The following is a 121,303-nucleotide window of genomic DNA, read 5'->3' as shown; positions in this document are numbered from 1 at the left end:
TGACACGTCGTACCACCGGAAACAATTTACAAAACACTGCCGACAGTTATGCGTATGAAAAACACAACTCGTGTCACATCAGGGCACAGTGTCGGGTTGAATGGACATCATGACCCAAGGATCATCTTTGAGGTTTTTTCATTATTTATGTCGTTCCCAAAACCTTTTGGCTTTCTACGGTATGGTTCATGCACTGAAAAAAAATCTGTTGGAAATACATGATTTGTATTTTTCAACCTTTAAATGACGTACAATACATCGGTTGCAAATGTTAACTTGGCATCCTTTTATTATGTTTATTTATGTTGCCAATTTTGTGTTTGTTAAACAAAACTGAAAAATACAACAAACTCTTCTAAATCTCATAGATAAATGAACATTAAAAAGCAAGAGTTTCTCTTTACTGAAAAACACATAAAACAACACTTAATTAAGACAACAGCTCTCAAAATGCAGTCTTACGCAAAGCATGCTGGGAAATATAAATCATCTGCCTAGTTGTAACAATTATATGTAAACACAACACAAATCATTCATGCAGTGCTAACATGAATGGATTGTTACATAACTGAACATGAAGAAATCATGTTGTGACTTAATTTAACAAACATTGTGTTGATTTTACAAGCAGCAAAAATCCTTTTCTTTCAGTGTGAAAAATCTACAGTTTTTCCGCGATCAAAACTAGAGTTTCGGAATACAACATTTCTAGGCTATTTCTGTGCTATTTTCTACGATCTAAAAACCTTGAAAAAATTATATTTTATTAAGTAAGTTTTAATACATCAAGGATTCCAAAGTATTTTCATTATTATTGTTGTTTTTGTTATGTTAAAGCTGTATTGGGCAAATTTGAATTATGCATTTTTTATTACTATTAGCATTTCCTTTAACTGAGGTCGTAGTGTGGCGTATTGATCTTCAATTGGTCACCCTCACACGTCGTCACATGGTTTGAAATCGCAGGTCCAATCACACTTTGGAAGACAGCGAAATGCAGATTGTTTTTGTAGGAGCTTGCGTTTTCCGGTCCACCGCATTCGCATGCAAGAAAGTCAATGGAATGAAAAGTGTAGTTTGACCGCAGCACTACTCTTTGGGTTGTTTATGTGACAACAATGTACTAAAAGATTTAAGTGTTTTTTTGCGTACAAACAACAATGTTGTAAAAAAATGTTGCCTTGAAAAATGACAAAAGAAACCACCATGAAAGTAGTTTATAAAAGTTGCGCGCTATATTCAAAATTTTCTGAAGCCATATGAAGATGCTTTTGTGAGGAACAAAGTGTGGCGTAAACAATTAATCGTATGTGATTTCAGCTTCATTGACATGAAAGCTTGCAAAGCTCCAGCAGAGGGAAAGATTTTTGATAAAATACGTTTGCTTTTTATCACACTAAGGTAATGTGCGGCCTCAGTATTGAAGAATCGTAAATAAGTGACATTGACTATTAAGCATTTCTTAAGTGGGTTTTTAGACATTCACAGCCCCCATATCAATACATTTTTACTGTATGACAAAGAAAAGCATTTGGCGTGAAACTTTGTCAATAAAGAAACTCAGGAATGACATGAGGGTGTGTATAAATGAGGGCAGAATTTGTACATTTTGCGGGGGAACTCCGTTTCCTTATCTCTTCCTGAATTACCAGTATTACACGCAGAAGTATACGCAATGGAACACTCGGCCATGCCTAGATTACTGAGCCTATTAGGAACAAGGAACGTTGCTTATGGAAAATGTTCTTTCTTCACCGGACTTGTACCTCATAGCGGCGTCATTTCAGCAAAAAGTGCAAGCCTGGGCTTGCTTTCTCAGCACTTAACCAAACCCATTCCTTTCCTCATCTCTCCAACCGCTAACGTTAATCTCTGCCCTCCAGCGAATCCACCTTCACAATGACTTACAGAATAAGGATGCTCTCTCTCTCCCTTACTGCCTTTTAAATTCACATCAGACGCCCTGCCAGAACTTGTCTTTTCCCCTTATTTTAACCGCGTGTCCCATTTTACTGGAAACCGTAAACGATTCCAGCAAAAGGAAGATTGGATGTGTGTGTATATGTGTGTGCACCGTGCACATGCTGATGAGTAAGACATGGGAGTGTTTATTACCTGTAGGGAGGAAATGACTCATGACTTTATATGGCTAACATACCAAGATAAACACCGGCGCTAACAGGTCATCAGCATGCACGAGTGCCGCTGCTGAGATCACAAATACGTAGCTCTTGATTGGGCGGACAGGTCTCGGATCGGTTCAGAATAATGATCAATTTCCACGTAGAGTTACCCAACTGAGCAGTCATCATAAACATACACAGATTACAGTGTACATTACAGTTCACAGTGTGGACAGCATCTGATAACAGTGGACTTGAAGTTGGCCAAGACTGGATTTTTGTTGGTTTGAACAAATAAACCATAAATAGTCCAAGAGTAGTATAATGTGTAAATCAATGTTTAGAATGATGATTTTGCAACGGTGTCCATACATTTCATATGAGTCTGAACCTTATGCTGTTAAACATTATCAGTCAGATACATTTATGACATCTCACTAATTCAATAAAAGAGTAGTGATTTTACCAGTCACTAGACAGGTTGAGTGGATACTTTCCTTACATATGGTGCACTACTTTTTAAAGGATGAGAAGCTCATTCCATTTTTACACATTTTTCAATTTTACATATTTCTAAGGCTAAACCTATAGGCTTGTTTCCCCATTGTTACATAAATTGCCTGTGGTATTCCTGTGGCGCTGCCGCAGTACAACAACAATAATCTGAATTACCACAGTACTTTCTGTTGTATACAGTACACGTGTAGTAACACGTGTAGGAATATTGTATTCTGTATGACACATTAATGTGGCAAGGTATTCAATTGGTCCAAAAAACGCACAAATGTAACACAACTTTTGATTTATTTTTTGGAACAGCACATGACATTTTGAAATAGCCCTATTATACAATATATGTATTATTATGTATATTAATAATTTGGATAGCCAAAGTCAAAGTAAACATATGTGAAGTATTTTCACATTAATTTACACATAACATTTAATGGCTGTATTGATTTAGACACCAAATCATGCTTTGGGTCCACTAGACCCACATGCAATGTCTGAGTAACAAACAAATAACCATTATAATTGAATAAAACAGTTCAATGATTAATATAATAAAATAATAAAATTAAGGTTCATCTGAGGTTTATTTACTTTTTAACGGATCATGCCCTGTTTTGTACCCTATTCAGGAAACCAGTTTGTCCTCAGACACATAATGAAGGCTTTCCTTGGTGCACCCTTGTTAGTATTCACAATCTGCATCATCAATCAGACTCAGACAATGAAACTCAGTTGCGCGGATTAACAAGCTCAACTTGGCAACATGAAAGGTACCAAAATAGCAGCGAAAGAATATGAAGAGTTCTGCACAGCAGGTTGCAGTGTAATGGCCTTTTGGCAGATCATCAATCCATTTCACTGACACCAAATAAAAGAAGGACTCGAAAAGTAAAGTAATTCATTTAAAGTAATAGCTATGAGATTTGACTGGGACGTACACGTGGTGTTCAGTTAGAGGCTGGTCATCTATATGGAATGCTGATCCCTAATCGTAAATCTGTAAACTTACATTCTTTATACTGTGAGCATGTTTTATAGTTATTCTATCTGTCCTAGTGTTTATGGTCTCATAGGGAGGGGAACAGATTAAGTGGACACACCTGAATTATGCATTCCCTGAAAGCTACCAAAAATTACACAAAAACTTGTTTTTAATTGTTGGACAGTTTATTTATTAAATATATTTTTTAATTTGATAATGGTTTCAGCATACCAGAAATCAGTGCAGAGACACAACGGGGCGTCAGGACAATGTTAGCCACGACTCCGCCATGTTAACGGCACGTGTGCTTCCACGGCAACAGCTCAGATGTACGTTTGCTTTGAATCATCCACCGGTTCCGTTTGTCCTCTGCATGGTTGTGAAGAGCTGGAGCCAAAAATGTATTTTTATTGAATCATCTGAAAATCGGAATAACAATATACTGTGCTGCTGAGGATAGAAATATCGATCACAATCGTCGAATCCAAGACGTATGAAAATGGCCAGCGTGACGGAGAAACCCTCAAGTGCAAGTGTCTTTGTGCATATGTGTGCGTAAAGCGTACGTATATAAATACGTGTCAGATATGTCTAATGTTGGCCAAATAAACACCTCTCGTTTGGCCATTTCCATGCTGGCTGGAGCCAGAGGAAGCCTTACACAATGGAAGCCTGTGCATGGGAGCGCATGCAAAAAGGTTTTCCCACACACACACATACGTAAAATAATGTTGACACTTTGACTTCATGCTTTGTACACAACGAGTCACAAACATACACATCCAAACCATTATGGTGCTCAAACTCCTGTTATACACTCGCCGCAGCGTGTTTCAGTGGTGTGGTGTGATAACAGTAAGCACTGAGGATACAGAACAGTCTTGGGCTCCAGCGAAGTAAGATTCATCATATATGTGTGTACATTTCAGGAATAAAGGCTTGCATGAGAATTGATGGAAACGCACGCTGTGACAGGAGTTCTCGCACCGGGACCAGCGGCTTCTTTGTATCAGAAATATCATAGATTATTGTGGGTGTGACCGCACGTGTTTGTTGTTAAAAGTCGTGTAGTCATAACCAGCAACTATTTGATTCAACTGTTTGCGGACAATGTGGGTGAAAGGTTGTGTATACATTATTCACTAATAGTGTGTTAGCGCTGGCATGCTCTAGTAAGTTTGTGTATGCGTGTTATTTTTTCCAACTCCTGATAATGATACCGTGAGTAACTCATCCTCGAGTTGTTCCAAACCTGTATCAATTTCGTTCTTCTGTTGAACACAAACAAAGATATTGGGATGAATGTTAGCAACTGAGATTTCTACATAACATGAATAGCATTCTTCTATATCTTTCTTTGTGTTCAATTTATAAAGTTTTGAAATTACTTGAGGGTGTGTAACTCATGACAGAATTTTCATTTTCGGGTGAACTATCCCTTTAAGGAACGTACAATATTTACTATTTAAACAAAAGAAAAGTGAATGGAAAGTCCTTAAAACAGTTAGGACTACCCGCGTATGTGTGTGTGTGTGTGTGTGTGTGTAAATGCGCGCGAGGGTCAACCGAATGGATTTAAGATGCACCAATCACATTAAAATCTCAATCTTAACCATGCCTGACCCTAAAGGACATTCTGACTCTGAAATCATGCCATCCACAGCAGAAATGGGAAAATGAGAGGGTGTTCATTCGCTTTACCTTATTTAACCTCTCCAGGAGAGTGAACAATGAATTTTCCAAATAAAACAGATGGAGTTGCGGTTTATTAAGAATATGAAACTGCGTTTCATAACCAGTACTTACATTATCTTTATTTTGTCTTTTTATTGCCATACACAATGCAACACATACTGCAATTTAAGCAATTACAATAAATGTTGAATGAAAGGTCAGGTGAGATCTCAAGTTGCATCTTAATATCAAGCTAAAAGCTTTAAAGTTTTTCTTATGCAAAGATACTGTAATTCTTGACATTTAATGAGAATTCTAGTATATTTATGTTCATGGTCCTCACTGTGGTTTTGTATATTGCTATATATTGCTAAATAGAGATTTACATTCCATTATTTTTATTTATTCTGTTAGTCTCAGTAATGTTGATGTGAAAGTTCTCTTTTTGTTTTTTTACAGGTCTGCCCCTAAATGACACTGTTTTGATGCTTGTTATTTATTTTTGGTCTCTTTGTTGTCTTAATTGACTGAACTCTCACAACAACCTTCCCAGACTCCAGAGACAAGAGGGCTAAAATTCTCCACTTAACGAGAGATTTACCTTGTTAAGCTTGGAAAAGATTGTAAGAAAGCTATTTCCAGGATATTCGGATATGTTAGCGGTAGGCACAAACACTCCCACAAGGATACTTTCTGAAAAACAAGGTCATTTGGGTTAAACAGGCGCAGTCCATGTCGATGGTTATTTGAGGACATCGGTATGATTGCATTTACTTGAATGAAAACTCTATGTTTTATGAAGCTAAATATTTGACCAGTTTCACTCCATTTATACATTGCAGATGAATGTCCTATTTGACAAATAAAAGCACAGACACAGAAGATGTAAATGGCTTTTGGTGCACAAGGAAGCACTATAATACCACATGTCGTACTATTGAGCAGACACATATATTGGTCATGCACTGATGCATTTTTACTGTATATAAGCAAACATATAAACTTAATACATTCATATTTTATTAATTGTATAGTTTGTGCACTAATTTTTAGTTTGTGTGTAAAGAACGGACAACAAATAATCAACATTTTTATAAATATTTGACCCGATTATCTGTTAGAGGCGTTAAGAAAAAGAAAAAATGGTACATTTTTGCTTTTCTTGGAAATACACCCGCGTAGGCTACTGAGAAATGTGTATAGTTTCAAGGATTGTGGATTAGGAGTATGAAAACACTGGCAGCTATTGTAAAATGAAACAGACCTCTAGCAATCTTTACAAAACGTCCATTCAAAATAAACGTTCACTTTCACAATGTCTTAAATGTTGCAACATATTCAATCAAAGAAAAAATACGACAACAATAGTTTTTTGCCAAAACTGTTAAATTAATGTTGAATTGTTTATTTTCAATATTGATTCAACACTTTTAAAAATGAAGGTGCTTCAGAATGCCACAGAAGAACCATTTTGGTTCCGTAAGGAACCATCAACATTCAAACTCTTTCCGTTTCACAAAAGGTTCAATTTGACAAAAACGGTCCTTAAATTATAAAAAGACAAGAAAGATGTGGCTCTTTAAAGAACCCTTGAATGGTTTCCTGTGTTTTAAGCACGTATTTTAATAGAGAACATCCTTTTTACTATAGTCACGTGTTTTTCTAAACACACAATTGAGCATCATTCAGAATAAAAGAAGGAAGAATACCAAAACGCTTTTCACACTGCTCGAAGGAAATGTGATATATTTATAATGGTTAACGAAACATTATATTTATGTTACTGTCAAATTCTCCTTTCTAGTTTTGCAATATTTATCATTTCAAACGATTCACATTCTGCCAGTCTAGCTTTGGCACATATGTTGGGGATTCCTGTGACCGAGTGGATTGGGCCGAATTGCCCGGCTTTATCATCGTCAACAGACACGCGCGCGTGAACAGACAACTCCATCACGTGACGCGCAGTGGAACCCTCCACGCGCAAACGAAAAAAAAACTGATGCAACACAGTAAGACAATTGCGTCGAGCATGTGAGCTCAAAAAAGCTCCCCTCGGAGTCATTTAAGTGCCCGGCGGTTGACACGTTATTAAAGCGCCCTTCCCCGGCCGAGTGTCACATCCTGTACCCCATTCATAAACTCCACGTCGAAACCACGACAAAAGGCCTGACTGCGCGCGTCGGCCGAGGAGAGGGGGAGACGTGTAGGTAAGCACGTGCGTTTCTCCCGCTCGGTCACAGAGCGCGGCTATTATTACCCGATGGGCAATGACAATAGCAGCGCTCTCGATGCCAAACGGGCTTCTGCCCTGACCGGCGTGAGGTCACGCACCACAGGTCGAGGGCGCCCGAATAAAAGTATCAAATGAACGCCAGACAAAAGCGCCAGGGCGAGATCGTCCGGCGTTATAAATCGGTCACTGATGGTGGTATAATAAGGATAACTTTATGATTTAGGGGCCTCCTCAATAGTCTTACATTGGATCATAAATTGCCCCATTTTACTGTTTACTTTAGCTTAAACGCACAAAATGAACGTAAATGGGATGTTCTTCGATATATGAAATCGTGCATGAAAACGAGCAGAGATCTATAAATAGATTGACTTTCTATTGTATTTTCTCGGTGACACTCGGGCACTGTCCAGTGAATGAAGCTGATGGGTTGCATATTCATTCAAATGTGGCAAAATCATCACTATTATGCACATCATGTTCCAAAACAAATATTGACGCACTTTACGCGCCTCATTCAAGGAAAACACTTCGGACTACATCTACATCAGCCAATCACAGCGTCAGGGGGTCATTTAAGAAATCATTGATATTGCCAATGCGTCAAACATGACCGTGTCGGGGGGATCCAGTGCGCGTATAAATACCGCGAGGCGAGCCAAAGCGAGGTAGTCGAGAGAGAGAGAGAGAGAGAGAGAGAGCGCGCTAAGAGAAAGGTTTAACCCAAAGGAACACTTAGATTCACTTCGATCGATATTTATTTATTTATCTATTTATTCTGACCTTTGGGATGAGCGTACCGCTTCTGAAGTTTGTATGGGTGGCAGCATTCAGCGCACTCCTTTCTGCGTCGGGACTCCGGGCTTCTCCAGTGGTGGGGCAGGAACCCATCCGCTGCGCCCCGTGCTCCCCGGAGCGGCTGACGGAGTGTCCCGCGGTGGATGCGGGCTGCGATGAGGTTCTTAAAGAGCCGGGCTGCGGTTGCTGCTTCGCCTGCGCTTTGAAGAAAGGTGACTCGTGCGGCATCTACACTGCACCTTGCGGCTCTGGGCTGCGCTGTCTGCCGAAACCTGGAGAGCTCCGACCCCTACACGCGCTCACCCGCGGACAGGCGGTGTGCACGGAGACCCCCGAGCCCGATCAGAATCAAAGCGAACAAGCCCAAGGTACCGTTGTCCTCCAGTAACAAGATCATACTTTACCTGACCATCTATAGCTACAGCTGCAGGTGTTGAGCAGATCGTTTCATTGCGCTGATTCAATCTATGATGAGATTTTATCATTAACATAACTGCTGGATTATTGAATTGTTTTAAGATGCGCGTTAAATATGATTTCTACGACTACACAGATCTCCGGATAAACAGTGCTTAATGTATTTCTTTCTTTTTTAGACCATCCCGAGTCTCATAATGGGGCACCGGCCACAAATGAAGGCAGCTCTGCGTTCTTTGTGCCGGGACATGGCAAGCCCTTCGACCCGCGGGTCATCACTGCTAAAGAGAGAATGAAAGCCAAAGTCAACGCCATACGAAAGAAACTCGTCGAGCAGGTGAGACGTAGCGCTAGAATGATCTTAAAACATAATCGGAAAGATATGCGCAAAAGTTTATTTAGATAGACATACAATTGCACTGCAGTGCCACGTGTGATCAAAAGGGGGCAGCAGAAGGTTTCCCAAGAGTGGTTTTACATCGGCAAAGTTGCATTTCAAAATTTCTGACCTGGTCATTTATTGTCCAAACTAAATATAGCTATGTTATTATGCAATGATTAAAAGCTAGAATCATAAATACATTTCTGAGCAAAATCTAAATGACCACATTTTATAATTCCAGGGTCCTTGTCATATTGAACTACAAACAGCTCTTGAGAAGATTACTAAATCGCACCAGAAACTGGGAGACAAAATGACCAGATTCTACCTTCCAAATTGCGACAAACATGGTCTATACAAAGCCAAACAGGTAAGAACAGCACCTTTTTCTACCCAAGTATGCGTGACAGAAACCAGCTAAATAGATATGTCCACATATAGAGTATTTTACCAGATTATTTGTGTTGATACACACAGCTTAATGTGTGATATCTATCAACATGATGATACATGTGTGTTGCTTGAGTGTCAGAACCACACTCACCCGAGAACTTTGTATACAGAGAACTAAGATGTGTATGCTTGTATGTGTTTCCGAAGAATGAACTAACCCTCCCTCTCTCTCTCTCTCTCTCTCTCTCTGTCTGTCTGTCTGTCTGTCTGTCTGTGCTCTGTCTTGTTCACCCTGCAGTGTGAATCGTCTCTGGATGGTCAGAGGGGGAAATGTTGGTGCGTGTCATCCTGGAATGGGAAGAAGATTCCCGGATCGAGTGACCTGCCAGCAGATGCAGAGTGTCCCGAGGAACTCAACCACTGATCACTGAGGCACACAGACTGGGGGATCTAAAGAACTAAACCACTGATCCTCTCTCTCTCTTTCCCTGTCACACACTCACTCTATTATGCCACTGAATTTTTGTCGTTATATATTTTACAAATATCCTAGTATTTATTTATTGTTTGTGGTGTTATTTAATTCAGGTACACTGTTTCAGAATTGGTAAACTCCCTGAACTGTCAAAAAAAATCTATTTTTCTGTAAAAAAAAGAATATGTATTTTACATGAAGTACCCATACTTATTTATTTAACTGAATGTATTCATTTCAATTTCTGGATAAGAATATTTATTCTTTATGCCTTATACATATTTTTGTATGGTGGAAATGTGTGTATATTTACTGTATATATATGACTGTGTTTTAAAATGTGTAGGAAGGGAATGAAATACAGAAAGCACTGCATGACCAAACCTTTTGTCACTGTCCATACATTGCCATATTTTTATACTGTATATGTTTATATTTTAGTGTACTCATTTTGTTACTAGTTGTTTGTTCTTATGATTAAGAGTAGATATGCGCGGAATGGGGAGTGCTACTTATTTTTGACATGCAAAGTATTGTTCTTCAGCTTTGAAACGGGTCATTTCCTACCTCGACCTTTTACGTTGGTTATGTGTTATCTCAGACTTCTTTTCAAATAAAATGGGTTTTTTGTGTTTGTAAATTACTTTTTGTCTTAATTCCGTTTTGTACGGTCTACACATTGTGGTCCATTTGTTATTTTTTAGCAATGCAATGTCTAAATCAATTGCTTTACTCCAAAGCAATTGCTCATGTGTATATTTGTAATTGCAATTCATTGTGGGTAAAAAATAAGTATTTAATAAATCTTTACCAGCAAAACAGTGTCAGTGATCGAATCTCACATAAGGTGTTGTGGTAACTATAAAGTGAGACCGAATCACTCAGTCTGTGAAATGAGTAATGTCAGAACAAATCAAAACACCCATACATAATGTAAACGCTGTTAAAACAAACCACAAACACCAAAATGATCTTTTCTCTCTCCCTCATCTCTCTCTCTTTCTCTTCCAACACCTTGCCAAAGCTTGATTATGTTCTGTCTTGTCTATATTTAAAACTGCCTACAGGCAGAACTGTGTGTGTGTGCACACAGGTGTCCTTATCGTGGTAATCGCAAATGGGCAGACTAACTTTAGCTAGGTATTTTGGGGAGCCGGGCTCCACTCTCCTCAGTGCCTTTGACCTATGCTCTGTTTGTGCTGGGTGGGCGGTGGTATGCCCTCCCCTTTCCCCTGAATGACCAGCCTCCGTGGCACCACCTTTTACACCTTTATCCTATTTTTCACATTTAAAACCTCAAAATGTTTCATTTTATGTGCTTCATTGGGAATTTACCAGATGTTTTTGAGATCAACATGACCTGATTGCCATTCTCACACGTTGCAAGTAATGCTGCATTACACCTTCCTTCATAAGTGACTTTTAAAACACTCGAATAAATGACATCATTCGCAGTTTCTAGGTCAGCTGTATTTAATGTCACTTTAATGTCACTCAAAACGAAGTCCTATTGACTAATCCACGTGAAAGGCTTCGTGTCATGAATTGCGGCATCGCAGCTTCTTTTTTGAGAATTGGCTATGTTAACATGGCTCGGACAAGTGAATAACTATGCTAATGTGAATGGGGTCTCTGTGTGTGTAGATTTGAGGAGTAATGACCTGTGTGGGGCTCGAGGTAGAGTGTGAAATGAAGCGCTTCAAAGATGTTGACCCTGTAAAACAGATGAGATTCTAAATCTCCAATGCCCCTGGTTTTCTGTAACACTAATGGTAAAATTGCTTTAGCTAACGTATAAGCTTTCTCTGAAAGGACCATTGTTTTGAAGAGAAGAAACCAGCTTAGGGTTTAGAATGATCTAAATTAATAAATAAGCTTCCTAATACAAATAAAATACAAATCTGAACCGAATCTTATATCTCTTGTAAGACATACAGTATGCACACTTTATATACAGTATACTGTACTGTAGGTTAAATTCCCCCACATACTGTATTCAAATACTGAACCTGTATCCTTAATTTGCATTAGAACATCCAATACTTGTTTAAGGTCCATTAAAGAATTGTTATATGTTGTATAGATAATTTGATTCGTTTCATAGTTCGGACCACTTCATGTTCTATGTATTTGGGAGACTCTTTTACCCAAAGGTGCATCTATGTGTGTGTGTTCTTTGGGAATGAAATACCATACTCATGAAGGGAAGACAGAATTTTCAACTGTTGCTCCAGCTCTAACAACATCTGTAACCAGATACAATATCATCCCCCAGTTTGAAGAAACACGTTGACTGATATTCACTGACAATGTAAGTCTATGGGACAATATTATTGCTATTTTGGGGATTTCACCTGTATGTGTGTCAAATTATATATTTTCTGTGATTATCAACCACACGCTGTTGGATCTGAATTTGTATTAACTTTATAAATTTGCCTTGTCTTAGTTTAATCAGAATATTACAGCATTCCCAAGTCCATGCATTATAGACCCCTTTGCTGTTAGTTAACATTGTGACACGTTTTTGTGGGCGGAGCTTGGCCAGAAAGATCCAGCATGTTTTGTGCACGAACTGACAGGATTACATCCAGTTAAGTGGCCTGAGTGACATCTACACCTAGCAGACAGAGAAACATACACATGTATAGATGCCTGCGTGTACTAAGAAAATAAACACAAACTTGATACATAACATGAGCCTTCTCCCTGTTCCCTCTCCCTTTATACTAATGCAGTTGTGACAACTAAAGAAGAGATGACAGACAGTTTCCTTTATGTTTAGTTTCTGGCCAAGAGTTAACTGCTAGTTGTAAATTAGCTAGCATAGCCCATATACCCAAATCATAATCCATACCAACAAAAGTAGCTTTTAATTTTAAGTGTCGCAACGTTAAAGTGTTTTGAAGTGAAATGCAAGCATTTTTGATGATTGTTTCTGTTCAGTCCGCTCGTTTTGTTGGGTTTAACAACAGCTGTTGTCTACTGTCGATTGTGGCACTACACAACACAACAAGATGATATTTTTAACTCAATATGTAGCCGAATCTGTGCTGGTTTGTATTGGCCGTCTCCAGTTTTCCCTTTGTTTTGCCTCCAGCTAATACCATGACGTCGGCACAAAAGGGGTCTATAAGAATTTTTTTCCCCAATTGTAACTCTTTATAAACATGGCAGAGTGATTTGTACATCCGCACAGCAGAAGCTTTCACTTGCCTTCTTATACGGAAGAAGCTTTGAAATGACAGTCTGTCGTTGTGTAAATAAAAATAGTGTTTACATATTTTTTATTTAAAAAAAGGCATAAATACAAATTATATTTGAACAAAAAACATATCCTTTCTTGAAGAAAGTCATAGCTGTATAACGTCTAGTTTAGTAACATAAGCTTTTTAAAGAATCAAAATTATTTCAGAAGAAATAAAAACGAACAAACAAAAAAGCAATTACCCGTGAACGGAGGGATCTTAACAAGTGACTTGCGAGCAAGAAGTGACCCTTACATTGCACAGAATGCGGGAGGCAAGCTTTTCGCATTGATCTTGCTGTTCTTTTCAACATAAGCTTGGCCTCAGATTTATTCAATCTTTGCGTTCACTTGACTTTAGCTTTGCTTAGTTCAGAGTTAGCTAAAGTTAAGCTTAGATTTAGCTTAATTCATACCATAAAAATGTCTACAAAACCTGAAGATTTCAACTAGAGAGTTTACACAAAACGATTCGTATGTGGATAGCATCTTTGCTAAACTAACAAACTCCACACTGTAGATAAACTACAAATCTAAAACAAAAATGACTTTAGTGATTATATTCCCAAAAATATGATGAGTTTCATGTATTCACTACTGTGCAATCAACGGGTCACTGAAATGTTCTCAATGACATAAACATAGTTTGGATCAGCTTATATTTCTTTCTTGGATAAATAACCTCTTTTTAGCATAAAGTTCACATGTCTCTTTAGACATCAAGCTGGCCTGAAACAAAGTATTTTTCATATAAAAAAATTCAAGACACAATTACAAGTTATGGAAGGGGCAAATAGCTAAGCACACTTCCCCAGAATCAAGTCAGATAACGTTTAGCACCAAACCACTTTTGTTTAGTCTCTTTGTCTGTTTTGTTTAGTTGTTTAGGAAGGGAATCGTAGGGCTTAGCTTTTAGCACATGCTATGCTAGTACGCTAATGTTTAAGCTACTTATCTGGCAGCTTTCAGCTTTCAAGTCTTTTCTCAGGAGGTCCGATTTATAACCCAAGCCTTGTATTTGAAATGGGTTGTCTGTGAGAGCGGCCATCTTGAATTATATTAGCTTGTAGCTTCCGGGTGAAATATTAAACAATATGCAAGTAGACCGAGGCTGCAACAACCCGCATCATTACACAACACATTTCTGCGTGGGTTACGTTAAGGCTTTCAAAAACTGCTTGGAAATGGTTATTTCTATCTTAGGACTACACTCGTAATACGGGGCCTTGTAGCATTACGGTTACATTCAAACCCATAACCAAGACAGAGATGCATGCTTTGAGCCTGGAGCATCAATCTTGTATTCAAAGTGCTTCACGGTGTTTCCTAAATCTGGTTAATGCCCATGTGATACATTTAAGGGGCAGTATCGAGGCTGTCCTATGCCCAGCCCAATGGCGTAAGATAATAAAACTGAACGAGCTTTTAGCATTGACCAAAATTCATATTTCATTCATATTTTAAATATGTCCTGGTATAGAATCGTTTACACATTCAGTTCTCAATAAGGTTGAATTTCTCTATAGATTTGACTGAGATTGAGGTTTTGTCCTATTCGTTTAATTGAAGAGCTGGATGTTTGGTTGTGTGGCGAGGCCCTAATAACAGGCTGGAGTTTGTATTCGACGAGGGGCCAAAGTGCATGAAGTGCTTGTGCTTAAGATGGAGCCGTTGGCAAGTGCCACTGAGCATGCCCAGTTTAAACGACCCTACACCAGGAGGACAGAAACAGGAAGTGGCAGGAAGAGAGAGATCTGCTGATAGTTATGGCAGAAACGCAGAGATAAATACACGCTGTGGCAGAAGAGAGAGAGAGAGAGACGACTAGCTCAAATACACACAGCAGTACACAAACGTCTCTCACACTCATGCTGTTATAAGTTACAATTTGCTTGTAAGTCCAATGTTCGTGGGTTAACACAAAATCGCTCTCTCTTCCTTCTCGACTCTTTTTGCATCACTCCCCCTGAAGTGTAAGTGATTGATGTTCACGTGCCTCAGCATACAAGTGGACTATCAGCTTTGGGACTTCTTGAAAAATCTCCCTCCCAACAAATTACGTTGTTTTCATGTAGTTCTTTTTTGGGAGGTATCCCTCTTTCTCTCCCTGTACCACCATGTTGTCTATCGCTCATTTCTTTTCCAGGTTATTGCAGTGGACTTGGCCTTTCTCTTTTCGGTCGAAGCCGGGTAAAGGCTGTCCGTACTTGTCGACGCACCAGCAGTAACCTCTTCTGCGGCCTTTGGATGGTTGACACTGTGAGACGAGAAGAGAAATGCATAACCATATGATATTTGAAACACATATATGCAAAACAGAAACATCCTGTAAATGGAAGAGACGGTGGCATAAAAACACATTTCTCATTGCATCACACTTAGGTGAGAGAGAGTAGCAGCAATACTAGAGCGAGAGAGAGAGAGACAGAGAGAGAGAGAGAGAGAGAGAGGTTGGGGTTAAGAATGTCAGAAGGGATTCAAGCAAAAACATTTTCCCAATCTGTGTTTTAATCTGGTTTTGCAATGTCTAAATAAGATCAAGATCTAAACAAGATCAATTTACTTAATGGGCAAATTTGAGGAGGATTTTATGGCCTGTTTTCAATGAATAAATCTTGAATTAGGCTTATTTTTCTTACTTCATTAGTTGTTTCTTTATGCTTAAAGCACTTAATTTAAACAAGATAGAAAAATATGCCAATGAAAACAACTCAATCTTGTCTACGTACGTTTAGACAACATATAAATACAGATTAACGGGATAAAAGAAAACAATTTTGTATCGAACCTCGAGATTTCATTTCAATTTTAGATTAGATGGTCAAGTGGGTTGTTGCAGTTTGCACTTGTATTGATGAAGTCACATTTTGCATAAACAGAACAAAGATTTAGTTGAATCATTTTAAAATCATTGTTGTATTTATTCATATTCCGACCAGCACTGAATTTAACCCTTCATATATCAAGGTTTATCAGACGTTAAAACGTATTCTATTTCTTCCTTCCCGTCTCTCTCTTTTGGCACTGAGCTGTAGACATGTGCAAGTCAAACATCGCATCTAAGTTGGAAGAATGTGCGACGGCCATTCACGGCGAGTGTGTGTTTATGTGTGTGTATGCATAAAACAAATGTCTTCTGTGGTTAGGAGAACTTTAACATGCACAAACAAACACACCATACTGTTTGCAGTTCCATCCATTGTTTACATTTGGGGATTATTTACATGCACGTTTTGACAACTTGTGAATATCGCTGCCTACTGAAATAAACACACATGCACGCACACAAATACTCAGTTTTGCATTTACGAGAGGCTTAAATGTAGATGTTCGACCAATTGACCGGCCGGCCGATTAATCGGGCAGATTGTTTGGATTTTTTAAATGAATTGGCATTGACCGATTGTGCTGCAAATCAGGCCGATTAACAAGCAGATGCATCTGTGAGCAGCGAAGCGTTGTTGTGGAACACCCAACGCTTCTTCTTGCGGCATAATGGTGGATTCACACTGTGTCTGTCCAGTTCATTTTTAAAGGGAAACATGTGGTAAGCGGCAAAACGCGGGCCGCAGAAGCAGTGCTCGTGCATCCAAAATCCTGCAACTTCTACAGGCATGGCTCTTTGCAGCAGGCGCAGATGATGATAGTTTATTACAAATTTTTGTGAACGGCAGTGGCAGCAACATCGGCTTAAAGGCAGCAGCAGCACGGCAATTCCACCGCTCATGTGAATCCAGCATAACACTGTGATGTCCCCCTCTACCTGATAACTTAACAAGAAAACGGTAAATCTTAAATTAGTTTTATCCTTTGTTCTTAATCTTTTATCCTTGATAAATATGATGCTACTTTAGATTGTGAGTTACTTTTTGGAACTCTATTGTTAGCGAATAGCGAGCCTTGAACCACTCGTTGTTTCCTCTCGTTTACGCATTATGTCCGTAGGTGGTCTTTTGTGGCCGTTTAAACGCATTTGACCACAAGAGAATCTACTTTCTTGTCAGGCTTTCTACTGTCCTATAAAACATGTCTTCAATAAATGTTTAATTGAAGCAATATTCTGTATCACTTCTTATTACTTCATTCGATTTTATGAGATGAAGGTGAAAAAAGAAAATCGGCCAAACACATTGGCCTCATATTTAAAAAATATCGGCATCGACCAGAGAAAAACCCATATCGGTCGACTTAAATGTCTCAGTCCGGCTGTTGCTGATGGAATTGGGATTTTGGGTTCATAAAAACAGTTGAAGGTAAATTTGGCCAAACTAAAATATTTGCCATGGACAGTTAAAGAGCTGCTAGACCTATTTTAGGAAACTGGCATCCACTTAAAGTCATCTGGAGCTTATTATACTACACAGGCAAAACAAACACACACATGCACAAACAAACACACACACACACACACACACACACACTTATACTGTATCCTCAGGTGCTACATTCAGGAAAGAATAAAGAAAGATAAACTGAATTTGTAAGAGGTTGAAGTGGATGAGTCAGGGAGACAGAGAGAGCGAGTGGAAGACAGATCAAAAGCAGTTTATTGAAAGAGTACCAAATTAAAATAGCTCAAGCAGAACAAGAGCAGTCTGGAAATGAAACCTGGCCTCTACCGGGGCTGCTACACATGTTACACTCATCCATTCACTTTAGTTGTCGTCTTCTCTGAAATAAGTAACACATCTCTTCAAAAGACCTTTTAATTGTTTTTGTCTGTCTGCGAGAAGTATTGAGGGCACAGGAAACCAGAGCGTCATTTATAAATGATCCGAACAAGGACTAGGGGTCAGGTGATGGATGCAGCGGCTCCGCATTCATGAAATAAGACGAACTTCAATGAGTCAATGTGTCATAATAATAGCACATGTGAATTTCTTTCAGAAAAATAAGTGCTGCATCCATTTAAGAGAAGCTGTATCCGGATTCAGTTTGTTCCGGCACAAATTAAGCCCTCCAGGTATCTACGAGGTGCCGAGCTGCTTTGCATTATGGGAATGTTCCATTCAGCCTGTACAGGCACACAGGATGCATTCTTTATGGTGCAAGTGTTTATGATCAAAGCCATGGATTTCACTGAAATATTGTCTCTCTACTAAACTGTAAGCTTTTTTTTTTCATTTAAAGATCATTTCGGAGAAGCTAGCAGAGCAAGAGCATGCTAGCTTTAAGCGTAAGATCCGGCTCTCCCTTCAGAGCGCCATCAAACCCATACCTCCTCCAAAACATGCATTTGGTCTGAAAGCAATGATTGGACGTACATTCTGTAAACTTCAAAATTGAACCCTGGCCAAAACATAATTATTAAATCTATTACATTTTTATTGTAAGTCAATTGTATGGATTTTAAGGGAAACTATAAAGTTGTCAACTGGTAACGTATGTGATGAATTCTACCGGTTGGGGTGTTATCTGGAAAATCTTCTTGGAATAATGCCCAAAACACACTGTAAACAGGAATTTTGTATTTAATGGACCAAGCTAATGGTTCATAGCACCATTTTAATAGAAACCATTAGAATTTCAGTGTTGTTTTTCTTAAGCGGGGAAATCAGAGACGGCAATATAGAGGCAAAAGTTAGTTACGACTCTATGGTCTAATAACCAGTGTCCCATATGACCCGATAATCAATTATGTTACACATTATATTATATGCCCTCACAACACACAGTGACTTTATTGATGATTGATCCCTGTGTGTGTGTTTGTATCAGCGAGAGACAGAGAGGTATATTTAGGGCGTGGGGCACACCCCTGTCAGCGTGGCGGCTTCTGGAGGCACACAGCAGACCTGTGTATGTGTATGTGGGAGAAAGAGAGCATGTGTGTGTGCTTGTGCGACCGTGTCTGTGTATATGTGTGTGTGCGTGTCACAAAGCGAGCCTCAGTCAGCGCTGGCCCATAATGATGCCCTCATGGGCAGCAGGAAGGCGGAAGGGCATTAAAAGCAGCCACAGGGTAAACACAGACTCATAAAAAACACACACACACACACACAATATGTGAATGCAACGACTGCATGTGAATAAGACTCTTTGCCAGACTGTGAACAGTGTGTGCATGTTTGTTTGTGTCTGTTGGGGCGCATGTAGATGTGTGCAGATTTCGATGTACATGATCATTTTGTACATTTTGTACAGTCATTTTGTTACGTGTGAAACTAGAAATGCAACATGCAAAGAATGCGTCTGAATCCGTGCAGTTTACTGTCTCCTTTCAAAAAGACTGGATATTGGAACTGATGTGCGCATTTGCACGTAAGCTTATGTATCGAGTTGTCAATCAAATTAAATTAAGGAAATATAAGAATATTAACGAAAGAGAACAAAATAAATATTAAAATAGAATTACTATGTTGGGTCAATCTTGTGGATTTGAGTCAATACGTAAATGTGACTCTGGACCACAAAACCAGTCATAGGTAGCACAGGTTTTAAATTTGCAGCAATAGCCAAAAATCATTGCATGGGGCAAAATGCCCAAAATCATTGGGATATAAAGTAAAGATGATGTTCCAGAAAGACTGTCTACTGTAAATATATCAAAACATTATTTTTGTGAATGGATGCAGCAAAGATCGCAACACTACAGGCCGAAAACAAGCCTACAAACTTCACATGCTGCTGCCCGCTCTTTGGGAATTACCCACTAAAATGTTGTATCTATGTAAAGCTTAGTATTTCAGCTTTCCGGTTCATCTACTCTACACAACAATGTCATTCCAAATCCGAATTTAGAAAAATTGACCCTTATGACTGGTTTGTGGTAACCTGGGTGAGAGATGCGTCTGCCCTGAGTAACCAGGGGGGTGGAGGGATGAGGGAATGGCGGCTCTGGGGCCGGCATGCCTGGCCTCCACCAACACACTGATCCAATTCATATAATCAAGGCTAAAATTAGCAAGGATTGGACTCTGCTCTCCACGGGAATGGCCTTCATACACACACTCCCCCATATACATACACAAACGCTCCCATTACAGATCTTATTCCGGGGAGCGTAGGGACCCCCAGGCACCCAGGACATCTACAGTTCACTTGTGTGAGCATGTGTGCATAAGGTTTGTGCATGTTTGTTTGTGATGCTGAAATAAATACGAATGATTGCAATCTCAGGGTCGGCTCGGGCTCCGGTTCAAACCACCACGATGGAAGCGCACCGATTTCAGTTGGAACGAAGAGGAGCGGAATCCAATTGGCCTGATCTTCATTAGAGACAGTCTCATGTGTGGATCCTAAATGTCTCACAGATGTTTCTTTATTACAAGCAGAGATCCAAGCAAAGTGGTTTGATCTTACAAAACAAACAAGGCTTTATTTGTGCCAGCCTGACACGGGAGAGGATGTAGCTGTTTTTTGTGTGCCAATGGAATGGTGTGAGGGTAAAAATGTCCTATTGGGCAATTCATCTGTGCTGAAATAGTGGGTTTATAACACCTAGTCCTATTAAACGAATCTACATTATAATATAACATTTAATTATAGAAAGATCCTCTGTGACGCATGTGCCAATTTAAATCACATGAAAATATGAATAGCAAAATCATACCATCCCACATCGGATGCAACCAGTGATACAATTTCCTGTCCTGAAAAAAACCCTATTAGCAAATAAATATGAATGCCATCTAAATCATGCAATACTGATACAAAATACAGGCCAGCAAAATGTTTGACAAAATAAGTGTCTGAAGTGCCCCAATTCCCCTGGGACTCCATGGATCTTAAGATGACCAGATGATAGTTAATCACATACAGAAGAGTATGCCGAGGACAGGAAATGATGGAGGGGTCATGGAAAAAGGATCGAGGAATGTCACAAGCCGGATTTACACACCCGTCAAACCTCCGGACCTCAAAGTGTCAAAGCACGTGCGCTGAGCGCCAGTCCATGTTCTTCAACGCTTCTTTATTTGTTACAGGTGCCACTAAAAAGCTTGTGCGTTCCTTTTTATGTAAACCATCTGCAGGACTTTAATCTCTCACCTTGAGGGTTTGCTTAAAGTGCTTCTTCAGATATCCAACCTTAACCTATCATCACTCTCTTTCCAAGCAGAGAGCCCTTGAGCACAGCCTGTCTCCCACCCCAAACACCCCCGGTGTCTCCAATGGACCCACATGTTCAGCACAACCACATGCTATTGAAATGTGTGCGGGTATATGTATCAGTCCACTCGTGCACAGGCAAGAGCAGATAGGTTGATCCGCTAAACCCTGCAGCTTAAGCATGTGTTTTACATCAACTCTAAATCTCTTTCTCGCCCTAACTTTCTTCCAAAACATCCTCTTAGTCTCTCCCTTCCAAAGTGGCCTCAGTCTTGTCCAGTATCCAGAATCAGAATGGTTTGCTATTGTATAAACCAGCAAAAAATCTGTCCACCTCAGTTTCACCGAAACTCATTAGGGCCATTGATGTGGGTCCTTTGACTCATGCTTTAAATAGACAGTGACTCACAAATTTCCAAGAATTCTTTTTGCCAGCTTCTCTTGTTCAGATTCACTAATGCTCAATTGTTCATTGAGGAAACCGCACATATTTTCGTGTACCAGCATGTACATACAAATAGGCCCCCACCCAGATATCCCCACCACACACACGCTTTTCCAATACTGTTGTCACGGTTGCCATGGCAACTACTATCATCTTGTAACAGGGTGGTGATATGGTTTAAAGATATGGCCTGATAATATACAGCTTGTGTGTTTTGTCTCAGGTAAGGACGGCCTAAAAATAGAACTCATGATTTCCCCTTCGGCTAAACACTTAGTCTTATGGGGGCTAAGCCTTGTAATTGGTTTAATGTATGGTACTTGAAATAAAAAGCATGTGCAGAAGAAAAGACGAGTATTCCGGGGAAAAGCGAATTACCTGTTTTTTCTTGTAGAATCCCTTTTGGTCACAGTTTGGAATGCGGAAGCCTCTTGGGTTCAGCTCATTTGAGATCTTAAAACTCTTCAGAACGCCCTCCATCTCCCGACGACACGGGCCCTGAGCAAATGCATCCGACAAACGCAGAATTACAGAAAATATTCGACATTGACAATTACGAGAGACAGGCAGTGATAACTTACATATTCCGTTTCTCTCTTTGACTCCAGGCTGAAGTTGTGAATATCTGTATGCACCCCGATGGAAACCGGTTCCACTTTATAGCTCTGGGTTTTCTTGCTTTGATCTTTTTGGATGATCCCCATTTTACTGGTGTGCAACGGAGAACTTTTGGGTTCCAGAATGGTTCTTAGGCCTCCGTGCGCGTCTCCGGCGGTGTGCTGGACAGCCTCGGTCGCCTTGGTTCCGTTAGAGATATGTTCCTCTCCTTCCTCATCAGTGTTATCTGAATGATACAAGAGGATGTGATACACGTGTTAGAGCTTTTGACATGCGAAACTAGAGATTTTTCAGAATCTGACCGAAGGAAGATGTGTATGAGTCAGCTGGTTTCAGGACCCCATGTATAACCGTGACTATTTTATAAAGCGCATCATGTTGTCAGAAAGACAAAATGAAGATAAACTAGTTAACTTATCTTATTGATGAATAAATTATTGGTTTATCGTGACCAATGTTCAATCAATATCAATATTATGGGATATGACAAGAAATGTATCAAAAATGACATCTGTACAAATGCATTTTGGAAAGTACTGCAGTTCGGAAAATGCATTGCATGAACCTAAAAATCCCTTGGCAAATTCTGCAGCACTCAGAATAGCTCTTTTCAACTCGAAGTGCTGCTAGAAATCTGTTTTGAAAGCAAACTGACATTTGATGAATGCACATCAACTACAAGTGTAAAAGCGCATTTGAAGAAGCCAGCAGGGGAGAAAGAGATATGGGGAGGGGGAGTGAAAGAGTGTTGAGAGTATTTATAGTGACTAAGTTAGAATCATTACAGTCGAAGGCCAGACCACCTGACCTAAAACCCAGAAACCAAATACGGCTACAGGACGAAGCGTTTGCCTGCCTTCACAAACATGGTCCGGTAGGATGGTCTGACCAAAAACATCACATGCTTTTCTCTCCATGCCTGGTTAAGACTTTGCTGTGGGTGCTCATAAAATCTATTCAACGCAAATGCAGTTTTCTATTTCTTCTCATCCCACACCAATTCAAAATGAACCGTTTCTTTTTGATTCTGCTAAATAACGCTGCTGTGTTCCTACTGCGTTGCGTGTGCAATCGGTGAATGTAACATGACTTTCCTTATTGCTGTACAACGTTTATGTTTATTGGAAATAGACTGGTGCAGGGTTTGGTTTTAATGCTTTGTATATAGTACATTGTAGGCAAGACATGATTTGTAGATGATTTAGATAATGAAGGAATTTTCCTTCATACGTATCTACATTATTCAATGTAGATACGTATCAAAACATCTAGATACCCAGTATTGCATTGCATGCAAAAATCTCACTTGACTATTACGATCAATGTCTGGAAATCTACTGTATGTTGATAAACATTTTATTGCACTTACAACTTTTTTGTAATGCTTGAGACATGATGTCACAATTGCACTCTAATCTCTGTTGTATTAACCGCATTGTATGTTTTTTTTAAATCCAAGCAAAGGTTAGCAAACAGCAAAGAGTCCAACGCGAAGAGCACGTGTCAGCTTCAAGAAGTGCCCTGAGAGAGGGCCGGGAGAAGATGAATTATGGCATTGTTTAAACATGCTGTCCTTTTGGGGTTTTACAGCCCTTGTCTGTTGAATAAATATTCGCTCTCCTGCAGTACAAAACAAAGCAGAGCTCTCGCAGGAATGAGAGACTAATAAACAGCTGGAGCAGAAGAGAAGATATTTAGAGAGAAACAGAAACAAAACAGGCCATTAAAGATGGAAAGCGAGTGACAAAAATGGGAAGACAATAGGTACGTGTAAAACAACATAGGGAGTTGGGTTGGCTAAACGAGTAGTCAGCTTATTGGCGTTTCATGTCTTTGCCGCTATTGAAACCAAACAGAAATGCAAAATATTTGTTAAAGCCTGACTGGGATGGACATAATGTGTGGGGCAGAATGATTTTGTTTCTTCAACCGATGGCAGATCAAGAGAAAGTGTGAAACTTATTTGGGGTTAATTTGATACGCTATTCTCAGGGTACGGTGAAAATGGGATGCATTCTTGGATACAAAAACAACCGAAAATCTACTGTATGACTGTTTATGAAGTGATGCTCTAAAGGATTTGTTTTAAGATGCAACCGTTTATACAAAAACAAAACTATCCAAGGGACTAAGAAGTGGGACAGGGCTAAAATCATCCAGCATAACAAAGAACCAGAGACAAAGTCAAACACGGGTAGATGTCACATAGAAAGCCTTTAATGTGAAGATTTGTGTCGACAGAATGTAGCAGAGAGGAAAAGTTAAGCAAAAACAGATTTTCTGTGTGTGCGTGCTGGCTTGCGGTACACCAAACACTCTTCTGTAACCATGGCAGCTGCACTCCAAACCAGAATGAAACCATGCCTTCGTTGGCGATGACATAACAACATCAACAACAACATCAACAATGACAGGGACTTCGGCAACATAACAACTCAAACGAGGTAAGTAATTGCAACGACGGCACACGATGACCCACTGCACGTGGAATATGAAGATTCCTGCTTTGACCCCCGATCCTGCTCACATAAACAAATCCAAGACAGAGGAGCGGAATCGAGGACCATGTAAATCAGGAACTTGGAAAACATCAATATATAACCCCAATGTAAACTTTTAGAACTTTTAATGGCTTTTCCCAGCAACTAGTGGCCTGTTTTTAAATCACTCAACCTCACGTATTTGTTCAATCCCAAATGAGCAAACAATTTAAGGTTCTGGCCGACCGTGAATGAGAGGTTGAAAACTTGCAGAGAGCAAGATGTGTGGGTTTTTTCTTCTTTGACTGCGTACCATTCTCAAGCCGACATCGCAATTCTGCGTTTCCACCAATAGGGGCACGCAGCAGGTGAATCTCCTCAGAGGAACGGATCGGCCTCATTCCGAGAAATCCGCACAATTAAGTGTATAACAGCACACGCACAAACAACGTCATAACTCATAACCTCATAATCTTTCATGTTCGTTTCTGTCCGCCACTGTTCCCACCCAGAACCACGCTGGGCCACACTGCTACCAGACCAATCAAACCCTGCAAAAATATCATAATTCATGTGTGACAGAGCCATGGGGTGGAGCCACGCACACTATGGCAATGAAGCCCTGCTCTCTGGTTGGCCGGAGTGTGTAATTACCATAAAGTGTGGTATGATGGGAAAGCAGCATTGAACAGCAGCATGGGCTCAAATGAAAGGGCAGCGGAGAGGGAAACATGAGGTAAAGCAGCACTGTAAAACAGTTGGCGCCCCAAACTGCTTTTTAAAAGTGACTCTGGCTCCTAACAATAGCCTTTGTGTGTGTGACAATGTCATGGTAGATAGCTTCAACTCACCACTGCGGCTCTTTCAAATAACAAGTGAGGGTAAAAACAAATTTACTTGGGCAGCCTTGACGTCAGTTACGACTGAGTGAGAATGCCACTTATTGTGGATCGGTGTGTATGCACATGTGTGTGTGTCCACAGTCTTCCCTCTCTTAACACATTCACTTGGATGATGACATTGGCCTATAGGTGCAAGCTTCTGTACATCTATGATCTATTTCATTGGCTTGGGAAATGGCTATACTATAAATGCTCAAATCCCACAGGAATGATTTCTTCCGCCAATCGTTCTCCAGTTGTGTTTTGACACTCTCAATGGAGCCCTCTGGGTTAGGAAGCAGCGCAGCATCATTCTGAAAACAGTGATCTCCGCTTCTCTGGATGAACTAAATATAAACGAATGTGGCATTCTTAACGATTGGGTTGGTGAGGCCACATTTTATTGCGAGCGCGCGCACACACACAGAGATACACAGAGCCGTTTCTCTCCATATCTGGCTCTCTTTTTCTCTCTCTCTCTCACACCACACACATAAAACGACATAGAGAGGCCGCTGTAGCGCTGAACCTCGAGTGGGAGAGAACAACGGTGGTAGTGTGGGGCTGTCTCACGGTGGCTGGACTCCATGACGACTGCCTGTTACCAGAGGTCGCTGTGTCATGCCGGTAAACCAGTGATCACTGAATGGAAATGTTACACTTACGCGCACCACGCTATGTCCTGCATGCATTATAAATGCAGCATATAGTGCGCACTATGAAGCTGTGAGTATATGCAGCATCTCTGTTAAACAGACGGTCAGTGAATAAACCTCCCCGCCCCCCTAAAGAGCCGGGGATGAGCGCGCACCGCGCAGCATTCTCAACGTGCGAACGTATTAACGGGGTTATGCCAGAGTAAGCCCGCACCGATACGCGCAACTGCGCGCAGTGCCAATATGCCCAAGAGCGCGAAAATCGTGCTGGCAAGATTTTAAAGACAACGCACATTCACACGGGGAATGTGCATGGTCAAATTGTGAAGCAGGGTAAAAATGCGTTCACTTACCGTGTCCCTGGGGTGTCCCTTTGTCCGGTGCTTTCGCGCACACGCCCCGTCCCTCCAGCAGAGCCTGCAGCGGTTTGCTTTCCCCCGGTCGCTGTTGACAGCTCAACCCCGTTCCGCAGCGCCCCGTGTACACTCCGCACGCCTGGCCCTCGCTAAGCGCGCACGTCATGCAGCATCCGCAACCCGGCTCCCGTACGCTCTCGGCGCAGTCCCGGGGCAGAGGTTTACACAGCACCAGCGCTCCGTCGTCGCACGGCTCGCATCGGACCACGGGGCTGACGCTTTCAGCCAGCCGGGCGAATGCTGCGAGCAGGGCGGTCAGGCAGAGCGCACACAGTCCCGTCATGGAGCCGAAGGGCTGAACGCACACACGCACGAGGGGGAAGACGCTGGAAAACGGCGCACGGCGTCAAATCACCTCAACTGGATGTATGTTTACACGTCTGAAGACTGAGCTCTTTACCATATGCCTTCGACTTTTGAGTGTGGAGACTGAGTTGTGCTGTCACGTCGGTTTGACTAGACCGTAAACCGAGCGGTTGGGTCTCTCCATCTGTAAGTGAGTTTAAAGGGAACTTCAGGTTTTATACAGGCAGGAAAAGCACGGACGGTAGGTCACTCCCCCCGGTATGAATTATGTAGTCACCGGTCTTCGGTCTTAAGGGACAAAGCACAGCTCTAATGAAATGTCTGACAACACAATCTTACCCAAAGAGTTTGTGGGTCATTACGAGCACTTGGAAAGCTCGGGTGTCACGGTTTGAAGGGGAATGGTATAATGTCAGTCATGCTGCAAGCGTGGCGTGGTTAGCAGCACCTGTTGACGCTGCACAGGTAGGCCTGATGGAAGTTAAAGTTATTATGGTCTAAACATATGGACAATGAATGCTGCTTATCGATAGGATGAAAAGGACGACCGAGCGGTTTTACGCGCGACAGTTTTTGTTATTGAACTTTTAACTTTTTTAACTTTGGGGACGCACACCAACCCATTTTGAAGGATTGTCTATCAAAACAACACACAGTATGACTACACAAATTGCTATTGTATAATAATAAACAAATAAGTGGACTAAGCATTTATGGAATGTCTGTGATTGGCTTTGTCTTGGGAGAAAAATACCCTATTTGTTTATGTTTTTTGCCTTTTTAGAAATACAGAACGCTGATGGCTGATCATAGTGTGCTGAACGGTAAGTGTCAAATTGAATTATTATACATTGATTCTTTAAAACGGAAGTGTCAATTCCAAATGTAAACCTTACCATTAAAGGTGTTTGTCAATATTTAGTGTTTTTAAAATAACCACGTGATGTCTCTCTTTAATGTATTTAAAGCGTATTTTTCCAAACAGTTCCACTTTTAGAATTGTCACATTTAGAAAGGTTCATATTTCTTAAAATGGGCACATGAAAATTAAATATATAATAACTTTGTTCTATAAAGACCCATCCTTTCTCAATTTGGGTTGGGTAGGCCTATACTATGACTTCTGGTCTCACATTAAAATTCACAGAAATTGTATAAACGTGTGTGATCTCTGAAAAATATGTGTCCTTCTTGTCACACGCTAATGCATGTTTATTTCCCTAATCTTGAATGGAAAAGGTGTACAGACCTTTCTGATGTCTGGACTCTATCAAAAGGGGTTTATGAAAATATAAACAGATGGTTCATTATATTGGTTATAAATACATTTTCCATATTTCCAGTTTTTACTGGAAATGTTACATCCACAGCTCTGGAATGCAGCGTAAGGCATCTTTCTGTAGAAAATATACCTCATGTCTTTATCTCTATATGTCTGTACAACAAGTTCTAATGTCTAAAGTACGGAAATGGTCTAAAAATGGTCTAAACCACCTTCCAACACTGAATATTAGAGGTAATCTCTCTGAACACTGCAGAATAATGTGGAAAATGCTCTATGGGTGGTCAGGCTTTCACAGTCTCATGACACCTGCAGTACCAAGATAAACCCATTCATCCATACAGAATCTTCATCATTTATTCCCAACCGTTCATATATCCATCCTCCGCTCGGTCAGTTCATCTTGTCATCTATCCTTTCCTCCATCCATCCCTCTGTCTTTTTCTTTCTGTCTATCTCTTCTTCTCTCTGGGTGGTAAGAGATCATTAGAGTGTGGGTTGGATGTTGGATTGTGCTGCTTCAGCGCAGAACACCCCTCCTGCCCCTGCTCTGTAATAACACAAAATCTGTACAGGCTGTACAGCTCAGTGGCTCCTGCGTTGGGAAAATAAAGGCCCGCAGGCCTGCCTGCAGACCCCAGTGTTGAGACTGGCCCACTGAAAACAAGCAGAGGGGGTAAGGAAATACCCCCAGCACTCCCCCACTAACAGCCACCTCTGCTACTAAGATTAGTTTTCCTATGACTCTGCATATTTTTGCTTCAGTCTCCTGCTCGCGTTCGTATTGTCCGTCTCTGTCTGTTTCTTTCTTTTTTTAGACTAGGAGAATTCCTCGCATTTAGCCGTTCTGCACGTGAGCGCTCAGCCCTGGTCTCCAGGAGCATTCTGGGAATGGAATGCACGCGCAGTGCCGAGTTTGTCTGCGCGGAGAGACAGAGAGTTCTCGCTCAGCACGTGGGACATAGAGACCTGAACGAAAATCAAACTGCACCCTGATTGTAAAATCGGATAAGATACCGATAGCGTTCTGGCTCCACCTATGACAACAATCACAGGGATCAGTTATTCCCATAGATTTTATGATGTTATCAGCAGTTCCTCAAAAATGCAGGTCATATCCAATAAAATCTTTAAAAGACAGCGTTTTCTGGTCTATTCGGTTGTGCGGGGGTTTTGTGCAAGTGTTTATTTGTGTGAATATTTATGCAGCTGCCTAAAAGTTTATTGAAAATGCTGCGCTCCAAAGGGGAAGAGCCAAACTGCAGGCCTACATTTCTAAGGGTTCTTTTACTCCTTATTTCAGCTACAATCGATCTGAATATCCCCCTCAACACATCCCCAACGTCTCTCATTTTAATTCTTCTCTCTGTTTTCTCTTGCTGTTCTCTGAGTTGGATGTTAAATCATTAATTGTTCTTCCTGTTCTGCTTTGTGTCAGATATGAGGGCACTCGCTGTGACACACGTTTGTTATGGAGTTTCATAAGCGGTTTTTGGAGAGGGGTTGAGGAGAGGTGGAGGATTTGATTTATTTAGGAGTAGAAAACAGCACATTCCTGATGGCAATGCCATTCCACATTTATGCATTAATACACTAAACATACACACACTGTATGATTTATGACATGGAGTCTTTCCGTCTCATTAATGGAAAAAATTCACCCAAAGTGGAAAACTCTGTCATCATTTATTCACCTTTGTGTCATTTCATAGCAACATTTCATCCTCTGTGGAACACAGGGAAGAATGCTAACACTGCTCTTTTCCATATAATGAAAGTGGATGGGGACTAGAGGCTATTCCGAAAAGGTTTTTATAAGTATGAGTCGACTCGCACACTATAGTCCCACTTGTCTTAAAGGGATAGTTCACCCAAAAATGAAAATTCTGTCATCATTTACATACTCTCAGGTTGTTCCAAACCTGTATAAATGTTGTTGTTCTGCTGAACACAAAGGAAGATATTTGGAAGAATGTCTGTAACCAAAAAGTTCTCATCCCCCATTGACTCCCGTAATATTTATTTTCCCCTCTATGGCAGTAAATGTGGAATGAGATCTGCTTAGTTACTAACATTCTTCTAAATATGTTCATGCGTGTTCAGCAGAACAAAGACATTTTTACAGGTTCGGAATAATCTGAGGGATCAATGACAGAATTTTCGTTTTTTGGGCGAACTATCCCTTTAAGCCCTATGATAGTATTGTGTGAAGAATTAAAATACATTTTTCACTTGCAAGGTTTTATTGACAATCCGTAGTCACCATTCAGATTCACTGTACAGTTGGACATTAAAGGGATCGTTCTCCCCGATATGAAACGTCTTTCATTCTTTACTCACACTCACACCATTGTGTGTGTTGGTTACCAAACACCATTGACCCCCGTTGACATCCATTGTGCAGACACAAAATCACTGAGCGATTTCTCAAAATATCTTATTTTGTGTTCCTCATCTTTGAATGACATGAAAGTGAACTTTTGGTGAACTATACCTTTAACACGTGTCTGTGTCTCAGGCTGTGTGTTCTAAACACATATGCACACCTCTCGCGCACTTAGCAAGTAACCATTCAATGTGAGGCCTCTGTGCTCACTTGCAGGCAAAAATGTAAACAACATTATCAGATGTATGGCCTCATTGAATCTAAACCCCCGAAGGTGTACATTTCGTATCAAACTTAAACAAAGCAATTGCCTGTGAAGACAACATCATCTTTTCATGGCAAATTTCCCAAGCTCGCTCCAGATTGCGATAGCAACTGTAGCTCAACCAGGAAGGAAACCACATGCGCCAAGCACTCGCAACCCGGAGCTGAATACGTCCCAAATGTTTCTGTGCTCTGTTCTTCTGTTGTGTGGGACTCTCTCTCTCCTCAGGGGTGAATAATTACAGTCACAGCATGTGACTTAACAGCACAGAGATCAAATTCCACTGTGTTATAATCACTTGCTGTTCGGCTATTACAGCAGCAAAAAGAGAGAGAATCTAATGGGGGTGATGTGCTAACAGAAAAAATTTGTCTTTGCTAGGTTACGGAGCGAGATCCTAATGGGATTCAAGGGAGCTCAGGTCGATTTAGAGAAAGCAGGCGTGACAAACAGGTGGTTTGTCACTGTGAGAAATATCCGAAGCGGACTGAACCTAATAATTTTGTGTTTTCGCGATAAGCTCTCTGAGCCCCGCTCTATTTTTGGAAAAGCTTTTCCGTGAGAGCAATTCTGAAGATGGAAATAGTGAGCGCACGGTTGAGCGTATAAAGCTGAAGGAATGTGTGAGATCCAAGCATGACTTCGCACTGCATTGTTTGAGCGTGAGCCAAAACAGATGGAACAGACCCAATGAAGGTTTAGCTCAACACTGTCCCCGTTCACCACATGCACACACACACCTTCACAAGTGAAATTCATTATGTGTCACTTCTCACCTCTTGTGGTTTCCCCCGCTGAGGTGTCCATAGTGGTGGATACAGTGTTTGGAAATGTGTGTTTCTGTGTAAGGTGTGTAATTGGTTAATTGATTTATCATTGACATAACAGCGAATACATCAGCCACTACACTCTGAAAATACATCTTAAAATGAGTTGTTTCAACCCATGGTTGGGTAAAATGTGGGCAAATTCAACCGTTGGCTTACTAACCTAGAAAAGTTTGATGCAACAGTGGATTACACAGAATAGGTTAAAGGAGCAATGTGGAGATTTTAGCGGCAACTATAGCAGCGAGATATAGCGAGCCCAGCTGGTTTTGTGTCAATAGAATGGAAGTCAATGGAGGTTAATGTTGTTCAATTACCAATGTTCTTCAAAACATCTTCTTTTGTGCTCTGCAGAGGAAAAAAAGTCATAACTTTTTAGTTTTTTGGGTGAACTTTAAATTGATAGAAAATCATGAAGCATGTATGAGACCAATTCACATGTAAACTGTTGAACATTAAAGGGACGGTTCACCCAAAAATTAAAATTCTGTCATCAAACAGTTCTTGGCCACAATTGACTACCATACTAGGAAAATAAACAGTGATAGTCAAAAGGGCCCCAGAACTGTTTGCTTTCCCACATTCTTCAAAATATCTTATTTTGTAGTCAACATAACAAGGAAATTTATAAAGCAATTTTTCCTACTGTAGTAGTCAATGGTGTGCAAGAACTGTTTGGTCACATGCATTCTTCCAAATATCTTTCACTGTGCTCATCAGAACAAAGACATTTATACAGATTTTGAACAACTTGTGTGAGTAAATGAAGACAGAATTAGATTTTTTTGGTGAACCGTTCCATCAAGTTCGCAAATGTCATTGGGTTCACATGTTTGGCTTAAGGCTTTTCAGTTAACAGTCAATAACTGAATTATGATCTACAATCGATCAAATTTGCACCGTTAGTTTAAGTATTGTTTGGCACTGTTGTTTTGCTAGAACTGTTTAAAGAACTCTCCAGCCTCAGCCACTTTTATTCCCCGCCAAGATCGTTTGGAGGAAGCGAAGCCTTGAGCTCCCCAACTCACTCTTCTCATGACAGAACCGACAGACTCTATCACTTACGGGCTGACAGCCAGCCAATCGCGTCAGGAATGTGAAAAGAGAAGGGGAAAGGGACGGGTTTGGGGTCGTAGATTAGCCAGCGGAGTCTGCAAATGAACTTCGGGATAAGGACATCGTTCTTCAACGTGTTCTTGAGTTCAAGCTGAGCTGACAAGTAAAAACGCCAGCTCAGCAAATCTATGAAATGCGCAAGAGGAATTATGTACAGTACATCTATGCAGCGGTAATGTCCATGAGTCATTTGGTGTACCAGGATCCTAGGGGGTGAGATTAGTTTGTGAGCCTTTTGCAGATCTATTAGGTAAAGAATTCAAGTTCAACAACCTAGTTCGTATGACGGTGTGCCACGGGTTGCTTGGTATTAAAGGAATTACTTTAAGTGTTATTGATGTCATAAATACTGTACTCATGAATACTTTTGATTTATTAATGATTATTAAGGTACATTTAAAAATTAAGGACCTCACCGGTATATTTGTTTTTTATGTGCTATAAAATACAATATTTAAAAAATCATTAAATAAAATTAAAATAATGCAAAAATAAAAATGCTGTCATCCTTTACTCAACCTTTTGTCATATTGAACCTTTGTGGCTTTCTTTATTCTGCAAAACACATCAGAAGATCATTTTAAAAATGTTGACGAAAGAAAACCGAAGAAAGACTGTTCTGCAAAGGAAAGAAATCCTCGTCTTTCCTTCGGCTTTATAAATGAGAACCGGTCGTTCTGTTCTTAACGCTCCGACTTCTGTTTGCTTTTATTTTATATTTTTTCTCCTTATCACTTCATAAAACATATTTTTCCAAGTCACAATTGGCTCCTGGTATTTTAGTTGCTGTTTTCTTGGATGCAGAATGATTGTGTTTGACTTAGATTAGTTTTTAGCCCTTACCAGGTTTTCCAATGTATCACACTGTGTGTGTGTGTGTGTGTGTGTGTGTGTGTGTGTGTGTGTGTGTGTGTGTGTGTGTGTGTTTGTATAACCTCTCGATACTATAAGACCAAAGATCTGAGTTTACACTATGTGAATTTGGTCATTTGTGTGCTAGTATTATTATTTGTTCAAAGGTCCAGTGTATGAAATTTAGCGCCATCTAGTGGTGAGGCAATAAACGGCCCACTTCCACTACTGTGGCTGATACAATTCTAAGATGTCGTCAGGTTTTCGCTTCTTTGCCAAAAGAGAATAACGTATTTACGAAACACGCTCTGAGCAGTTTGTCTGTTTAGGGTTTCTAGAAACAACATGGCGAATTCCATGCATGGTGGGCAATTATATTGCATTTATGTCAATAGACCTTCCACACCGACCTTTAAAACTTTGCAATGTTGCTATGCATTGTTTGTACTGAAATGCATTGCAATGTATGCTGCTTGCAAGAAAGTGTGATGTTACCTTTAAATGGGATTGTTTTATTCTCAGCCAGGCGAAAATCAGCCCAGACCTACATTAAAGGCCAGAGCTAAACTTTTTACTTTGTAAACATTCAACATCTTGAATGAGGATAATAATATGATTTTATAACATCTGTTTGAAAGTTTGAAGTATTTGTGTATAACGTTTCTACACCAGCTGTATTGTATTGACTGTGTTGTATTGTATTCTTAGAAAGCAGCTGCTTTTTAGGAACGAACTGGAACAATGCATGTCAATAAATCTATGGCATGAGTTGATCCATGAAAGATGTTGGGTTAGTGTGTGAGAGGGTTTCTCAAGGAAACATCTGGAACGAAATTCCACGAACTGCTCAAATGAGGTTTCGGCCATTTCAGAATCAGCAGGAGGCACATCTTCACAACCTTTTATCTTAGAAGGCAAAATAGAGGAAAGGAGATGGGGGGGGGGTAGAAAGATACAGATGGGATAAAAAGAAAGAATGTTTAATGGAACAAATGAGGGAAACAGGAAGGAGGATACGATGTGGGAGTTACACACTGTAGCCAACTGTATACTGGCACTAGAGAGCACTGAAAGCGAGCATGCAAGTATGTGAATGCAAGCGATTTCTGTGAAATTTCGAGACGCAATGAAACGTGTCAGAATGCACTTCATAATGCAATGATAGTATGCATTCTCACATATTTGCCAAATTCCATTGCCACACGTGGTGTTATAATGTAGGTTTGCGTAAGTTGTCTTTTATGTTATGGTTTTTTATTTAGGTCATGGCAGTGCAACCATTTAAAGAGAATTTTGAAGGTGATTCAAGTTAAACAGTCAACGTGTTTAAACTAGCTACCAAAATAGCACAGACATATAATAGCACAGACAGAAAAATATCACTGCTTAGCACTAAGGTTTGTTACAGGTACAGCCAAAGTACTGCAGGAAGGCATGTCCAAGAATCTGAAACTGGGATTATCTGAATCTGGGATTCTGATAAGCCTGAAAATACGATTGTATTTGTGTGAACGAAAGTGATTTATTTAGTAGACATGACGTAGTTCTTATAAAGAAAACACATTTAGTATTCTTTACTATTTTCTTGCTTTCATTGGTACACACGACGTGTTTTGATGCCAGTTCAAACGTATGTAGATGGGAGGCAAACTGACTTGTACTGCTACTTGTAACTCATTATTACATGAGAATGTACTTTGTAGGCCTATTCAGTTTGAAGAATGAACCCCACTGTATACTTAGTGCACACACTTATACATACAGTGCACGTGAACACGGTGTACTTGCATATGAATCACGATATGCTTTGTGACTGCAGACCAGCTGTGTTATGATTGGCCTCTGTTGACCATCACCTATTGGGATGTTTAGCCTGTGCCTGTGCCCGACTAAGAGAGTGTGGTCAGAGCTTTCATCTAACATAACCTGAGCGTGCAAAAAGTCAGACAGAACGAATTGCACACAAATTTGTGCATGCCAACATAGCATAACAAGTGTCGACTGCTCTACATTCACATTTGGTTAACAGCAAATGCCTTTAACGTCAGCAGTTTTAGTGGAGGTTGGATGGCTAAATATAAGAACATAATGTATGTACGCATACAGTACGTTTTAATACGTTGCTAATACCATCTGCATTAAGTCGAATATTGTTTTAATATATTTGTTCAATTTCGAATAAAATAAATTGTGACCCCGTCTGTGAAATTTGATTTCAGTCAATAATGGGACTTAAGTGTTCTGGGGCACAATTGACTACCATAGTAGTTTTCCTTCCTACTATTGTCATCAATAGTGCCCCAGAACTGTTCAGTTCAAAACATTTGTCCTTCATTTTATGCAGAACTAAGGTTTTAAACAGATCTGGATCAATTTGGTAAATAATGCAAGAATTTTCATTTTAAGGGAACGATCCCTTCAATCTACCTACAATTTTAATCATGGTCTTACCCAGTTAATATATCAGGTAAAGATATCAAGTTTCTTTTGCACGGATTGCTCTTTTTATTAACAACAATCATTTTATGTAAAAAGCACTTTAGCTGGGTTTTCACAGACTGGGTCACGGGTATTATTAAATTCACTTGAACCGTACCTACTTAAAAAGAAGACGTGTTATGAAGTTTAACATGATTTGTGTTACAGAATGTTGTGTACCAAAAATGTGTCTTTAACTAGACACAGAGATTTGTTCAGTTTTTTGGACAGTAGCTTTACGTTTAAAATAAACAAATAAAGAAAGAAAATATTAAAAAAGCTACAGTAATACAGATTACATGACTACAAATACAGAAATGTTACCAACTCATCTGTATTTCTTTGTTTCACACACGTACACATCCTTACACATCCATGCCAAAGAACTCCCAGCTAATGAAAAATACCATCTCAAACTCCAATACAATGCATCAATGTAAACACTTATGGGAAATATTAGACATGGTCCCATTCCAAATAAATAAATAAAATCAAAAATCCAATAACTGCATCTTTATTTGGTCTAAAGCAACACTTTAAAATTAGAAATGGGGGCTTTAAGTAAACATTCAAACTTGCAAATGCAGCTTGGTCCATTCAACAAGATAAATCGTTGATGTAAGAAAGTCAATCTAAACACAAGAGCTGAGTTTGTGCCGTGGTTTCATTACCACCTCTTGGTGTGCATTAATTTTCAATAGATCGACGGGCTGTTGTCACTTTTTCCTCACACATATCCGACACAATGAAAAAAACGTAATGGCTAATTGCCTATAAAGTATTGCATAGCATAACTCATGGAAGCATACATATATACCCGCTGTCAGAATACGTTAATAATAACTGCATTTATTCTAAAACACGTCTTAAGAGCAAGATACACACTCAGCAAGACATACAACAGGTGCCCAGCCGAGGAGATAAGAGAACAACTTGTCCCCACGATGACATCCTATCATGTAAACCCCATATACATGCTCACCACCTCCATGTAACCGATGTTTAAACAAAGGAGTTTTAAAGCAGACTATTGAACAAACTTACGTCTGGTTTATATGAAAGTGTGTATATCGGTGTAAGTGTGTGTCCACACCTGTATCAGAGTGCCATATGGATTATGTATGTGACAGATTGTACAGGATAGTTCAAATACACCTTGTTCAATCAAATCTACTTCACTTTACGCCATACAGTATATCTATAGTATGAATATGTTGAAAGGGCTGTTTTCCTAAAAGTCCTAGTGGTGGGGAGACAATGGGGGTGATTGGGGGGCCGGTTCTTGGAAAAGGGGATCCAAATCTCATTGCACCAAGTATCCAGGATTTACTGTTCTCATTCAAAAAGATTTGAAAGCTCTTTGTTTTCTCGGCTGTTAAGCAAACCATATCATGTTTAAATCCATTCTTAAGAATCCTAAAGGCTTTCACCAAAATAAAGACCAATACATGGAGAAGTGAAAGATCCAAACATTCAAATGCTATAAAAAGATCTTTAAATTCTTAAACATTGTACATCCTACAAGACAATCAATCATATGGAAGATTTCCTTATTGGAGTTCAACAGAACTACTTGTTTATTAGCAAATCCCAGCGATCTCCAAATCTTGGCACTTGTTTTAGGTTTAGTTTGCACATAAATCGTAAACAATAAATGCATGTGGTACCGACATCTTTATTTTATCAGTGTGGGATCGGCATCTGCAGAATTCTTCATAATTATGTCTTACCGTCAAGTTCTATTTCTGAAATCATAACAATTTGGCTGTATTTTGATAGAATGCAAACACAGGAATAAATCGCTCTCGGTTCAACCACAAGCTGTATCTGATGGAACAGAACAGGACTCTCATCTGGGGACAATAAAAACTTGATTGCTTTTCATTAGATGTTGTTTTATATTCAAAAGCATTGCACAAGGAAAACATTTTCGCTGTGATTTATTATCGTAGACTTTTCAACGAAGGAATTAAGGGCAGAGGATGAGCCATCATGAAACAAAGCCAAATTGGTCAACATTCTTTGCACAAACCCAATTGTTATAAGCATCCAAGCCATTGTCAGAGTATTTTGCTTTAATAAATGATGTGAGGAAGATTAAGACTGATCAATGCACAGGTGTGAGGGGATGCAGTCGCTTGCAGCAGATGGTCAGGGTTCACAGTTTTAAAGTCTGCATCATGTAACTTCAATGGCCTAGCAGCATGTAGATGTATCACACAACTGTTCAAACCATACACTAAACTTACAGCTAAAGATGCTCTTTCTCAATTACACAAACATAAACGCATATACATTTGCAGATGTACATACTGTGTGCGACTTCAAATTTAGCAAGGCATTGAAAGGAATAACAACATGTTTTACCAACATTTAAAGCAAGAGAGAAGCAAGAATGGAGTCTAAAGGAGCAGTTTAGGGGCCGCAACCTCTTACATTCTGCGTCTAAAACCTGTGTGCTCTCCTGGCAATTGCCGCTGATAAGCAACCATGGGCCACACCTGCCGTGAAGACGAGAAGCTATAAACAAAGGATATATGGATTATATGCACTGAAAATCTCTTGCTACTAGATTTTATAATGCTGTGATCATCTGTGTCTTCGCTGAGCTTTTTTAGTTGTTCTATAATTTGAAGGTGATTGGTTGGTTCTTGTCACATGTCCTGCGGTGGCGGTGTGCCTGCGGCACTCTAAAAAGCTGAAATATATCTCAATGCGGTGCCGGCCCGGTACGCGCCTAGAAAAAGGAGCGGGCCGCACCGTTTTTTTTGCCAGGAAATGATCCATCAATGTCATAAAAACAATTAAATAAAAGTGGAACATTCTAAATACAGGTCAAACAAAAAACAATGCTGGAATATGTCCTTTATAATAATATAGTGCATTTTGCCCTTATTTGTACCGATTCTTTGGAGTGTGATTATTTCTCAGTCTCTTAAAAAGGTAAAGTTGTTTCACAATGCCATAGAAGAGCTATGTTAGGCTGAATGGTTCAATAAAGAACCATTATTCTTAACAAAAGGTTCTTTGTTATAGAAAAAGGTTTTTTAGACTGTTAAAAGAAAGAAAGAGCTCTTATAAATAAACCCTTGAGTGAATGGGTCTTAGAGGAACCAAAATGTCTTTTTTTCTATGGCATTGCTTTGAAGACCTGTTTATAGCAACTTTTTAAGAGTGTACAACCAGAAAATTCAGGAATGTGTCTAAAAAAACGACAACAGCTTCTTTAGGGTAAAGTGGACAGTATTTAGACCTCCTCTTGAGCAATAACAGGAATCTTGCTCTCTTAAACCTAAATGGAATTAAACCATCAATTGTGATTCTAATCTTATGTCTTCAGGACAGTCTCCCCAAAAGAGTTCAAGATGTGCTCAGTACCAAGGGAGGTCAAACTAAATACCTACTTTTGCCTAAAGACGCCATTTTGTTTGTTATTTGATATTGCACACATTTCCTGTGTTTTCTGTTTGTGTGAAGAAAATATATATATGAATGGTCAGTACTGCACCGTACTGTACTTTTATCAAATTGGAACCAATATGCACCTTTGGGGTGAATAATCACTGAATTGACCAAAGATATACAACGTTTTGTCTGAGGCAATTAGCAGTAAGTCTATACTTTATGGGCAAACACTCCCATCACAGTCTATACACATTTTCTCATTCCATTTTTTCATTCCTTATTTCAATATTCGTTTTTCTGTGTTGCGTTGCATCGTGGTATTATCTGTTTTTGGCAAACCCCGCTTCAAATGAAGAAGAAATTAGTTAGAGTTGGTCGCTTCCCATATCAATCACATATAGCTTCCTCTGTAACTCGGTCGGATCGTGACCTGTATAATGAACACTGTGGACCGGACCTTATGATGCTTGGTTTGGCTGGTGAGACTCAACAATATGGGCTTAAAATGCCTGGTTCATAAACTTTCTTACATTTGGCCACATGCGATCTTCAGCAGTCGGTTGCGACCTTGCAAAAGGCCAATACTTAAAAAGTGCATATGAAAGCTATTGAGGTAATAGCACGTATGTACGTTTGCGCGTCTATTAAAAATGGTAGGGTGTGTATCTGAGGGCGAAGTATCTGCGTATGAGCGGTAGAGAGTCTGTGGTGTGTGTAGAGTTAAGCAAGCGTGGGTGTGCACGTCTGGGTCTGGTTTGGGCTTTTCTGAAGTGATTTGTAATGATATGCTGCTCTGTCTGTACAACGTGTATTTGTGCCCCAGTGAGACATACAGAACATACTCTCATTAAGTTAAAAGGACGGCGTCCAACCACAACGGCAAACACACACAAATGCCCGTGCACTGGCCGGCATTTAGACACACATGCTTAAATGGGATTGCCTGAGCAGACACACATTGGCCAGTGCCATAAAAAGCAGCGATTTTGGACAAATAACATTTCCACCACCATATTAAGGTTGCTTGAAAGAAGCTGCATTAAATTCTGTTACCAAAAGAAAATAAAAAATATAGTGGATTTCAAAAGGCATTTTCTGCTTTTTGGGATTCAGATCAACCGTTTCAGATTCTAGTTCACATTTTCCACACAATTCAGAAAACATTTCTAAAAATATAAACAAATGATATATGGACAGATTAACAACACTTGTTTTAATTATTGATATATATTCAGTGTTCTGCATGCGATGTTAAGGTGTCGCTGCATTTTCCTTCTATTCATACGAATAAAGATTATATTGACATTAATGTGCTTGTATGTGGGTGTGATTTTCACACACGTCACATGGTGTGACATACGTTCTGCAGCGCACGGGTATCAGCAGAACAGACCGACCAATCAGAGGGACTGAATGAAATCGATGCAACCTGTCAATCAGGCCACTGTGACGAAAGCAACGGCGAGGCTCTTCCCCCGTAGCTGTGATTTTAATGGGGTTAAATAATCATGCACCCTTACACACGCATGCACACAAATGCCACCTTTCCTGCATGTACCAAAATGTCATATAATATAACACTGACATTTGTTGGAATGATAAATCCATTGTTATCTGCATAATTTTTGATAAAACCTTATTGTCACAGCTGACCTGGAGGTGTCATAGCCTCTATTAAAATAAAGTTATGTAATGTTTAAATACCAGGGCATTGTGTCACGCAAATAAAGGGTAACTTTTCACTTTTCAGATGTTTCGGTCCGAAATAAAAACAAACAAAATGTCAAACTACAGTTCACATATTGTATAGTTTAGTTTTATACCATGGTCTGTTTGAATACATGATTCTGATTGACCGGGAGGTGTACATTAAATAAGGGAAAATCCATAGCTAGTCGTGCATTAAAGAATGTTAATAAATGAATAAATGTCACGATCAGCTGCTACGTCATTTTTATCAGCAAGGAATATATTTGTGTTTTTTAGCCATTCACTCTGATAAGCAATTTATATGAGTGCTGTCCGTCTTTTCTGTGTAAAACAGAATAAAAAATAAAATGTTTTAAATCAAAAGTAAAATAGCATCAGGATCGTAATCTAAAGTCAATCATCAGCTCACTGGCTTCCGGTAGACGGAGTTTCACCTCACTGCAGCGGAATCGGTTTGTTGTATCCCTGCACTTGTACTTTCTTTCATATTAGTGTATTTTATTCATAGCATACATTGTTACTTATCACTGTTGTTGCTAAACTTATCCTGATATCTCAATAACCATCTCCTGGTTATTTACTTGAAGATCTTAAAGCAAAACACTCAGCGCCGTTAGCATAGCACAAGCGTGCTAGCGGGGTTTCTGTTTACACTGCTAAATATCATCTCGCCTTCTAGTTTTCTTGTGTGCTAACGGTTTCTCTCTTAAGCGTATATACTAATCTTGTCCCCCAAGATTATTATTATAAACAAGAGCCTCGACTAAAAGGCAGAGGGGGAGGTGTTGCTGCACTTTACCGTAACTCTTTTAGCATTTCTCAGAAGTCTAATCCTAAATACAATTCTTTTGAAGTCATGGTACTTGATGCATCAATACCTAATACTAAGGACAAAACATCTTTAAAATTTATTCTGGCTATTGTATATAGGCCTCCAGGGCACCACACAGATTTTATTAACGAATTTGGTGGGTTCTTATCAAAACTAGTACTGGCTGCAGACAGAGTCCTTGTTGTTGGTGACTTTAACATTCATGTAGATAATGATACAGATGCTTTGGGAATGGCTTTTAAAGACACTCTTAACTCCATGGGCGTTATTCAACATGTGTCAGGACCTACTCACCTTCGTAATCATACTTTAGATTTAATATTGTTTTACGGTATAAACGTGGGCGACGTAAAAATCCTTCAGCAGAGCGAAGACATTTCGGATCATTATATGGTATCATGCTTGCTTCACTACCCAATGGTGGCAAATCAAACTCCAAGTTACAAATATTGTAGAACAATAACTTCGACTACAAAAGGTGCGTTTCTTGATAATTTGCATGAATTGTCTCAAATCTCTAGCATGAGTAATAACGTTGAAGATCTTGACTTTACCATTGAAAATATTAATGCCACCTTCTCGGAAACACTAGACATAGTTGCTCCTCTGCGCTTAAAAAAGATTAAAAATGACAGACCGACACCGTGGAATAATGAACACACTCAGGCTCTAAAGAAAGCGGCACGAAAAATGGAGCGCAACTTTAAGAAAACTAAATTAGAGGTATTTCGTACTGCCTGGAAGGATAGTATTAAAAAATACAGGAAAGCCCTAAAAACGTCTAGATCTGCCTACCTTTCATCACTAATAGAAGAAAACCAGCATAATCCTAGGTTTTTATTTGATACAGTGGCTAAATTAACCAAAAATAAATCGTCAGCGACTTCTGATTCTGTATACCATGTTAGACCCTATAACTACAAATCTACTGAAAGAGATGCTCCCAGAAATTATTAGGACATGTGCCTAAAGCATACAAGGTGGCTGTTATAAGGCCCCTTGTCAAAAAAACCCATCTAGACCCTGGAGAACTAGTTAACTACAGACCTATTTCGAATCTACCTTTCTTATCTAAAGTTCTGGAAAAAGTAGTCTCAACTCAAATATGCTCCTTCCTCCAAAGGAATGAGATTAATGAAGATTTCCAGTCTGGATTTAGAGCACATCACAGTACAGAGACTGCTCTGATCAGAGTTACAAATGATCTGCTTATTGCGTCCGACCGAGGTTGACCGAGATCTGGTGCTGCTAGATCTTAGTGCTGCATTCGACACCATTGACCACAGCATGCTCCTACATAGACTCAAAAATGATGTCGGTATTAAGGAAATAGCTTTGAAATAGCTTAGATCTTATTTATGCGACCGTTTTCAATATGTAGCAATAAACAATGAGGTATCTCGCAAATCGCAAGTCCAGTACGGTGTACCACAGGGCTCAGTCTTAGGGCCTAAGCTCTTCGCATTATACATGCTACCTCTAGGAGATATAATAAAGCGACACAGAGTTAGCTATCAATGTTATGCTTATGATACGCAACTTTATATTTCCTCGAAGCCTCATGAAACACAGCAATTCCATTGAATAGTGGAATGCATAGTCGATATTAAAATGTGGATGAGTAGCAATCTTTTATTACTGAACACGGACAAAACTGAAGTGTTACTTATCGGACCGAAAACCGCCCTACATAACAACCAAGAATACTGCTTAACTATTGATGGATCTTCCATAAACCCTCATCTTCAGCTAAGAATATTGGCTTTATATCTGATAGTACTCTGTCATTTGAGAACCAGGTCGCCAACACCTGTAAAATTGCGTTTTTCCATCATAAAAATATATCTAAACTACGTCATATGCCGTCACCATCAGATGCAGAGAAGCTCATACATGCCTTTATGACATCAAGACTAGATTACTGTAAAATTAGGTGGTTGCCCTGCAGGCCTATTACAAAAACTCCAACTGGTCCAAAATGCGGCAGTTCGAGTTCTTACGCGTACAAAAAAGTATGAGCATATTAACCCGGTTCTGTCAACCTTGCACTGGTTACCTATAAAGCATCGCATAAACTTTAAAATCTTGCTTATTACCTATAAAGCCTTGCATGGTTTAGCTCCTCACTACTTGAGAGAACTTCTAACGTATTATAGTCCATCACGTGCACTACGCTCTCAGGTGTCAGGTCAGTTGGTAATACCTAGAATTTCAAAATCAAGTGCAGGCGGCAGATCATTTTCCTATCTAGTGCCTAAACTTTGGAACAGTCTTCCCTGCACTGTCCGGGAGGCAGACACACTCTGTCAGTTTAAATCTAGACTAAAGACGCATCTTTTTAATCTTGCATACACTACACTATCATAATATATATATTTCAAAGATCTAGGCTGCACTAGTTAGATCAACCGGAACCAGGGACACTTCCAATAACAACTGATGCATTTGTTGCATCAAAGAGTGCAGAACAGTACTCTACTCTCAGCCAGTCTTGTCTCATTGTTCCAAGGTTACTAGAGCGGGCAGGATGCAGTCCAAGGTTACCAGAGCGGGCAGGGCGCAATCCATTCCCAGACCTGACAAATGCTGGACGAAGGACGTGGCGACTCTACAAAACTTCAGTCGTTATTAGATTATTAATGATAATTTTAAATCTAACTTTTTTTATTTTGCTTTGTTGTGCAAGCACTGTCGAGCTTGTGCAGAGGCAGCAGTTTTTGCCAGAGGGGAACTGGAATCCCCTGGTTAGGCCTGGTTTCCCTCTGAGGTTTTGGGTTCCTTCGCCACCGTTTGCATACTGTTTTGTACTGTTTGCCTGGCCGGGGGGGCTGCTAGAATTTGATAGTCTTATTTAATTAACACTGCATATAGGAATGTATTGTGTGTCTGATATTTGACCTGTGTTTTGACTTCCATAACCTTTTATGTTTTACTTATAGTCAATGTTCTCTTGTACAGCTGCTTTGTAACAATGAAAATTGTAAAAAGTGCTATATAAATAAAGCTGACTTGACTAGACAATGTGGAGGCCAAGAACCACCCGACGCAAAGCAAAGGGTAGTTGCCTCTGCAAAGTGCATTACAATCCTTTAATGTAGGCTAGCTGTGAATTATACTGCTTATAACATGATCATTTGCAAAGTTAAAGCTGTTTTTTTTTAGGTCCGACAGATCAAAATGACTGGAACTCTCCGTGCATTTAACAGTTTTAATGCACACCTGTCAATCCACACTTGTTCCAGTCAGTTTGATCAACATTTGTAAACTGATTATAACAGTCGTCATTTTCACCTGTCTGATGAAAAATTACACTGCAAACATCAATAACAGTTTGAACTTGGCAAATGATCACGGTATAAGAAGGATAAACCACGGCTAGCCGTGCATTAAAGGATTTTCTTGCGTGACATGGAGACAAGAACCCCCAGATGCAAAGCGCCTAAACTTGGATTATCGCTTACTTTTATACAGCCATTTCGTCACCTTATACGTTTCTATCTACATTCTGGGCAAATTTGAGATTGAAAGGTTTTGCATTCCATTTTACATTGTAGATAAAACGTTTTCGTTTTCGAAAAAAAACTTGTTTTAATGTATTATAACTGTTTTTACGATTATTTATGGGAAGGCAACATAAGAATGCCCTTATAATGCAAATGTAGGAACAGTTGTGTAATAAAGCCATTATGACAATGTGTACTACACTACAATAGTGGTCAAATGGTGTCACAAGGAAAGTGTGTCGGGCTATTTTTGAACGTGTCATGCCTCTCATGACTGAGTTTCCCTCCACTGGCTGCATGTCATACCATCAAGACAAAAACGTCAATACAATGTAAATATAGAGTAGACAAAAAGCATGCTCGATACAATTCACCGGCCATTTGTGGAAGGCATTCGTTCCTTGTACACCATTTGAAGCTAGCGTTTTATAATGAATCGCACAGACGTCAAACCAGAGATTAAACGCTCAAATGAGTTTTTCCACCAACTGCTTTACAGGAGGATTTGCATACGTACAAACACAAGTCTATATAACCGGAGGAATAATGAAATGTGAGAGGCCTCTCACTACCTCAATCTGTGTATGGGAGGTCATGAAAATGTGTGTTTTCGCACTCCCTCCATCATTTCCCAGAATTGGTGATGAAAGGTTTACAACTCACCCTTGACCTTTGCACTCTGGACACATTCTAACCTCTCTCACACACAGACAGACACTAACCTTGACTTTTGCAATTGCTGACACCAATATACATCAGATATCTAGCTACCAGACAGTAGAGCCGCCACATACTGCAGAGGGCTGTTTAAAACAGCAAAATGTCACACAGAGCAACCGTGTCATGGGACAAACCTTTATAGCATCTCACATTACTGTCGCCGTTTCCAAAACCTTGTCAAGGTGATTTATGATAGCAGGGCTCCTTGATACACCACGATGATGCGATGATAATGATCAGCATTAGGTCCCCGAGAGGAATCTTCCATTTGCTAATTCGATTTTTTGATGGGTGGCGCGCTGCACGGAAATGGTGGGGTGGGCGTTTATCTGGAGAATGTATAATAATGGAGTAAAGACGACGAGAAGAGATTCAGGAAGCAGAAGCCCACACTGATGGTAAGATGAGACCCGTGAGCAGAGATATTCTGCCGTGCTGATGTGTGGAAGTCTTCTGACACTCTTTTAGGGAGCAATGTCATTATAAGCAGGGTTCCTAAGCAATAAGTACACACTGGGCAGGGAACCCAGAAAGTCAGGATTTCAGTTGGAATGTCCAGCATGACATTGAAGTTAAGACATTTTTTACAAAACATACAAAACGTATACTGGACGTGTGACCAAGTGAACATCTATGAAGATGTATTTCTACATACGTATATATTTAATCGGTGTATTGATGTAAATCATGCTGTGGGTCAATAAACATTCGCTGATCAACACAAACATGATCACCATAAACCATCATTTATACTGGAAACAAATTTAGTGGATAAATAATGACGTTCCGGTGGGTAACATGAAAAAAATTGTTTATGGTGTTTTTGTTATATCACCCATGGTTACCGGATAAATACTCGTGCACGGTTAAATAGTATAAAGAGCGCAAAACCACACCCTAACACTAACCCTAAAGCTGGAAACAAGTCAATTAAGCTGGAAACAAGAACTAGACGAAGAACATGCACACATTTTTTACATCATGTTTTTATCGAATCTTAAATGGCCAGTTCACCCATTTTTGTAAATTCAGACATCATTTACTCACCCTCTTGTCATGGCAAACCTGTATGACTTTCTTTCTTCTGCACAACACAGAATAAGATATTTTGAAGAATGTAGATAACCGAATCGAGTCGATACCCAATGACTTGCATTGGTTTTGGGGGATTTTGTCTGTACAAGAAGTGAATGGGTGCCGTTGTTGGATTGCCAGCGTTCAAGCGTAAGCCATTTGAACATCACCTCAATACTACATTAAATGCCTAGTTCACCCAAAAAAGAAAAATCTGTCATGATTTACTCACCTGAATGTTTTTGTTTTCTTTTATAGAACATAAAAGGCAATATTTTAAAGTACGCTGGTAACCGAACAATGGCGATACCCATTGACTTGCATTGCTTTGTGTCAAAAATGGTCTTTTGTGTTCTACAAAAGAAAAAAAATCAAACGGGTCATGACAGAATTGTCATTTTTGGGGGAACTATGCCTTTTATGTAGTATTGAGGTGATGTGCAATGGCTTATGGTTTTATTTCCTTCCTGTGAAGTGAAATATCAGTGTTCCCTGTGTTATTTGCATCTCCTTACTAATAAGACATCCGAATAGGATGAGGCAATTGAAACATACTCATTTGTTGTTGTGTGCCGAGACACACGCACAGATATCAGAATCGGTCATGACGAAGTGAGGCAATGAGCATTTGGAGCATTTCAGGAATCTAAACGCTGTGCCAGTTATACATACACACAGAGGAACACTAGGACATCCCCCCACCCTCTCCACCCACACATGCACAGATTTGAGTTAGGGGTTCTGAGAAATGTAGCTTTAGATGCGAAGGCCTGCTTCCCTCATAACCAAAATCAATTCTGAGAAACGGTACGACCCAAAGCAGATCAGTGTTTATGCCGTCTGCAAGGGATCTGTTGTGTTTTTGTTGTCAGAAAGTTTATTTCTTAATCTTTCTAGAGATTTTATACAATTTATGTTACTTAAACAACAGTTTTTATTATTACACTCTAAACAATGCTGGGTTTTTTCAACCCATTGTTGGGTCAAGTTTAAAGAATGTTCTGGGTTAATTTACTGTTAAAAAGTAGTGTTACTCTTCTATTACACATTCTTAAAAATGCTGGGTTATTTTCAACCCAATGCTGAGTCAAAAAGGACAAACCCAACCGTTACCCAGCGTTTTTTTTTCAGTCGGTTTAACTGTAGGCTGACTGAATGAGTTTTTCAACTTAATGTATTAAAGTATGAGGTCACATTTACAAATGTCTTTGATTTTATAAATTGAAAAATACTAATAATTTATTTCTTAAAATATATATTTTTTTATTATGAATGTAATGTAGCAAGGAATTAAAAATTTAAAATGTAATAAAAAAGATCACTTATAAATAATATATAATGTATATTATAATGTAAATATATGTTAAATAATGTAAACATTTGTGAAGCATGTCACCTGTCTATAAGATAGATATGATGTACATCCTTTGGCATTTCTTCTCTAACTGAAGCCCACTTATCTCTTTTCTTCTCTCTCATTCTCTCATTCTCTCTCTCTCTCTCTCTCTCTCTCTCTCTCTCTCTCTCTCTCTCTCTCTCTCTCTCTCTCTTTCTCTCTCTCTCTCTCTCTCTCTCTCTCTCTCTCTCTCTCTCTCTCTCTCTCTCTCTCTCTCTCTCTCTCTCTCTCTCTCTCTCTCTCTGGCAATTGATGGGGCATCTGCTGATTAGTGCAGTGGAAGGATTTGTTGTTCCATGAAGTCTATTTAAAAGTGCCAATGCATTGCTCTCTCTCTCTCCCTCCCCCTCTCTTTCTCTATGTGTATCTGCCTGTTTTTTACTTTCTGCTCTATCATCTCCTCGTTTTAGTTATATTTATGATATTTATATTGACTTACAGCTTTCACTTGCTCCTTTAATCTGTATTCATATCTCTGAGTTGCTACACATGAGAAAAATATTTCACACTCACATGCTATTTAAGTCATAATTTGAGCTATTAACAGTCAGACAAGTAACAACCCTGCTGTGTATATATAGAGCGGTTCCCCATTTAGCAGATTTGGGACACCCACCCCTTGTCCTATGCACATATTTATTTACATGTCTAAATGCACACATGCATACAAGCAAACCATACAGACCATACATTCCTCTGAATATTTGCTATATACACACTACACAAAAACGAAATAAACGCCTATTGAGATCCTAGCAAGACATACATCAGTGACAGAAATGTAACAAATGATTGTTCCAAGTTTATTTTTAAACAATGTGTGTGAAAAGTTACATAAAAAATGTCTTAATGTCGCGCAGCATGCACTCAAGCTGGCACGAAGTCCCAGCGTGATTTGAGAATGTTCCAATAGAACATCTTGTGCAGCACATCTTTTTTTACAAAAAAGGTTAACATGGTAACACATGCTTCCATCTAATTACAATGGGACTTTTTGTTTAGGGGTCACACTTGACTCCTTCGTGGTCAAAAGTGACCGAAGCCTTGCAAATGTAACTTATTTTTTCTTTAGGAAAATTAATATATATTGGTCACACTTTATTTTAAGGTCCAATTCTCGCTATTAACAAACCATAAACTACAACGTTTGCCTCATTTAACTACAGTTAGTAAGGTAGTGGTATTGGGTAGGATTAGGGGTGCAGAATATGGTCATGCAGAATATGTGCTTTATAAGTACTAATAAACAGCCAATATGTCAATAATATGCATGCTAATGAACAACTAGTTAATAGTGAGAATTGGTCCACATTCTGAAGAGTTACCTAAATATATCTTAGCACACAGGTCACTAGAAACATGATGTTGTCCATGTCATGACTTCTTGTTGCCCAGGAGAAGAAATATTAGTAACACAAAGCCCAAACCCCCTTAATCATTTATAACATTGGATAAAACCAAAGAATATAGTTCTGATGTGCAATACAGTTTTTTTTGAGCTACACAAAATACAAAATGGCCTTAAGGAATAAGTTAAAACAATAAAAAATCAAATTTTCCAACATCAGGGCAATGATCAAGAAGTGTTCATGGACTGGAGATGTTGAAAATCTGCTTGCAGGATGTGTGTCCATATTGTCTCACACATGTGTGTCTATGTTGTCTCAATGAACAGCGAGGAGAAGAATTCAAAGAAACTCGCTTCAAAGAAAGTCAGAAAGCATTTAATAAAAATAAAGAAAATATGCACATCCATCACAATAAGTTGTTTGGGACACTGTTCAAGTATGAAATCGTCTGCTCTCATGCAAAAATAACCTCCACCATATTTATCTGCCATACTGGAACTTCAACCAGGACTGGGTTCTATGGCCATATGAAATGAAAACGAGTTTTTTGACAGCAATAACACAAGAAATGTTTGGTGCACACCAGGATGAAAAATGCCCCATGCGTGTGTCTACAGTTAAATATACCGCCGGATCTGTATTGTTGTGAACCTACTTTTATACCAGAGGTCCTGGACATCTAGTTCAGATACATGTCATCATGTTTTATCATCAGGTGCCAATAATAGTGGAGGGCACTGTATACGAATCATGTCCATAATTTAATCTTATTACGATGAAGCTATGATTTTTACCATTTCAAGATGTGTAATTTTTCTGTCAAAAATGACCGAAGAGTCCCAAAGGGCTAAGTGACTTGGAAATAGCGTCATTTGATCTCACAGCTTGTATTTTTTAAATCGTTTTAGGGACTTGAAACAATTTGTCTGTTTAGAGATTTAAAGGAAAATATACCAATAAATATTCCGCAATGTGGACCTAGACCTTTGGATCCCACATACCAGCCATATGAATGTCATACAACTTTGAAAACACTGATACATTAAGCAAGACTAATAACCTGTGGTGTAATGCCTTAAATGCAAACTGTACATTTGATATTGCTTCTTTGCCGTTTTCCTGGTGTGTTTTGGAATGTGCTTCTGGGTTCCAAAACATTAGGAAGCATAGTTTCACACAGCGGTTCAGTTTGGCTTTTATTTTGCCAAACATTGTGTGACTGATGATTACAAACAGTCCAAACGCTACAGTGTACTTTTCCTCTCCTCATTCCTGTAGCCCTGATGTTAAAAAGAAAGTATGTGTATTTTGAAATATGTTAAGCTTTGACACATTCTTCTGCAGGGCATCTCGCTGTTAGCAAGCTTTTTATTAAACTATAAAATGAAGGGATTGGATGCCAACTGCTTTTCCTTTTCATACAAGCCCCATGGAGTCTAGGTCACTTTTTGGTTGTTTCTTCATTCAGGGGCTCCATTTGAAAACTGCTCAACATGAGACTTAAAAGACTAAAAGTAGAGAATACATGTATCTGGCAGAGATGAAAAGTGGGAGATATCTTAATCCGTGTGACGTAATAAATAATGTTTCCGGGTCCAAGCCTGCACTTGTTTCAATCATGGTTTTTCAATTGTTAAATTATTAATTATTTTTTGTATGTTTTGTACTGTTTATTTATTTAGTTTTTGTCTTTGGCATGTGATGAAGCATTCGGACCCTGAAGCTGTGGTTAGACTTAACAAACGATGATGAAAAATATTATTTAGTAAAAATACATATATTATATAATACATTAATAAATATATATTAAGTAGTGCATGTAATCATGTTAGTATAAAATAAAAATTATATCAAAAAATGCTAAAAATATTGACAATTCTGTTCTTAATTCTCTTTCATTTAATGAATGCAGATTGAATTCATAAAATTATCTGGGGTGGAAAATGTGTGATTTTGTATCGAAATCTTCAATCATTTGACTTTGGATTGCTGACATCAGGTGAGTTTGTGACTTTGTTAAGATATTTTCTGAAACATTTGTAAGATTTCCGGGTCTATTTGAAATACCATATTATTGACATTTAATAAACAGTTCGGTCTCTATTTAATCTGATTTATGACTAGGAAAAATAATCGAGATAGCAAAGAGATATCGTGTGTCATCTCATATCATCTTCAGAAGACTGCAACATTTGTATGTACCACTTTTATGATGTGACCACTTTTTCTGTAGTCCAGGTAGATCATGTTTCCTGATACCATGCACACACAGAAAAAAACGGTTACTTTCAAATGCGTAAATGTAAATTAAAGCTCAAGTCCATATTCACTTTAATTGCATAAAATTGATTTAATTATACACGCATTAAACACACTTTTACCCCAGGCCACGGTAACCTTGTGTTAAAACAAGATCACACAGCTTGTACTAAACCACAGATAATAACCACATTTAATGTCAAACCTGTCTGCACAAATGCTGTTCGTGATGAGGTAATGGTGACTGAGAGCTCTTATCAGCTGGAGAGTGAGGACCAGGTGCATTTCCTGTTGGGCCCTGAGCCCTGGCGATACAAAAGCTTCTTTGTCCGCCCCGTTCCCTGACTCTGCACTAAAGTGGTGATTCAGCCCGGGTCCTTCCCCTCTCCAACCTGGCCCTTCTCTTTCTCTCTTCCTGCTCCGGAGAGACCAATTAGAGACAATGCAAGTAGGTTAGACTGCCCATTAACTGAGGACATTGTTGAGCACAATGCCTAAAGGATTGTACTTAAACAATAAAACCCGTAAGCCGGTACTAGAGTGTCGCTGACATTGTTTGGCTAAACCAAGACAGCCATTTTGCTCGTGTCTGTTGGTGAGAGACAGCGAATGCTGGGTCACACAGACAAGATTCTTGTCACTTAAACAGAATCTCTGTGTTCTACTTTTTTATCAGGTCTCTTTATTCGTTTCGGTTCTTGGACATCTCCATGTCCCACCCGTTGACCTCGTCGCACACAATCCCATAGAGTCTGTCTCTCTACACTCAGGATAATCATGGGAAAAGGATGAGATAATGCCCCCGGCTGAGGGGTTTCGAGTGAGATGAGCTCGCTTTTAAAAAGTGAACTCCCGTGGGCCTGTCTGGGGGCCCTGACCTCTGACCCGGGGGTCGTGGGTTCACCCACGATTGAGGGAAATCCATTTTGATGACAACTTGCCTGCGCATTTACACCGACATTCAAGCATAATGTTATTTTGCTTGATGACATTGCCAAAAATGGGGATGGGATAAAAAACGAAATATAGTATTAACTTGTGCATTAGAACATTATATGACAACGTAAACTTAAATTTCTATGTTTTTTGTGCAAAACAAGCATTTATATATATTCCTAGGCTGTCAATCTCCAAAAAAGATCTGTAAAAGTATTAAAGCAGTCCATTTGAGTTGCACTATACTCTAAATCATATGAAGACGTTTATGCTCAGAAAAGCGTATCTTAATGTTGTTCCAAGTCATTTTTCACTCATATCCTCCTCCCACACATCTTTCATCTTAAGGATGAAATACACTACAAATCTTTTGCTCAGATTTTGCCCAGATTTTCAGTCTGGACTACAAGTCTGTGCGAGTCTGCAGATTTTAGCAGTTAGTGTGTTTCTATCTGAAACTTTCAAAAAGTCTGCAAGTGTATGATGTCTAGTTGAAAAAGTCTGTTCAGATTTTAAAAGTCTTTTAGTGTATTCCAGCCAACCTGTTATCATATGGCTTCAAAACAACTGACATAAAGTCATTCTCCATGGAATCCTGTTATAGTCGTATTAGGGTGTTTTTCCTTTTTCACTATTACGATTATAAAGGAATGGCTAAAGGTGCATAATGCTTCTCAGAAATGATGAGTTTGCTTTTGAGTTACACCAAAAATGACAGCATCGTTTGAAACGTTATGAGGGTAAAAAAAGACAGAATTCTACCTAAAACGCACAGTGTGAAGGCCGTCCCACATAGGCTACAAAATATTGCTTCTTTCGAGGATGCAGTTTGTTTTGATAAATGTTTTACCCTTCAGTGATGAGCGAATTCCAGAGCTCAGTAAAGCATATTTTCTGAGATAAAGCACAAGTCATACTGATTGTAATGCAGGTAAATAGTCTTATATTCAACTGAATACTGTAAATGCTGAAAAACACTTCAATGAATGTACTGCGTTACCCATTGGGCGTTAAAGTCACTGTGAAATATCTCATTTTGGAATATTGTAGTGTTTTTATAAATGAATTATCTGAATTACCAGTGCCCTCTTCATCTTCCCCCTTCATCCGTTCGTGAACAGGGCACTTTGGGCATCAAAAAGGGCACTTTGGGTAAAGATGCAGCGGCTCAAGCACACTTTGCCCCTCCTGCACGTGCCTGGTTTAAATGATCTGTTAGTTATTTGTGATAAAAGTGTTTGCAACTGCATGCACATGAAAATTGTTTTAATATTGTTAGCTTATTTAATTAAGTAATGCCAATTTAATAGCTTATTTGGGGTGAAATAAGAGTCAAATCACAGATTTATTTTCTGCAAATCCTGCAAAATGTAAACATTTTGATATCCTTTGCATTGACTGGTATTCCATTTTTTTGTGCAAAACATGGTATCAATGAATGAGTATAACAAATCATTTGCAGCAAAAAATACTGTACACAGTACCCATTTTCATCATTTTTTATGGCTGAGAATATGACTACTTTGATGCTTTTAATTCCATAAAAAGATAAAATGACTTTAACCTGGATTTCACAGATGAGGCCACATTTGTTTCCAATGTGAATTTTTCAAATCAACAACTTTTTTATTATTATATTTATACGTTTTATATGCTAAACCAGAGTAAAGCTAAGGGTCTCAGCAAGTCTTGAGAAAAACACTAGATTTTCTTACACAACTCAAGCCACATAGACCTGACACTTTTTGTCAGAATTTCTCCTTACTGGCCTGAAAACACTCTACCAGAAAAGACCTCAGGAGAAACCTTAGCGAGTCCAAATTTCAATCAAAGAAGGAAACGAATAAAAGGCAAAAAAGATCCTAATAATGTGGCCTGTTCTCCAAATAGACACACCGACTCCCTCATTAAGTTTGTTGTAGAAACGCTGATGTAATGTAAGTGAATCTGCTGTTACTTTTTTCTTGGCTAAGATGTGAGTGTTATTCCCCTGCCCACCCCCACATACAGGTTCATTAACTCCCAGTGTGAGTGGATTCAATACACAGACAATACACAAAGGGGACAGATCACCAAGTGCTTTACCGCACGTAGGCATCGGTGGAACGCAAACGTGAGAATGAACGAAAGAGTGCAACAGTCTTGTTTTGGAGTGAGGAGGAGTTCATTGTCACGAAAGAGACAGGGTGTCACAAAGGGAACGTTCTGAAAATCAGGCTTGTGTGGACTGTTCTTGTCAAAGCTGTGATCTCGAGGGTTTCTTGGCACCCATTGACCCGGTCAACATGAGGTTCAGAATCCTTTAGACTCAATAACACCGAGGAGCAGCGGTTTGTGTGACTCATAAATATTAATTTTACCTCCTCTAAAGTGCATTTTTAGTTAATAGTCCATAAGAAAACATATGCAATGTGACCTGAAGTGGCTCCAGAATTTTATGTGGCTTTAATGAACATGTGTTTTTCTTACATTCGCGTGATCAGATGTCCACATCTGCTTCGTTTCTGCTTCCAACTAACAAGTGTCAGGGTGCTCCAACTTCGAGCTGTATCACCTGTTATTGACAGGTTGAAGGTACACGACAGCTGCCACTAGGGGGCAAACTGATGTCCAGAGGTCGTGGACGGTGAAAAGGTGGCATAATTATTGCATCTGGGGCTTACAGATGGCTCACAATCACACCATCTCTAGATTTGGATGGTTACCAGCAAATGCTGTGTTTTGGAGGGATGCTTGAAGGGATAATTCACTTTCATCATTTACTCACCCTTATGTCATTCCAAACCTGTATGAGGTTTTCTTCTTCTGCGGAACACAAAACTGAGGCATTTCTCAAAATATCTGCTACTGTTTTCTGCAGAAGAGAGAAACTCATTCAGGTTGGGTGAATAAACAATGAACTGTGTTGGTTGACCAGCACTATAAATATAGAAAATATAAAATAGCAAATCTAGATAGCCCTGTCAGCTTGTGGAGTAAATCACAGACAATTTCTCTCTCCACCATAACAAAAAAAGCAGTCAATAGGAAACTTTTACCTGTGTGACTGTATTTAGACAGTGTATGAATTCTTTGTCCAAATAGACTTAACATCTTTACATTGCATATGGTAACACTCACAGAGTTAAATGTTGTTTCTGCAATCTGCGATGTGGAATGTGGGTCTGTCATATAGCATGACACAGTCGTGTGGTACAAAAGCATAGAACACGATTTCCGGGAAAGACGATTCATTTAGAAACCGCTGCGATCTGCAAGTTTGAGGTACACACTCAACACTGGTCCACAGTTCCAGTTGTCTCACCTCTGCACGTCTGATATCGCACGCCTAACCTAATGAGCTAATCTGCAGCATCACTATTTATCAATACAGTTGAAATCCTCTGTTCCAGGGTGGAATAAAACTCGCCAGGACTGTTTAAGTATGACATGTGTCATGTATTATAAGTTGACAGCTGTTATGATAATATTTATCAACTCAGCATCTTTCCAAGAATGTATCTTTGATGCAACATTTTCAATGCGAGCGAGAGACACTGTTTATTCGCTGCTAAATATTTGGGCTGAGATGGCTTGTTCAGAGAGGTTGTATATTGAGATTAGGCCTTTTTTATCCAGTGTGTTAAATTTCTTCCTTAGTTCACCTTTTGACAGCGGGCTTTGTGTACAGACTGTGGGAAAGTTTCCTTTCCTGATGAGGTCATCCCTTTATACCCCCCAACGCGCACCACCACCAGCGGCACTACCAGATCTGTTTCAATCACACACACAAAGGAAGGAGAAATACAACAACGTCTTGTCTATCTGTTTGTATGTACTGTGATGTAACTGTGGTGCACTGTCTTCTTGGCTTTCTTGGCAACATCCATAAAACATTTTACTAACGTCAATGCAACCTCAGTATGAGATCTCTATTATTGCGCACAGGATAAAAAGCTCAAGAGATTTCATCAGGTTTTCAGTTGTGTTTCATTTAAAGCAACACTGTAGCACGTTTGCTCACTGTGTCCCCATGTGGCTGATAAGCGCAATTGTCTTTTACCAGTGTTGTAAATAATGTCGCTGTGTAAACACTTCCTCGTGGGCAGCGCAATACATGTGCTGGTGGAACCAGCGAATGCAGAAATGTTGTTTGGAAATCACGTCGCACTCTTTCGCAGGCAGGGGATGGATGGCTGTCTGTACCTCACAAATGATCCAGACTGCAGCTGCAAGTCTATTTTTCCAACAGCCTAAAAGAACACATGTAACACAACTCCGCATAAAGTGTAAATCACTGGCACTGGCCTTCAGAACGATAACTTAGAATTTGCCCCTTTGCCTTGATACACTGTTTCAGGTCTACATGCCCTCCTGTCATCTTCGGTCTGAAAATGAGCGACGCCTGGTTGTTCTTTCACAGCAAGGCACCAAACCGCTTGCAAAAACCTTCACTCATTCGGTTCCCCATTTATTTGACTAACCCATAACTGGCTTGCGTCTAAAAAAACTGGTTGTTCATTCTCTGCCTCGCTTACGCCAGCTTTAATCCTCCTAGTAGCATGGCCTTGATAAACTAACGGTACTGTTTGAGTGTTGACAAAATGTTTGTGTTCTCTTACTTGTAAGTCGCTTTGGATAAAAGCGTCTCACATATGAATCAATGTAAATGTACCGAAATGTCCTGTAAATGAACAGAACTTACAGAGTGTGGTTGTAGCCTCTATGAGGCTGCTCAGGTAGCAGCGGCAGCAGAATTCGTCCGGTTAAGAGTTGTTCTACCACTGAAATCATTTGAGAGACATTATTTTAGGCTCGAAAAAACTACAAAGTGTTGCTTTAAGGATCAACTTAGATGTTTCTCCTAAAGTTGTTGAGGTGAAATGAGACGATTGTTAAAATACACTATTAAAACGAATAGATAATGTTAAAAATGACAGGGATAGTGCACCCAAAAATTCTGTCATGAATTACTCACCCTCTAGTTGTTCCAAACCTACTGTCTTCGTTCGGTTCGACATGAAGAAGAATGTAAGCAACCGACAGCCACTTCAGCACCATTGACTACCACGGAGGAAAAAACGATTCTGTCATTTTGTTTTGTTCTGTTGTACCCTTAAACATATATATTTGAATTAAAGCAATTTTTTATGGAGTACCATTGACTACGATTTAAATTTGTTCTATGGTTGGCTTATTCAATGGTGCCTCAGAACTGTCAATTGCTAACATTCTTCCAAATGCGTTTCTTTGCGTTCAACCAAACAAAGAAATGTAAACCGATTTGAAACCACTTCAAGCGCGAGTTTTCATTTTTACAGAGAACTATCCCTTTAAGATGAATTGATAATCGATTATTAAAATTTCAATTGATCTAGCAATTTGGAACTATGAAAATGTCTAAAATCTATATCGATGAATTAACCTAAACACCAATGGGTTCAGCAATCCTGCAAGCAGACATCAGGAAAACATGTACTGTTGCTGAGATTTGTATTGTGAAGATTCGTGCTCTTAAAGATGTTTGTAACTATTTTACGAGGTGGCTCTTTCGTATTAATTTGTTCAAAATTCACAATATTAGGAAAAAGAAACGTTTTAAACAAATAAGTCACCAAAATAGTGACAAATTGCCATTTGTTATTTGGAGGTCTCTATATGTACTTTGGCCATATTATGAATTAATTGAGAATTCGAACAAGAATTGATCCATTTCTATTGAAATCTAACATAATATTTACCTTGATTGCAGTTCAGTTTTTGACATTATTGAGATCTGAAAGGAATTCGAAAAGACTCTAAAGCAAAAGTGTATTAACACTCTGTTTAATCCCATTGATGCCTATGAAAACTGATCTTTTTTCTTTTGAGATCTGAAGTCCTTGAAATGAAATCTCAGCATTTTTAACATAATTTCCTGCATTTAAGGCAAAGCTTATTACCACTGTCAGTTAAGCCACCGGCACAGCTTAGCCCACAACAACTGTTAGTAAAATCTTTAGCATATAAAAGCTTATCTCTCTATATACGCAACTCTCCATCACATGCAGCAGTGTGTAACCCTTACTTAATATAAGGTCATGTGACATTTTGTTAGAGAAAGAGTACTCCGTATTCCACGAACCACACGTACACCATAACTCCCTGTCCATCACTTTTCATTCAAATACAAATTTTCGGTGACCCATCCCTCCCACATCCCACAAATAATTAAAGTCAAGGTCAAAGTCTTTATTACATACAGAAGTTGTCCCCCAGGGCCACACTTATGACACAACCACACCTCACAATATCCTTATGACAGACGCTTATGCTGTCAGAGTGATGCTGAAAGTGAACGGCAAGCGAAAACATGCTAAACTAAATGGACATAAAACACAGATATTCGTCTAAAGAAGAACGCCTGAGCCACGGTTCTCCAGACACACACACACACGGCTCTTTGTTTTAGAAGAAATATGTGTTATACGCTCTTAATCTTGCCCGACTATGAGTCTTTTCCAATGTGTGTTTAACCAAACACGTGCAGACCTGCAGGGTGTTTAGATGAAGTGTGTGGATTTAAATGGCCGGCATTCCTCTCAATCAGACTGAAGCCTAAAGTGAGAAAGTTAAAGAAACAAAAGAGTGAGAAAACACACACATACATGAATTATTCGTCTTTGCCAAAGGGTTTGTTTGAAAGAGTTTGCCAGAGGAGGGCGCTCCACTGGAGGAATACCGGGGATGCTTGTGATATCTAGAGAAAGCTACCCATAGACTGGCGCAGGGATGACATTTTTTTGTAGGCCAAATTAAAAAAAAAAGTTAACACCGCACTCGTTCCGTCGAACAAAATCCTTTGGATTTATAGAAGATTGCAATAAATAAGCTTTGTGAACACTACACTGCGGTCGCTCGATATCGACGTCTCCACCACCAATCCTCCTACAACTTTTTCAAACTTTATAAAAAATGTGTATACTATATGTAAGCAGTTTCTCAGGGAATTAATCTCCACTCACAGCTAGAGATTTGTGTCCATGTTGCATTATTTGTGAGATTTATATGCAAGACGGCATCTAATGTACGTCCTCACCCAAAGAAGCAGTCGCTTTAAGCAGCTTGGTAGCAACCACCATTTTTAAGACATGAATTGGGGTGACGGAATTGGAAGTGCAAAAATGCTAACTCGCTTTCGACTGCACGTGGATCCGCTCCTTGTTTTCCCTCTGCTCATCCTGGCAGTTACCATTGTAATCCTCTAAAAAAACAGATGGTGTATGGTTAGTTATGACATTTATCAACAGGGGCTAACCGGCCAAACCTTGACCCCTTGAGGAATCCAGCCTGGAGCTGACTCAGAAACTTTGCATTCTTTCTTTTTGATTCCTCCACCCAGTCTGTTTCCCTCCCAACCTTGAAATAAACAAACCATTTTTCTCTCCTGCTTTCTATCCCAAGAACATGATGAACACATGCCACCAGCAGTCACCACATGATGTTGTATGAACGTCTTGAGATGAAAACCTAAATAAAATTCACTACGAAAACACAGCCTCCGCTTGGTACCATACTGTATCTTCATTTTTATTCTGTGCGAGTTCTTTGCAGTCAATGAAAAATCACTTCCAAATATAGAAATATATTTAGGCAGTTCAAAAAAAGTGTCTGCGAAACAGCTTTAACAGTTGAAATAATGAAAAGCAAATATAAATATAGGCGTATATTGTGCCTGTCTGCTTCAGATGATTCCCATGTAAAACTCAGAACCCATATCTGTCATCATACGAAACACATGTATACATTTAGCATTTATAGGCTTTTATTATGTATAATTATGAATTTATGTCATATTGTACACAAGATTTTATAGAGTGTTTTTAGAGTCAACTCATGAGCAATATACACATGAGTGAAAGTTGAGCATACACAGAGTAGAGTTTTATGATAAATATTACAGAATATATAGACATGGTCAATATGGATTATAAGGCATCCACTGCTGGAACAGACAAATACACAGATAAACAAGACTGTTCTGAATATTTTGAGCTATAAAAGATATCTGATAATGTACACGTACGTATATTTAAACAAAACGCGAGAAATTAAAGTTAATTGATATGAAAATGAGCTCTTTGGTCAAACCTACTTTATGTATGTGCCCAGAGAAATTCATCTACGGTTATATCTCCATCATTTATAGAATACTTAGATCAGCCTGTTCATATTAAAACATACAAATGACCACAGACCTCTCAAATACTACAAACGAAACCGCTGAAATAAAATAACTGTTTGACATTTTCACTGGTTCAGTTTATGGTCGCGGAAGGGAAAAAGTGAAACAAAGAAATCTGTCTCCCCCTACTGGATTGTCTGTGGGGTGCAACAGTGCAGCACGGTTTTCAAACACTCCTTTTAGGAATGTACTTTCCAGGGCAGGGGTACAAACAAGAATGTTTATTTGAGTCTGTGATAAATAGAGTCTACTTAGGTCCACTAAGGTGTAGGCTACACATTAGCCCTCGGAGCTGTGGGTCCTACACCCAAAGAAATGGGTGACCTGGGCCCCGCAAAATTTCGTAACGCCTCGTAAAGCATAGACCAAAAACGATTTTAATTTTTAATTTTTTTGATCTGTGTTGCTGTCCGGGAGGAATCTCAGCGGACCTTTTCTTCTATTTGGTCTTCTGAGATCCTATCATCACCTTGGAGACAAAGTTGACGATGGCGCTGGCGGGCTGCTCAGGGTCGTGTTCGGCAAACAGGTGACAGACGTTCTCTGTGCTGCTTCCACTTTTCCTTGCGATGAAGCCAAAGATCCTGTTAAACACAAACAAACAGCCGCAATAATGAATAAACGAGTATACATTATGCCAAATGCATAAGCTGGCACATAAAAGTGAGATAACAGATTGGAAGTACATGATGGAGGAACACTCACTTTGCAGATGTGCACCCATCTCGTGTCCACCTGTCAACAGAGCAGTGGAGAAGTGTCAGAGCATGGCCTGAACATACATTTGTATATTGTCAAAGTTGCATTTACATAAGTGTCGTCTAAAGGGTGTCTTTTATTTTACACCTATGTATACTGCATTACTTGTGTACTTCCTCTTATGTTATGTCATAGTTTTGAAAAGCTTACTACTCATATTGTATTATTACTAATTACTGTTTTATATAAGAACCTATGTTTCCAAATATGTGACCGTTACTGTACATAATGTGTGTGTGCGTTACATACTTCCTGTCCTTGGGATCGAGAGCGCAGAATATCACTGTGTTGACGGCATAGTGTCTCCTAAAGAACAGTCTGTACATACACAGTAATGCAAATAAATTTGAATGTACACAAAAATCTTCATGTATATACATATTTATAAAGTTTTAGATAGATGTCATAAAAGCAAAACAACCGCTGAAGTGTGTATGTAGATTCTTTATTTAGCTTTCTACTTGTATTAAAGAATGTGATATGTGTTGGTGACAAGAGCACTAGGATTAGCTGAGCGCATGTGTCAACATGACTAGTGAAACATGTCATCACCTTAACAGTATACAGTACTGTATATACACATGTGTGTGTTCTATGTTTTCAATGAGGCAATATGCTATCCCATAATGCAAATGAACCAGTATTTTATAAAGCTAGTTACATATAATCATTGATACTACATCTATTGCAAAATATTCAAATGATTACAAATTTGAGAAGTGCGAGTGCACAACATTCACAATGTTTCATGGAGTTGGACACTTCTGATTTGTAAAACACTCTTCTATTCGCCAACTAAACATTACAATTAAAATCACTAAAATGTAGTAAAATTTATAAAAACACTACAGTGTTTAAGTAAAATATTCATATAGTTAAATACTAGGGGTATAGTAGTTAATTCATAAGGATACTTTTAATACATTTTCTTATAGAAGTTTTTAACATTTGACACTGTCACGGTCACCCACCGGAGGGGCTGTGGCCCACGGTTTGGTAAGCACTGGTTTAAAATCTACTCCTTTGACTGTTGTGCTCTCTGCTGAACTTCACCTTACATTGTTGCCTGTGACCAATCTCTAAACGTCTGTATGTGTGTGTCTGAGAGACTCACTTCCTCTGGTTGTCTGTGAGTGTTATTCCCTGTGCGGACACTTTAAAGTGAACAACGGTGGACGTGGAGGGAGGCTCCATGCTGAATACTGCAGTGGTGGCTTTCTGCACACCCTGAACCCCCGTCAAAGACTCCAGATCCACACTGCCCAGGAACCACACGTTACACGCTGGACGGCACAAAGGCGTCAACACACAGATTAGTTTCAATGCAATTTTCACATAAAGGTAATACTACTGCACTTACAAACAAGTGCACATTCACACATAAGCACAATCATTGAACACTAGACAGGGTTTATTTGTTTACCTGCTCCCTGTTTTAGTAGCTCTGCTGCAGAGTTTGTTGATGTTTGTGTTTGGGATTCATTTAGTTCTTCAAGTGGATCTAGAAAAAAAGGATTTAATCAGGAGAAAACACAGGAGAAAAGAATTGTAAAACAAATACACCCAGATATGAGTAAGTACCTCTGCTGGGGATGATGAGTCTGCAAGGTAATGCCAGGGGTGTGATGGAGTGTTGACACACCAATGCCGTGAGACTCCCTGTAAACACATATTGTTTTTTGAATCGTGTAATTGTTGTTTTTAATCTTTAAAAAAAATATTTTAGTAAATAATATCTAAAAAATGCTTTCATCATTTCTTGAAAAAACTGTATTACTAGGTTAACAAATTTAACATGTATAGGCCCGGTTTCATAGACAAGACTATGCCTTAGTTTATTTAGGCTATTGAAGTCGCTTCTTTTTAAATGCCATAGAAACAACAAACAATGCAACTGACATATTTTAAGAGATGTCAGTGCAGGTTATTTTCAGCTAAAACAGCTTAAAATAGATTTTAGTCTGGGACTATTCTTAAGCCTTGTCTGTGAAACCGGGGCATAGAGTCTTGCCTAGAGTACACAGGTAGGTGTGTAAGGGCCGCTTTTAAATAATAGCCTCAAGAGGGCGACCAAATCCGGGAAACTATCATCTAAATTGTGAGGCTCTGCCTAACACATGAAGTTCCAAAATGACATAACTCGTAATAAAATCATGTTTTTTATTATGTTATCATGTTTTTATTGTATCAGCCGCATTTGTTTATTTATTATGGCTTAAATCAAAACAAACCAATGGCAGTTTGATTGATATTAATGAGAATGCACAATCAAAAAGGGAGTTATCTCATTCTTATTAACATCCATGAAAACACGAATACATATTTACCAAAGTAGGGTTCATTGGGGCAGCCTTTTAACCGTACGCCTTTCTGTGTGCATTCAATCAGGAAGTGCCGGACGAGCTCATTGGACAAATCCCCCACTGTTTGTACAGAGACAGGAATCATGACTGCAACAAGAACACAATGTGGAAGCAAATTTTTTACTCCAAAACAACAACTAAATTACTGAGGAAGATGGACTACCAGCAGAAAAAATTAAGATTTCATTCAAAGAGAGCATTTTATCTTATTAAAAATGTTTTGTAATAAATGATCTCAACCTTTTTGACTCCGAGGCCCCCCACTGTATTCAAAGGGTCCCATCCCCTTACAAAAACTCAAAATGTCTACCCCATAAAATATTAAAGAGCTTGACATTAATGGGGAAAGTGTTTATTCAATATACAAATGGACAAATATTAAATTATATCTTGGTTGTAGTTGTTTTAAAATGTATTTTAATGCTCATTTTAAATGATTAGTCATCCTGATGCCCCCTGTTGAGAACCACGGATCTGAGCTATATCCACGTTGATCTTCTACCCCATACTGTACGCCAACAAATATCTGTTTATGTTCCATTTTTCTAACTTCTAAGGAATGTTGGAGAAGCACGAGACAATAAAGTCCCTTAAATAAAACACAACTGAGAATTGAGTTGTTCATTTTTGTTCATACTTTTTTTGAGATCCACTTTCCAAGGTTTTATGCTTATTTTCTATCTTCTCTCTGCCCCGAATACAAGACATTTACACTCTCTTTGCATGTGAAATGAGACTCTTGCACTGTAGTCCTATATAGTTTTAACTGTTGCATCATTCAATGACAGCTTCTCAGCAAAGCTTGCTTTACGCTGTGGCAGGCTCGCAAAACAATCTGGCTAGAAATGTGCAACACAAACTGTGACAACAACTGTCAAACTGAAACTGATAAGGGACCTTGTTAAAAATATCCATCAGCCGTTCCTTTTCGCTGCTGGTATTCTTCAAGACAATATATGCGTGTGCTACACACACCCAGAAATAACTCAATATTATATAGATCTTCAGTTTTATATGTTACGTTCAGACGGGATATTAGTGGATCTATAGAATTTGCATCATCTCTGTGCATCAAATTTGAAATGCCTTCTTACTGAGACCTCTAGACCTGTGAATCAAAGTGAGATGTCCTGTGTGTGTGTGTGTGTGCCACCCTTCCTTCCTCTATTTGCGAGACACTGTTTACAGAGAGGCTCTGGATATGAACGCTCCAGCTGTGTTCACACTCATTCAGCTGTTCCTCACACAATAGTGTTGGTAAGTCCGGCTCTCCTGGGTCTTAAACTTCACCAAACATCGACCGCAATTCATTCAAGCACTTTTCCTGTGCAGTCATATTCAGTGCCAGGATGCTAAACAGAGACATAGAGATGCTACAGCAATAAGTCATCGTAAGGGTTCTCTTACTTTTTCTGTTTTGCTGCAGAACAGAAGGTGGGGGCGTGGCCACCTTCATGGCCAATCCGTATGCTCCTCTGAAGGAGTGACTGTCTCTGATGATGAAGAAGCCCGGCTCTTTATCTTTGAGAATGGCAATAGCTAAAGAAAACCAGCGAGAAAAGTAGATTTCTTTATTGCTTATTCGAAGAATCAGTAAAAAGAAAAAAAAGAAGCATAAATGCTTCCTTATATACTTTAGTCAGAGTAGACAACATGATTTAGTTTGGATAGAAGTACAGTCCTATGTGTCAGTCAGTTGTGCGCTTGTCAATTGTTCAGCCAAGGAAACGTTAAAATGATCTTTTGTCTTTTCACACATTTCAGCAGCACAAAAAAACGTGGTTGTAAACATAGTAAAACAGTGAAGACACTGAAGTAATCTATGAGTGAACCAATGAAATCAATGAAATCCAATGAAATCCAAACTGAGTTTTAGTGCACGTGTAATGCGTGTGGTGATGTACATGCTAATGTACTCCAAAATGTTAACAAAATATACTTTAGATATTAAAAACGCATTCAAAGAGTTTTTGCCTCCTGGGAAAATGGAGCAAAACTATGGATGAATCATCTTGCACTGAAATTCAGCCATTCTTTCTCTATACCACTTGAAGGGTTGCAGATGTCAAAGCCCATCCCAGAATATCTCAGGGCCAAAGGCAGAGTTAAGTGACCATTCCTTCACACGTATGGGTGATTTTAAGTCTCTGATTCAATCTGATCTACACGATTCTGATCTGAGGTATTACAAGGAGTACCTGGAGGAAACCCACAGCAACATGAGGAGAACACGCAAACTCCGCAGAGACAGTCGGAATACAACCAGGGCTCTAACATTCATCCTGTGCGACAACAGTGCTGTACACTGAGCTGCCCTGTCTTACACTCATATGTGTGTACAATAAAATGTGCTGTAGGACCAAAATATCCCTGCCACTAAAACCATCTACTGTACTCCTGACAGGCAACAGTAAGCAGCATATCATGATTCATGGCCATGACATACCGTGAACGAAAGGCCAGTGGCTATTTTAAGCTTTAAGTTAGTCAGCTAACACCAGCTGAGCTAATCGATGTCAAATAATAGTGATACAACACATGCTAACTGTTGCTTTTCTTAGCTCTTTATCAGCTCTTCAATCATACCACGTTCAAAAAGCACCTCCATCCCCAACTCCACCTCATCTGACTTCATCTTTCGGGTCATTACTTATTTATTTTCTCTTCTCCACAGCTATTGATCCTCCTTTAGGTGATAGTTAAATATATTTTGTATATCACAAATGGGCGCTTTTTAAAACGAAAGCAATAATCTTATAAAAAGAAAAATGTTGGTTTGGTTTATTTAAAGACGTTTTAGCAGCAAACAGTGGCGGCCAAAAGCGATGTCCAACTTGTGAAAATGTATGTCTTTGCACTTAATATCATATTATTAAAGATGTACTAAAACATGTGTATGTTTGTTGTGTAGCCGGGTTTGGAATATAAACTTGGAGTGTAAATTTCGAGAAGTGTAATGTTCTTGAGTCAGGAGGAGGATCGACTGACAGAAGAATGACTGCTTTAGTCAAGAACACGACGGAATCATGTTGTTTTCGTACTGCAAGCTTTTGCATTTTCTATGCATTTCTATATACAGTATATTCTGTTATGCTGTAGTTAAACTTTTATCAAATATTTCTTTCAAACAAACACCTACAATAAACACATTGTAGTTTTCTTCCTTTTGTGACACTTTCTTCATATTTTGAAGCTCTCCTCAATCACGAGATATTGTTTAAAGCACATATTGTGCAAATAGGTCATCTGTACATCAACTACTGTATATAAAGAACTGTACTTCTATTTACAAGACTTCTTGTTTCAAATGAAATATGATGTCTACTCTGACAATATTCTCTTAATGATCACGTATCCTTACCTTGCTCTCGAGAAATGTCTGGCTTGTACCAGAACTTTGACGTGTCCTGAACAAACTTAACGTTTTCAGGTTTACTGGTCAGGAAATCTGAAAAATGTAACATTACACGTAAGGTTGTGGGTGTTAATAGAGATCGCGTACACACATACAGAGACAGTTCAAACCTGGACTCGGTGTGGATCTTGTAGGTGATGTATTGTGACTGGCGTAGGATGGGCTGATTCCACTTCTGTTGAGCGGGAAACTAAACATGGTTTCTGAGCCCTCTGTGCCTCTTCTCTTCATGGGAAGAAGTGGAGGCTGAGACACATCTAAACCCAGGGCCTCCAAACCCTCTATTGTCTCCAGCAGGCTGTTCTCCAGTCCCCCAACGTCCAGAGAGGAGGACAGGTTGCGGGGTGCTCCCCGGGGGGAACTGTGGGAGTTGGGCGCGGACAGGGTGAGTGGTGGGGAGGGCTGGGGGGTGTAGTGGCTCAGAGAGGTACTGGAGCCGCCCTCTAACCAAGAATGAGCTGCAGTGGGGCTGTACGGAGGAAACGGCGTAAGGTTATCTTACATATCCTGTGCATACACAAACACACCCCACGGTGTGTTTATACACTGATAAATATAGCCTGCATTGACACAATAGACCACACATGTAGCTTATTGTTACTGAAACACCGGCATTATCATTCTAGAGCAAAGAAAAAACACAATTGCAGACTTTTAAGTATCTTGGTTGAGATGAAGATGAAAAAGCAAATAGAGACATTTGCTTATGTGTACTGCCCAGTGAACTTCTTCTTAAACGGTCCTTCCTTTAACTTCATGTGATGCGCATTAAGCATAAATGCAATTTTCCTCATGAGAAGGAATTGAGAGGTCTTTTTGATTTAGATACCTGTCCGTATTGACCAATGGGCTCGGTGTGGAGATAGAGTGCATGGATCCAAACATCCTCTGACAGGAGGCAGGACTTCCTGTGACATCCGAGTGAAAGAGCTCTCCGTCCGACGACACGGATGCGTGCGTCATGCTGTCCACATAACCTCGAGACTCTGCGAGGAGACAAATAACAGGAGCTTTATAACACACACCTTTAAGCAATAGCTTTTTTTCCAGTGAGATTCCATTCTGTATGAGCAATTTATTATAGCACGCCTGTTTGAAAACTTGCTACTAGTTGCCAAATGTAGGTCATAAATCAAACAGTATTAGCGACTAGACCACTGTAGGGGAGATGTGGCTGTGGGTTTGGCAGAAGCCCGTACACATTCTTTAGATTGTGCACATAACAAATCCACAGGGGAGGGACCCACAAGGAATTTTACTCTGTTTGTCTCATGCTCCCTCTCTCTCTCTCTTAGAAGCTAGAGAGCTAAACTAATTCATTTTGGTGTTTTTAAAGTAGATTCTGACTTACTGTATTCAAAGTTTATTTTAACCTTTTAAAACTAAACCCGTAATGCAATTTAAAACAAACGAAATAATATATAGATGCAAGCAGCCATTAAAAGGGTACTATGCCAAAATATAACAATTCTGTCATTATTTACTCACCCTCATGTCATTCCAAATCCGAATGACTCTCTTTCCTTTACAGAACACAAAAGAAGATACTTTCAAGAACTTTGGTAACCAAACAACACTGGTGCCCATTGACTTCCATTGTACGGACACAAAAACACTGAGACATTTCTCAAAATATCTTCTTTCATGCTCCACAGAATGAAACAGTCACTCAACAGTTTAAAATGACCAGAGGAGGAATAAATGATGACCCCTAAAGACTTGCATTTAAATACACTTTGAAACAATGGAAATCTGCAATTGGCTTATACTGGTTTTAGACTGGTTTTATGTCGGTCTTCCAATCTGACCTGTCTCAATCTCAAAACCAGCTGATCCCAGTAGTATCTAGGTTGATAAACCAGGTAAGCAAAGCAATCTTAAGTTAGGTTAAGCGGTTTTTATCACCCCATAAGTGAAGAATTGAACTCTGACAGGACTTGAGTATTTAGAGTGGTTTGTCTATAATATTGGTCTTCTGATATCTGTTGCTTCATATTCCTTTCCCATTGCTCCCAGAGAAACTACTATATTTAGCATGTATGTGTACAAGGCATGACTAAAAAATACCACAACAATTTTATCATGGCTAAGACTCAAAGCTCTAAAATTGCAGACGTGTAACCTTATTTCGAAAAAAGGACCCTGATTGGACAATGCAATCATTATGCTTTGCAAACTAACTTTGAAGCTAGCTTTTAAGCATCAGCTGTTTGTACAAGGATAGCTTACACGTAACATTAAAGTCTATAGAACAGCACTGACAATCTTTCGTATTCAAACTGATAAAAGCTGCAAAAATTTTATGTAGAAAATCTCACATCCAAAAAACATTTTTTGTTATTTTAACAGGATAGGAGGGCTTATATTTAGAATGTTGCTTATGTAATAGCTATAGTTACTAAGCTTTCATGTACTGCAGTATTATTGAAGATGCTTCTTCAGCCAAGACCGCATCCCTAACCCTAACCACCTCATAAGATAGGTTGTCAAGGCGACGCTGTCTTTGAAAACATTATCCAGAATTCATGTAAACAAAAACAAATCCACAAACAACATCTGGAGGCTCAGACTGAACTCTCCGATTATAAATGTTACTAAAAAAGATTTTTACTTGATCCACCCAGAAAACCCTGAAGCTCATTCCCAAGGCACAGGAATCCCAAATGATTCTTCCCAGAGATTCATCTGGTTTTTCTTTTAAAATTCCATCACATACACCAATGAACGTTGTTGCTTTGATGTTCAAGAAGAAACGGATCAGAATGGACCAAAAAAATAGTCTATCCACTCCAACATGACCCACCTAAAGCCGACAGGATCAACAGATGTTAGTGTCACATGAGGACTGGACCATCCAGTCCTAAAGGTCAATGATCTGTTGGAGAAAAGCGGCCCTTCAAAGAAAAGGGAAGAACTGGATGACCCCTGGAGAAGACATGTTCTCCAGGCAGAAGAGAAAGGTCAGAGGGACTACCCTAATGAAAAAAAACACCAAAGACCAGCCAACCACCTCATGCTGGTTTAGACAGTCTCCCTGTCTGGTCCATCCAGGAATAATCTGGTCTAGCTAGTGTACCAGCCTTTCCAAGCTTGTTGAGCCATTTCTTACCAGGAAAAACAGCCACAATCTCCCTAAAACCAGTTAAAGAGTTTTGGTAAACAAAAACGTTGGTCCCCCTTGCATTGGCTTTGTGTCCATACAATTGAAGACAATGGAGACGAACAGTTTTTGGTTACCAACATTTTTCTTTTTCGTTTCGCTGAAGAAATACAGTCACATAAGTTTGAAATGACAAGAGAGTGAGTAAGGTAAACAGCATTTTTATTTTTGGGTGAACTAGTTCACGTTTCCTCTCTGTCTCAAAATGAGAGGGAACAAAGCTTCCTAAGTGAAGAAGTGTTACTTCACATTCCTCTTTTTCAAAGAAAGGAAAGAAACGAGCTATGCGCCTTGCTAATATTGGCTTGCCATTTCAATACCTCACACAGTTGAGATAGCAAATTAATATGCATGATGATTAAAGGGTGTAAGTGCGTTTGTGCGTGAGCCTCTGTTCAAACCGTGGCTTTCAGAAACAAATCTCTTGCATGCCACAGACACAAAGGACGACTTCAGTTTCACAGACTTAACAAACTCTCCATTCAGAGGGAGAATACACACACACACACACACACACACACACACACAAACACACACATATGCAGTGAGCCAAGTTGAAAAATGTCCAGCTGTTGTGATCAAAGTCCTTAAGCTTATCTGAAAAGAGAATGTGAGCAGGGAGGGAAAAATATAGTGAATTTAACACAAGAGGATTGAATCCTTTCCAGCCGAAAGCACTACGCCAATGATATACTGTAAGACAATGTCATAAATATTCCTGCAATAGCTCAAAACATTAGTTGTAGTTCCACGATCTTGGGCTTTCTCTCAGACATCAAATGCTATTGTGATCAAGGTATTTATTGACCAAGTGTAAATCTGTCTCCTTGAAGTTATGTACAACTGTTTATCAACCAAACACAATTTATAATTTCATAAGCATTAAGCAAACCCATAAAATAGAAAAATCCCAACTGATATCTCTTTAATATCTCAAATTATATCTCCTATTAATTCGATTTAGCGGAGTGTACATGAAAACTTATATTTATCCTCAGAATAAGACCCAGAAATGTTGCAAATGTGTTCATTAGAGTTCATCTAAAGCTGAATACATTTCTTTGCTACGTTGAAGGCAAAGAAAGATATTTGGAAGAATGTTAGAAAATGACTTTCATAGTGGAAGAAAATATTGTATTATTTTTTGTTTTTTTGAAGAATGTAGGAAAGCAAACAGTTATGGGGCACCTTTATCTACCATTTGAATGGTCCTACAATGGTATTCAATGATGTGCCAGAAATGTCAGCTGCTTTCGTATTAATAACCCAATAGGAACTTCAACAGTACATGGTTTAAATTGAATTATGATATTTGTGATAATAATACTAGTTCTGAACATATGGTAGCATTTTGCTAAAGAAAACATCTGTCATGACTCAAGCTTCTTCTAACAACATTTACCTCAGTGGAAAATCTTCCATCAGAAGTTTATGAAGGATGCCAGAACTTTTAATGGAATATGTCTCACAATAAAAGATCTTCTACCGTGATGTTGTACATACTGTAACTGTCGAACACAAAACAAAAGGAATCTCAGTTCAAACTGACCTGAGATCTGCACAACCATTACATAATAAATTCCTTCCCTCCCCACATTCATATGTACAAAGAGTCACACAAAACTATCCCTTGTCTGGAAAAAGAGAGGAGAATGTCACCACTGTCTGTTGGAATCGACCATCATCTCCAACTCCAACACACATCCATCAAAGACCTCACTACTACACGCATAAAAATCCAAGTCACATTAATAAGCATCTATCCACAACAAGAGTGTCACGTCCACTCCGTTTGCTTTATGACCCACTGTGGCCGGATGATAAATCTACCGGGCCAGATGGAAAAGTGCCAACGCTTGTCGCCCTAAATCGCAGATGTGTGGTGATTCATGAGACAAGTCAAGTGTAAAACCAGACAAAAGAATGAAATAAAAAGAAAGAATGTTTTTTTTCCACAGAATATCCATTTGGTGAAGTAGTGGTGTGTTGAGTTTGTTTGTGTGTTCGTGAGGAATGTCAAACCTTCAGAAACACTGACTGAACCAACAAGAGCGTATAGGTTTGGTGAATTGTTGACATTTAATAAGATCTTTAAAAAGTGATAGCATACCCAAAATAAAAGTTTTATCATCATTTACTCACCCTTTTGTCATATCAAACCTGTGCGACTTTCCTTCTTCCGCAGAACACAAAAGACGATATTTTGAAAAATTTTGTTTGCTGGACCCCATTCACTTGCATTGGTTTTGTGTCCATACAATCGAAGTGAATGGGGTCTAGTCCTGTTCGGTTACCAGCTTTCTTCAAAATACCTTCTTTTGTGCTCTGCGGAAGAGAGAAGGTCATAAAGGTTTGAAATAACAAAGTAAATGTTTGGGTGAACTTTTCCTGTAAGTAATTGAAAATGCAACAATACCATTTAGTCAAGTAGAGTCAAGTCAGCTTTATTTATATAGCGCTTTTTACAATTTTCATTGTTACAAAGCAGCTGTACAAGAAAACATTGACTAGAAGCAAAACATATAAGGTTATGCAAGTCAAAACACAGGTCAAATATCCAAAAAACTATAAATTCCTATATGCAGTATTAATTAAATAAAACTATAAAAAACTAGGAGCCTCCCTGGCCAGGTAAACCAGTATGCAAACCGTGGCGAGGAACCCAAATATCCATTGGAGGAGAAAAGAAACCTTAGAGGGAAACCAGGCCTAACCAGGGGATTCCAGTTCCCCTCTGGCAAAAGCTGCAGCCTCTGTACAAGCTCGACAGTGCTTGCACAACAAGGCAAAATAATAAAAAAATTTGATTTAAGTCTATTATATACAGTATACTTCAGATGTTCGCACACAGTCTAAGGGCCAGTGAAACAGGAAGCAATCCCATAAAAAACAAACCATAAGAGATCTTAAATGAAAGTTGAACCACGTACCCAAATGTCCATAACATTATAGAGAACTTGACTACAGTTTTGAATTGTGTTGTTTGGTTTACAATGGGCAAACATTTCTAATAGTTTCCAGTGAAGTTTAAAAAGGACATCCCTGAAACAGGATAAATTTGTACCCAAAAAGAAAATAACAAAAATGTTTGTTTCCATACGTTGTAACTTGAATATATTCCGAATACTATCCGACTTAAATCAGCAGATATCTTCTCTGAAAACAGTATCTCACAAAAAATGTCAGATCAAAACCAATAAAGTGAACAAGAATGAGAATGTTTCCAGCATTCTAAAAATGCAGATACCCACACAAAAACATTAGAAACAAGATTATTCGTAGTGTGGGGGTGATCACATAGACTTCATGCTGACAAGAAGACAATTCAAGTCTGTCTGAGATGGCTTCAGCAAATGGCTGATGTATTAGCATACAAACGCGCCAACAAATGCTCACACACACCGAAACACAAGAAGAACTCAATCAAAAGTTGGCTTAAAATGATCAAATACTTTCACTCATACCTAGAGAAGCAGTCATGTTGAAGAAATTCCTCATACAAAACTCATCCAGAGACATAAGTTGAAACTCCAGCACACTGGTGTGTCCAAACGCTCCTGCACAATAACTTTCTGACGTTTCTCAAGTGAATGTAAATTGAATAGAAATGCGTATAAAACTACTCCTGCTTCAGCGCTCTTTCTCTACCTCACTCCCCTACAGCAATGTTGTCTCTCGCTCCATCTCACATTCTCTCTCCCGACACAAACACCGACCTCGGGCAGCACGTCGCACAGTCGCACTTCTGTCCAGCTTTCCCCCTTCCCCTCTTCAGTGTCTCTCTCACTCTCTCTACTAATTTATGCCCGGTCTGAATGAAGTCATTGAGTTTTTAGAATTCTTTTAAACCCCAGATGGAAAACTACTTCACTCCATTCTTCCGGCAGCAGGACTGTGTGCCACTGACTGACTTCAGCTTTGAGGAAGGCAGTGGGGGTAGGGGCCGTGGGGGCGGGAGGTGCTAAAGAAAAGGACAGGAAAAGTTTGGACAACTGCCCCCAACTGGCATGAACCAGAAAGACGGTGAAAGACCCCCACGGCTAATTAACATACGAGTTCATGAGCGCTCTCTTGTCTTTGATAAACTATTCAAGCATTGTTCTCGGCAGACTCGCACGCAGTCTGGTTCACCTAGGCTAACTGCAGCGGCAGGGGTCAGAGGTGAGGATTTCCTTTTATGGGCGTACTGCTCTCTGAATGATTTGGCTCGCAACATCTGCTCCATACTTGAAAAATATGTTGCTGTTGTTTCAAGTAAATCAATGTTCATAAATTAACAGAAAATGTATACAATTTGGCAAAAAGCAAGTATGAGACCGCATTGGAAATATGTGATTTGAAATCGAATTTAAATTGAAAATACATTTTAAATTTGGGTCTTTTTACAGTAATAGATAAAGTCAATAAATAAAAAATGTGTGACATTGTACTTCAAAATTACAATGTTATGGCATTAAAAAGTAATCTTATCTTTGGAAAAGTGCTATTGACCTTCATCTTTGTCTTAATGACGGACAGATTTTAGAATTATCCATCAATGTTTTAAAAATTCTGTGAATGCCAGACATTGTTCCCTTTACAAATGTTGACTGATGGTCAAACTGTCACAGCTGAATTTAACTTGATTTAATCCCCATTTAAGTATTTATATGTAGAAAATGTATCTTCCTTACAATCAGATCAAGATGTCCCTAATGTGACCCCTGACACTGTAGCACATAAATACGCTTTGGGCTTTCTCTTCCTCCCCTTACAAACTTCTGTGTAAATATTTGCCTCTGTCTGAGAGCAAGAGTTTAAATCTGGAAGCTTATAATTATATTTTCTCTTGTTTTTTTTTAAAATAAGACATAAATGAAGTTATGTAACCCACGGATCTTCCCATACCAGGAAATAAAAATAAACAACACATCCTCTGAACACATCTTCAGTAATCTAGAAGGCCATGCTGGAGGGAAAATGCCTGAAACTGTATATAAAACAAGTGTATTTCTTGAACACAATGTTTATTTACTTGTTTTGACTAATTTGACCTGAAAAAGTGTGAAACAAAATTGAACATATGCTTACAGTAAAAGGAAGATAGACTTTTGATTTGCCTTTTATTGTTTCCCAAATAGTTTCTTTTAAAAATTTCATTTAAATATCATCAAAAAGAGGCAAATGGGCTTATTTGTTTTGATTTCACTCTTTATGGATTTGAAAAATCCTTTTTCACTAATCCAGTCCATCTTTCCTCTGTCTTCCTGTGTTTTCACATGAGATGTTATCAGAAGATTGTATTTGCCTCATTACAAATCACATAACTGACGTATTGAGATTTAAATAACCGTGTGAAAACAACGCTATCACATTTGTGAGGGATTGAACTATGCAATAATTATGCGAACATGCGCAAAAATGTTTGCATGCTGCAATAGGCCCTTTTCACAATGACGTCATTCAGCTTCCGCCTCTCGCAAAGCAGTGTATCATAACTTCCGTTTCGCAACAAACAAGAAGAAGAATTCTAAACTTTTTAATATTAGTTCAGTACATCAATGTCTTCATCTTTATTTGTGTTAAATAAAACAAACACAGTACCACGGTTGCTTTACGACTACATTACTTAAAACGTCTTTCCTTTAAAATGTCAGTGCAAATGCTGCTCTCTGAAGGCGGAAGGTGCACGCATCCCATCACAGGGAGGCAAACATATCTTGCCAGCTTGCTCATACACATAGGCAAGGCAAGGTATTGGTACAGTTGAGATGTGAACTCCGCTATTCTCTTTCATTTAGATTATTATTTAAAGTTAAAACTTGGTCATCATCTATCTTTCTAGTGTGAACATTCATTAAAGCTGAATATGTATCATTCTGTTTACTATTCCAATAATTAAAAATCTATTTTTTCATATTAATCACCAAAGCTCTACTATGCCAGCTTGTGATGACCGGTTTGTTTGCCAGACAAAATGGTGGTCAGTCAGGGGGCACATAATATCGGCGTTATGATTGGTCAGATCACCTGTCAATCAAACTGCTTGCGAAGGGTCCATTCCTCGTCTTAAACCCGGTTCTGAGTGCTGTTAGATTACAGAAATCTGTCTGATTTTACTTGAGCTCTATCTCTGTTTGAAACAGAAAACCTAATGTATCTTTATGTGGGTTTAACTCAAATGACGTCACATTTTTGCTTCTTTGCAGGAAGAGATAATGTATTAACGAAACGTGCTCTGTGGAGCAGTTTGTCCGTTTTGGAATACTATAGAAACAACATGGCAGATTCCATGAGAGGGGACACGTGGTGTATAGGTAATAAAAACATATTGCTACATTACATTATGTAAGGTCTTCATACACATGTCTTAAGACATAGTTATGCATATAATATTGCATTTCTTTCAAAAGTTCTTCCGAAAAAGACAGCATTTGCAACGCAGGTTCGCTTTAACAATTATTTAGCATGTAATATACAGTGATGCTTTCCTTGCCTGGATCAAACAAAGACAATCCATCTACAGGCAAAAAGCGATTTTAGTACAATTCCCTAAGTAGGCCATTTTGATGATGTAGACATAATATTGATACAGCAGATATAATACAAGGATGTAGTGATTAGAAAAAAAGGCATTGATTACCTTGCCACATTGGATAGCCCATGTAGTGCCTGCTGGTTTGTGAAGCAGGTCTAGAAGGAAACTCGTGTGTATTTTTCACTGTAAGATAAGAGAACAAATGAATTATTAATAAGAACAACAACCACAAAATGTTTGTGATGGCTCCATCGCCCACCGTGATGACCATAACCAGGTGAATGTATTCTGAGCAGGGGGTGTTGTGATTTTGTTTTGCCAGGGCAGAAGTTATGACTGTGCCATGGGCGAGCTGCTTAAGTTTAATCTTAATAAATAAAGCAAGCAAAATGTGTTTTGCGCCATTTGGACTAGATCGCTCGTGACACTTGACCTTCACTAACGCCGTGGCGTCATGAGACACTTGTGTTGTCATTGTAACAGTAACGTTATTAAAACAGTGTTTTCACTGGGTATTAGTGAATAGACACAATAATAAAATATTTTACATTTATTTTCCCATAAACATTTTCATTTACACGGAGTACAAATAACCCGCCCAAGGCAGCAATACTTTTTACATTAACTGAAAATAGCTGCAAATCTGCATCTCCAATAAATTGGTCAGCAGCAGGAAGCATGACGTGCTCTAAAACTTCCTGGAATACGGCTACGTTGACTTTGGACCTCAGAAAACACAGTGGACCAACACCAGCAGATTACATGGCACCCCAAACCATCACTGACTGTGGAAACTTTACACTGGACCTCAAGCAACGTGGATTGTGGGCCTCTCCTCTCTTCCTCCAGACTCTGGGACCCTGACTTCCAAAGGAAATGCAAAATGCACTTTCATCAGAGAACAGCAGTCCTTCTTTTTGTCTTCAGCCCAGGCGAGACGCTTCTGACGCTGTCTGTTGTTCAAGAGTGGCTTGACACAAGAAATGCGTCAGCAGACACCTCTGTATTGCATACGTCTGTGCGTAGTGGTTCTTGAAGCACTGACTCCAGCTGCAGTCCACTCTTTGTGAATCTCCCCCACATTTTTGAATGGGTTTTGTTTCACAATCCTCTCCAGGGTGCGGTTATCCCTATTGCTTGTACACTTTTTTCTACCACATCTTTTCCTTCCCTTCGTGGAAGGGAGGTCGTCTTTTGTCATTGGTCGTCTTTTGGACAACTGTCAAGTCAGCAGTCTTCCCCATGATTGTTTCGCCTACAGAACTAGACTGAGAGACCATTTAAAGGCCTTTGCAGATGTTTTGAGTTCATTAGACGATCAGAGTTTGGCACCATGTGTCTTCAATATTTAACCTTTTCACAATATTCTTATTTTCTGAGATACTGAATTTGGGATTTTCCTTAGTTGTCAGTTATAATCATTTAAATTAAAAGAAATAAACATTTGAAATATATCAGTCTGTGATGAATATAATATACAAGTTTGACTTTTTTGAATGGAATTAAAGAAATAAATCAACTTTTTTATGATATTCTAATTATATGACCAGCACCTTACATAGAAATGCCATATCATGGTACTTCTTAGAATACTTTTGCACCATAACAGTGTCCATAAAACAAATCTTAACATTGACATAAAAGTATGAATTATATATAATTTTATGCATAAAAATGGTAATACCACTGTACTTTTTAGGCTTTTTGTACAGTAAGTGACCACATCAGGGCGCTATAATGTAAGCAGAGTGTAAGAAGACTCGCATAACAAAAACTCAAACACAGTGTCACTCTTACCATATGGAGTGGGGGGTGAAACAGGAAACGCTGGTGTGGGCGGTACTTGGTTATGCCCCACCCACATTGGGCTGCCACCATCTGGAGTGAGGTCACCAAAGTCATGGTCAAAGTGATGTCCGTGACTGTCGGTGTGATATGGACTTTGCTAAAAGACACAGTAAAGCAAATGTGAGGTTTGGCTGTAAGAACGTTCCTGGTTCAATAGGAGATCAAGTTTAGCTCGGAGGGTTAATGTTGGATATAAATTTGATAAGACAAGGTTGATAAGCAGACAACAACACAGATCTTTAGACTTGTATTTTAAAGATTCATTTATTTTTACTAGACACTGTGTCTTAAAGGCACAACACAAATGGTAAGTGATGTGATAGCGTCCAAAGACACCGGTCTGTATGTGTTCTTAGACCATTTAAATAATAAAATGTACCCTGTGTAAAAGTGTAATTTGTTGTGGGTTGTAAACCCGCAAAATGATTATGTATAATAAAATAATAAATCAAATATTGTTTTATAACGTATATAAAAAAACACTCTTGTTTAAGTGCAATGCCCTCCTCTACGCCCTTTTTATTATGTGAATCCCTTTCACCAAGGATATTGACAGAATATTCCTTTCATAAAATAACTGTGAAGTCGTCTTCGCAACACAAACATCACAGTGTGGGTGTCTATACCTTAGATTGAGTGCCGATGGCAAAGCTCTGAACATTCTGCGACAGATCACCACCTGCATATAGTACAGAGTATTCAGAGACATCACTGAGCTGTTTATGCTTCCAGCCTGACAGAGGGAGAGAGAGAGAGAGAGAGAGAGAGAGAGAGAAAGAGAGAGAGAGTTATTTCATAATCATTCACAGCGAATTACTGACACTGACTCACATTCCACTGACATAACAGTCATTCAGAAAATCAGTTCGGCAAGTGATACTGTTAATGCGGACTTACATTACAAACACATAACAGATGCAGTAAAGGCATCTTAAAAATGAAGATCTGGCTCGTGTTCATGATTTTGTCTGTTTAAAACAACATCGAGCAAGGTGAACCGCAGTTACAAACAGAGAACAAAAATAACATGTTCTCAAACAAAGCTTGTTTGGATTAGACCTCTGAAGAGAAGTTTGTATCCGTACATAAACAAGAGCCATTCACACCAGGGATTTTGTGAAACATCCTACAAAATATTACTTACTTAAATAATAGCAAGACATTGTTGATATTAAACACAAATGTATAGTTTTGTATCGTTAGTGTTATGTATTCAAATGTTTTTATTATTTATGTTATTTATCATTGTTTGTTTTAATCAGTACTTCAACAAATTCTTACTATAAGTATATTCTAAGACAAAATAATAACAGAATTTGGGTATTATCACAAAATAATGGTTTCATGATGTCAACTTCCCCTTGATTGATTGATATCAAAACAAGATATGACATGTTTAAAAGCATTCACTTAAAAACTTTTATTTAAAAGTTTGACGTAATAAGAAATTTTTCATTTTACATAAAAGGCCTAAAATTCTCATTACGTTAAACATTTAAAAAAGCAAAGCAATAACGTATAAGCAAGTATTTATTTTAATATTTTTTGAATAGACTTTTTTGTCATTCAAGAACATCTAGAAGAACATCCAATTGTTTTAACTACAAGTTTAAACTACAACATACAATGCACTCAAACAAAAGTTAAAATGATGCTTTGTGCAAGGTACAAAACCCAATTATGTCATTCTGATCATTTTTTTGTGTTACCGAGTTATACATTTTAGAATTCAAATCTTTACTGCCATGATGTTTTAGTGCTTTTGTGAGAATGACTCAACTGATCATGTCTACACATTCATGGGCTGTCTCCTCAAGCATTGATGAATTCTTGCATATTTTTATAGTGTATGAGTATATATAGCTTGTGTATGATAATCTAAACTGAGAGGAAAAGCTGAACTACATTGAGAACTGTAGCGTACAGAGCATGAGAACTTAAAGTACAGTATTACACTGTGTAAGATGTCAGTCATGTTCAGTTTCAGTTTCATATGAAATGCTAAAAAAAGGCTGTTGATGCTATGAAAATCTGGGCAATGCCAAACACAAACAATGTATCATTTTTACAATTTTTGACAAGATAAACGTCTTATTATAAATGTATACAAATATACACATGCATAAGTGTTTCTGTGCTATTTTCATAGTGATAATAACAACATAGTAAGAATCAAAACAAACGCATTCAAATGGCAAACAGTACAACTCATGCTCTACAGACAAACAAAACTCCTCATACAGGCTCAGCAAAGAGGGAAAACTGTCAGTAGACGTTTAGTTCAAAGACATTCCTTAGCCCTTACACACACGTATTCAAACACACACAAGCACCAGAGGGCACATATCTGGTGACGCACTACAGTAATAACAACACTGTGCATAGATCTCCGTTCAACATGATCAGTTCAACCCCTCTCCTCAAAAACCTCCATACCAGGTGTCCTGGTCAAAAGCTGCTCTCACCTGAGGCTTGCAAAGCTTTTATTCCACCGAATACGATGTCAGAATCCAAAACAGAATGGACCAGAGATGTATAATGAGTAAGACACACTTGAAAGGCAACAAGAACTGCTTAATGTGCCAAGAACCGAAGTATCAAGACACTGTATAAATACAGTTAGGTCCAAAACTATTTGGACAGAGGCACATTTTCTGTTGTTTTAGCTGTGTACGAAAATGAATTCAAGTTACAGTGTTATAATGGATTCTGTCTTAAAGTGCACTCTCTCAGCTTTACTTAGAATGTATTCACATCAAGATAAGCTGAAAGCGTTAGGAATTACAGCTCTTAAATATGTAGCTCCCCTCTTTTTCAAGGGACCAAACGTAAACTGGACAGTCGAATCAAACTTTTATTGACAGGTCTTGGCTTTTCCTTAAATCATTTCTTCATAAATGACGCATGTTAAAGATATGGAGTTGATTCCATGTGTGGTTATTTGCATTTGGAAGCTGTTGCTGTGATCCCATATCATGTGGAGATCTCCATTCAAGTGAATCAGACCATAGTTAGGCTTCAAAAACACAAAAAATCCATCAGAAAGATCCCGGGAACAGTAAATGGTGGCCAAATTAACCATTTGTGGACATTGAACAACAAAAATCTTGGAAATTGTGAAAAGGTTTTTCTTAGCGTGGATAGTATACTGTCATGTTCCACCACTTACATCTTGTAGTGACGTCCAGGATTTTTCTGAGTTACTTCTGGTCCCTTGAAAAAGGGGGAGCCACATATTAAAGAGCTGTAATTCCTAAACCATTCAGCTAATCTGGATGTGAATACACACTTAATAAAGCTGAGAGTTTGCACTTTCAGACATTATAAAACTGTAACTTAAATTCATTTTAATAACAAAAAATGTTCCTCTGTCCAAATATTTATGGCCCTAACTGTATATAGTATAGTTCAAAGCGGCAATCCATTAAACATTATCATAGTGTCCCTCAATAGTCAATAGTTTCTCAAGGGCAGTCTTTTTCTAACAGCGCTCGAAAATACAATTACGGCCATCAGAGGTCCATTTAAGCTATGCAAGCACTACATAGCAGATCTGGATGTTTACATACCCAAGCGAAGGCACACGTTTGCACGTGCATACTCGTTCATCCGTTCACTGAATTGAATATCTGAAATGCGGGCAGGAATTTATTTTCTTTAGCTAAACGGTCAGGAGCTGCACATAGAGGACCCATTGTATGTGTCTAGTTGTGTGTATTCATTAACATAAATTACATCCCAGAATATATAAACCTGAAAAAAACGTGCAAAAATTGTTTGATTGTTTGATGGAGGGGGTTCCGTATTGCACAGTAAAAATAACCGTGAGAAACAGGAATTTTAAAATACCGTACAATTACGTATTTCCTTTTTTTCTCTCTCGTAAATTTGCAAACATTTTCTGTAATTTGATTGTGTTATTTCAAAAATACTGTAAAATCTGTAAGAATTGTATTTAATTCTGTAAAATTACAGTTGGATAGATGGATTATATTACATATGGTTAATTTGCTCTTACCTGACTGGTGGGCTTTTGCTCGTCCGGCTGAATGCATCTTTCCATTGGAATGAAGGGAGGCAGAGCGGGTCATGTAACTCCTTGCCTTTGTGGGAATCGGCTCAAACTCAGGGTCAAGGTCCAGAATGAGTTGATTTAACTGTTCGATGGATTGATCTATATCCAAAGCAAGTGTTGCAAACTCATCATCCTTATCTGCCTCTGGAAAGCCATTGTCTGGTAATGAGCGTTTATTTGCATCTCTGAGGAGCATAGTCTCGTCTCTTTGTTCCAGTCTATCTGATGGAGCGTGCGAGGAAGAGCTGCCCGACACCGACTGCTGCTGTTTCACCCACACGTGTGTCTGATATCCAGTAGATACTGATGTGTGTGTGTTTGAGGTATTCATACCATCCCCGTCTCGACAAACATCCGATAGGATAGAGTTCTGTTCACCCATCAGTGAAGACAAACCTAACGTTTCTCTTGTGTCCTTAGACTGTGAAAGAGCAGCGCTGACATCATTAGAGGCAGGGATATCGTCATCATCTATAATGTCTGTTTCTCGTTCTATGAACATAGTTTCACCATTTAAGTTGTAAAACTTAGACTCTGATGGATTGGCAGGTATAGGGTCATGCCTTGTGATGCCTGGAAAAGGATGTTCCCCCTCCATTCTGAGTCCAGGGATAGATTTGTGGAGCTGGGTCTGGTCCTCAGAGCTGTAGCTGATATGAAGTCCAGAAACTTGTCCTCCAGTCCACTGAGAAGCACTAGAGAGCCCAGAGTCGCTGCTTACAGAGCGGGGACCTTCATGTGGCTGTGCTATGGGAAAAAATAACATATGTTTGAGGTGTATTTTTTGTTTCACTGACTTCGAGAACTTTACACAATGACACCGTATTGTGTGGTAAGGCACAATACAAAGCTAAGGAATTTGGTAACGATGTCAACGTACAAAGCAATTTTGAGGTTTATTTGTTAACCATGAATATCACATGATTAACTGTACAATAACAGGGGATAAATAAGGTTAAAGGAACAGTTCACCCAAAATGAAAAATAAAAGTCCTCATTTGTGATGCGATCTGATGGTGAAAATTGTAATATTACGGTTTTATACCATATGAAAGCTGGGTTCAAGCCAATTCTTTATTTCTCATATTTTGCCCATACCTTGTATGTAACAAAAGTTATGGCTATCTGATGTCGGCTGAGCGCTATGATGTTCAGGAACGGAAATTAAGGAAAAACTACTTTTAAGTTAGGTGATGAAAATAAAAGCACAACAGTCAAGTATCACAAGTTAAAGTCCCTTTCATTGGTAAAAGACTTACTATTAAATAACAATTTAATTAAAAAAAGCCACGATTAATCACTATTTTTCAGCAATAAACAAGTACATTTTGCCACGATATTTTCAGTGATGAGAGATAAGAGGTTATAGAATTTTGACAAAGACAAAATTTGATCTATTTTTTTAATTCCTTTCTATTCCTGAAAACGTCCCAGCGCGACATCCGACAGGTTTTCACAGATCGCAGCACATTTATTCAACCCCTAGTTGGTCCAAATCTGTATACATTTATCTGTTTGGATGAACACAGAGAGAGATATTCAAAAGAATGCTTTTAATGAAACGGTTCTTGGTCACCATTGACCACCACAGTAAGAAAAATGCTTTGTAAATTTCTTTGATCTATTGAACACAAAACAAGATATTTTGAAGAATGTAGGTATGCCAAAAGTTCTGGGGCACTTTTGACTACCATTGTATTTTTTCCATAACAACAAACATATTTTGACACAATGGTGAAAAGAAGTAGAAACACACATTTTTTACATTTTAATTATAGTTTTGGGAGGTTTTTGCCTTTACAGGACAGAAATTAAGAATAATATGAACCAAAATAACTTGAAATTTAAACTCTCCGACAATGTAAACCAATATACTGAACAATCTGTTTATATTTTAGTATGTTTATAGTTTTGTGCAATGTAGAAGTAATGTGTTCAGACACATACGAGACTGTACAAAAATATAAACATGAAAGCACAACTTACAATTTTTCAAATGTATTTATTTGCAAAACTTGGAAAAGGTTGCCATGTTGACACACTCGCCAAAACAAAGCAACACCTGTGTCCACTATCTACACTACTATCCACTCCTCTACATACAGTACAGTAGATTACTGTATCGGTGTCTGTGTCAGGGGTACAGTGCTTAAATAAACACCCCCGATATGAGTCGTAGACACCTTAGTCATCACTAGCTCACACACACTTAAACAGATACACCAGCCAGCCGCCCAGATACGACTTAGAAATGTGTGGCCGCAATGTGTGTTCTTGTAAGGACACATCAGTCGGTCAGGCAGTAGCAGCTGTACACAGATCAGAGCAGATAACATCATGTGTCATCACACACATTCAGAGCCTCACAGAATGGATTATGTGATAACACATATCTCCTGTTCAGAAAGAAACAGGACGGCATCACATATGCAGGCTGTACAAACACATCTAGTCAAAATATGCAAACAAACGTCTCGACATAGTTGGGGGTATATTCTGACATTAAAGTCTTCCCAAAATTTTAATTCTGTCATCATCTACGCACCCTTTTGTCATTTCTGTATGACTTTCTTTCTTCCGCAGGACACAAAAGAAGATATTTTGAAGAATGTTGGTAACCGGTCCCCAATCACTTGCATTGGTTTTGTGTCCATATAATAGAAGTCAATGGGCTCCAGTGCTGTTCAAAATATCCTCTTTTGTGTACAATACATGTTGCCATTATAACAGGGTATGTGAACAAATGCCAAAATCCCTTCCGAATGGCAGAATTGGTGAACACACAATCTTCGCCCTTGTATGGTGTCCGGGTCTGTGGGACAAGTTTTCATTTATTATCAAAAGAAAAATGATACAATGAATAATTTTTTTCTGATTCAAACTCATTGGCCTTGGCTTATTTTCTGAGAAGAACAAGACAAATTTTCAATGACTGCACACTGTACACCCCCCATGCATTTATATTACATACAGGATGTTCCGGTCCACTGGACCCAGAGCTTATAAAATGATGGACACTGTGGGTTCTATGTACCTTCATCGTGTCCTCTTCATGTCTGGGCCTCCTTTAGTTTTTTTGTGTTCCGGGGTCCTTGTATGTATGAGAGAGAGTTTTTGAGAATGTGTGTAAGTTTCTGCCCTGGACGTTCCCGCAAAAAAAACGTGGCGCACTTCAATTCATAAATGTGATCTAATAAAGGTACAGGACAAATATTAACCATACATGCCGTTTAGATTGCTTGTAATTGGGATGAAATAAACATCTTTGAATTATTTTAACAAAGTGTTTGATTCTGGTTGAACTGCAGCGGGTCCACTAGACCGAACAACACCGGCTGAGTAAGAAACATATGAACACCACACAAGGATTAACTAAACCAGTTAAACTTCAGTCAAATCTCAAGAGGCTGAAATCCAAATACCAGGCATGCATGATAAAACGCCACAGCTGGCAACTCTCACACACACATGCATGCATGCAACAACCGTTGTTGTTAACCAATTTGATCCAACTCTTCAACCTTAAATATCCATTTCCTTTCCTAAAATTTCTCTCACCTCGTGAGAAGATAAACCTGACTTTGGCTTTCAATTTGACTTTATTCCAACAAACAAACAGTCCATGTTATAAAATGAGTTCAACAGCAACAGATAACCTCCCCTTTTTCAATCACTTCAACAGCGTTTTCTCATTTCATCAAAGCATCATCCGTATTTAAACTGCATTAAGCATCCACAGCAAAATCTGTCGCTGCAACTACAGTAGAACGACCGTACAAACTGATCACAAAAGCTTTCGACAACAAACAAAACAACTCGACTATTCACAGTTCCTGTTGAACGCACACCCCACGCCGCTTCATAAATACACAACTTAATGCTTTCCAGAAACATCCTCTCGAGTCCAACCCCAAAAGTATGTGAGAGGACAACACATGACTTGGACCGTGCAAACAACAGCAGAAAGCAAAAGAAAACATCATATTTTACACAGTGATGACAGACAGGAAATTAACTTTGTAGAAAGTACTAAAAAGAAAGAAACAACAAAAACACAAACATATTTTGAATGAATAAAGCAAAGAGGAAGGAAAGCCGTTCTGACCATGTCATCCTGCAGGCGACAGGGTCCATTTTCTCTCTTTCTCTCTCTCTCGCTCTCTCTCTCTCTCTCTCTCTCTCTCTCTCTGTGTGTTTTTGTCTTTCTTCATGCAATTTTAAACAGACAGGCAGCTTGCATTCTTTCCAACAAGGTGATAAAAGCTTCAAAGATCCTTCTTTCTTTGCTCAATATCTCCCCTTCCCCTACACTGTTTTCCCTCCTTCTTTTCCTTGTACACTGATCTCTCTCTCTCTCTCTCTCTCTCTCTCTCTCTCTCGCGCGCGCGCTCGCTCTCTACCTCCACACACAGGTAACCCCTTTTAGGTGCCCCTCTTGGGTGTGCGGGAAAATCCTGGCTTGAAAAGCATTATTCCGTTCAAGTCAGCCAACGCGGGAGTACAGCTGTATTCCTTACACACCCACACACATACATATGCTCGGTGTGGAGCACACACACGGACACTCAGAGGACCTTGAGCCCTCCAAATATGGAGCGGGGAATGTAAACATATGGGCGGAGCTATGTGTGGGTGGAGAGACGGAGCGCAGAAAAAAAGGGCGAGATAAGAGGGGGTATTGATATAGTAAAGAAAAGGAGTGCCGGGGGAAAAAAGAAATGATGGCAGGAAAGAAAAAAAAGATAACTAAGTTGAACAGAGAAAAAAGAAAAGCGTGTTTCTTGGTTGTCGGCAGCATTCCTGCGAGATTGTTTGTTGCTCCGACTGGCAATAATTACAGACATACAAGTGTGTGTTTGCGAGTGTGTAATTCTAGATTTGAGTTTGAGTATTGTAAATTGTAAAGCCTGTTTGCGCTCCAACCATGAGGTATCTTTAAATTACACGGCTGCTCAAAACGGAATCACACAACCAGATGTGCAGCAACCATCAGTCCCATGTGACACATGCTCACAGGCACACATCAAGCTGTTTGGATTTACTTTTTTTACAGAGTCACAGACAGAAACTCCCAGCCTTTAAATATCCGAACACGGAATTTCCAATACTTGCATGTAGAGTGTAACTTTAGTGTTGAAAAACATCTGTAGATCTGAAGAGCCAGAAGACATGCAAAGAGCAGACTAAAACGTTATCAGCTTCCATCTGATCAGTGGACTTTAACATGATGAGGAGAACAAAGTTAATTTTGATGGAGTTAAACATTCACCGAATTCCATTCTCTTAGAGCAGATCTGCTGCGGATTTGACATGATTCAACAGGAACACTGGGGTAAGATGGGTAGGTTGAGCCATCCCATTTTGTTGTCTATGAGTAAGAGGATCTAATAGGGAAAATTTGCCATCTGAACATTAGGTAAAATGAAGTTTCAAAGCATTTACACATACATGACAGATACAGCAGTAGCCAAAAATTACATCTTGACACCTTCCCCCCTTAAAAATGTATTAGCAACGGTGTGTGCATTTTGCTTAGCTGCGTTTTGGGAAAATTTAAGAAGAAAATGACACACAACACAAAAACAAAGCTATCTGACTGCTACACTAAAAAGAATCAAACTACCAAAATATTAATAACCTTTTTCAGTAGTTGATGTACTTTTTTAGTAGTAATGTGTTCTCTATGAGTATTTTGTTTTTCTATGCTATAATACCTATCCATTTTATTACATTAGAATAAAACGTCCTCCTAATAGGCTGTATCTTGGCCTTTATTAAATCCCTTTTGCAAAAATAAATACTTTAAAGGAAAACTTCAACCATTTCTGTCATCATTTACTCACATTCGAGTTGTTCCAAAACTGTAAAATGTATTTGTTCTGATGAACACAGAGAAACATAGACAGATCTTGGACCCCATTGACTACCATAGTAGGACATATTACTTTATCCTTTTTTTGTTCTGTTGCACAAAAAAAAGAAGACATTTGATGACTGTAGGAAAGCAAACAGTTCTGGGCACGACTATTGTAGTCAATAGGTGGCACAATCTGGTTATAAGCATTCTTCCAAATATCTTTCTCTGTGTTCATCAGAACAAATATATTTATACAGATTTGGAACAACTTGAAGGTGAGAGAATGGTGTATTTTGGGAGAAGTTCCCCTTTAAATGTAGTGATTTTATATTATGAAATGAGTTAAAAGCTAAAATTGTGTAAATATTCCCTCTAGACATTACTTCTGGCCATACTCTACATAATATGAGACTTTTTAAAATGAAGTGATACTATGGGCCAATCCTGCATTGAAATGTGCTAGTTGATTTCTTCTGGTCTCAAACCGAAAGAAAACTGGTCTCCCACATGCTGGTCCATAAATAACACATAAGTCACCATTCCTCTTTTAGATGTGTTCCCCGCAGGCCTTTCTTACTATAGTTCATTAACTCTGGCGATGTGAACATTTACAGTTATTATGAACCCCTAAGCGACAAAAAACAGAGCAATGGCATGAATCACTGGCAGCGCTACACTTTTTTAGTATTTTGGGCACATTCTGGTCCGGAGACTTCATGTCACATGGGATTAGATTGTGGTCACATTCAAGAATATTGCTATTGTTGTAGGTTCCACACACCATGACCTGTCCAGAATATTCCCATGTGTTCCAATTAACCTCTGCAAACTCTGTGACCAGACTTAATAGATGTATTACAGTAAATGTGCTTCCTGTTTCAGACAATAATTTGACAATTACTAGGCCGTTACAGAGACTTCCTTTTTCGTCCCAAAGTCTTCCAAGTACATTCATGCTTTTGTTTTCTTTCTTAAAATAAAGACCCACAATGTGGCTTCCCCAGGTCTAACAAGAGGCATATGAAATCTCACAGGCACTATAAAAACATGTCAGTGGGTAGGTAGTGTTTCTAAAGCCAGAATCTGTCTTTTGCAGTAAGTAAAGAGGTCCTCCATTCAGACCCCTCTGTCTGAAACATCCACACGAACAACACCACAGAAAATCCCAAAATTGGTGATGATGTATTACATATAATTTCATGAATGAGAAGACTCGAGGTGAGCTACAGAGTCACATGATGAGAAATAGCAAACACGAAGACTAAATATGGGATTTATGGAATGTACATTTTGTTCTACCACTGTGCTATACACGGTACAAATTCCAGTAGAAAACAAAAAAGTTATATCAAAAATAACATGTTTTATGTCATTTTACACCCAACTTGTACATTTGTAGTCTGTTTCTGAAATAGAGAAACTTAAAAAATGTTAAACTTCCGTTACCTCCTGTTGTAACATATTCACTGGAGTCCCACTGAGCCAGAGAATCCACACGGTTGTTTTCAGTCTCAGTTGCTGGATTGTTTCTCTGGTGGTCACACACTTACAATGCAAAGTGTTGTGTTAACATATAACTGTCCATATCCATCCCCATATCATTTACAATGAAAAGATTCATAATTCCTCATACATTGAATTTGAGGATACCTGAAGTAAGAGATGAATCTCTGTCCACGGTGTCTGAAAACAGCACCTCTACTACACCGTCCTCCGGAAATCTCGGATCTTAAATGGAGAAAAGAGAAAATGACGGCAACGTCAGGAACAGAAAAAGCTACAGTACATTGCACAGAAATGCAGGAACATCAACACACAAGACAGCTGATCTATCTGTGATTAAATACACTCTCCAAAGTCACGTGGTCACTTTCTGCTTTTGTCTTTTAAAAAAACAATCGAGTTGTGTAAGGTTAAAATGGCAAAACAATTAAAATGCCAGTCTGTGTTTGTTGTTTCTGTCTGTTTCTCAGGTCTGTCTGGGGCCCGTTTCAGAAAGGGATATCCGGAGAATATTGACCTTGAAATGAGAGAAACTCATAAAAACGCGATGTATGTCAAGCCCGAGATTGCGAAGTAACTCAAGCCGTTTCTAAAAGAGGTAACTTATACTCAGAGTCTGTAACCATAGTAACTTACTCTTTGAACCTAACCTGGTCGGGAGCAGAGTTTCTTTCGATCTCCTGCCCATTTTTAAAGCGCAAGTGGTGTAACACATTCATTAATAAAGTCCTTTATGGAACACATTTGATTACACAGGCACCATCTCAGTGACTAAAATGTCATACGTGCTTTTATAGAGGATTTTATAGAGGCTGCATTAATGCATAGGGATGTACTTAGATTTCAGGAGAGCAAGTTAGGACCCGAGTGGAATTTTGTCATTTCCCTGTGTTAAAACTGCACAATTTTTCTGTACGGGGAATTAGATATATCACAACATATCATCGATCCTTACATCAATAACATCAGCCATCATGGCCGTGTATTACATCAGAGCATATTCTTTTACATTTTATACTTTTACATTTGCTGGATTTGATCACAAATGGTAGTTTTCTATGAGAAATTACTTAATAAAGTGAATAAAGAAACACTTGGTGTAGATCAACTCAGAGTTCACATTTTCGGTGTTGGTTGAACCTCCTTATTGAAATGGGCCCCTGGGGTCTTGCCTTTCATTATTTACAAAAACACTCACATCACTCGGTCACACATTCATTCACACTCATACCGTGTTAGAAAAGGAAACAACAAACGGCATTCAGAAGCTTACAGTGCAAACATATTTATTTTATATGACATTTTCTTAGGAATAAATGTAGTGAGTCATGTTCACATAGGTATCCTAAGCATAGTTACATGCGTAGTTCAAATAATCTATGGGTATGTTTAGCTAATATTTAATAGTCCAGTTTTTGTCAATTTGATCAGTATATATATTATTTTAGCATCTAAAACCTAACAAACCTTTTTTGTGATTCGTTTCCTGTTTTACTTGTCCCAGTGAACTTAAAAACTATTTTGTTTATTGTAAATAGGTTACCAATGTGGGTCATTCTCTTTTTAAAAGTCATGCGCCCTCATAATCTTCAGTTAAAATCTGAAAATGCACTTTCGTCCTGTAGTGACTCTCCTAAAAGGCATTCGATAGACGGCTTGGGCGGATCATCCATTAACTCCTCCCCTTCAAGTGTCAGTCTGCTGCCAGTTCCATTTCAAAATGCAACGGGTGTTTATATACATCCAATCAAATTGCATTGAAAAAAACAAGCCACACCCACGATTATTTCTCATTCGTAAATTCGTTTCAACAGAAATGCATCAGAATACGGAAGTAAACATGATCGCAAATTCAGGTTCACGGGGACTTTAAAAAGTGTGGTTGTATTTTAAATGGCACTATTTTACCAATAGTAAAATTGTTTATGTTGTATGGGGGTCCAAATAATATTTTTTGTCGTGCACGAGCCATTAGTAAATGTTATTATACCATACAAAATGTTTATGGGCAGCACGTGTAGTACCGTTGTTTGCATGATCAAGATCTTGTTTCTGAAGGAGAAGTCGGTGTCCAGAAAGAGTTCCCATATGAAGCTGCACACGAAACACACTCTCATATGTTCTTGTGGAAACAACATTCCGATAACACGCAATCTGCAAATGAAGAATTTGAAATGAATACAAAAATTATCTATGAATATGTTCGTGAGGGATAGACATCTTACCATAATATCACCCTTGAGCATCTGTGGGGGTTCCACAATAAAACACGCTTTATTTTTCTGACCTACAGCGACCTGACTTAAGTCATAAAAACACACAGCATTTTTTTAAATAGAGCAAAGGCACAATGTTGTTCTTTATATTATATTTTATTATTTACGAAATGTCTTACTTACTGCACTCCTGTTGTGTATTCTGTCTGCGTGCCTTCATACACTCTGATAAACAATTGACACTCTAAAAACAAAGAAGCCCAGAAGAAAAATATTGTTTTATATTATGTTTTGTAGACTTTATGCACTCAGTAATTTAGTTTATGTTGCGCTGGTCAATATGGCAGTTGTTTTGGATACAGACACCTAGCGATGTGAATGCAGAATTACACAAAAACTAAATATTTTATTCAAAGACGCCACTGTTAAAGATGCACTGATCATAATCTGCCATGATATATAATAGTTAAAGGCTTTTAATGAATAGAGTCTTTACCCCATATTTCATCTTACATTTTTGAAAGTACTACTAATTGATAAAATAAAAAGAAAACTTTTAACGCAGTTCAAATTTTTTTGTACAGTTACATGTTATATTTATGGTTGTTATACAAAATATTAAAGTCCCAGTGAAATAAAAAATGACAATGATTTTTTTTTATGAAATATTGCAGCATTTATTGTAAATAGTTTATCAATGTGGGTCATTCTCTTTTTTTTATTTGTGGGCCCTCATAACCTTTAGTTAAAATCTTACAATGCACTTCCGTCCGGTAATGACAATCCATCTTAGACGACGAATGTTAGACGGCTTTGGACAGAGCAGCCATTAACTCCTCGTTCAAAATTCCATTTCAATCTGAAATGTGTCAAAATACGGAAGTAAAAACCATCGCAACTTCCGATTCACGGGGACTTTATAGATATATATATATATATATATTATTTATTCAAATCTGACTTTTGATTGGACACTTTGATATCAAGGCAAGTCGAATCACAGTTTAAGACATTATTGAGAACTTTCTCTAGAGGAGGCACATTATTAGATCCTATAGATAATGTAGAAGAAAATCTGAGAAGTCTCCATTTGCATTCTTTAACTGTCTAGGAGGGAATACACAGACAGGGTTTAGCTTAAGCCAGGACTAACCCTTAGTTAAGTTGGGATATTTAAGTTTATCTCTTACAAAAACCTACTGGTGTGCATCTCGAGAAAAAACAATGGCACTGACATATATTTTAGGGCAAGATATTTTCAGTTAAGACTGCCCATTTGTCTTGGACTAGCCTCAAGCCTTGTCTGTCAAAGCAGGGCAATACAACAAAACTTAAAACTCAAATCACTGCACGTACGATGTGTGTTTTCCTCACCTGTAGGGTGGAAGTCAGGAATGGGGTGGATATCAATGCGATGGATGAAGACAGGGGAAGGGTTCATGTGGATCTGATGCGTGAGCAGTTTGCCAAACACCTGCACATACCTAAACCATCCACAAACACCTCAGTCACTCATATTGAGCCCACGGTATACCAGTCAACAATAAATCAAGCCTCCACCAGTAGAAGTAGAAGTTCAAAGTGAGTGGATGAATGGAAATTACTTGAAAAACTATATTTCACAATATTAAACACATCAACCCGGACTTATATGGAAAAATGATTCACAAGAAAAAAAGATTGTTTTCTAGCCAAAAGGTGTCATTGATTATGAAGCCTGACAGAAAGAATTACAACTTTTTGACATCCCAGCTTGATTTATTGCAGTTAGGAAGTGTGCCTTACTATCAAAGAGAGCAAATTGTGATTTTAAAGTGTTGCCAACAACAGCTACGTCCAGCAAAAGAGATTCCAGCCATTCCTATTCAGGGTAAAATGGGTCGTCAAAGTGTATTGACAACAAATAAATAAAAGTTTTTTATAATCCACGTAAATCAGAAACCATCGAAATCTGTTGAGATCTGAATATGGTGGTGCCTAAACACAGAATTTAGTGGACTTGAGCCAAAGGAGACGGAAGCATTCCAGTTGAAATGTCCCACTTCCAACCCAATGCACGTCAGTCAATAATGATGAGCCACATTAAAACACATTTCCTTCCGCAAATTGCACGAGAAATGGCTGGTGGTGGTGGTGTTGAGGATAGTGTAAAAATGAAGTTTCACAGAAAGCGGAAGTGAGAAAAATGTTATGATGCACAGAAAGAAAAGCAGTATTTCCTCTCGTGTGTGGTCATGAACCACCACTCTTGGTGAACTGTTGACTGACAAACAGCACCAACATCTCATGTTTACAAAACCAATACTGGGGCTTGCTGTCAAATTGTGAAGTTGGCACAGGGGAAGTAGCCTACTGTCTCGGAGTAAAAATTAAATTTTGAGTCAAAATGTGTTGTTCTAGCAATAGCCTTGGTTCGTTTGTTTATAAAAATGTGGTCAAAACTCATGATTTTTGTTCTCTAAATTAATATTCAACTATCATCATCATTTTGTAGTTGTTGGGTTAAAAAGTGAACCACAGTAGTACATTAAGCCATGGTTCAGCTATATAATATAAATGTATTAGTCAGTTGTCATGTTTGTTTTAAATATTAAGTACTGTATATAGTTTATTAATAATAATTTCAAATAATGGTTTGATATTTTGTATGTTGTCAACTTTTAAGGTTTCAAAATTGTTTGTTTTTTAGATTCTGCTCAAAAGCCTAGAATATGACAACCTGCTCCACAATATTGTCTAAATGTTTGTGTGTGTGACCCATCCTTTCTCCTGTGGTTTCCCGTTGATTTCATTTTGACACTTTATAACAGAAATGTCCGAAACCCTATTAAGTTAAATGCACAAGTAAATGAGTCTTACCTTTTTTGAGATGGTGTCATGAGATTTTCCATTTTATCACTGCAGAATTTTTTCATGGTGTAGAGATCCAATGCTTGTTCCTCACTCATGAACACAACAAGGAATAGAGATAACAATAAATACAGATCACCTGATTGATATTTGATAGAAACTTGTATATAATAGGTACAGAACATCCTTTCATAACTGTATAACATGTATATACTGAATATTGCCATTAATGAACTATAGGCCTATACATACAGAGCTCAGTTTCATAGACAATGCTTAAAGTGATAGCTCATCCAAAAAGAAAAAATCTGTCGTACTCACCCTTTTGTCATTTGTCAAACCTGTATGACTTTTTTGCCAGTCCACAAAAGAAGATATTTTGGAAAATGTTAACCGGCACCCATTCACTTGCATTGGTTTTGTGTCCATACAATAGAAGTGAATAGGCTCCAGGTTTCCAAAAATATATAATTTTGTGTTCTGCAGAAGAAAGAAAGTCATAATGGTTTGAAATGACAAGAATGTGAGTAAATGATGACAGAACTTACATTTTTGGGTGAGCTTTCACTTTAAGTCTAGTCCCAGTCTAAAACATATTTACTAACTAAAAACAACTTGCACTGACATATCATAAAATATATTTTTTGTGGCAAGATGCACATCAGTAATGTACATTATTCTGATGTCTACAAATTGAAATCTTTAAATATACAATTATAGTCAACAAATTCCTTTAAACAGACTGAATTGCAATTCCGAGTGAAATATCGAATAACAAGCAGCTGTTTTAAGAACAACTTTTAGAGCTTCTAAATCCAGACAACATATAAATATATAACAAACATCTTAAGAATCTAAGCTCACGTGAGAAAGTGTTTGTCTTCTAATGATATTTTGACATGCTCACAATGGGTATGAATTGCTAAGTTTTACCTGGTGGAAACATAAGACAGTTGTATGTAAGAAGATATCACCACACCCACTCTGTCTTTGCCTCCCTGTAACAGAAAGGAAGAAATTAACCAACCAACTAGCCACATTATGTCTGTAGAGGGGAATCGCAGTTCTGAAGATTTTCCCAAAACAAGTTTCACATTTTCTAAAGAATCACGAGTGTCCAACTGAGATGTGACAATGGTCTGTTTTCCCTGATGTCTCTCTGATATGCCAGTGACTAAGGCTCAGGGTCCCAAAGGGTCTGTACTTGAGCCTCACAAAGTGCCTCTGTACACTGATCCAAGCTTAAAGTGCTCACCGCCAAATAATGATATTGTGGTGTCTAAATAAGGACACTGATGTCCTAAATGATTGTTGTACATTGTCCTCCAAGCACTAAATTAAAGTGATAGTTCACCACAGAATAAAGATTCTGTCTTCATTTACTCACAGTCTTGTCACTTCAAACCTTTATGACTTTCTTTCTTTCTGCAGAACACAAAAGAAGATATTTTGAAGAAAGTTGGTAACCAAACAGCACTGGCCCCCCTACACTTCTATTGTATGGACATAAAACCAATGCACGTGAATGGAGGGATGTTAACAGCAGTCTGCAAAATATGTTCTTTTGTTTTCTGCGGATGAAAGAAAATCATACAGGTTTGAAATGACAAGTGAATGTCACAGAATTTTCATTTTGGGGTGAACTATCACTTTAAGCACAAGCCATAGAAGGAGTGATGATCAAGAACCATTGGATAACAGTTTATACAGTGTAAAATTCAACCGTGGAAAAGTGAAAGAGCTGATGTCTCACTTTGCAGTGAAGCAGAAGTACATGATCAGGGTGTGTGCCGAGCCAGACGTTCATGTTTTTACACAATGAACACAGCAGCTGAAGTGACGGTGCATGCTGCTCCGGCCAGCCCATGTCCATCACCTAACAATAAATGATATGAAACTTTTATACGGTACATAAAATCACATCATCTGTAACAATCATGACAGTTTATTTACCCTGGGATTTATCCTGTTGAGAACATCTGTGCGTTCGGATAAGTTGATGATCTGCATGCAGAAAAATAAAAGAGTTTGTTTGATGGGACCCCCAAAACCAGTAACACTTGAAATGTAGCCATACTAGTGGCTAGGTATCATTTTTTATACCAGTTAATATTTTTTCTTATATGTAAATGTATGTACCGTAAAATCATGGCTACAAAAAAACTTCTTACAGTTTATCAAACAGATTGACCTCTGTGACAACATGCCCCAATACTAAACCACTACTAGTGGAGAGAGGGGCTAGTTGTACATTTTTTAAACCAGTGATATATTTCTCTCTTATTTAAATAAATGTATGTATAGCAACAAAAAAAGCCATTGAACTTTCTCATTGTTTATGACCCTTTGTGACACCATGTCCCAATACTGTACAAAGGTACCGCCAGAGAAAACACTTACAGTAGATGTGGATGTGTGACCCAAAAGCTTATGGTTTCATTCCCTAAATGCACAAATGTGATTGATGTACTGTTTTTTTCTGTTTTTTCTTGGCTACTCACCGTGTATTGATCCGAATGTTTAGACTGCAGCATCTGGGTGATACTGCGCAGGCTGTGCTCATGGGTTTGCTCTAAACAGGACTGGTGAAAGGTTACAGCGATGATTCGCTCTGTAATGTAGTTGAGGTCAAACTCAGATCCCTCCGCCATCACAGCGCCGTGAGGAGATCTACAGAGAGAGAGATAAACTTGGCTTTAATTCAATCATGTGCAGGACTACAAGCAATAATTAAGGAGCCAATGATGTAAGGTTAAGACCATGAAAAATCTGCAGCAGTTGAAAGTCAAGAGGCAGCTGGATATTTTCTTCAAACCCTCGGAGAGATATAAGGATAGCAAGAAGCTTGAAAGCATGTAAGGCACATTTTAGGCCTATTAAGACCACCTAAATTGAATCATGAAATGAATGCATACAATCTTTCCAAAGATTTATATACATGCAATGCAGGTTCTCAATTCGGTTACACTTTATATTAAAGTACACAAATTCATCATTAACTACTTGCTTATTAACATGCATATTGGTTGTATATTTGTATGTATAAACAACATATTAATGCCTTTTTTCCGCATTACCTTATTCTACATCCCTTAATCCTAACCTAAACCTAAAATCTACCTTATGAGCAGCAATTGGGAGTCTATTGAGACAAAAGTCGTAGTTAATTGTGAGAATTGGTCCCTATTCTAAAGTGTAAAACCTAATTCTTGCTTAAAAAGAAACCCCCAACAAAAACAGTAATTACTCTACTTCTCGTTTGTATATAACACAAGTTCTACACACAGGGTTGTCAAGTCTTGTGCTACTTTTAAACTGTTGCCACAGGTTTCTTTTAGTCCGTGGGTTAAACATTTTTAAGTTGTCAATGAAACAGATGTGCTGTGGCATAGCAGGCCAGCCCAAAGCTCATTTGCAAAAATGTTAACGCCCCTTTATTGTGTTCTGGGGTTCTCCCTCTATTCGTTTGCAATTGCGTTCCTGCCTTCCCCTCCGTCCACTCGCGATCGGCACCGATATACCTGGATGAGGAACCCCAGTCCCTCCCAGGGATCCTACATCACCTGCACACACTGACGCTACACCATTGAGATTGTGGATGATTACTACTATACAGTTATTTGAAGAGGAAATTGTGTGTATTGCATAAACCTGACTGTAAAACATGTATTTTGGAGTATAGAATGGGCATATTTTGAGTTTTTTATTTGGGTCATTTGGGTTAGATCTGGCAACCTCGCATTTACAAGTATTTTGGTCACAATTGTACAAAATACAGTAGTTTCATATAGTACAGTGAGGTTTTTAAATTCTGAGACGCATTTTTTAAATCTAGGATTTAAAATGCAGTTCTCTACAATAAAGAATTTTTGTCATTTAAGCACTTTAGGAAAGTTTATGACATGAATAGGAAACAAATTTTAGTGAACAAATGTGTTATTTTTGACCATGTTTACTTACAAAAAGGCCAGACCTTTACAACATCCAAGCATGCTGGGATAACATACATGTAATTCAACATAAATGCAATAAATGCTAGTTTTTATTGATTGGAATCCGACTTTATGACTAATCGTTGTTAAATCACACTTCTTTGGTCAAATACTCCAAGTAACTCATGTTTTACACATATATAACAATACCTCTAGTCTTTTGAAGAAAATCATTCTTATTTAAAGAAGAGTACAGTTCATAATTCTAATATGTGAACATACAGCACTACAAAAGACATCACATAACTTCAAATATATAAACACAAGACATCCCATGAGCCTTAGCTGACATTTGTCTGACCCTGATCAGGTGACCGCTAAGAAGCAAAAACAGATCTATTGAACTTAAGTGAGACTCAAACATAGAAAATCAGATGGTCTCTTTTGTTAGCTGATCTGATACAAAGTAGACACACCTATTGACAACACAAAAAGAGAAAGAGGAAAAATGAGAGGGGACAGTTTTCAATTCTCTTCTCTATTTATTCCGTGTCCAAACACAGTATATCAGTCTTCTAAGAATAACTCTTCATGCCTCGCCACACAGTTCTGAATATACAGATTTTTGTACAATCACTGTAAAATGGAAAATAATACAACACATATAAAGGTGTGGTTCTGCGCATTTGATCTGCTCCCTGTGTTCCTTTTAAACAAATGATCAGATTTCTCAAAGTTAATACATCGTCTGACTTTAAGCAATACACCGACTCCATGCGGTCCATGACAGTAGCTCTGTCTGATATCAGCGGTATACCTGCATCTGGTCACTTATCTATTTAACCTGTGCTTAACCCTTAACCCCTTCAAATCCACTGCGGTTTAACTCTCCAACCACTGTATAACAAACAAGACAAAATGCAAATGATGTACTACTCACCGGAGATGTAGTGTACATGCTAAATATACATCTTACTGTACACACCACACACAGAACACAAGTTAAAGAACTTACCTTTTTAAAAATGACGAAAACCTAATGCCTTGGCTGATACCTCAACACAATAGTCCACTCCTGACAATGAAAGAAAAGAATATGGCAAAAGCAAAGAGACAGAGAGAGGTTTTGTCTGGATTGCAACTAAGGTCACATGTACTTTGTCCGCTGTGATGTGTGCGTGCGCGTTCGTCTGTTGTCAGCACTGGTTGTGTCGTAAGCATGAGTAAAACTACATTACCCGGGAAACACGCCTCTCTGTTACAATGCAAAAACCCTTGAGTCATGCAAGAGACATATGATGGCGTTTTTCTGAATACTTGATTTTTCTCAAAGGCTAAAGAGCTTAATAAAGAGACTTTACTAGATTCACAGAAAACAACGTATTTTAATATGTGCTAATTCACTCACAACCTCACAGACGTTTTTCCAGGTGTAGACTGTAACTAGGTCATAATGGTTAAATATTACCAGCATGTGCGTTCCACATCGCTGCTGTAAGACGACTGCCAATCACAAACTGAAAAACAATGCTGAGGACGTGCAGAATTTTTAATCCTCTTTCCGGTTTTTATTAACTGAAATGTGTCAGAAAAGTTCATTTCGGCTTCAAAAAATTTATGTTTGTAAACATATACACTATTTATTTAATCCCATATGATGTGAACTGTGATTTGACAAACAACTCTGTACCCATATTGAAAGCTTAAAAATCTTTTAAAAAGTTATCAATAATTTACAGAAATAAAAAAATATTTTAAAGTGCACCATGAATCCTGAGGTCATTGTTTCAGCATTAAGGCTATTTAAGGTCAAACTAGTTTTTTTAAAGGTCACTACTGAGGAGCCGCTAGAGCGAAGCAAAGATGTGTATTTGCTGTCCCCTACTGGAAAAACAGTCATAGAGAAATAACAAACCTAAAATCTCAAGATTAATTCATTGTTCAGTATCAAAGTGAAACATTCTAATTCATTTCCAATACTTTCCTCTTACAATTTTTTTATTTCTATTTCACACTATAGTAATTGTAATTGTACTAGTATTTCTAAAACTAAGTTCTGATGTCTAACATATCTAAAATACCAAGTGTCTGTTGAAAAACATGTGGCTGTTAAAGCCCAAAATACATTCCATTATGTAAAAACAAACTGAAAAAGTGGCTCACAGTTAAAATGTAAGAAAATGTTTTTTTTATATTTTTGTTTATATACATCCAGTCCAGGAATTGAGGATATAGCTAGACATAAGTATCAGGATGAAGTGGTGCATTCTGGGAGATTTTAGGTTGGTGTCTTTGTTCGGCTTCATAACGGCTACGATCCTTAGAGTAGCGAAAGAGATCTCGAAGTGTTTGACCAGTAAAAACGGCCCCAATTGCGTACAAAATCGCTGTTATAATTCCGAACAGTGCGACAGCTGCATCTCCCCCGCCTACGCTGCAGTTCATCCAGGTATATCCGTTACGGGCGTAAATCCTCTCGCGCCGAATGCACACGTCGGTTGAGTTCACAGAGATCACAAAATGCAGATACAAGCCCACAGCAACCACGTACGCCACCGCGCCGATTATTTGGAAAGCAAACTGTCCAATCAGCAGCTTTCGTGGTAGTCGGTGGGCGGGTTTGGTGCTGGACACGACGAACAGGAGTGAAAGTGCCCCAAACGTGAGGCTGAAGGCCACGCCCCCATAGACACCAGGTGCTCTCATTTGTCCATACTGCATGTCAAGATCACGTACTTGCTGAAGCTCTGTCCCTTCAAAAGGAATAATGGAGTCGATGAAGCTCCCTCCGCCCATGCCCATCGCAGACATGCCCATCTGAGACATGTGAGCAGCCACTACGCAGATCAGCACCAACACATCAGTCAGGATAGCGCATATCAAAAATATACCTGAAACACAATTATACCATCAATTTTACAAGCTGCAAGACACATTATATATCCAAGTGGCCTTGAAGAATAAGCATGTTAATATTTGTCTGTAAAAGTGACTGAAAATTGTATTAATTTGTTTTAATAATATACTGTATTTCATATTTATTATTAAACGTAAACAAATTAAATGCTCTCCTTCCTATTTTTTTATTTTATTTTGATTTCGTTGAATCTTATTATTCATATTATTTATTATAAATTGTATTCTTTCCTTGTGTGTCACTACCATTATGTGAATCTTTATGTACATTTATTACATGGCTCTCTGCAATGCTTGATTTTGACTGTACATCTGTAAACTGTATGCATTTTCTAAAACACATTTTAAAGATGTCATGTAAATAAAATGACACCTACTTAATACTGTAGGTATCTTGCTAACGCTTGCAATTATTTTCCTGTTGCGTACATTTATTTAAATTAGGAATGATGTTTGTGAAAGATTTGTATCAACAGGCCTAAAAAAAGCTAAACCGGTTAGACCAGTACAGAGCGAAGGGGGAAAACACACTATGAGATGTTTGAAGGCGTGTCATACACTAGAGTGAAACTGTCGCAGGATTGAAGAGACGTGTTCCAACAGCCGTGTTTAGAGAAATCTCTGAGACTTGAATACTTTGACACTTGTTTAAATACATGTATTAAACACGTTTTCAACATAAACATAGCTTTTTATCTCCATGTTTCTTGGTTTTGAGTTTCAAGTCAATGCTTACCTCTCCTGGAACAGATATTAGAGCATTTTGAATCCTCATGTTCCTCTTGAGGAACACTTCTTTCATGTCTCTGAGATCCTCGTGGGATGTTTGACGACCTAAGACAGACAAAAAAACATTGATGTTAACATCCCCTAAAGGCAAAAATATATACATAGCATACAGGACCAGGTCCAGTGTAGGACCAGATCCCAGCACAATACTGTTATAGAGATGACAAGCGTTCATCATTTGGAGTTTAAGTCAAGTCTGTGATGTTTTGCATTCACAAGCATTTTTCAGAAAAATAATGGTGTTCATTGCAAAACGTCCAACATTTATTTATATGCTTGTAGACCATTTCATTCGGACGTGTGTGCGCCTGACCCCCAGTGTCTAGTGCTAGGTAGAGCTGTGGCGGTGATGAAATTTCCTCTGCAGTGATTTTGTGTGGCTCTATAGTGCAGTATGTGATATTTGCAACCAAAATAAGAATGAAGGCGGTAATATCCATAAAGTATGTTGTTGGGCTATTATTATGTAGCATATATTATTGTTTTTAAATGACAAAGACGTTTTAGAAAAATAAAATACTTCTTTATATTTATTGGTGAATGCAATAAAGAGCAATGAGTTGCAATAAAAACACAAGGCTCAAGGCCAATGTTATATATAAAAAATAACGATTAGTTATCAAAAGAAAGAATATAAAAGCAAATTGTTTAGGCTTGATTCAAGGAACTTTACGCAGCCTCAACAAATTACAATCGAAAAGCGGAAGTATTAAAACAAAGTCAAAATGTTGCCAGTATTTGTGCAAATGTAACACTGTGCACACCAACTCCTCTCGTGTGGACACGGCAAACGAATATAATACAAAAGGCATTAGATGGCTGGACATTTTTCAATATTATATTATTCAGTTATTATTTGAGTGCCACCATTTCATAACAAGTTTAAATTTGGCAATAGCCTTAAAAGCTCCAAAAACAAGCCTGCAGTATCCTGTGTTAATAGTAGAAAAAATGCTATGGGAGTTTGTAAAAAGTACAGAACAACAGGAATTAAGCTCACGCAGAGCGAATGAAAAACGTGTTAATAAGCAAACTGCCCAGAGCACAATAATATAAAGAGGAATAGCTACATAAACATTTCAGTGAGTATATGATCATCATTTTTTTGGGTCCCGTATTTTCTCTGCCCTTTACACACTACTTAATATTATAAACATTCATACTGAGAGCAACTCTTTTTTTCTTTGTTTAATTGTGAATATTTCTCACACACCTGTCACTGTCCGTTCGTCGGTCATTTGGATTGTCCCTTCGGCTGCGGGCATCTCTCTCCCTCTTCTCACCATGGTCTCCTCCGTTTCTTTCTCTATGCGTGCGGTGGTTTCTGGGCGGCTGACTCATGGCTTAAAAAAATGGGGGTGTCACAGCCGTGTGAAGGTATCAAGAAAATGTCGCCTATAGTGTAGAAAGGTCAAATCACAAAATTAACACCACAGTACACATTTACATGCATTCATTTAACAAACTCTTTAAATTCAAGATGACCCACTACAGTGATTCTCAACCGGTGGGCCTCGGAGCGCAATCTGGTGGGCCGTACGGGCAGTGGTAGACTACCGCCAAATAAATTCGTAATTATTTTTAAATTCACATGTTTTGTAATGATTTTTGAATTTATGATTTATGAATTTACATGTTAAAGAAACACTAAAGACATATTATCTAAATGTCGCAACTCCAAACACGTCACAGCGTCAGATTGAACTAACAGGTTACGACATTCAAATATAAATTACGTAACAGTAAATGATGGAACTCTAAAATGTCTCGTTTTCTGAAAAGAAAATGTAGGGGACAGTCCTGTGCAAGCAAAAGCGTCGAAGTGTGCGGTGAGAATTAAGGACTTGACGGCGGCCGTGACAACCGTACCACCGAGGTGGTAAAGTGCCATGACGGTGGTGAGCTGCTGCCGTGCTAGAGCACGTCCCTGTGACAAATATAAGTGAAATAAAAATGATAGTTGTGATCAGTATTGCTATGTGTAGGCTTTCAATGGTAGATTGTTTCATTTAAATATTTTATATTAACACAGAAATGATTGGCAGTCGTTTCCGTTGGTGCGTTCGCGCGCGGGCCTGCATGTCAAAACCAGTGCTCGAATTGCAGGGGGGATAGGGGATCCGGGACCCCCATTAGGCATTAGGGGCCCCCATAACAAGTAAAAAATAGACTTAGGGGGGTCCTTCAGATATTTTTATTTGAGTAAAAATGATATTGACAAATGTAATTAAATTCATACAATGGATTTGGTCAATTTTTTGAATTAATTATTTACCATCATTGATATTAAGTTTGTTTATGGGCTAGTTGTCATGTGACTTGAAAATGTCAAATTTGAAATGCCAAACAACCGTTCAAAAGTCATTTCTGCTCACCTGTATTGATTTGATCCAAAATACAGTAAAAGCCTGTGCTTTTATGTAAGCCTGTTTTTAATAAATATAGTTATGCATACTATGATCAAATATATTGTGTATTTTGTATAAATTGTATATTTTCGACACGAACACCCTCCCCCACAAAAAAAGTCTTATGGTGGGGACCCCCCACAAGACTTCAATTCGAGCACTGGTCAAAACCTCAAGCTCCTGCGCACATCTTCTGAACGCGCATTTATTGCACCTGTAAATCTGGACAATGTCAACATGTACGTTTTCAATTTCAGGTATTTAAATCGGGTCCACATTTGTCTCACACTCGTCGTGTGGGTGCTACACGCAAATATAATAATATAAATATTAATTATAACTAATATATATTTCACAAACCACCGCTGTTGATTTGATCATTAAAACTAGTTTTTAAAAAAATAGATTTTCTCGAACGATGCGCTAAAACCATCACATTTACAGAGACATTTGAACACAAAACACCCGCGGGCTGGTGTGACCTGCCGTGTTATTATTGTGACAGGAATAAATGGTTACGCAGTAGACCTGCCATGTCTTTTCTATGATTATACCTCAGTTTTCATCTATACATCTTCGCCTACTTGACTGCTACTGTGGCCAATAAAGATTAACATCAGAGTATATGTACTCTCTTTATATTCTAAAGGTGGTCCTTGGACATTTTTTAAACAGTCCTTGGTGGGCCATAAGTTACAGAAGGTTGAGAACCCCTGTCCTACTGCATTTTGCCCTAAGAGCCAGAAATAGTTTACATAAGACAAAAAATACAAGTTTCTCTGTCACAAGTCGTGAAATGAAACACGTACGCTAAATAAATAAGATTCACTCCAACACAGCGCGCGCACCTGCGCGTCATAAAAAGAATCGGAAACAAGTTTCTGTTGTCTTCTTTCACTTAACTCGACCAGGATTGAAACAACATCAAACTTTCCTGAATACACGAAACGATGTTTATAAACGCACCGTGCGACGACAACTTACTTGCTTGAAGATCGCCGATTACATTTGTTTGTGTGTAGGAAATCCGAATTCCATTTTTTCCGCAAACATCAGATTTTGACCGAAACTCGTCATCCACGTGATCTCGCGATGACACCTGATGCTCTCGTTACGCACCTTTGTTTGGAATGGGCGGGGTTCCGATGATGAGCAGATGACAGACGCCGCAAAGAAATGCGGTCAAATCCGATCTCTGTTGACGGTGCGGACTGTTCGGCTTAGGCTTGCTTATGAAAGTATATAAGAGGAAAGATCTTGTTCCTAAAACCCATTGGCTTTGAGAAGCAGTGGTCGCTGCTATATAGCCTCCTCAGCTTTGTCTTTTGCTGTTGCTCAAGGCTTTGGGATGTGTTGACCAAAAATGCAGGCAATGCAAGCATGCATGCAACTCTGTTTCAGAGTAAGTTGCTAAGACCTCACAGCATGAAAGACTAGTTCATGGAATTAATCTGTCAGACGCAAACACTGGTATCTTTATTTGTTTATTTGGTATTATTCTATTGTGATACATCATTTCTCAGCAGTCCCTTTCAGCTATAAAATGATTTATGAATATTAAAAGGGATTTTACAGATACATTACATTTTACAAGGTCTTTGCTTTTCCATTGTCTAAAACGTGGGTTTTCCAACTTTTCTGTCTGCTGAACCCCTTTGACCTAACTCATTTACTTGAAGCCCCCTCCTGAGAGGTATTGGTACAACGGGGCTAAAGGCTTCAAGGGGTAAAAGGCACCTTTAATGGTATTTTCCTGTAAACCCCTACGTGGTACTAAAAAAGGCTGTAGCACTTTCGAAAACATGCACTTTTTCTCTCTGTGTGCTGATATTCAGCTGATCTTTGACACAATTGTGGGCTGCAGCGCAAAATTTAGTGCTTATTTGATCTAATATTTGATGTTTTTCAAAATGTAGAATTAAGCAGTTAAAGAGAATGGCTAAGATGATTCTATGTGAGATAAAGGTCTTGTCAAAGATTTTCAGTTTTGTTCAAGTGAATTAAAGCAGCTATTTTTCCAATAACATAAGAAAATGTACAAGAATGGTATTTGGGGTAAAAAGCCTTACGGTTCTTGGGGCTAAAGCCTATAGGCACACTAAATAAACGTGATGATAAACAGCTGGCTGATGTTTCCATTTGTTGACATGACAGGATTATATTCAATATCATATATTAAGATGTGTGTGCGATACAATCCCTTTTTATAATGAACCATTATATTTAAAATATTATAATAATCCTAATATTATAAAATATAATTTGTTACTACTGTAAACATATAACATTATTTTGAGATCTCCAATGCCTTCAAAATCTATAGTTTTTATCGTTTCAGTTTTTTATGTATTGTGATATTAACATATTTTAATGACAAAATAATTATTGAACAAAAATACATTCTTTTATTTATTGAAATAAACAAAAAAGAGATAAATACATTTGCAAAGAGATAAATACATTTGCAAAAGTGATCATCATTTTGAACAAGTAGACTTTCATCTAAAGTATTTGTATCAAATATGTGCTTTTTACCACATGCTGGTGAGCTTTTTATCCCCACACCACCACATTTGCATGTTTAACTTCAAAAACATTTATTTTGATCTGTTTTATAAGTTGTATACATACAAACATATCTATTGTTTTTCTAAACATTTCTTAGCGCTTAATATTTGTAAAGACAAAGTGTACCAGCACCTCACAAACCCCCTGAAATTCCCTCATGAACCAACCCATGGTGTAAAACAAACAGTTTGTTATTTTTAGTCCATCGAGAGTGTGCTTGAGTTGAAATAGCTTTCTTAAATGAGTTTTTATTCAACAGCTATGTGGGCTGTAAGGAGGGCTATGTTGTTATATTGTTTTTTAATAGATTAATGAGCCTAATTAACATAATTAATTGGCAGGCCTGTGCCCTCACCTGTTGTTTGAGACAGTCGTTTGGCTTCTTTTTCCCCAATGTACTGAGAATTATGGCCAAATGAAATGACTGCAAACAAGACTCCTTCCTGAGATCGCCTCAACTGTGTACATTTGCCAGGGGTAAGAGATTGCACACTGAAAGAGAAGATCACGGCATCTGCATTATCAGTCTCCAAATTTCAATGTCAAAACTCCAATAATTTGACTTAATTTTTTTGTTGGTTCTGGTGCAGTTGTATTGAAAATGGATCCTAGCTTCGAGGATCTCGAACTGAGAGAATCTCAGAGAGAATATCTGGACTTTCTGGATGATGATGTAAATGCTCTTATTTATATTCCTTACTCATTACTTTTGACTTCTCACACTTTTATGTTTTTCTCTGGTACATCGACAGGGTCACATCAACAGGGTCACATGTATTTTTGTTACATTGACAGGGTCACATGTATTTTTGTAATTTATAGCAAGACCAGGGTATCTATCATGAAAAGGTGAGAAGTATGGTATCTGAGGGCCAGTGTCGACTTATTGTAAACATCAATGATCTGCGACGGAAAAGTGAAAAAAGAGCCAAAGAGTGAGTATTTTGAAAATTGGTTGTTTTCATTTCACACAGATTTTTAGACAGATTTACTACATTGTCCTTGAGTCTGTCAAGTGGCCCAATGATATGATTAATGCTTTGTTTGTGGACTGTGCCCTCAATAGATTACTGAAGAATGCCTTTGTTGAGCTGGTGGCGTTTCAGAGAGCCCTGAAGGATCTTGTGGCTTCAATAGATGCCACTTATGCAAAACAATTTGAGGAGTTCCATGTTGGCTTTGAGGGCAGTTTTGGGAGCAAACATGTCTCTCCGCGAACTCTAAGTGCACGTTTTTTGGGAAACCTTGTGTGCGTGGAGGGTATTGTGACCAAATGTAAGTGAAATTAATTCATTCTATATATTATCATTGCTGTATTTTAACTACAGTTTGTAATATTGTAATTTAGGATTAGACTGTTTCTACAGTATATTCAAAAGTGGTTCTGTTTGATATTGTGTCCTTAATCTAACATATTAGACCACCAGGATTAGGTTTGAGTTAAACCTAACTCCGTCATAGTTGAAAACCGGAAACCACAGGTTGTTTTGTTGTGACTGTAGGTTCATTGGTCAGGCCCAAGATAATGCGCAGTGTCCACTACTGTCCAGCCACCAAGAAAACCTTGGAGCGAAAATACACAGATCTTACCTCATTGGACGCTTTTCCTTCCAGCGCCATCTATCCAACAAAAGTGAGTTGTGCGTTTGGTGTAAACGTGCTGATGTTGTTTATTTAAAGGACATTTAAAATTTTCTGTATTTCTATAGCATTTTCACAATTTTGCATTGGTGCAAAGCAGCTTTACATGATAAGCATTTCTGTCAGGTTCACTACTGTCAAAATGATTAACAATTAGCACACAGTTTAGATTGGCGGTAATGTTCTGTTCTGAATCTGTTCTGTTCTGCCCATCCATGCAGCCAGCATGAATAATAAGCAGGGAGTGCAGCGATAACCGAACAACAGATGTCAGTAGTTCTTAATGACATTTAAGTGTAACAAATGTAAGTAATTAAAACTTATGAAAAGGAATAAGAGAAGTCGAGTCCCGATTGTAAATGGTAGGTGGAGCTGGGGATGGAGGAGGGTAATTTGCTCTTGAGCAACGTGAAAAGCAATCTGATATCTCTATGGATTTTAAAAGGGAAGCTGTGATAGCATCTTATTTCGATAGCTAGATGAAGATCAGTTGATGTGGGCTTGACTGGATTTTCCTGCCAGAACGAACAATATACGCTAGATTTTAAAAACAGTACTGAGGTGAGAGAGAGAATCTTTACGTTGACACATTTTTAACAAAATCAAGAGGACATGATTGGCTAATAAGATAACGGTAATGTTAACTCTCACTTGTTTAATTCTGCAATGACATGACATACAGATTCTTTGTATATTTAGGATGAAGAAAACAATCCCCTGGAGACAGAGTTTGGGCTGTGCTGCTATAAGGACCACCAGACACTCACCATTCAGGAGATGCCAGAGAAAGCCCCCGCTGGGCAGCTGCCACGTTCGGTCGACATCATTGCAAACGATGACCTTGTCGATAAGGTGAAACCAGGTGACCGTGTGCAGATTGTAGGTGTCTACCGATGCTTACCTGCAAAACAGGGTGGCTTCACTTCAGGAACCTTCAGGTGTGTGTTTGGAACCTCGCAAGTTATCTACTGTACATTTAAGTGTACTGTACGTTGACATTTTTGGTCCTGACTTGTGATTCCCTGCAGAACAATCATGTTGGCTAACAACGTGAAACGTATGAGTAAGGAGATCGTGCCAACATTTTCTGCAGACGATGTTGCCAAGATAAAGAAGTTTTGCAAAACTCATTCTAAAGTAAGAGCTGTGCTGGTTTATTCAGTTGTACAGTGTATTAGTTTTGATCTGGTTTATACTATGTTGACCAAGTTCATCTGTTCTATGCGACTTAAGACTGTTGGAATTTTTCAGGATGTCTTCGAGCAGCTGAGTAATTCTTTGGCTCCCAGCATCCACGGCCATGAGTACATAAAGAAAGCCATTCTGTGTCTTCTGTTGGGTGGCAATGAAACCAATCTGGAGAATGGCACACGCATCAGAGGGGATATTAATATTCTGCTTATAGGTTTGTGATGTATTATGGTGGGTTATTCTTGCTTTTAAAATCCTGACTTGGTTTACGGTCTCATTTTGATTCAAATTATTTTTAGGTGATCCTTCAGTGGCGAAATCTCAGTTATTGCGGTATGTTTTGTTTACGGCACCAAGAGCGATTCCCACAACAGGACGAGGCTCAACTGGAGTGGGTCTGACGGCTGCCGTCACCACTGATCAAGAGACGGGTAACACACCTTCCTAAATCCATACAAAGTCTGCTTAAAGTTAACATGGCCAGCAAAACACAAGGTCTGACCAATGGTGGACCGTGGGAGTCCAGTAAAATGTTCATTTACCATCGTTTTCTAATTTTTGGCAAATCTAGGTGAGCGTCGCTTGGAGGCAGGAGCCATGGTGCTCGCTGACAGAGGAGTGGTGTGCATTGATGAATTTGATAAGATGTCTGACATGGACCGAACAGCCATCCATGAGGTGATGGAGCAGGGTAGGGTCACCATTTCAAAGGCGGGGATTCAGGCGAGGCTTAACGCTCGCTGCAGTGTGTTAGCTGCTGCTAACCCAGTGTATGGAAGGGTAAATATTGATCTTGCTTGCAGTAATGCAGAACCTGAAACCTGAACCTAAATATTTTTTATACTGTACATTAATCCCACTTTTTGTCACCCAGTATGACCAGTATAAAACCCCAATGGAGAATATCGGGCTCCAGGATTCCCTGCTCTCCCGATTCGACCTGCTCTTCATTGTTCTGGATAATATGGATCCAGAAAGCGATAAGGAAATCTCAGAGCATGTGCTACGTATGCACCGTTACCGAGCACCAGGGGAGCAAGAAGGAGCAGGTTAGTGCACCATCTGTAGTTTATTAGCATGAAGGACATCACATAGATCAGTGGTTGTTAAAATGAACCTAACCGAAGTTTTGATCAACCTAACAAGTAGAATTTTTGGTTGTTCCAAGTTGTCTATCTCTAATAAATCGATAATTCTTTAATACATTTAGGCATTTTGTATACCCTTATCCAAAGCGAATTAGAATATTGAAAAAACTGTTTTGTCTTAGCAAGGCAACAATGACAAGTGCGATAAAGTTACAAAGTATCAACAATTTGACACAACGCTGTTAAACACGGTTATACATGTTTGCTAACTAAATTGGACATTTAATTGCATTATTAACATAACATTTTAAACAAAACAGATTTCATTAACCTGTTGTAGAACTTACAGTAATGGTTATTTTATCTTATACAATTATTGAAATTCTGTTAAACTTGCTCAAATATTAAGATTTAATCCACTGACACTCAGTCTACCGACAGCAATGCCACTGGGCAGTACGGTGGATGTTTTTACCACCGAGGATCCAAACATCACGGAAGCAGCTGAACAGGAGCTACAGATCTATGAGAAAAAAGACAATCTCCTGCATGGCCACAGGAGGAAAAAGTACTTTTTTTCTTTTAGGTTTTCTCATTAACCACACTTTTGAATCACTTGAATGATGGGTTGAATTCTTATTAGAAGTACAAATCTTAATAGCGTAACATTTATCTTAAAGGGAGAAGATTGTAACCATGGAGTTTATCAGAAAGTACATCCATGTCGCTAAACTGGTGAAGCCGGTTCTGACCCAAGAGGCGTCAGACTACATAGCAGAGGAGTATTCCAGACTCCGGAGTCATGACCAAGTCAACAGTGATTCGGCCAGGGTCTGTATTAGCCAGATCACTTTTAATAAAGTGTTTAAAGCGTCATCAAACAGAACTGTACATTTGCAACAAGTAGATTTTGCAAAAAAAAATTCTCCTCTGCCATACATTGGTTAGTTAAGAGTCAACGGTACTGTCCTAGTGAAATATTCCAGTATTTATTGTAAATAGTTTGTCTGTTTGGGTCATTAACCTTTTAATTCATGTGCCCTCATAATGTTTGGTTCAAATCTGAAAATGCACTGCCGCCCTTTATTGACTATCCATCTCAAATGACGTAAGTTAATTTGCTTGGGCGGAGCATCTGTAAACTTCTCACCTTCTGCTGCCAGTTCCATTTCAAAATGCAGTTTTTATACATCCCGTTTTATAAAGCCAAAGCTCACAATTTCTGTTCTTAGACTATACCTGTATGATCTGATCGTCGAGCTGTGACTTGCGTTTATTGCGTTCTTCATCCTTGCGTGAGCAGTCATGTAGGCAATTACCTAAAAAGCAATAACTTCTAAGGAATTGATTGGTTTGTTGTAGACGGACTGTCTTTGTATCCACAGACGATACCTGTGACCGCTCGAGCTCTGGAGACTATGATCCGATTGGCCACAGCCCATGCCAAGGCCCGCATGAGTAAAACCACTGACCTTGGAGATGCAGAGGCTGCGCTGGAACTCATGCAGTTCGCTTATTTTAAAAAGGCAACAGAACTGATCCTGCATAGCCGATACTAAAATACACGCTTGGCTCTGTTGTGTATCTGAATTCAGTCTAATTTGATTTTGTAGATTCTGGAGAAGGTTAAAAAGAGAAAAGTTCCTGAAGAGTCTGAGATTGAGGTTTCCCAAAGCCAGGAGACCGAAAGTCAAAGAAATCTACGGTTTGTGAAATGTAGTGATGTCATAATTTGAATAAATATGACCGCCTTTACCATTTCTACCCTGTATATTTGGTTTACAGGAAGCGGTCTCGCATCTCTAAAGATGATGATGTGGAAATGACACAGGATGGAGAGGACTCCGATCCTTATGATTTCACAAATGATGAAAACAGTAGGTAGCCGGCGATACAGTGTCCGCTCTATTCGGCTGTTTCAGTTTACATGTAAAGTGTGTATTTGGCAGCTCAACCCAGTCAGAAGAGCAAGCCAGCATCTCAGAAGAGCAGTCAGAGGAAGAAAGGTGACATCAGCTTGGACAGGTATATCCATATCCCTTTCACTATCCCTGCCATATACTGTAAACTGGGCCAATATTGTTCATTTTTTATGACCTTACAGAATGAAAGTGTTTAAGACTGCCCTGCTGAAAGCCTTTAAAGTGACCAGGTCTCAGTCTGTGGCAGTGCCTGAGCTTCTGACTCACATTAATAAAGGCCAGGAAGAGGAGTTTGACCAGAACGAGATCAATCTACTGCTGGAACGCATGCAGGATGACAACCAGGTCATGGTATCAGAGAATGTGGTTTTCCTCATCTGAGGGAAGAGCAATGGCGTCTTAATTTATTTGAAAAACAACTTTTGTATTACAACACCTATTTGTTACACACTCGAAAAAAAATCACAAATAAACAGCGTGAGCATCAATGACTGAATTTTGTTTTCCATTAGTGTGACGCTAATCTTTGAGATTATGCACTATGGCAGGTTCCAGGAAGTTGTATTTACATTAATTTTATTTATTTAGGGTGTATACAGAAATCATGGAGCTAAATTGAATACTTTAAGACTATTTCAATGCACATCACCACACATGCATCGGCCACACTTTAACTTTCATTAACTATATACTGATTGCAAGATTAAACCGTCTAGTTTGTTATAACTCCGTATTAATACAACATAATTCAGAAGGGTGGGAACAAAAAACAGAGACTTGAGTGACTAACCCGATGCCGGGTTTATTAAACAAGAAAGGGGCTACGCTACTCGCCTTCCGACACATGGAGAAGAAAACGTTCTTTTCCCCATTAGAGTCAACAATGTTGCTTAAACTGGGTGTTAATGGACCTCCTACTAGTCGCCTACGTAATTCTTAAATTCAGGCAAACTTTAGCATATGACCAACTTTGGACAAATATGAAAAGATACAGAATGTAATACCTTGGAAAACTTTAATACTTTTTTAAAGGCCTAAATTTTCTCTCAACTTAATTCTTTTTAGACCCCACGGACACCCTGTTATTGCACTTAACAATAATGTCATCATTGGGGGTTTGAGAAGTCTTCTGCAGTGAGATTATATAGTGTAGTCCAGGTCTTTTAAAATGGATATTTGGGCTTCTGTAAAATAAATCAGAAACTTGGAGTAAATGTACCATAGATATAATAGAACAGAGTACATATTATGTACATATCATTTATTGTTTAATATTACACTTATTAGTATTAGGATAAAGGGTCCGGCGTGTGAAATTTAGTTGTTAAGGTTGCGAATTGCATGATTTCCTGAAATCATATTTTTTAATCATAAGACATAAAAAAGGCTTCAATTCAATCTCATCATAATGTCAATCCTCCTTCCTCTACTGGCCCTTATTTTTCATCATAGCACATAAAGAACAAGTTCAAACCAAAAACATCATGTTATATGCTTTTATTACACGGCTCGTTGGAAGGCTTGCTTATGATTGGTCGCATATGACATTTAGCCTACCTTTAATAGTCCAATAGCAGCATTTAAATTTGTGAGCAAATTGTTGAAATGGGACACACTCCCATTGCGACGCGAACGGAATATGTAACGTTATCACTCATGTGATATTAGCCTTAAGAGTGTGCATTAAATCTGCACTTCGAATTTCTACCGAAAGTAGTAGACCATCTGGGAATCTTTGGAATACTCTTTTCAACATACTAATTCTATTTTCGAATATTATTTAGGTCGGATAGTATGCGGATTGGGACGCAGTGCGTGTGAATGGTCGGTCATATTATAAAGAATTTCTGTCAATAGATCTTTAAAAAAAATTGAACACTGGACCTTTAATAAACTTGTGGATACTCACAGCCATCTTTCCTCGCTGGTTCCGCCTCTCCATCTCTTCCCATTAGTTATTTCTGAACTCTCCACACATAGTACAGTGCGCCCACAGCAACAGCCATGAACATGGCAGCTGCCACAAAGACGCTTACCGTCAACGTTGCTGTTGAACTGCCGGTGAAAGCTGTCACTGAGTCATCAATCCCTGGTTCAACTGCTTCTTCAAAAGTCCAGTTGCATCAATTGAAAACAATTCAACATTAAGCATGGTTAGCATACTTGTTTTGTATGTACTTTGCCGGTGTGGGTTAAACTATGGTTGGTTTTTCTAAAAACATCTTAAAAAGCAAACCTTCAAGAGACAGGAGAAATATCACGTCATTTCCTTTAATAAAGCTTCGGCCTTTAAAATGTTTGGGTGATGAAATTGCTGGCGCCATAACCGGGCCCCGATAGTATGAATTGCCATCAGAGTCAGTGACCAGACTTCCAACTTTTCGTGGGTCGTCCCATAAATATTCCACATTACCAGCAGCTCCACAAAGAAAACATGTTCTGTATTAAAGCATTAAGATGCCAACAGCTGTTTCTGCACTATAGATCTCAATTGCTTTTTAACTCCATAGTTTTAATCTTGCAATCAGTGGAGGTCTTAGTTGGATCTGTAGTGACCATCCTCAGGTTGTTCATGCGTTTTTGGATGTCTGGAGTCTGGTCCATCATCTCCATGGAAGCTTGTCGCCACGGACACGGCCATTTAAGATGCTCATCATTAGGTCCGGAAGTCAAGTGGAAGTAGATTGCCATCTTATCTGGGCTAGCCGCCATGTTGTTAATGTACAGGCTAACCTGAAAAGAGTAACCTTCCCTGGACACGAAGGGTGGACTGAAGATTTTGGAACCTATTTTTGTTGTGGCGAGAAGGATGGAAAAGTCATGAATACGGCAAGAGTGTTGAGGACATTGCGTCTCCGAAAGGTTGATGTCATCCAGAGACAGACCGCCTTTTGATGCATTATGTCCTTTAACCCCTTCGAACACCACCCTGAATATTTGAGATACCTGTAGGTTCACATGGTACAGCACCCAGGAGTTTTGAGGTCCACCTAGTAAAATATAAAGAATAACGCATAATAGATATATTCAGAAAGCTAAAACTTATACATTTTGTTTGAGGTGAAGATTTTTTACTGCTTATTGTCTAAACGAATTTCAGGTCCCCTTTGGATTCTTCATCGGCGTACACACGCACCCAGATGTTTAGTTCATCATCATCGCCCCCGCTGTAATGATAGAATTGCAGGCACTTGAAGCCTCTGGTGGGATAAAAGAGACGACTTTCCAGGTAAGCCTTGTCTCCGTGATGTCCTGTCAATGTGCTGAAATGCATGAAGTACCCAAAACCTGGCAAATGAAAACTTTTATTAGACAATGCTAAGACATACTTCAGTTTTGCCAGATCTCCCCCTCATATGGAGAGATCAAAGTTCATTTAGAAACTTATTGCAAGTTATGCTGCTTTGACAAGAAGAGGCTACCAAAGGGCAATGACGAATAATAGTTTCTTTATGGCACTCTATGGTATCAATAAACGTTTATCATGAAGACCAAAGTGCCACCATAACTACATTATGAAACAAATCATTGTGATGTACAAAAATACAGCAATTTAGCAGTTTGTAATGCCAAAAGTAATGATAGGAGTGCATTAAAAGTTCAGCGCTTGTAAATGTTAATGCACAGAATGAATCTTAAACCACAGAAAAAACATAATATTGAATATTTTCAGTTTTTCTGATTTACTTTCTATAGGAACGTGATTAGGTAAATTGGTTATTATTGTTTCATTCTGTGATTCAGTGATATAGATGTAGAAGTTGAATACTGCATAGAAAACAAGTTTATATCATCACTGTCCTTCTGCAACCTCATATGTCCAAATTCGCTGTTTTTCATAATATTGAAGAAACACTGTACTGTTTAAATGATTACATACTGTGTTGTCAACGTTGAGAAACACTTTTAAATACTTTATATTGATTAGATATTTGTAAAAACATAAATGGTGACTAATAATAATAAATTATGGCAAAAAAACAAGAGTCACAAAATATGGAGATACAAGGTTTCAGAAGGACAGCAGCGATATTCATGCTTAACACAACACTAATGTTTTAGGTTCCGTTCAAAATGAAAATTTAATGCAATATTCCCTTTTTTCAACTTTCATGGATCTGTGCATTCTCTCTGGCGTTTGCATTTCTGTTGGTGAAATAAGGTATTCCTAAGGTATGTTTTTGTTAAAATTCAACAGACACTGTTCTGGAATACCTCATTAAATGCAAAACTGGAGTTGTCTTTTATATTTCAATTATGTTTACTAGACATTTTCGTTCCATTCTCCCAATTTAAGTAATAAGTAAGTAAAATGTATTTATGAAGCACCTTTCACAGACAAGGAATCACAAAGTGCTTTACAACACTATCAGAAAAACATATCAAGCATATATATAGGCAAATATAAACTAAAAACATAACAACAAAAAAACTTCTCAACAAAATCAACCAAATGTCTCAAAATTTGAGAACCGCTCAACTGTATTTATGAATTAAATGCTTGTCCAAAAAGGTGCGTCTTAAGGTGTTTTTTTGAAGAGCCTACAGAGCCCATTGATCTCAGTATTAGAGGGAGCGAGTTCCATAGCCTTGGAGACACAGCACAAAAAGCACGGTCACCTTCCGTCTTAAGACGTGTTCTAGGGATTGTTAGAAGGTCCCGGTCAGAGGACCTTAAAGACAGACCAGGATCCTGAATATAGGAAGGTATCTGACCATGCAAGACTCTATAAGTAATTACTAACATTTTAAACTGCACTCTTAAAGCAATAGGGAGCCAATGAAGGTCTTTAAGTACAGGAGTAATGTGGGACCTCTTGCTAGAACTAGTCAAAAGTCTTGCAGCTGCATTCTGTACATCTTGGAGTCGTTACAAATACGATTTGTTCAAACAAGTATACAGGACATTGTAATAATCCAATCGAGATGAAATAAAGGACTGGGAAAGCATCTCCATAACTACAGACTTTACATGACTGTTAAAGCAGGCAGCTCTGTCAAAGATGACACCCATGATTCTTATGTCACTGCGGTCAGACCGTACTAAACCCCCCATAAACTGCTTAAGAGTAATATTATCAGGGGCAAAAATCATCATCTTAGTTATTATTAAGTTGAAGAATATTGTCTGCCGTCCATTTGTTAATGGCCGCTAGACAGTTCTGCAGAACTGACAGTTTATCTAGACTATCAGGGCTAAAATAAATATATAGCTGGATGTCATCGGCATAAAGATGATAATCTAGAATCAAATAGTTAAAATAACATCTTAAGGACACATTTTTACAGCCAAGCATTCAGTTAATGCAAAATATGCTAAATAACTCAAAGGGAGACATTTATTACATAATATTTACTAGAATAATCTTGCTTGTTTTGTAAACACCACGCAGGGTTTACCTTTTTGTGTTTTTCAGTGTTTCTTATTTTCTCCTGTAAAGTTGCTTTGGAAGAATGCACATTGTGAAAAGCGCTGTATAAATAAAATTTAGTTGAATTGTCCATACCTTGACATTGACCCAGAACGGTAAAGTCTGTTTTTGGACCCCCCTCTGCTGTTTGTACTCGAGTCCACTTGGCATTCCCACCTTCACCCTGGATCCAACCACAGATGTTTGGCTGTTCAAACTGGCATGAGTCCAGAAAAGTTAACCCTGCACCTGAAATAATTATTGAAGGAAAAGGGGATTAAGGGGGGGGGGAGATGTTGACCATAATTATAGATAATAATTCAACTATCCTTTATTTTATCAGTTAGGTTAATGTCAATATAAATTTATAAATAATAATAGAGGATTATTAACCATAAATCAATGTCAGCTAATCATCTGCAGAACTCAAAACCAAACAAAGAACAATATGAGTTGGAATCATAAACGTACTGCAGTTATATAGCCTGTTGAGCTTGAGCAGGTCCATCCTGTTGAGCTTGACCAACTCCATCCGCTGGCCGATCACATCCATGAATTCTGGTATCTTGGTGACGATGGTTGGCTCTTTGTCTTTGTTGTAGTATGCCTTACTGTACTGCAAAAGAGAATTGTAGTCATACGGCACAACGGGAGGTTGATACCTTGTCACTGCGTTTTAGGAAGTTGTGAGCGTGACCTACATAAAAGACAGACAGTACAAATAATATTGAATGTTACGGGAAACACTATTTTAGAAAGTGGTTAAGATATAGAAGTTAAAACACAGAATTATTACCTTCTTTAATAATATCCCACATTATGACAACATAATCATCTGTGTCGTATCTGGATTGCTCATGCCAGAAACCCAAAGCACGAAGAAACTTGTGCTCCACGGATGCCAAACGATCACAGCTTGCACCAATTGACAGTTTCTGCTTTCCAGTGTGCTGGTTTCCAACGGAAGAATGACATCTGATGGAACAGAATTACAATCTGGATGACACATTTCTGAAAAATTCAGCACAGTGCAACATGGATGTAAAGGTAAAGCTGCTTTGTAACAATGAAAATGGTAAAATCACGATTTAAATTTTAAGTTGAGTGTAGTTGAGGATATTATTGAAAATGGGTTGAGGTCATTTTGGGGCAGTTTTGTTTCACCTAACTGTCACATTTCCACCCCCCCT

General features: G+C 38.6%; 6 protein-coding genes across 12 annotated transcripts; 2 read left to right on the top strand and 4 right to left on the bottom strand.

The window, feature by feature from the left end:
* Positions 1–8,061: 8,061 nt before the first annotated feature.
* On the top strand, positions 8,062–10,808 carry igfbp1a (insulin-like growth factor binding protein 1a). The gene is made up of 4 exons (XM_079475585.1): positions 8,062–8,694; positions 8,923–9,080; positions 9,367–9,495; positions 9,817–10,808. Exons 1-4 carry the CDS (start codon positions 8,319–8,321, stop codon positions 9,940–9,942), a joined length of 789 nt encoding a protein of 262 aa, XP_079331711.1. The 5' UTR covers positions 8,062–8,318; the 3' UTR covers positions 9,943–10,808.
* Positions 10,809–13,263: 2,455 nt separating this feature from the next.
* On the bottom strand, positions 13,264–27,279 carry igfbp3 (insulin-like growth factor binding protein 3). Its single transcript, XM_079475584.1, has 4 exons — positions 26,723–27,279; positions 22,316–22,578; positions 22,113–22,232; positions 13,264–15,497 (listed from the first exon to the last, which is right to left on the bottom strand). Exons 1-4 carry the CDS (start codon positions 27,066–27,068, stop codon positions 15,372–15,374), a joined length of 855 nt encoding a protein of 284 aa, XP_079331710.1. The 5' UTR covers positions 27,069–27,279; the 3' UTR covers positions 13,264–15,371.
* A 33,721-nt stretch (positions 27,280–61,000) lies between these two features.
* tns3.2 (tensin 3, tandem duplicate 2) lies at positions 61,001–101,383 on the bottom strand. 2 transcript variants are annotated; one of them, XM_079474726.1, is made up of 27 exons: positions 101,195–101,383; positions 98,749–98,917; positions 98,201–98,251; positions 98,001–98,123; positions 97,181–97,245; positions 96,257–96,340; positions 94,772–94,881; positions 93,581–93,641; positions 93,407–93,482; positions 93,206–93,335; positions 91,329–91,406; positions 91,125–91,223; positions 83,765–84,568; positions 80,373–80,479; positions 79,696–79,843; positions 78,004–78,081; positions 69,051–69,207; positions 68,332–68,690; positions 68,168–68,254; positions 66,214–66,345; positions 64,771–64,893; positions 64,025–64,102; positions 63,867–63,944; positions 63,558–63,726; positions 62,693–62,761; positions 62,390–62,419; positions 61,001–62,268 (listed from the first exon to the last, which is right to left on the bottom strand). In XM_079474726.1, the coding sequence occupies exons 2-27, from the start codon at positions 98,896–98,898 to the stop codon at positions 62,124–62,126; spliced, it is 3,591 nt and encodes a 1,196-aa protein (XP_079330852.1). In that variant the 5' UTR covers positions 98,899–98,917; positions 101,195–101,383; the 3' UTR covers positions 61,001–62,123. The 2 variants fall into 2 exon arrangements, with proteins under 2 accessions (XP_079330852.1, XP_079330853.1); XM_079474727.1 differs by lacking the exons at positions 96,257–96,340; positions 97,181–97,245; positions 98,001–98,123; ... (1 more) ...; positions 98,749–98,917; positions 101,195–101,383 and having other exon boundaries at positions 93,577–93,641; positions 94,772–94,883.
* On the bottom strand, positions 101,381–107,509 carry LOC306904692 (MARVEL domain-containing protein 3). 2 transcript variants are annotated; one of them, XM_079474728.1, is made up of 4 exons: positions 107,277–107,509; positions 105,098–105,279; positions 103,832–103,929; positions 101,381–103,070 (listed from the first exon to the last, which is right to left on the bottom strand). In XM_079474728.1, the coding sequence occupies exons 2-4, from the start codon at positions 105,223–105,225 to the stop codon at positions 102,415–102,417; spliced, it is 882 nt and encodes a 293-aa protein (XP_079330854.1). In that variant the 5' UTR covers positions 105,226–105,279; positions 107,277–107,509; the 3' UTR covers positions 101,381–102,414. The 2 variants fall into 2 exon arrangements, with proteins under 2 accessions (XP_079330854.1, XP_079330855.1); XM_079474729.1 differs by having other exon boundaries at positions 101,548–103,070; positions 107,259–107,421.
* A 1,708-nt stretch (positions 107,510–109,217) lies between these two features.
* On the top strand, positions 109,218–115,258 carry mcm3l (MCM3 minichromosome maintenance deficient 3, like). Of its 5 annotated transcripts, none has more exons than XM_079475444.1 (18): positions 109,218–109,337; positions 109,451–109,533; positions 109,683–109,795; positions 109,927–110,135; positions 110,363–110,493; positions 111,201–111,439; positions 111,530–111,638; positions 111,753–111,906; positions 111,992–112,123; positions 112,264–112,472; positions 112,567–112,741; positions 113,222–113,348; positions 113,461–113,611; positions 114,166–114,306; positions 114,394–114,485; positions 114,566–114,657; positions 114,730–114,805; positions 114,885–115,258. In XM_079475444.1, the coding sequence occupies exons 2-18, from the start codon at positions 109,462–109,464 to the stop codon at positions 115,081–115,083; spliced, it is 2,421 nt and encodes an 806-aa protein (XP_079331570.1). In that variant the 5' UTR covers positions 109,218–109,337; positions 109,451–109,461; the 3' UTR covers positions 115,084–115,258. The 5 variants fall into 5 exon arrangements, with proteins under 5 accessions (XP_079331570.1, XP_079331573.1, XP_079331574.1 ...); XM_079475447.1 differs by having other exon boundaries at positions 109,222–109,337; positions 114,716–114,805; positions 114,885–115,192; XM_079475448.1 differs by having other exon boundaries at positions 109,250–109,337; positions 109,656–109,795; positions 114,716–114,805; positions 114,885–115,188.
* Positions 115,259–117,144: 1,886 nt separating this feature from the next.
* Positions 117,145–120,931, bottom strand: mep1ba (meprin A subunit beta a; the record flags this gene model as incomplete). Its single annotated transcript, XM_079474585.1, has 6 exons — positions 117,145–117,714; positions 117,794–117,990; positions 120,210–120,362; positions 120,585–120,729; positions 120,776–120,810; positions 120,910–120,931. The coding sequence occupies 6 exons, from the start codon at positions 120,929–120,931 to the stop codon at positions 117,190–117,192; spliced, it is 1,077 nt and encodes a 358-aa protein (XP_079330711.1). The 3' UTR covers positions 117,145–117,189.
* Positions 120,932–121,303: the final 372 nt, after the last annotated feature.

This window comes from Barbatula barbatula (genome assembly GCF_947034865.1).
Source record: "Barbatula barbatula genome assembly, chromosome: 15".
Lineage (NCBI taxonomy): Eukaryota > Metazoa > Chordata > Actinopteri > Cypriniformes > Nemacheilidae > Barbatula > Barbatula barbatula.
This window is presented reverse-complemented; position numbering and strand designations above follow the sequence as displayed.

Coding starts and splice junctions, on each gene's coding strand:
- mcm3l (XM_079475444.1), top strand. CDS start 109,462: ATGGATCCTAGCTTCGAGGATCTCGAACTGAGAGAATCTCAGAGAGAA. Junction 111,907..111,991: donor TATTAATATTCTGCTTATAG/GTTTGTGATGTA, acceptor AATTATTTTTAG/GTGATCCTTCAGTGGCGAAA. Junction 114,658..114,729: donor TTTCACAAATGATGAAAACA/GTAGGTAGCCGG, acceptor TGTATTTGGCAG/CTCAACCCAGTCAGAAGAGC.
- LOC306904692 (XM_079474728.1), bottom strand. CDS start 105,225: ATGAGTCAGCCGCCCAGAAACCACCGCACGCATAGAGAAAGAAACGGA. Junction 103,930..105,097: donor CGACGAACGGACAGTGACAG/GTGTGTGAGAAA, acceptor TGTCTGTCTTAG/GTCGTCAAACATCCCACGAG. Junction 103,071..103,831: donor TAATATCTGTTCCAGGAGAG/GTAAGCATTGAC, acceptor ATTGTGTTTCAG/GTATATTTTTGATATGCGCT.
- tns3.2 (XM_079474726.1), bottom strand. CDS start 98,898: ATGGCGGAGGGATCTGAGTTTGACCTCAACTACATTACAGAGCGAATC. Junction 68,255..68,331: donor AAGATCCACACCGAGTCCAG/GTTTGAACTGTC, acceptor TACATTTTTCAG/ATTTCCTGACCAGTAAACCT. Junction 64,894..66,213: donor TCTGCAGCAAAACAGAAAAA/GTAAGAGAACCC, acceptor TTCTTGTTGCAG/TCATGATTCCTGTCTCTGTA.
- igfbp3 (XM_079475584.1), bottom strand. CDS start 27,068: ATGACGGGACTGTGTGCGCTCTGCCTGACCGCCCTGCTCGCAGCATTC. Junction 22,579..26,722: donor AGGGACACCCCAGGGACACG/GTAAGTGAACGC, acceptor TGTATCATTCAG/ATAACACTGATGAGGAAGGA. Junction 22,233..22,315: donor CAAAGAGAGAAACGGAATAT/GTAAGTTATCAC, acceptor GCATTTGCTCAG/GGCCCGTGTCGTCGGGAGAT.
- igfbp1a (XM_079475585.1), top strand. CDS start 8,319: ATGAGCGTACCGCTTCTGAAGTTTGTATGGGTGGCAGCATTCAGCGCA. Junction 8,695..8,922: donor TCAAAGCGAACAAGCCCAAG/GTACCGTTGTCC, acceptor TTTCTTTTTTAG/ACCATCCCGAGTCTCATAAT. Junction 9,081..9,366: donor GAAAGAAACTCGTCGAGCAG/GTGAGACGTAGC, acceptor TTATAATTCCAG/GGTCCTTGTCATATTGAACT.